This window comes from Phallusia mammillata, chromosome 8, assembly GCF_965637545.1.
Source record: "Phallusia mammillata chromosome 8, kaPhaMamm4.hap1.1, whole genome shotgun sequence".
Lineage (NCBI taxonomy): Eukaryota > Metazoa > Chordata > Ascidiacea > Phlebobranchia > Ascidiidae > Phallusia > Phallusia mammillata.
The window spans coordinates 35,393-179,571 of record NC_137259.1 but is presented as its reverse complement, the minus strand read 5'-3'; the positions used below and the strand labels follow the sequence as shown (position 1 = coordinate 179,571).

At 35.7% G+C, this 144,179-nt stretch overlaps 7 protein-coding genes, 4 long non-coding RNA genes and 1 pseudogene across 37 annotated transcripts; 11 read left to right on the top strand and 1 right to left on the bottom strand.

Annotated features, from left to right (window-relative positions):
* Positions 1-940: 940 nt before the first annotated feature.
* LOC145205382 (uncharacterized) lies at positions 941-9,551 on the top strand. Its single transcript, XM_080078082.1, has 10 exons — positions 941-1,472; positions 1,534-1,651; positions 5,579-5,672; positions 5,728-5,824; positions 5,941-6,011; positions 6,185-6,320; positions 6,743-7,087; positions 7,305-7,490; positions 7,970-8,356; positions 8,425-9,551. Exons 4-10 carry the CDS (start codon positions 5,802-5,804, stop codon positions 8,603-8,605), a joined length of 1,329 nt encoding a protein of 442 aa, XP_079934208.1. The 5' UTR covers positions 941-1,472; positions 1,534-1,651; positions 5,579-5,672; positions 5,728-5,801; the 3' UTR covers positions 8,606-9,551.
* On the bottom strand, positions 2,596-3,284 carry LOC145205449 (small ribosomal subunit protein eS7 pseudogene; annotated as a pseudogene).
* Positions 9,552-14,533: 4,982 nt separating the features above from the next.
* On the top strand, positions 14,534-14,929 carry LOC145204550 (glutathione synthetase-like). The gene has a single exon (XM_080077144.1). It carries the CDS (start codon positions 14,534-14,536, stop codon positions 14,927-14,929), a length of 396 nt encoding a protein of 131 aa, XP_079933270.1.
* Positions 14,930-14,936: 7 nt separating this feature from the next.
* LOC145205383 (uncharacterized) lies at positions 14,937-33,104 on the top strand. Of its 19 annotated transcripts, none has more exons than XM_080078092.1 (14): positions 15,173-15,507; positions 15,623-15,805; positions 16,358-16,449; positions 16,828-19,743; positions 19,892-20,130; positions 20,361-25,490; positions 26,524-26,632; positions 27,325-27,623; positions 28,582-28,741; positions 29,299-29,401; positions 29,534-29,670; positions 29,959-30,175; positions 30,650-30,781; positions 30,856-30,961. In XM_080078092.1, the coding sequence occupies exons 9-12, from the start codon at positions 28,692-28,694 to the stop codon at positions 30,074-30,076; spliced, it is 408 nt and encodes a 135-aa protein (XP_079934218.1). In that variant the 5' UTR covers positions 15,173-15,507; positions 15,623-15,805; positions 16,358-16,449; positions 16,828-19,743; positions 19,892-20,130; positions 20,361-25,490; positions 26,524-26,632; positions 27,325-27,623; positions 28,582-28,691; the 3' UTR covers positions 30,077-30,175; positions 30,650-30,781; positions 30,856-30,961. The 19 variants fall into 19 exon arrangements, with proteins under 19 accessions (XP_079934216.1, XP_079934211.1, XP_079934212.1 ...); XM_080078091.1 differs by having other exon boundaries at positions 15,173-15,522; XM_080078090.1 differs by lacking the exons at positions 15,173-15,507; positions 15,623-15,805 and adding an exon at positions 14,937-15,164 and having other exon boundaries at positions 16,828-16,953.
* A 12,226-nt stretch (positions 33,105-45,330) lies between these two features.
* Positions 45,331-45,924, top strand: LOC145204597 (uncharacterized). The gene is made up of 2 exons (XR_013853510.1): positions 45,331-45,502; positions 45,837-45,924. It is a non-coding gene; the product is annotated as an uncharacterized LOC145204597 (long non-coding RNA).
* A 13,460-nt stretch (positions 45,925-59,384) lies between these two features.
* Positions 59,385-72,305, top strand: LOC145204059 (uncharacterized). 2 transcript variants are annotated; one of them, XR_013853444.1, is made up of 6 exons: positions 59,385-59,466; positions 59,801-59,902; positions 69,406-71,086; positions 71,421-71,585; positions 71,658-71,752; positions 71,898-72,305. It is a non-coding gene; the product is annotated as an uncharacterized LOC145204059 (long non-coding RNA). The 2 variants fall into 2 exon arrangements; XR_013853443.1 differs by having other exon boundaries at positions 71,658-72,305.
* Positions 72,306-73,597: 1,292 nt separating this feature from the next.
* LOC145204549 (uncharacterized) lies at positions 73,598-96,550 on the top strand. Its single transcript, XM_080077143.1, has 8 exons — positions 73,598-73,724; positions 76,078-76,179; positions 81,605-81,706; positions 87,569-87,670; positions 90,892-90,994; positions 92,639-93,704; positions 94,216-94,318; positions 95,963-96,550. The coding sequence occupies exons 1-6, from the start codon at positions 73,598-73,600 to the stop codon at positions 92,703-92,705; spliced, it is 603 nt and encodes a 200-aa protein (XP_079933269.1). The 3' UTR covers positions 92,706-93,704; positions 94,216-94,318; positions 95,963-96,550.
* On the top strand, positions 77,410-89,902 carry LOC145204058 (uncharacterized). 6 transcript variants are annotated; one of them, XR_013853440.1, is made up of 4 exons: positions 77,410-78,194; positions 88,005-88,107; positions 89,315-89,377; positions 89,696-89,902. It is a non-coding gene; the product is annotated as an uncharacterized LOC145204058 (long non-coding RNA). The 6 variants fall into 6 exon arrangements; XR_013853439.1 differs by lacking the exon at positions 77,410-78,194 and adding an exon at positions 85,145-85,487; XR_013853441.1 differs by lacking the exons at positions 77,410-78,194; positions 88,005-88,107; positions 89,315-89,377; positions 89,696-89,902 and adding exons at positions 85,153-85,487; positions 85,822-85,924; positions 86,259-86,423; positions 86,496-86,711.
* A 2,130-nt stretch (positions 96,551-98,680) lies between the features above and the next one.
* LOC145204060 (uncharacterized) lies at positions 98,681-102,972 on the top strand. Of its 2 annotated transcripts, none has more exons than XR_013853445.1 (5): positions 98,681-100,424; positions 100,762-100,864; positions 101,199-101,458; positions 102,602-102,704; positions 102,806-102,972. It is a non-coding gene; the product is annotated as an uncharacterized LOC145204060 (long non-coding RNA). The 2 variants fall into 2 exon arrangements; XR_013853446.1 differs by having other exon boundaries at positions 98,688-100,424; positions 101,199-101,301.
* An 8,433-nt stretch (positions 102,973-111,405) lies between these two features.
* On the top strand, positions 111,406-117,275 carry LOC145204055 (uncharacterized). Of its 2 annotated transcripts, none has more exons than XM_080076471.1 (3): positions 111,406-111,718; positions 112,146-112,284; positions 114,691-117,275. In XM_080076471.1, exons 1-2 carry the CDS (start codon positions 111,406-111,408, stop codon positions 112,259-112,261), a joined length of 429 nt encoding a protein of 142 aa, XP_079932597.1. In that variant the 3' UTR covers positions 112,262-112,284; positions 114,691-117,275. The 2 variants fall into 2 exon arrangements, with proteins under 2 accessions (XP_079932597.1, XP_079932598.1); XM_080076472.1 differs by lacking the exon at positions 114,691-117,275 and adding an exon at positions 112,575-113,034.
* A 2,901-nt stretch (positions 117,276-120,176) lies between these two features.
* On the top strand, positions 120,177-121,264 carry LOC145204057 (uncharacterized). Its single transcript, XM_080076473.1, has 3 exons — positions 120,177-120,649; positions 120,818-120,986; positions 121,084-121,264. Exons 1-3 carry the CDS (start codon positions 120,576-120,578, stop codon positions 121,234-121,236), a joined length of 396 nt encoding a protein of 131 aa, XP_079932599.1. The 5' UTR covers positions 120,177-120,575; the 3' UTR covers positions 121,237-121,264.
* A 4,127-nt stretch (positions 121,265-125,391) lies between these two features.
* LOC145204054 (uncharacterized) lies at positions 125,392-138,798 on the top strand. The gene is made up of 9 exons (XM_080076470.1): positions 125,392-125,452; positions 125,838-126,019; positions 126,246-126,431; positions 127,099-127,245; positions 128,402-128,487; positions 130,247-130,483; positions 131,755-131,887; positions 132,301-132,741; positions 135,270-138,798. Coding segments are annotated over exons 1-6 (768 nt in total). The 5' UTR covers positions 125,392-125,450; the 3' UTR covers positions 130,412-130,483; positions 131,755-131,887; positions 132,301-132,741; positions 135,270-138,798.
* The last annotated feature ends 5,381 nt before the right edge of the window (positions 138,799-144,179 follow it).

The following is a 144,179-nucleotide window of genomic DNA, read 5'->3' as shown; positions in this document are numbered from 1 at the left end:
AGAAAAACTCAAAGTGGATGAGTTGTGCACAAAAATATATTGTGACGTAATATGGATATATTGTGACGTGAATACAGATACATGATCATGTTAGCCAGGGGTGTGCAGCCTGCGGCCCGCGGGCCAAATGCGGCCCTTGAATAAAGGTTGTGCGGCCCGCAGAGACGCCTGGATTTCAATTGTACTGGCAAACGAGTCCAACTATTATATATTTTTGAGCAGATTAATGGGCCCGGTGCTATTTTTATGCGACCTAGCAACATGTGGCTATAATCAAATGCGAATTTTCTTGTAATTAAACAAATTTGGTGTGAAAAAGTAAAATCACATTGTGTTATTCACAGGTACGGCCCGCGATCTAATTTTGGCAATTGTATTTGGCCCCACAGTAACAAAGGTTGCACACCCCTAATGTAAGCATTACCGTTTCAAGTTTGGTTGAACGGATTTTACCTAATAACGGTTTTTAGTCGTTCCCGAAAATTTTCCGAAGGAAGCACAACAAGAACAACCTGAATGTATCGATGCGGTGTCTGACTGTTACATATTTTTTCTAATCAAGTCCGTCCTAATTATGTTTATGTGACATCACCTGACACAAGTCAGTGTTTGATTATGTTGTCATTTCTTTCCACTGTTTGCAAACCAAGAGTTGTTTCGTCCCTGAGGGGGGCGATTGTTCGGTCAAACGCGCTGTAAAGTGATTAAGTAATCGTTGCCCGAAAACTCCACGGGCAGAAAGATTGGGACTACAGGTGTTTGTAGGATCTTTTTCCGAGGCGGTGATTGGTCGGTCAAAACACGTGACTTTTTCATTAAGCAATCAAGGCCCGAAAACTCCACAGGCAATTTGCGCAGAATTGAGGACTCAAAAGGTGACTTGCAGGGGCGCCGAGGTTGATATAAAAGGCAAACGTGTGCTATTAACAAACAGCTGATTTGCAGCGTTAAAAGCACGTTTTGCTGGAAGCGGATGGAGGAAGCCAAGCTACAGGTTCGTCGTTGTTGCTGGATTTTGTTGTTATAAAAACACGGTTTAAAGTTTAGGGACCAACCCAGAACCTTGGTTTACTATTTTTATTTACTTTACTTCACTTCTCCTTTATTCTTTTTATTTCTATTGTATTTTTTTCGTCGCACTATACAATATAGCGGGTTTGGCCAGACTCTCTATATTGTTTTTGCGGATTTTACCAAACAAGGTTCTGGGTTTTTGCGCATTACATTGTAAATTTCATTCATATTGTGACGTTATTGCCGCAACTATCTCACTAACATGAACACTAATCTGCATTTTGTTTTGCACGCATGTGACGCAACCACTGATGATGTCATCTAATGTGAATTGCAACATGATCCAATGGAATCGAAGCACCAGCGAGAACCAGAACGCGGTCACTATTCGATGACATCATACGACGGAGCGCCAGTGATGACGTCATCCTCGACGAAGCAGTGCGACTTCGAAACCCGTATGACACTCGCCACGTTTGTTGCACGATGTGTGTATAAGCATCGTTGATTTGTCTGCAGCTGAGTGGAGACGACGGAATAAGGAAGCGACGATGATCGGATCCATGGAGCGGTTGGATTCCTGAAAGTAAGATGACTCGGCAAACCAGCGACACAACAAAATTATGAAAGGAACGAGGTAACTGTTTAAATGATAATGATTTGTTTGAATAACGTTTTAGCAACTACACAAAGTTAAACCGGTTTGGAGGTTCGGTAGGAAAAAACGGAAAGGCTATAGCCTTAGGTTTTTTTTCAAAAATCGGCTTAAAATTTTCGATTTTAAAAACCTGTGTGTGTGACGTCACAAGTATTATAATGTCGTCATAAAGAGTTTTCATTTTTTTTGAATAAGGCACCATAAAAAAGTTTTTAGGCAGTTGATGCATATGAATACTCCCTTGGTTTCCGTCAAAGCGAATGTTTGGCCTTCCATTTCTACCACCCGATTCTTGGAAATCCTCAATGGCACGCAAAGCAGAGTCAGTTAATTTAAACTGAAAGACAATTTTCTTGGCATTGTTTTGTTGAAGAGCATAATCACCCTCCTTCAACTCAATGGCCATTGATCCGATTCACAGTACATCCACAAATACTGCAGGATGAATTTATGTAAATGTTCCTTGCCAATGTTTTGGCCAATGGCCAGTACAAGGCAAACCTTAAATTGGTGCAAGCAAACATATGCATCAACTGCCTAAAAACTTTTTTATGGTGCCTTATTAAAAAAAAAATGAATATATACGTGGATAAGGGCAGGAACTAAACTGAGCGAAAGATCCAGGGCGGTTGACCTATACACAGACACAAAAAACCTGATCGGGATCCATCAACGGGAGTGTCCTGGGTTCGAAACCCATGAAAAAATTGGTTGGGGATGAAACTTGGCCAAATCGACTAGGGCGCCTCACCAACGATCAGATCGAAAACCCTGATCGGGATTCGAACACCAAAATTTTTCAGGCAAAACTGAATATTTGCTATCGGTCTGAACCGAATTTAGCCGATTAGGTGCATCACCATTAATAAGATAACAATCAACCACACTGAAACCTAGTCTGTTAAAGGATAAACTCAAAGGCATGACATTTTTGATTGGGTTATTTATTCATTTAAATTCCGCCGGGAAACTCGAAGATAATATCTTTTCCAATCAACTTTTTGTAGACAGCGGAGTAGGTGTCCGTCTTGTGTTCAACATTGTTTTGTTGAGCTTTGTCAAGATGAATCTTAATGATGCGCGAGCAGTCGAGCTTTACTCTTGTTCGTTTGCCAACAATCTCGGCAGGAAAAACAAGATCTTCCAAGATATTGTCGTGCACGGCTGTCAAAGTTCGACTTCTTGGTCGCTTTTGCTTGTTCTTGATTCTTGTCTTCCTGGTTGGCTTGGGAAGAATCCTCCTCTGTGCAATGGAAACAATATGTTTTCCACTGAATTTTTTCTCCAGCTCACAAACAAGTCTGACTTGGATTTTCTGGAACTGTCGGAGTACCTGCGAATCTTTTTCGTTGTGGCCGTTCGTTTGTTCATAACCAGCTAATTCGGCACCTTCACGTGAACAGTAACTTCCGGACAATATGTGAAGCGCTTCAGTCACGGCTGACAAAACATCAAGTGAAAGGTTTGGTTTTACTGAAAGGTTCACGATGTCTTCTTGTACGGTTGTCATGTGAATGCCAAGGTTTGAAAGCAGTTGACTGCATCCGTCGCTTTCCCAAACGCTTCGGTCGATGACAAGATCGGCATTTATCTGCTTAAGTAGCGTAAGTGGTTTTGTACTTTCCTTCAGCAGGGCCAAGACGGCAGCACGAAGCCAGTTAAGCAATGCATTAGCTACCCCGGGTGACAACGTCAACTGTCCAAGGCTGGTCAATATCTCTGATTTTTTAACGGCCAAAAATCGAAAAAAACGGAGCTTGGTCAAGTGATATGTATAACATTTAGAATTTGTATGTATTTATAAGTAACTGTTTCATCTAATCAAATTCTGGATAGTGATGCCGAATGCAAAGGTAGATGTTGAACATGCTGCCAGACTGGCAGCAAATTTGTCAGTGCAGCGGGATTCTGGCAAACACTGTGATGTGTGTGTCTGTGTATCAGACAAGAGGTTTCTTGCCCATAAATGTGTGTTGTCTGCCCACAGCGCTAAACTGGATGCATTAATACTTGATGCCATTGGCCACAATAGCAACAGTCAAGACATTGAAATAGAAATTCAGGGTGTTAGTCCTGTTGGATTCGAGAAACTCCTTGATTTCTTCTATGTTTTGAACCGGTTTGGAGGTTTGGTAGGAGGCAGAAACCGATCATAACCGGTTTGAAACTGGAATATTCCAGCGAAAACCCACAGAAAACCGGATTTTTCTTCGATGTTTTGACCCTCTAAAATCGAAAAAACGGAAAGGCTATAGCCGGGTCAAAATTTTCGATTTTGAAAACCGGTTTAAACCGGTTTGGAGGTTCGGTAGGATGCAGAAACCGGTCATAACCTGTTTGAAACTGGAATATTCCTGCGAAAACCCACCGAAAACCGGATTTTTCTTCGATTTTTTGACCCCCAAAATCGAAAAAACGGAAAGGCTATAGCCGGGTCAAAATTTTCGATTTTGAAAACCGGTTCAAACCGGTTTGGAGGTTCGGTAGGAGGCAGAAACCGGTCATAACCGGTTTGAAACTGGAATATTCCCGCGAAAACCCACTGAAAACCGGATTTTTCTACGATTTTTTGACTCCTCAAAATCGAAAAAACGGAAAGGCTATAGCCTTAGGGTTTTTCGAAAATCGGGTCAAAATTTTCGATATTGAAAACCGGTTTAAACCGGTTTGGAGGTTCGGTAGGAGGCAGAAACCGGTCATGACCGGTTGTGTTTTATTTTTATTTACTTCTCATTTATTTTCTCTTTATTTTTTTCGTTTTTATGTTATATTTTTATTTACATTTTTTTATTCTTTTTTGTTTTTTATATTTTATATTTTTTTCGCCGCATTATATAATATCGAGGGTGTGCACGGCCCTTTATATTATTTGTGCGGATTTTTTAAACAAGGTTCTGGGTTAAAAATTAGTTTCAAAATGTAAAAAATTAAACAATTTTTTGCGTTCATGGTTTCATTACGTACTCAACATGTTACGTCATAGTAGGTGAATTCCCTTAATTGTCCCCCTGCCCCTAACATGTTACGTCATTGCAGGAGAATTCCCATTCGCCACAACGCGTTACGTCATAGTAGGGGAATTCCCATATGCGCCTATAACACGTTACGTAATATTTACTTGAGGTTTTGTAATCTACCCAATGGACTGCCATCGTTAATATTAAGTATAATTGTTTGTAGATTTGTAAATATAGTTTGTAACCGTAGAAATATATAAGCATATAGCCTGTATGTTTGTAGCTGTATTAGAATATTTTTTTAAGCATGTTTACATGTTACATATTACTCACTCATAAATTTCGTAACAATGATATAAGTTCGTACAGTTTGTGTTTTTATAACTAGAACATTTGTTATTAACGTTAGTTTTGGGCGGTCAGCCGTAAATTTAGGGGTATGTTTTTATTTGTTATTGACATTATCGCTTTTTAGGACCATGATATAGTTTCCCATAAATTGTAAAACATGCTGTTGTGTTCTATTTGTGAATACCGAGTCCAAGTTGTCTTCAGCAATAAATTCTGTTAAACTGAGCCTTGTGTTAAACCATGTTACCTCGTACAAGCGCATGTTTATAGAATTTTCGTTGCGCAATAACTGCTGAGGAAACGTCAATCAATATCACCACTAGCGGGATTTCCTGGAAGTTATTGTTGTTATCAATGTCGGTTCAAGCTGCAAACATTTTTACTGCAATTAACAATAGATTTGCGAGCTGTGCTTTGAGTTTCAAGTTTAGTCGCCTGCCACAAAAGTGATGCCGTTTTGTAGCAACAAAAACGTCCAGCCATCACTTCTGCGACATTTTGCGTAAATATTTTCTGCACAGAAACTAATTTGTGTAATTTCGCACGAGAATGTAAACAGTGGAACAAATATTGAGAACAGTTTTATTTTTCGTAACAGGAAGTTTTGCTGACGTGCGGGGCTTGGGAAGACAATCATCTGCCTGGTTTGCTGAAAGCGGAAAATACGTTTGGAAACAATTGTCACCGCAGAGGTAGAAATTCAGAATTTTTAGTAAACAGCCTGGTTAATCCTTTTTACTTGTTCAGGTAATTCACAGTTTAGAAAGATTATAAACTTAAGTTGTTTATTGAGAAAACTTCGCCTAAAAGATTCAGGAAGAATGAAGCACCACATGATAAAAAGGTAAGCTACCAAATAATCTTACATATAAAGTATTATGATAACACGCTCAGGGAAGACACAGGTTCAAGATTGTCACTAGCGTGTTTCCTTGCAACGCCGCTGTTGTGTTTCTTCAGAAATCTCATCATGATGATTTTCGCTGCAACCTTGATTTGGTTCATCGCACCGGCTCTATGCCAAGCAGGGAGTAAATTCAAATGTTTGATTGTTAAACAACAAACTAACGCTTTTTGTAAAGCTACGTTTATTTAGTGACAATAAAAGAAGTGATATTATTTAAAGGTTTTAATATTTTTTAATTCTGCTGTGATGCAAATAAATATAAAAAAACAATTATATGTTTGTGATTGTTGATTGCAGAGTTTACTTGCGATGGTGGGAGAATAGTTGACTCGAATGACTTTTGCGATAATTATCCTGACTGCAGAGACAGAAGCGACGAGAAACGGGTCACATTTCCCACCTACCCTGCTAACCCATCATCGAGTTATATCAGGTAAACTTTGTGGGTTATTTGATGAACTTTATGTTTGTGTTTGCTATATTTGCTCCTTAAATGTTTGATAGTGGAGAAAGTTTTATAAAACGTCATTGTTGTTGTGAACCAGCATCTGGCGTCAAAATTCCACAGCATGCGTAAAACCGTGAAATATACCAACAGTCTTATCTATTTAACGCGTTGTGTTGATTTGTCGTTTATTTATTTTTTACTTTATTTGCTGTATTTTTATTCCCCCACTTCTTATAAACCCGATAGTACAAATACTTACCTTCTGGTCGTTTACCCCGGAAAATACCCTGATGGGGCTGGGTAAATGCCAGCAACAACACGCGCATTCGAACTCCAGATTGCTGTTTGTTGACCGCAATGAAATCTGTGTTTATAACATTCAAAATATAATGGTTACACTTTCACAGCTGCGACAATACACGTGACGGTCTGTCATCAAACAAAGTGTGTGCGTTACGGAGGCAGGAATATTGCAAGGGCGACATCTCTTGTCGGGATAAAACTCCTTGTGACGGCGGTTGCCCCTCCCACTTTCGTTGCCCATATTCGACTTGTATGAAGCGTTCAACTGTGTGTGATGGCGATCCCTGTAATGACTGCCCTGCCTTTCAACATTGGAGTAACGGATACGGCTTCAAATGTGTCAAGAACAACCGTACGTGCTTACTCCCGCAAATGTTCTTGTGGGACGGCGTACAAGATTGCGATAATGGCTCTGACTTATGCTACACGCCCGAAAATGGTGATGTGAGGTATGTATATGTTTTTAGGTCGGTTGTGCTTATACAGCTAAATATAAATACCAATGTAAGCGGACATACATAGGATATGCCTAAAATAGGGGAAAATACTATCAGTATTTTTTGCGTGCAGACGTGTTTGCAAGACAACCAATAAAAATGTTCGTAGGCATTTTGTTTGGTAAAATTGTGGTAAGGTTTTTAATAATGACCTCTCATCTGTTTTTAGGGACACCCGTCGTTCCTCCCAAGCCTCGTTCAACAATCAATTGTGCTTCCAGTGCAAAAACAACTCCATGATCGTTTCAAGGTCAAGTGTGTGTGATGACATCATCGATTGTCCTGATATGAGCGACGAATGTAATTGTACTGGGAAAGTCCCCGAAATATGTGACAAATCAAAACGTTATCGTCGGTAGGTTTACTTGATTTTTTTTTTGTAAATAAACAGTTGTTGCAACAAAGAAATTATTTTAAGCAAGCGTTTCTCACACCTTTTGCTGTAGTTTGTGCGACGTGAGTAAACTTGAGAAAAACTAATAACATTTTTAGACATTTTTCTTCACTCCAGTCTGATCTACTTAACGCGTTGTGTTGATTTGTCGTTTAATTACTTTACTGATATAACACCTGGACAATTTCAAAACGCTACCCTTAAAACAGGCAAATTTCAATGATGGTTAAGAATGGACAAACTGTCACGGGTTTCATGTTAAATTATAAAACATTTACTCAGTACTCTCATGTGCAGATGTTACCAAATTTGTTTTGTCTTAACTTTTTTTGAGTATTTGTGTCCCCTAATCAATTGTCAACGCGCATCAAAGGCTAATTGTAATACCCATTGTTTTAAAGTTTGATGCAACTAGCGACACGTAACTATTTTCAACCCAGCTCATCGGGACGGTGCGATTGTTTCGACATTCATGGAGTTTGTCGCAATATAATCGATCCAACCAACGCTTCCTGTCCAAAAACAAAAGAAGAGGTCTGCAAATCATATGCGCCTTGTGATGGAAATTCCCCGTGCGAACATCTCTGCCCCTCCCACTTCTGGTGTTCGGAATCGGTTTGCTGGAAACGTTCATCAGTGTGTGATGGCGATCCCTGCAACAACTGCCCTGAGCTGCCCCGACCGAACGGACACGGCTTCAAGTGCATCAGAAACGGTAAAACTTGCACGTTGCCCCAACAATTGCTGTGGGACGCCGTACAAGACTGCGACGATTCCGCTGATCTCTGCTTCACATCGGTTGATGAAATGATAAAGTCGGATCCCAGGTATGTTAGAGTGCTTACAATGCCCGTTGTATCAACCGTAGTTTTCAAATTTAATATTTCCCCTGCAGGGACATCCGACGTTTGCCGTCTGTCACCTTTAATCACACTTTGTGCTTCCAATGCATAAATGACCCCATGGTGATTTCAAGGTCAAGTGTGTGCAATGACGTCATCGATTGTCCTGATATGAGTGATGAGTGTCTTTGTGAGACAAAACAACCAACCGGTTGCGAAAATTTTTCAATGTAGGTTGATATACGTATTTTTCGGAATTAGTCCAATGAAACAAAGTATTTTTAACGTCGCTTATGTCCACAAACATATTATTCTTGCATACATTATACGTTGACATATATATTATTTACACGATAACATAATTCAGGATTGGGTTTTTGAAAACAAACCAGAAGTATAAACTCTGCCAAGTGCCACGTTTGATTCGTAATGTCACTTTCTATTCACGATGGATTAGTTGCCTACAACCTGCATACAAACCGACAACAAAATGATAAGCTTCCAAAGTATTAAGCAAAGTGGCATGTACAAACAGTTGTGACACTAAAACGCTGATGTTAATTAGAATCTCAGGAAAGTTGTCAAATGAATGATTGACCGAAATGTTGGTTTGTTTGTTTCAAAAAAAACTTCAAGATTTTAAATTCCGCGCAAACGCAACAAGAAAAACGTTTATCATAACGAAAAAATGACCTTCAAAGTTGTCTGACTGTTTGTATGAAGTGATTTAAATCACGCGGGATAGATTAGCACGTGACCATCGCGGACCCCAAAGGCAACGTGATCGAAGCCAACTGATTAATTAGTTTCGCCCTAACACCATTTCTTGGTTGGTAATGAACACCAGAAATTGTAGCTCGAATGCTTGCGGAAGGCAACGACAGGGGAAGGAATGAAAACAGAATGCGGTTCGCGAACGTGAACACAACGTGCCAAGGGAACACACTTCAACTTTAATTAAAACAAAGTGCATGGAGGTGTAGCGGTCACGTGGTTTCAAACCATCATTTTTGCACTTTGGTTTGGCTAAGCATTAAGTAATGGAAAATTTTAACCTTGCTACCATGACTTTTCGTTCCATGGAATTTATATGCTGCTTTGCGACATATGGTATCGAGCGGTGTAACTACTGTTCCATCGTTTCTCATGATTCAGTAACTTTTGGAAGCACATATTCAGTGTCGTTAGATACATGTTCCCGTCTTCTTATATGTTCCAACAGCCTGACCATAAGACAGGCTGTTGCGTTAACCGGGTGTTTCGAAATAGTTGTGCAATCCATTTCAGTGCTTCATATCTTTGCAAGCGGTTAACCTAAAACAAACTAATAACTGATGTGAGTAAAAGAAGGTACTGTTCTGGAATGATCGCACGAAAAACGAGTATCAGTTTAAAAGCCAATGTTTTATCGTTGATTTTCTTCTTTCCATCGTATCCTTTCCTTGAGATAAATGAGACTTAATGTGTGTTGCGTATCCAGAATAAAAGACAAGAACTAAATTGATCTTTTGTGGATCATGTCGGCTCTATGCAGCAAACGTTAAGAATCGTAATAATGAACTTACTCGCTGCTGCAGACGAACGATACGAGCCACGAGAAGCAGAAGAAACAATAAGCTTTAAAGTGAACAATAACACAGCACGCGCGCACACTAGACCCCGCAAAGGTAATAAAACAAATTAAAGATAAATAAACCAGAAAATAGTTGAATAGGGGTAAACGTTGAAGTAACAAAAACGCAGAGAAATTATACTAAAAACATGTTTTTGTAAGTAACTAAAAACAAAGTTTAAAACTTTTCATATCTTAGTTCTTTTATGGCCTCGAGCCTATCTTAGTTAAATGTTGGGAAGCACTGTTGTGGTAAATACGTTTTACTGAGCTGTTAACAACGACATATGCAAAAACAAATTTGAAGTGCACCACGCGAATCAAGTCCGTCCTAACTATGTTTATGTGACAACACCTGACACAAGTTAGTGTTTGTTGTCACTTCTTTCCACTGTTTGTAAACCAAGAGTTGTTTCGTCCCCGAGGGGGGCGATTGTTCGGCCAAAACGTTGCCCGAAAACTCCACAGGCAGAAAGATTGGGACTACAGGTGTTTGTAGAATTTTTTTCCGAGGCGATGATTAGTCAGTCAAAACACGTGACTTTTTCATTAAGCAATCAAGGCCCGAAAACTCCACAGGCAATTTGCGCGCAGAATTGGGGACTCCAAAGCTGACTTGCAGGGGCGCTGAGGTTGATATAAAAGGCAAACAGCTGATTTGGGGCGTTAAAAGCACGTTTTGCTGGAAGCGGATGGAGGAAGCCAAGCTACAGGTTCGTCGTTGTTGCTGGAATTTGTTGTTATAAAAACACGGTTTAAAGTTTAGGGACCAACCCAGAACCTTGGTTTACTATTTTTATTTACTTTACTTCACTTCTCTTTTATTCTTTTTATTTCTATTGTATTTGTTTTTCGCCGCACTATACAATATAGAGGGTTTGGCCAGACTCTCTATATTGTTTTTGCGGATTTTACCAAACAAGGTTCTGGGTTTTTACGCGCATAAACTATTTGTTTGTATCGCAATAAAATCAAAATATTTAGTAATAAGTTTTATTTTGTTTTCACGCATGTGACACAACCATTGATGATGTCATCTAATGGAAATTGCAACATGATCCAATGGAACCGAAACACCAGTGAGAACCAGAACGTGGTCACTATTCGATGACATCACACGACGAAGTGCCAGTAATGACGTCATCCTCGGCGAAGCAGTGCGACTTCAAACCTATATGACACTCGCCATGTTTGTTGTACGATGTGTGTATAAGCATCGTTGATTTGTCTGCAGCTGATCGGAGATGACAGGATAAGGAAGCGACGATGATCGGATCCATAGAGCGGTTGGATTCCTGAAAGTAAGATGACTGGACAAACCAGCGACACAACAAAATCATGAAAGGAATGAGGTAACTGTTATTAGTTTAAATAACGTTTTAGCAACTAAGCAAGGTTATGTCACTTTATATCACAGTTAAACACTTTAGTATTTTTAGTAAAGTGTTTTTAAGCATTGTTGATTTGTCTGCAGCTGAGTGGAGACGACGGGACAAGAAGCGACGATGATCGGATGCATGGAGCTTTTGGATTCCTGAAAGTAAGATGACTTGGCCAACCAGCGACACAACAAAATTATGAAAGGAACGAGGTAACTGTTTAAATGATAATAAATAGTTTGAATAACGTTTTAGCAACCAACTCTAAGTTAAAAGTTCTTTTTAAACATTTTTTTGATGTGTTTAAGTATTGTTGATTTGTGGCAAGCAACTGCTTGGGAACCACAGTGAAGTCGGCTCAGTGTCACAGTATCAATGTAAAAGCATATGAGCCAATAAATGATGTATGTTCCTCGTCCAAGAGGAGCGGAGCTGGTCCGTAACTTTTTAGGAGGCTGGTCAAGTTCGGGAATATTAACCCGATTGCCTTTCGGTCCGCCACGCTTTATATAAATTCTTTAAATTCTATCTCACGCTTTATATAAATTTTATTCCGTTCATATTTTGTGAAATGTGTTTGTAAATTCTTATACACAAAGGCATCTTGGTGGTAGTAGCAAATATTCTTAGGAAACAGCAACAAATAGTTTATTTCTTAACAGGAATCCAACCTCCTTTTCTGCGATACCACCAAACTCCACCTCTCCATCGAACAAGCAACTTTCCTCCTGATAAGTTTTGTTAGAAGTCTGTCGTGTGATACACCCAGGTCGTCCAACCAAATCATAATAACTACATATTTAATTTTACTAACTCCGTCAATAGATTTGTAATCAATTAATAATTTATTCTCTTGCATTTCCCGTAACCGAGTTTTGCTTTTTTATATTTGGACGACGAAAATGCACGACAGACTCGCTATATGAAGTTTGTAAGCTAGCTTAGTTTGAATAGATAGATATAAATATGGTTAGGCTAGCTGTGTTAGATATCTTAAAACCTAGTTGGGAAATTAAAGGGGGGACCACGATGGCGGTTTTACTCGGTTAGTTTACCAAACCTCTAGCTTAACGTTGAACAATAACGAACGTTTAATCCAACTTAAAAACTCGCAATATTCGATCCTATATATTACTCTCGCATTAATTATTAACTGCACTACGTCAAACTATTTTTTTTAAAACTTAACGCGTAATAATGAAGACCTGAAGTGTTTTACTGAACTATATAATTAAACCAACGACCTGCCTAAAATAACTGATGTCAAAATAATCCCAACATGTTAACTTAATCATACCTGACCAGTTTGCTGACATTTACATGTATCACATGTAGATGATTATTATTCACTTAACCGTAATGCTGACCACTTTTCTGACATTTATTTTAATGCGCTTGGTTAACCATCCTGCAACACCCGCATTATCTGATACAAATGAATAATCCCAACATGCCCAGTTTGCCATTCAACCATTTTGTCCCCCGATAATTGATAACACGCATAATATCTTGAACGGTTGTTAGCAATGAACCTGTTTTAATTGTTTAGTTACCTATCTAACAATCCTTACATAAATAATACTTATTTGACCCTAAACTGTGGCTTACAAATTAATAACCCCTGTACCCGATCTTAGAATCAATAAGTAATACATATTTTCTCAGCTACAAGTTACAAACATGTTTAAACATTTCTATAATAGCTAAAATCTCAATAAATGAAGTTTGTAGGAATACTCGGAACCTTGTTTTGTTTTCTGTTTTTTGCATTTTGTTTTCGTTTCTTGTGTTTTATTTTAATTTTCTCTTTATTTTTTTTCGTTTTTATTTATATTTTTATTTACATTTTTTTATTCTTTTTTGTTTTTTATATTTTATATTTTTTTCGCCGCATTATATAATATCGAGGGTGTGCACGGCCCTTTATATTATTTGTACGGATTTTTTAAACAAGGTTCTGGGTTAAAAATTAGTTTCAAAATGTAAAAAATTAAACAAATTTTTGCGTTCCTGGTTTAATTACGTCCCCAACATATTACGTCACAGAAGGGGAATTCCCTTATTTGTCCCCCTGCCCCTAACATGTTACGTCATTGAGGGGAAATCCCATAGGGGCGCCCCCAACACGTTACGTCATAGTAGGGGAATCCCATATGCGCCTATAACACACGTAATATTTACTTGAGGTTTTGTAATCTACCCTATGGACTGCCATCGTTAATTTTAAGTATAATTGTTTGTAGATTTGTAAATATAGTTTGTAACCGTAATAATATATGGAATTAATTTTAATGGTAAGCAAATAGCCTGTATTTTTGTAGCTGTATTAGCGTATGTTTTTAAACATGTTTACATATTACATATTACTCATTCATAACTTTCGTAACAATAATATAAGTTCGTACAGTTTGTATTTTTATAACTTGAACATTTGTTATTAACGTTAGTTTTGGGCGGTCAGCCGTAAATTTAGGGGTATGTTTTTATTTATTATTGACATTATCGCTTTTTATTACCATGTTTTCAGCTTGCGCTTTTCGTGCGCCAGTCTGTTTTCCTCGTTTCGGTTGTAGTTCTGCACCGAACGAGGGTTTCTCTACTGCCTTAGACGAAACCCATTGCGTGGGTTGACACCTTGACGCGGTGCAATGGCTTTTAAACCAAGATCAACCCGCAGAACCTTGATGTTTTTGCGAACTTTATTTAAAAATGCTTTTCTTGTTTCAGAATACCTTGGGATTATCGGATGAGCGGAACTTTTTTTTGTCCCATTTGTTTGTTATTTTTATTTTTATTAATTTGCTTTGTTTGTTTGTTTTACTTTTATTGCTGTTAGTAAAATTTGGACAATAAAACAGTGCAATTGCTTTTCTAAATTATTTTGCGATGTAATCGTTCCTCAGTAAGAAAGTCCTTTTGTATTATTTAATATAGATAACATTAGGAAGATTTTACAGTTTTAAGAGTAATACTTGTCCTTGTTTAGGATTAAATTACCTGTCCTAATACCAGTAATCTATTAGCAAGCTGGCAACCATGGCACCACTGTTTGCGTGGTAGAGAAACTTGGTGCTGGTACGACTTCGCAAATTCGGTTGGATTGGACAATTTGTGGGTGAAACTGCTGCCGCTAATATTAGGCGAACATTTCCAGGTCTTTACTCTTTGGAAATGAATGAGGAAGGCGATTCCGTGGTCAAGATGGCAATTGAAAATCCACAAAAATATGTTTTGAAACCACAACGCGAAGGGGGAGGAAACAACATTTATGGCGAAGATATTGCAAAACTGTTGAGAGAAATAGGAAACGACAGCCGACATAGTGCCTACATCCTCATGGACCTTATCAATCCAAAACCGACACCGAACTATGCAATATGTGGTGGAACCGCCACGAAGGAAGAAGTTATTTCGGAATTAGGAATATACGGAGTCTACCTTGCCTGCGGCGACAAGATGTTGGAGAATTACGCTGCTGGACATTTGCTCCGTTCGAAACCCAAGGACCAAAATGATGACGGCGTTGCGACAGGAGTTGCAATTTTGGACTCCCCGCTGCTTGTCTAGATGTGTCCTATTTTAACACTTGCAGTAGTCTGCTATTTTTGCTGTAAAACGACTTGTGACCAAAAAAGGCGGTATTCGTTTTCAGTTCATCTCGAGTTATTTCCAACATATCGGTATTGTATCATTCACTGGCAACACGGACAGTCAGGAATACCAAGTACATGCGCCGCAATTTTGACACGCATCGGGCAAAATACGACGTTTTTTCTATACCAAGAGCAGCAAATTTTTATCCGTAAGTTTAATGTTCGTATAAATTGTTTTCTCTTATTACTGCATATTTTGGCGCGAAATCCAAGTTGTTTGGATTTTTATCGGAATTGGTTTTAATTGTGTTGAAAATATTTTTCTACTTATGTATGTCAATTGTCAAGTATGGGTAGCGTAGTTTTGAAGACAATTCGTTTAGATCAAGTGGTTATGGCGATGAGCTGGTTTGGGTCGCGATTTGGCTTCATAAAGCAGCTTATAAGCAATCTCATTTGGGTGACGCCGTTGCAAAATATCGGGAATTCGGTCTTGATAAGATTAACACGGGTAAAGGATTTGCCTACGACAACAAAATATTGGCTGTACAGGTCGATTCTATTACGGTAAATGTCAATAGCTAACAGATTGCATGGTGCACAAAAACATTTTAATATTTAAATTTGAATCATGATTTTGTTGAAAATTTTTGTTTCTGTTTTTCAGCTTTTATTATCTGAGCTAACATGAGATTACGATTTGTACATCACTCCTGTTCTAAACTTCTGCGATACATGGAGCGCTCAAAATGCCCCCAAAACTCCGGATGGTTTGCTGTCAATGCCAAAAATCAAAAACAAAATGTTATTTGTGGGCAAGAGTCACTGTTGTTTTTATTGAATAACTGAGGTAATTGGAAAAAAGGCTCATTAACAATCCTGTAATTTGGTTACCAATGCCACTATATTTAAAACAATGCTTTAAAAGAAGTTAAAAACATTCAAATGCCACTCACTTCATACAAGTGATCATTTATTCAAATAGTCTATTACTTTTAAGAGCATGAACAACTGTTCTTTTAATGCAGGTTTTCTAAAACGGTGCTTTGGTCTTCGACAAATTACTTTGCATTGTCTTTCATGCACCATAGGGTGTTGTGGGTTATTAATACAGATGAATGCAGTTACTTACATAATCCATTTCTCTACAGTGGAAATGTTATTCCAACCTAAGCTGTTTGTTTGCAAAATTATCTGGTTAATAGCATAAAAAAGTTCTACAAATTGGTTCAGCAAAAACCGCATTTGTTTGTAGCCCGATATATTTCGGGCATCAAAATTTGTCGTGTTCTGTTTCATGCTTTACAAAATAAACATTAATTAGCATAGCTAAAATATAGATCAATTATATATACTTTATATATTTTTTCCGCGAACACAACATTTTTGTTCACACTAACAGCAGAAGAAACATTAGATGGGGAAAGACAGTGGAGTGAGTTATATGGTTGGGTATGGAACGGATTACCCCAAGAAGTTGCACGACAGAGATAGGTAAGAGAGTAAAATGTTTACTGTGTATCTATTGAATGTTGTTTGTACTTTGTTTCACAAAAATGGCTGCATGGTAATATCCTCATGTCATTGGAGTGTATTAAAATATTTTATGTTAAGATTTTTTGTAACTTGTTGCTGAAACTATTGTAAAAAATTGTGTATTGTGTTTTTCTATGAGTGATATTTGATTGTTTTTCCCTGTTGAACAATTAAATCTAGCTCACAAACTATTTTGCCATGTTGCAACTATATCAATTTGTGTTCCATCTTAGCAACTGAGTTTGCATCTTGATAAAAAAATTCTGTAGTAAACTTTAATTATCCACATTTCCAGAATTTTTTCATCCATAACATTAACAAACCATTTTTCTCCAGCTCATGTCCGACTCCCCCTCAACAGTGCGGATGGGGATTTTTCGGGTCGCCTAGCAACAATGCACATGAATTAACTGGAGCTATCGTTGGTGGACCGGATGACAGCGGACATCTTGTGGACCCTGGGTAGGGTGCACTTCCATGTTTTTGTGTTTTAACATGTTGCATGCCACCAAATATTTAAATGCTGCTTGCCACAAAATAGAATCTGCTTCTACTTGTGTGACGGTTTCTTGTGTAAATATTTTGCATTCATCGTTTCCATTAAGGCTTTTTTAGGCACACAAGACATGGACTTAAATAGTAGCTTTAATAGAAACCAAATTGCCAGCAATGAAATATTTTCAAATAACCCTGAAGGGGACACATATTGATTTTACTCGAATTGTTTTTGAAGTTTGAAGTTCGCTTGTCATTTCCGTTTAACTCACATGAACGAATTGAAACTTTGCAAGCTATGTCTGACTGCAATTCCGAATTGGCTCCTGAAAACCGTTTAATTTTATCTCATTTCGTTTACGTTTTATAGCCAATAAGGTATATTAAGAACGACCAGATTTAATCGCGTTAATAATTGTGTCCCCGAATAACAGTTTGAAGTTCGCTTGTCATTTCCGTTTAACACACATGAACGAATTGAAACTTTGCAAGCTATGTCTGACTGCAATTTCGAATTGGCTCGTGAAAACCGTTTAATTTTATCTCATTTCGTTTACGTTTTATAGCCAATTAGGTATATTAAGAACGACCTGATTTAATCGCGTTAATAGTCGTGCCCCCCGAAAAACAGTTTGAAGTTCGCTTGTCATTTCCGTTTAACCCACATGAACGAATTGAAACTTTGCAAGCTATGTCTGACTGCAATTCCGAATTGGCTCCTGAAAACCGTTAAATTTTATCTCATTTCGTTTACGTTTTATAAGAACGACCTGATTTAATCGCATTAGTAGTCGTGACCCCGAAAAACAGTTTGAAGTTCCCTAGCCATTTCCGTTTAACACACATGAACGAATTGAAACTTTGCAAGCTATGTCTGACTGCAATTTCGAATTGGCTCCTGAAAACCGTTTAATTTTATCTCATTTCGTTTACGTTTTATAGCCAATAAGGTATATTAAGAACGACCTGATTAATCGCGTTAATAGTCGTGTCCCCGAATAACAGTTTGAATTTCGCTTGTCATTTCCGTTTAACTCACATGAACGAATTGAAACTTTGCAAGCTATGTCTGACTGCAATTCCGAATTGGCTCGTGAAAACCGTTAAATTTTATCTCATTTCGTTTACGTTTTATAGCCAATAAGGTATATTAAGAACGACCTGATTAATCGCATTATTAGTCGTGTCCCGGAAAAACAGTTTGAAGTTCGCTTGTCATTTCCGTTTAACCCACATGAACGAATTGAAACTTTGCAAGCTATGTCTGACTGCAATTCCGAATTGGCTCGTGAAAACCGTTAAATTTTATCTCATTTCGTTTACGTTTTATAGCCAATAAGGTATATTAAGAACGACCTGATTAATCGCATTATTAGTCGTGTCCCCGAAAAACAGTTTGAAGTTCGCTTGTCATTTCCGTTTAACACACATGAACGAATTGAAACTTTGCAAGCTATGTCTGACTGCAATTCCGAATTGGCTCCTGAAAACCGTTTAATTTTATCTCATTTCGTTTACGTTTTATAGCCAATAAGGTATATTAAGAACGACCAGATTTAATCGCGTTAATAATTGTGTCCCCGAATAACAGTTTGAAGTTCGCTTGTCATTTCCGTTTAACACACATGAACGAATTGAAACTTTGCAAGCTATGTCTGACTGCAATTCCGAACTGGCTCGTGAAAACCGTTTATCTCATTTCGTTTTCGTTTTATAGCCAATATTCAGCACCAATTGTTAAAGTTGTTTCTTCTTTGTATTTGTAGCCTAATTGCTATATATGTTCATTAGTTTGTCCCTTGATTTCACAAACATGCCTGCTTAAAAATAATTGACATTGTATCGTCTCAGACAGTAAGGTTGCTGAAATAGCTTTAATAGAAGGTGTGTTTTGTAGAAGGCGTGCTTCCAGTAAATAAAATGTCTTATTTTAGTCGATACTATTTTGTATGTTTACGCTTGTGTTCAAAATCTGTTGCATGTTTTTGTCGTGAATAAAGTTTTCTTGTAGATGGGTCCGGGTTGTTTTGAATTGTGTAAAATATCTCTTGATTATGTTTGCGTTGTTACTTGAGAAGGCTGACAGAGATTGAATTAAGCATAGAATAAAAGGAATCCATAAAATCACATGTAAACGTTGAGATTTGTCAAAAATGTTTGTTTACAAGCTTTTTGTGGAAATTTGGTCACGCACTAACGACAATGACATGAAAAGTGATAACATAAAAAAAGACTTTGTTATGAAATGTGGCATGAACTAGGGCAAAAATTGCACAGTTGAAGTTTAAATATTATTTTGTGTCTTAATTCAACGCAGTTGTTTTTCCAGAAGTTTCTAGTGCCGAAAATGAGCTACTGCTTGCTATGTCCGATTTTGTTTTAAGCCAATCAATTGGTAATAAACTATTTTTATTACAAATTGACCGCGCGATGACCTTTTGCCGAATGCAAACTCAAATAGAGAAGTAACGTTTCATTGGCGTAAGAGCGATAGCAGGATGCGTCTTTTTGATGCAAAATTGATTTAAATGTTATACTTTTTTGCATCGATGGAACCCGCAGTTCAAGAGTTCGTTAATGTGCATTTATTTTCGAAAATTATTGAGCGCGAAACATATTTATTGAACAACTGTGAAAATAAACATTGCGTCATCAGTCAGCAGTTTGTAAACAGACGTGGCGAAGTTTTTTAACTTAAAAGCTGAGACTGGTTTTGGTCGTTTTGTCGCAGATTTACGAAGCTTAAAGGCAAAATCGGTTGGTCACTCGTTTTTATAATAATATTCTAAAAGTTTGAGTTTCAATTTGAGTTCGGAACGTTGTCTGCCGATGACCCAGTTTTACAGTTTACTAAGAAACTTTTCCGCCTTGTACGAATTTTAACTTGTACCTTATGTTTTGTCAGATTTCTAGAGTATTAATATTCAATGCATTTCAAAGATCTGAATTGCAACAGAGAGAATGATACCCAAAACATGTCTTGTACTCCAGCCCAAATTATGACAAGACTGGGTGCTATTTTTCCATTGCCAGTCACCTACCTCATATCACTGTCGTGCCAAGTTGCAGCTGGTGGGCTTGAACAGCTGAGGCAGTTTTTTCGTTCTTAGCAAAGACTTTGGAACAACATTCAACATTTGAAAGGTAGGCCTGTGTGTTGTAGTTTTCTGCTGTTTAGCTGTTAGCCTTGGAACAGTACCACACAGACGAATTATGTCCAATTGGTGCCTAGTTTTAAATGGCCTGTGCAATAATTTGGATTTTCTCTTGTATCCTATATGCTGTAAAATTTAGGGATCCAATTATAATATAGGATCGAATGTATTTAGTGCTATGATTTGATCTCAAATTTATATTGTTGATTTTGATTTAAGTTTGAGATATTGGCTAACCCGCGGATGCAGACACTAATGATACCAATTAGAAAACTGATGGATATTATTTTTTTGGAAGACACCTCAGCATCTTTTAATGAGGTATTTTAATGCGAGGTGATATGTTAACTTTTATTTGTTTGATTTTAATGTATATGCTACATGGTTTGGAGTAGCATACTCTTCTCCACTATAAAGCTCTTTGAATGAGACATGATACTGCTGGTTGACTTTTTGCCCGTCTGACAGGAAGCCTGATACTGTATCAGTAAAAGCCTCAATGGCAAGCAAAAATGTGTATGTATATAATAGTTTTTGACTCAGTTAGGCGATTGGGGCTGTAAGTACATACCAAGCATTGTAAGGCAGATTAATTTATTCATGGTAAAAATCATTAGTTGGGTGTTTCTTGGCACATGTAGGTTCTCCAACCAGTGTCCTCAAATATTTAAGAGGCTCCTAGGTCAGCGCTTCCCAACCGGTGGGCTGTGACGTTCTTTCTGGTGGGCCCCGAAGCTTTTCAAAGTATTACCATTCCAATATAGAAGTTGAAAAAGTTACATAGTTCGTGAGAATGTACTTTCAAGTTTAACTATATTTCTCTAAAACATAATATTACTTACTATGAAAGGCGCATAAGATTTACGTTAAACAAAGCTTTATCACACAAACAAACTGCAATTGTCACGTCACAACAGTACTTAAACTGCAATTGTCGCATCACAACACTACTTGTATTAGTAACTAGAATGAATTTGAAGACACAAAACAGTCTTAACACTGATACACTAAATGCTGCATTGCGTGTGAGCTTGTCTCCCATTAAACTCCGACTTGATCTCACCATATCAAATCAGCAAGCTCAGGTTTCACATTAACAGAAGTATTGCATGTGCGGCAATTATGTTTCTTTCTCAATTTTAGTTGTTTTTCCATTGTGGTTTTGTCGCAATATTAAATGGTGGTCCGCCAAAAAAATATTTTTAAAAAAGTGGGCCAGGAGCTGGAAAAGGTTGGGAAGCAATGTCCTAGGTGGATCTTTTTGCACATGCCAGTCAGAGGGTTGTTAACAGCCTTATGGCGTCAGATGTGTTAACAAATGTTGCTAAAAACACCTCTAGTGGCCAGAAATTTAAACATTGGCCGATTTGAATAAAAATTTGCACATCTGTTGATTGGGTCATTGTAATTTCATATTTTTTACTTTTGGGTGTAGAACCCCATTAGTTGCCCCACTAACCCCCTAAAATGGGTGAGTTTTTTAAACGATGTCGGAATTAGATGAAATTTGGACAGCTTGTAGAATTTGTCATTTATAGGTGTCAATTGTTGTGTTTAACCCCGTAGCCCCAATATTACCTCTCTAGCCCCCTAAAATGGGTGAATGTTTTAAACAATGTCCGAATTGGATAAAATTTCAACAGTTTATAGTGTGCTATTTATAGTTGTCTATTGTTTTGTTCAATCCTTTGACCCCAACATTTACCCCACTAGCCCCCAAAATGGGTGAATGTTTTAAACAATGCCCGAATTGGATAAAATTTCAACAATTTATAGAGTGTGCTATTTATAGTTGTCTATTGTTTTGTTCAACCCTGTGGCCCCAACATTTACCCCACTAGCCCCCAAAATGGGTCAATTTTTTAAACAATGTCTGAATTGAATAAAATTTAGACAGCTTCTGGAGTGTGCCACTTATAGGTGTCGATTGTTGTTTTACCCTGTAGCACTATCATTTACCCCACTACCCCCTACAATCAGGTGCAATTCGCAATTAAAAGGAGCTGATCGTTGTGTTTAGCCTTTTTTCTCAGCCATAACTGTGAGAAAGTTTGTTGTTGTCAGATAAAACACGGTGACCGGTACCGAGCGTAAATAAATATGCTATTTGGATGAATGGAATGAAATTTGAATAGTTTGTAGTCCATACAGCATATTTATTAATGCTCAGTACCAGTCACTGTGTTTTACCTTACAACAACAAACTTTCTCATAGTTATCTCTTGAAATGCATTATTTACAACTTTGCATTTGTGGGGACCCATGAGTTTCTGCCTGCAGAAAAAATCTGCCACAAAACGACCAAAACCAGTCTCAGCTTTTAAGTTAAAAAACTTCGCCACGTCTGTTTACAAACTGCTGATTGATGACGCAATGTTTATTTTCACAGTTGTTCAATAAATATGTTTTGTGCTCAATATTTTTCGAAAATAAATGCACATTAACGAACTCTTGAACTGCGGGTTCCATCGATGCAAAAAAGCATAACATTTAAATCAATTTTGCATCAAAAAACAAAACCGGACATAGCAAGCAGTAGCTCATTTTCGGCACTAGAAACTTCTGGAAAAATGTCACGTCATAACTAAACACTGAAATCATATTTGCCAAACTCATGAATTATTGCGTCACCTTAATTAGATTCAGAAAACTCCACAAAATAAGTTTTCAAACAACTGCGTTTAATTAAAACACAAAATAATATTTAAACTTCAACTGTGCAACTTTTGCCCTAGTTCATGCCACATTTCATAACAAGAGCTTTTTTATGGTATCACTTTTTATGTCATTGTCGTTAGTGCGTGACCAAATTTCCACAAAAAGCTTGTAAACAAACATTTTTGACAAATCTCAACGTTTACATATGATTTTATGGATTTTATGGAGTCTTCTCAAGAAACAACGCAAACATAATCAAGAGATATTTTACAAAATGCAAAACAACACTGACCGATCTAGAAGAAAATTTTATTCACGACAAAAACATGCAACAGATTTTGAACACAAGCGAAAACATAAAAAAATAGGATCGACTAAAATAAGACATTGGTCACTCGTTTTTATAATAATATTCTAAAAGTTTAAGTCTTAATTTGAGTTCGAAACGTTGTCTGCCGATGACCCAGTTTTACAGTTTACTAAGAAGCTTTTCTGCCTTATCCGAAAAAACAAAAAATATGACTTTTTGGGCTATTAACTGTAACAACATGCCACATATAAATTGTAACGAAACTTTTGTGTCAGCAAAGATAGTTATTGAACTGTTCGGAATTTTGCCCAAGCAGATGGTAACCATAATATGAATGTCTTAGCTACTTGGAATATCCTGGTGTGATTGTCAGCTTAAACAAGTAAACCATAACTTTGTGGCTGTTTTGTCGAATAACTTACCATGTGATAGAACAGTTTGCTGGTAAAACTATGCAAACTCAGCTTATGGTGAAAATGGGGCAGTATAAACTTTTACTGCCACATAGATGAAAGGTGTGCTTGATTTACAAAGTAGTCTTAGTTGCACCAAGCAATATAAAGTTGCACCAAGCGATATAAAGTTGCACCTAGCGATATAAAGTTGCACCTAGCGATAAAAAGTTGCACCAATCAATATAAAGTTGCACCACGCGATATAAAGTTGCACCTGGCGATTTAAAGTTGCACCTAGCGATTTAAAGTTGCACCTAGCGATATAAAGTTGCACCTAGCGATAAAAAGTTGCACCAAGTGATATAAAGGTGCACCAAGTGGTATAAAGTTGCACCAAGCGGCATGAAGGTGCACCAAGCAATATAAAGGTGTGCCAAGCGATATATAGGTGCACCTACCATTATACAGGTGCACCGAGCGATATAAAGTTGCGCCAAGCGCTATAAAGGTGCCCCGATCGATATAAAGTTGCACCAAGCGATATAAAGTTGCACCAAGCGATGTAAAGTTCTACCTAGCGATATAAAGTTGCACCAAGCGATATAAAGTTGCACCTAGCGATATAAAGTTGCACCAAGCGATATAAAGTTGCACCAAGCGATATAAAGGTGCACCAAGTGGTATAAAGTTGCACCAAGCGGCATGAAGGTGCACCGAGCAATATAAAGGTGTGCCAAGCGATATAAAGGTGCACCTACCATTATACAGGTGCACCGAGCGCTATAAAGTTGCGCCAAGCGCTATAAAGGTACGCCAAGGGAGAAAAGGTGCACCGAGTGGTATAAAGTTGCGCCAAGCAATATAAAGGTGCCCCAAGGGATATATAGTGCGCCAAGGGATATAAAGGTGCACCAAGCGATGTAAGGGTGAACCGAGTGATATAAAAATGCGTCAAGCGATGTAAAGATGCACCCAGCGATATAAAGGTGTGCCAAGTGATATAAAGGTGCACCAAGCGATATAAAGTTGCACCAAGGGATATAAAGGTGCACCAAGTGATATAAAGTTGCACCAAGCGGCATGAAGGTGCACCAAGTGACAAGAAGGTGGACCAAGTGATATAAAGGTGCACCAAGTGATATAAAGGTGCACCGAGTGATATGAAGGTGCACCAAGTGATATAAAGTTGCACCAAGCGATGTAAGAGTGAACCAAGTGATATAAAGTTGCACTAAGGGATATAAAGTTGCACTAAGCGATATAAAGTTGCACCAAGCGATGTAAGAGTGAACCAAGTGATATAAAGTTGCACCAAGCGATGTAAGAGTGAACCAAGTGATATAAAGTTGCACCAAGCGATGTAAGAGTGAACCAAGTGATATAAAGTTGCACTAAGGGATATAAAGTTGCACTAAGCGATATAAAGTTGCACCAAGCGATGTAAAGGTGCACCAAGCGATGTAAAGGTGCACCAAGTGATATAAAGGTGCACCAAGCGGCATGAAGGTGCACCAAGTGACAAGAAGGTGGACCAAGTGATATAAAGGTGCACCAAGTGATATAAAGGTGCACCGAGTGATATGAAGTTGCACCAAGTGATATAAAGTTGCACCAAGCGATGTAAGAGTGAACCAAGTGATATAAAGTTGCACTAAGGGATATAAAGTTGCACTAAGCGATATAAAGTTGCACCAAGCGATGTAAGAGTGAACCAAGTGATATAAAGTTGCACCAAGCGATGTAAGAGTGAACCAAGTGATATAAAGGTGCACCAAGTGATATAAAGTTGCACCGAGTGATATGAAGGTGCACCAAGTGACAAGAAGGTGGACCAAGTGATATAAAGGTGCACCGAGTGATATAAAGGTGCACCGAGTGCTATGAAGGTGCACCAAGTGATATAAAGGTGCACCAAGTGATATAAAGTTGCACCGAGTGATATGAAGGTGCACCAAGTGACAAGAAGGTGGACCAAGTGATATAAAGGTGCACCAAGTGATGTAAAGGTTGCACCGAGTGATATGAAGGTGCACCAAGTGATATAAAGTTGCACCAAGTGATGTAAGAGTGAACCAAGTGATATAAAGTTGCACTAAGGGATATAAAGTTGCACTAAGCGATATAAAGTTGCACCAAGCGATATAAAGTTGCACCAAGCGATGTAAGAGTGAACCAAGTGATATAAAGTTGCACCAAGCGATGTAAGAGTGAACCAAGTGATATAAAGTTGCACCAAGTGATGTAAGAGTGAACCAAGTGATATAAATGTGCTTTAAGCGACAAGAAGGTGCACCAAGTGATATAAAGTTGCACCAAGCAATGTAAGAGTGAACCAAGTGATATAAAGTTGCACCAAGCGATATAAAGTTGCACCAAGCAATGTAAGAGTGAACCAAGTGATATAAAGTTGCACCAAGCGATATAAAGTTGCACCAAGCAATGTAAGAGTGAACCAAGCGATATAAAGGTGCACCAAGCGATATAAAGTTGCACCAAGCGATATAAAGTTGCACCAAGCAATGTAAGAGTGAACCAAGCGATATAAAGTTGCACCAAGCGATATAAAGTTGCACCAAGCAATGTAAGAGTGAACCAAGCGATATAAAGTTGCACCAAGCAATGTAAGAGTGAACCAAGTGATATAAAGTTGCACCAAGCAATGTAAGAGTGAACCAAGCGATATAAAGTTGCACCAAGCAATGTAAGAGTGAACCAAGCGATATAAAGTTGCACCAAGCGATATAAAGTTGCACCAAGCGATATAAAGTTGCACCAAGCAATGTAAGAGTGAACCAAGTGATATAAAGTTGCACCAAGCGATATAAAGGTGTACCAAGTGATATAAGGGTAAACCGAGTGATATAAAGGTGCACCAAGTGATATGAAGTTGTACCAAGCGATATAAAGGTGAACCAAGCAATCCTGTATATTTTCGATGCACTGAATGTTTAATGTTTCTGCACAATGTAAAGATGTTGTTTTGTTGTGTTAAATAATGGTTTTATTTGTTACTGTGCAGAACTCAACCTAAGAAAAAGCATGAGATTTGAAAAAGTTTTCTTTGGGAATTTGAATGAAGAATTAAATCAATCACAATGTGATCTCACACTTTTTGTCGTCACAAAGAGGTTGGTCATTATTTTGTTAGAATAACAACAGACATTGCATTGCAGCAATCCTTTGATATTTTATCTTGTTGCCTGCTGGCTTTGTTGACTTTCTTATGATATTAATAGATCATTGTCATAAATTTAATGGTGAAAATAACAGCCCAAATAGATGTAAAAAGCCACATGATTTATTGTTCAAACATTTTGGCAAATGCTCATGCCATTGTCAGTGATATGTAGGCCACATCAGTTACACTCGTTTATATACACTTGAGTCGCATAAAGATTTGTCATAAATTTTTAAAGGAATGAGCGTCATAATTTTTTAAAGATTTTGCTCCAGCAAATATGTCAAGAAAATATAGTTGCCAAATAAAATGTATATATTGCATATGTGTTCAGTAAAATCATAGTGATCGATAAAATTGCAAAATGTTTGCTAACATCTTCATCCAATTAAAAGCACATTTGGTGTAAAGTCTCACTTCTGTTGGTTTAAAGGGTTTAAGTTAATTATTGACAAAAAATAGACAACATGTGATGTGGTGACAGTAAACAAATATACATTTCGAACTTGATCTCATTATGCAGTGGTGGAATTCAGCCGGTTCGCATGGGTTCTACAGAACCGTCTCACGAAATTTTATGAGTTTAGCGAACCGGTTAGCATTACTGATTACTGTCAATGGAAATAGGATTTTTTGTAATAGAACTGGATGAAAAATATGACTATTGTGATAGAACCGGCTGACAAAAAAATTGAATCCCACCATGAACTGGATTAAATATTAAAATGTTGGTGTATGAACACTGTGTGTTAGAATACTGGTTGCTTGTTGTTTACAGGTATGAGACATACCTTGCATTATACAGGAGGCAAAATAATGTTGACAACATTACAGCGCCGCTTATTCTTCTTCAACTTTGCAAGCTGTGGTTCATTTGGAAAACCATTGTTTTGTTCATCGGGATATCACACCAGAAAACATTTTACTGAAATTTGACTGAGGTGGGCAAAGTGTTGGCATGCAAGTCTCATCAGTCACACATTAATAGGGTTAAATACTCATCACTAGAGTTCCAACTCAAGTTCCACATGAAATAGGCTATTGCTGCCAGGCATATTGTATAGCAAAGTATTGCTCGTCCAGCAGTTTTATTATAAATAATCGATGTTTCGACGTCCTATACAAGACATCTTCATCAGGAAATGACGTAACTTGCAGGACAAAATTTTTATGTAGCGACAAGTGCAAAACATACACAAAAAAATAGCGATAAGAAGATCGCGCGACTGCAAACTCGCACCACGCAAGTTCAAGTTCCACATGTTTGATGTCGTTTAGCCTAAATATAATTCAACTTGGTAGATCACAGTTTGACAAGCCTGTAATCTACTACAAGCTAGTCTCTCCAACACTCTAATGGGGCAAGGCATAGACTAGAAAAATCTAGCCTATGGTAGGATTTGAGCCCAGGACAGCAGCTATCCGAGACTCACATTGTACCAACTAAGCTACATAGGATCTGTGATAAGCCTGCCTTGAACCAAATCGCAAGCACTTTCTTGTCCTATATGGATGCTACACATTCAAAAAAGCAAAATAAAAAGTGGGATAAACGCAAAAAATACAAAAAACACACACACCCAGACCAACTGCAAAAGGCTTTTTAGAGGTTCGCAAAATATTAGACAGCGTCAGCGCAGCCCGGAGTGCATAGGCAAGGCCGATAGCACCCGTTAATGGCGTGTAGCCAAGTTTTGTTGAATTTTTTTTGACTTGCCTCAATATCACTGATAATGTTCGCATCAGCATTTGCAGAAGCAGTTATAAAATAATAAACCATGTTGCATTTATGTCTATTTGAGCTGTTATTTTTATGACTAAATTTATGAACAGATCCATGCATATTGTTTAATATATTTTTACATTAATTATTTTGAACTAACAATTGAATTTTTGCAGAGGTTATGAAGTGCTTGAGACGTCAGTAGATGTCTACAACATGTGGCTGCATCTTGTATTTTCTGATCACTCACTTGTTATAACTGATGTGATGGATTTTGAAAAACTAAATGTCACTTCAGTTTCCTGGTTCCATAGCTCGTGTGTCTGGGATATCAAGGTTTGTCTTTACAACATACATATATTGAAGTTACATCACTAAAAAAATTATATTTCACCACAAAAGACAATTGTAAACAATAAATCTTATTAATTGGGACACACTGCTCTTGGATATCCAAAATACTGAAAAACAGCGACTGATCATTTTTTAGTTATTTATTTTTTTTAAAAGTGTTGAACGTGCTCAAAAAAAGCATCGTCAGTTTCTGTACCCCTCACATCCATGGAGATCATAACATAATTCATAACAAAAAGTATATAAGCTCATGTCAATAGACATACTATAAGTATTCAAATATCATCAGTAGTGGATGAAAATGAATGAAATGTTGTAACGTCAGCTGCTGTAATCATGTCTCATTAGTGTAAATTGTCTGCTCCACACTAATTATAACAGTGGAATTTAATGTAAACTGAAACAAGCAAAGTCCTTCTGATTTAATTATTTAGTCAAATTCTTGTTTTTGTTTTGTTTTTGCCACTGATTTAAATCACTAGGGCACAAAACCCTGTTTACATGTAATAATAGTTTCTTCTTTATGGTGTTTTTTGCAGACTCTTCCTGATTGTGCTGAGTCAGCAGTTTCACTGTCCGATTGTTTTGTTTCGGTTTCAAATGATGGCAGAGTCAGGATTTGGAAAAAAATACCAAACATGTGTACGAACCTTATATATTGTGGCTGTTTGTAGGATATATGTATTGGACAAACAATAAGAACATTATATATTGTGGCTGTTTGTAGGATATATGTATTGAACGAGCGATAAGTTAGTTATAAAATATTTGTAGGTTCTGAAACACACAATTACATTGGAAAGCATGGAGAAACGCTCTGCGGACACTGAAACATTGGTTGAAGCACGTTGTATCTCCATTCATAATGACGGCAAACACATGGCGGTTGGCGACAGGAATGGGAGTATCCAGTATGTATTCAACATACTTCCTAATTCAATTTGTAGTCATCTTTACGCCTGGGCACTTTAGGGGATTCTGCATACAATTTAAACACTCTTTATCATAAATATGCATCAGTACTTTCATCGCTGGTTTCTAGACTGCACCTATTTTAGCTTTTTTTTTGTTTTTCAAAAACTTCAAGCCACAGTAAATTTGGAGTTTGGTTTTGAGTTGTTATTTTTGATTTGTTCTTTTGTAATCCTTAAGACTAAGTAGTTTTGTGTTTTTTATGACAACCAATCATTTGTTTTTAGTGTGTACGACCATATGACATTTAAGAGGATATCATATATTTCGTGGCACGACGGGGATATATTAGGCATGGATTACTCACATTGTGGCACGATGCTTGCAAGTGCCAGTCGAGATTGATGTGTTCACATGTTTGCCGATGATTATACTCCGTCCAACACGATTGCTGATCATTCTGCTGCCGTCACTGCTGTAAAGTTTGCAAACCGAGATCACGAGGTAAACTGTTATGTAGTTGAAAGTAGAATAACTGGGTATTCTAGAATAGTTGTTTTGATTCTAGAATATCTAATCCAAGTCTTATATAATTTTTTATTGTCATCTGGACAACAATGTTTCCCGAGGTAAACTGTCTGGTGTGGCTATTTCCATCCAGTTGACATAAAATGTAAATTCAATGCACTAGTATCATTTACACGAACTACAATAAACTGCATTAAAACGCTGGAATTTAAATCATACAAGTTAACAAGGTTAAATTTGGCAAATGCAACACACACGTTTAAGTGATTTGCCTTCCTTTGTACATTGCTTTTTACTTTGCCTAAGCTTTCTTAATTATACACACATATATATATACATATATATATATATATGTATCAGTCACAGTGAAACTGTCCAGTTTTCAGCTTTATTTGTTTTTGTACCACTGTTGTGATTTTTGTGTTTTAGTCTCATTCTGTTGTTTAACAGAGAGCATAATTGTTTAATCTTGTTTCGACTAATGAGCTGTGGAACAGACAAGTCTCTCTACTACTACAACTGACATCAGTCGAGAGCAACATTATGTTGAAAAACACTCGATGGCTGATATGGCATTGTTGAGTGAGTAAACAGTAAACACACAAAATTTAAAACCCAGCCATTCTAACTGTGGATTTTATTCATCGATGATTCAGTGCTTGTTGTGTGCAGCTGCAATTTAACCGAATATGACATCTTTGGTGCAAAACGCTTGTTGCAACCTCGTGTGTTGATAAAAACATCTATGTCCTCGCGCACAGCACAGGTTAGTGTTGGTTTGCATTTGTTGAGAAAATTGAAAAGCAATTTACAGTTATGCAGTATTAATAAGTATTTCCACTTAATTCAATCAAACATGTTTTATTCATGTCAAATGACTAAATGTGTGTCTAGCAAATTTACTCATGGTAGGAATTTCACAGTACTGGCCTTTTACAAGTTTGCATTTTTTCTGCATCAGTTTTTAAATTGCTTTAATGTATTTGCAACTGTTTTTCCAATTAAAATTTTTAACAAGAATCTTTTGTTTCGCAGGAGATTGTGTTTGCATGATCAGCGGGCATTCAAAGGTAGCAGTTGCCCTCACGTTCGACCACAACTCTCACTTAATCTCAGCCTCTGCCGACAGTTGTATATTTGTCTGGACAATCAGCCATCGGGTGGCAGAAGAGCTCAAACAAACACAGAAAGGTGCTACTTCCACACCTGGAAGTCCAGATTTGAATATAACCTCGTATTTTGCTACAAACGACGAATTCACAGTGGAAATAATCGATGATTCCCCGCATCCTGGTGCTGTGGACATCCCGTTCAGTGATGAGTTTCACGACCCTTCAACTTTGACCTTTCACAACAATCCAGGTAATGTCTGTTGCTGCGGTTTCCAAATGATTTGTCCATTAGTTGAGGTGTTTATATACTTGATTTTTGTTCCTTGATTTAAACAGAATGCCTGGTTATGTTACTATTATCATATTTATTGACATTCGAAATACACTTTTCATGCATTTTATTATGATTGCTTTATTGTTTTTCTTATTCCACACATTAGTACAAACTTCATTATGCGACTGTAATTACAATTGCTTTTTCAGATGCTGAGCAACAAAATACTGATGAGTCATTGTTGCCAAAGTGGGTGACTAAGCATTTGTCCAACAATGAGTCAGCGTAATTATGCAACAAACCTTTGCCTGAACTTGGGAAATAGGAGATAAATTACACAAAGAAAAGGTGGGATGTTGGGATTTAACTTTTTAAAAAAAATATGTGACAGACTGAAAACTTTGAAACAACACTAAAAAGTTAAAAAAATAAACTCAATTTAATCATAAACATTACTGCCAAGGTAGTGGTGTATATAGAATACATAAACTCAATTCATATTAAGATACCAAATGGACAAATTATTTTTCACTTTCCTAAAGTCCATGTTTTGTTAGTTTTAAGGCCTAGAAATGTGTTTCTTGGTGACTTTTCTTGGTGGTTATAAAAATATGTGGTCTCCTGTCAGTATTAGTTAAATAATTGAAATATTTCAATGTTGTTTACCTTTCGAAGAAGCCATAGTTTGTTGGTTTATTAAGGAAAAACCCAAAATTCAAAAAATGTGTTATGGTCCACTATATCCAGATCTGTTTATAAGTTTAATGAGGAAAATAACGGCCCAAATAAACGTAAAACAGCAACATGCTTTATTGTTCAAACATTTCAAATGCTCTTGTCATCATTAGTGATTTGTGGTAATTTTGGCATCACTTACCAACACTGCACTGGTGCATATAACTTAATAATTGCAATACTTCAATGTTATTTGTAGGAATTTTATGGGAATCGTAATGACTGCGGTGTTAAAAAGTTGGTTGAAACATTACTGACCTCACCATTGTCACTGATTCAAATCATATTTCAATGGTCATCAAATATACTTTACAAATTTACACTCTTTAAGCCAAGTGTGCATATAGTACTGGGATTGTGTCTTTCTGTTTTTCATTTTTGGGTTAATGTGTTGGTCTCAGAAGGTAACATTTGATAAGACATGTTACATTTAAATTCCAGCCGTTATTTTTATGTTTTGATTCAAACAGGCTAACTTATGTGGATACAAACCCCTATCCTTTCAGCACCAATTGTTGTTTCTACTTTGCATTGTAGCCTAATTGCTGTATATGTTCATTAGTGTGTCCCTTGATTTCACAAACCTGCCTGCTTGAAAACATTTGACATTGCATCGCTTCAGACAGTAAGGTTACTGAAATAGTTTTGATAGAAGATGTGTTTTGTAGACGGCATGCTTCCAGTAAATGAAATGTCTTATTTTAGTCGATCCTATTTTGTATGTTTTCGCTTGTGTTCAAAATTCTGTTGCATGTTTTTGGCGTAAATAAAGTTTCCTTCTAGATCCGTCAGTGTTGTTTTGCATTGTGTAAAATATCTCTGTATTATGTTTGCCTTGATACTTGAGAAGGAAACCATAAAATCACATGTAACCGTTGAGATTTGTCAAAAATGTTTGTTTACAAGCTTTTTGTGGAAATTTGGTCACGCACTAATGACAATGTCATGAAAAGTGATACCATAAAAAAATACTTTGTTATCAATTGCGGCATGAATTTGGGGAAAAAATTGCACTTTTGGAGTCAGAATAATACTTTGTGTTTTAATTTGCCGAAGTTGTTTAAAAACTTTATTAGTGAAGTTTTCTAAATCTAATTAACGTGACGCAATAATTCATGAGTTTGGCAAATATGATTTCAGTGTTTAGTTATGACGTAAAATTTTTCCAGAAGTTTCCAGTGCCGAAATTGAGCTACTGCTTGCTATGTCCGATTTTGTTTTGTGCCAATCAATGGGTAATAAATTCCTTTTTTTTTAATTGACCGCGTGATGACGTTTTGCCGAATGCAAACTCAAATAAAGAAGTACAGTTTCATTGGCCTAAGAACGATAGTAGTGCGTCTTTTTGCTGCAAAAGTGATTGGCAAGTTAAACTTTTACACCTCGATGGAAAAGCAAGTTCAGGAGTTTGCATTTATTTTCGAAAAATATTGAGCGGGAAACATATTTATTGAACAACTGTGAAAATAAACTATGCGTCATCAGCGATCAGCTGTTTGTAAACAGACGTGGCGAAAATTTTTATCTTAAAAGTTGAGACTGTTTTTGGTCATTTTGTCGCAAAATTATGAAGATCAAAGACAAAATCGTTTGGTAACTCGTTTTTGGAATAATATTCTAAAAGTTTGAGTTTCAATTTAACTTGGAAACATAGTCTGCCGATGACTCAGTTTTTCGGTTTACTAAGAAAAAACTTTGATTTCACTTCTAAATGTATTTTTGTATTTTTATTACAGGCGTGCAAAGTCGCCAAAGGACACATACATACAGACATTTGAATCATAGCTTGGATTTACTGACAGATTCTTTTCTTCGTGAATGCACCCCTACATTTATACGGTATTTGGTTTTGCTCTATAAGGACATTAAAAAAGCAATGGTTTTAGGTGTAAACTTTTTTGCAAATGATCAATTACCATGATATTGAGTTTTTTGTCATTATGAAATCTTTTTCACCAGGGGTGATAGACTAGAATGGCATACATAATTTTGTTGTTTATAACTAGCCTGCATTGCTATGCTGTTTATGTTTGGTCCGGAAACAAATTTTCATGGTCAAGTGTAGCTGACACTTGCCACAAAATATTGTTGAGAACTATAAGCTTGGTAAAGCCACATGTGCATTTTAAACTTTGATTTCACTTCTAAATGTCTTTTTGTATTCTTATTACAGGCGTGCAAAGTCGCCAAAGGACACATACATACAGACATTTGAATTATAGCTTGGATTTCTGACAGATTCTTTTCTTCGTGAATGCACCCTTACATTTATACGGTATTTTGTTTTGCTCTATAAGGACATTAAAAAGCAATGGTTTTAGGTATCAACTTTTTTGCAAATGATCAATTACCATGATATTGAGTTTTTTGTCATTATGAAATCTTTTTCACCAGGGGTGATAGACTAGAATGGCATACATAATTTTGTTGTTTATAACTAGCCTGCATTGCTGTGCTGTTTATGTTTGGCTCGGAAACAAATTTTCATGGTCAAGTGTAGCTGACACTTGCCACAAAATATTCTTGAGAACTATAAGCTTGGTAAAGCCACATGTGCATTTTAAACTTTGATTTTACTTCTAAATGTCTTTTTGTATTCTTATTACAGGCGTGCAAAGTCGCCAAAGGACACATACATACAGACATTTGAATCATAGCTTGGATTTACTGACAGATTCTTTTCTTCGTGAATGCACCCTTACATTTATACGGTATTTTGTTTTGCTCTATAAGGACATTAAAAAAGCAATGGTTTTAGGTATAAACTTTTTTGCAAATGATCAATTACCATGATATTGAGTTTTTTGTCATTATGAAATCTTTTTCACCAGGGGTGATAGACTAGAATAGGCTTACATAATTTGTTGTTTATAACTAGCCTGCATTGCTGTGCTGTTTATGTTTGGCCCGGAAACAAATTTTCATGGTCAAGTGTAGCTGACACTTGCCACAAAATATTGTTGAGAACTATAAGCTTGGTAAAGCCACATGTGCATTTTAAACTTTGATTTCACTTCTAAATGTCTTTTTGTATTCTTATTGCAGGCGTGCAAAGTCGCCAAAGGACGCATACATACAGACATTTGAATCATATCTTGGATTTACTGACAGATTCTTTTCTTCGTGAATGCACCCCCTACATTTCTACGGTATTTGGTTTTGCTCTATAAGGACATTAAAAAAGCAATGGTTTTAGGTATCAACTTTTTTGCAAATGATCAATTACCATGATAGTGAGTTTTTTGTCATCATGAAATCTTTTTCACTAGGGGTGATAGACTAGAATGGCATACATAATTTTGTTGTTTATAACTAGCCTGCATTGCTGTGCTGTTTATGTTTGGTCCGGAAACAAATTTTCATGGTCAAGTGTAGCTGACACTTGCCACAAAATATTGTTGAGAACTATAAGCTTGGTAAAGCCACATGTGCATTTTAAACTTTGATTTCACTTCTAAATGTCTTTTTGTATTCTTATTACAGGCGTGCAAAGTCGCCAAAGGACACATACATACAGACATTTGAATTATAGCTTGGATTTCTGACAGATTCTTTTCTTCGTGAATGCACCCTTACATTTATACGGTATTTTGTTTTGCTCTATAAGGACATTAAAAAAGCAATGGTTTTAGGTATAAACTTTTTTGCAAATGATCAATTACCATGATATTGAGTTTTTTGTCATTATGAAATCTTTTTCACCAGGGGTGATAGACTAGAATGGCATACATAATTTTGTTGTTTATAACTAGCCTGCATTGCTGTGCTGTTTATGTTTGGCCCGGAAACAAATTTTCATGGTCAAGTGTAGCTGACACTTGCCACAAAATATTGTTGAGAACTATAAGCTTGGTAAAGCCACATGTGCATTTTAAACTTTGATTTCACTTCTAAATGTCTTTTTGTATTCTTATTGCAGGCGTGCAAAGTCGCCAAAGGACGCATACATACAGACATTTGAATCATATCTTGGATTTACTGACAGATTCTTTTCTTCGTGAATGCACCCCCTACATTTCTACGGTATTTGGTTTTGCTCTATAAGGACATTAAAAAAGCAATGGTTTTAGGTATCAACTTTTTTGCAAATGATCAATTACCATGATAGTGAGTTTTTTGTCATCATGAAATCTTTTTCACTAGGGGTGATAGACTAGAATGGCATACATAATTTTGTTGTTTATAACTAGCCTGCATTGCTGTGCTGTTTATGTTTGGTCCGGAAACAAATTTTCATGGTCAAGTGTAGCTGACACTTGCCACAAAATATTGTTGAGAACTATAAGCTTGGTAAAGCCACATGTGCATTTTAAACTTTGATTTCACTTCTAAATGTCTTTTTGTATTCTTATTACAGGCGTGCAAAGTCGCCAAAGGACACATACATACAGACATTTGAATTATAGCTTGGATTTCTGACAGATTCTTTTCTTCGTGAATGCACCCTTACATTTATACGGTATTTTGTTTTGCTCTATAAGGACATTAAAAAAGCAATGGTTTTAGGTATAAACTTTTTTGCAAATGATCAATTACCATGATATTGAGTTTTTTGTCATTATGAAATCTTTTTCACCAGGGGTGATAGACTAGAATGGCATACATAATTTTGTTGTTTATAACTAGCCTGCATTGCTGTGCTGTTTATGTTTGGCCCGGAAACAAATTTTCATGGTCAAGTGTAGCTGACACTTGCCACAAAATATTCTTGAGAACTATAAGCTTGGTAAAGCCACATGTGCATTTTAAACTTTGATTTCACTTCTAAATGTCTTTTTGTATTCTTATTACAGGCGTGCAAAGTCGCCAAAGGACACATACATACAGACATTTGAATTATAGCTTGGATTTCTGACAGATTCTTTTCTTCGTGAATGCACCCTTACATTTCTACGGTATTTTGTTTTGCTCTATAAGGACATTAAAAAGCAATGGTTTTAGGTATAAACTTTTTTGCAAATGATCAATTACCATGATATTGAGTTTTTTGTCATTATGAAATCTTTTTCACCAGGGGTGATAGACTAGAATGGCATACATAATTTTGTTGTTTATAACTAGCCTGCATTGCTGTGCTGTTTATGTTTGGCCCGGAAACAAATTTTCATGGTCAAGTGTAGCTGACACTTGCCACAAAATATTGTTGAGAACTATAAGCTTGGTAAAGCCACATGTGCATTTTAAACTTTGATTTCACTTCTAAATGTCTTTTTGTATTCTTATTACAGGCGTGCAAAGTCGCCAAAGGACACATACATACAGACATTTGAATCATAGCTTGGATTTACTGACAGATTCTTTTCTTCGTGAATGCACCCTTACATTTATACGGTATTTGGTTTTGCTCTATAAGGACATTAAAAAAGCAATGGTTTTAGGTATCAACTTTTTTGCAAATGATCAATTACCATGATATTGAGTTTTTTGTCATCATTAAATCTTTTTCACCAGGGGTGATAGAGTAGAATAGGCTTACATAATTTGTTGTTTATAACTAGCCTGCATTGCTGTGCTGTTTATGTTTGGCCCGGAAACAAATTTTCATGGTCAAGTGTAGCTGACACTTGCCACAAAATATTGTTGAGAACTATAAGCTTGGTAAAGCCACATGTGCATTTTAAACTTTGATTTCACTTCTAAATGTCTTTTTGTATTCTTATTGCAGGCGTGCAAAGTCGCCAAAGGACGCATACATACAGACATTTGAATCATATCTTGGATTTACTGACAGATTCTTTTCTTCGTGAATGCACCCCTACATTTCTACGGTATTTGGTTTTGCTCTATAAGGACATTAAAAAAGCAATGGTTTTAGGTATCAACTTTTTTGCAAATGATCAATTACCATGATAGTGAGTTTTTTGTCATCATGAAATCTTTTTCACTAGGGGTGATAGACTAGAATGGCATACATAATTTTGTTGTTTATAACTAGCCTGCATTGCTGTGCTGTTTATGTTTGGTCCGGAAACAAATTTTCATGGTCAAGTGTAGCTGACACTTGCCACAAAATATTGTTGAGAACTATAAGCTTGGTAAAGCCACATGTGCATTTTAAACTTTGATTTCACTTCTAAATGTCTTTTTGTATTCTTATTACAGGCGTGCAAAGTCGCCAAAGGACACATACATACAGACATTTGAATTATAGCTTGGATTTCTGACAGATTCTTTTCTTCGTGAATGCACCCTTACATTTATACGGTATTTTGTTTTGCTCTATAAGGACATTAAAAAAGCAATGGTTTTAGGTATAAACTTTTTTGCAAATGATCAATTACCATGATATTGAGTTTTTTGTCATTATGAAATCTTTTTCACCAGGGGTGATAGACTAGAATGGCATACATAATTTTGTTGTTTATAACTAGCCTGCATTGCTGTGCTGTTTATGTTTGGCCCGGAAACAAATTTTCATGGTCAAGTGTAGCTGACACTTGCCACAAAATATTCTTGAGAACTATAAGCTTGGTAAAGCCACATGTGCATTTTAAACTTTGATTTCACTTCTAAATGTCTTTTTGTATTCTTATTACAGGCGTGCAAAGTCGCCAAAGGACACATACATACAGACATTTGAATCATAGCTTGGATTTACTGACAGATTCTTTTCTTCGTGAATGCACCCTTACATTTATACGGTATTTTGTTTTGCTCTATAAGGACATTAAAAAAGCAATGGTTTTAGGTATAAACTTTTTTGCAAATGATCAATTACCATGATAGTGAGTTTTTTGTCATCATTAAATCTTTTTCACCAGGGGTGATAGAGTAGAATAGGCTTACATAATTTGTTGTTTATAACTAGCCTGCATTGCTGTGCTGTTTATGTTTGGCCCGGAAACAAATTTTCATGGTCAAGTGTAGCTGACACTTGCCACAAAATATTGTTGAGAACTATAAGCTTGGTAAAGCCACATGTGCATTTTAAACTTTGATTTCACTTCTAAATGTCTTTTTGTATTCTTATTACAGGCGTGCAAAGTCGCCAAAGGACACATACATACAGACATTTGAATTATAGCTTGGATTTCTGACAGATTCTTTTCTTCGTGAATGCACCCTTACATTTATACGGTATTTTGTTTTGCTCTATAAGGACATTAAAAAAGCAATGGTTTTAGGTATAAACTTTTTTGCAAATGATCAATTACCATGATATTGAGTTTTTTGTCATTATGAAATCTTTTTCACCAGGGGTGATAGACTAGAATGGCATACATAATTTTGTTGTTTATAACTAGCCTGCATTGCTATGCTGTTTATGTTTGGACCGGAAACAAATTTTCATGGTCAAGTGTAGCTGACACTTGCCACAAAATATTCTTGAGAACTATAAGCTTGGTAAAGCCACATGTGCATTTTAAACTTTGATTTCACTTCTAAATGTCTTTTTGTATTCTTATTACAGGCGTGCAAAGTCGCCAAAGGACACATACATACAGACATTTGAATTATAGCTTGGATTTCTGACAGATTCTTTTCTTCGTGAATGCACCCTTACATTTATACGGTATTTTGTTTTGCTCTATAAGGACATTAAAAAGCAATGGTTTTAGGTATCAACTTTTTTGCAAATGATCAATTACCATGATATTGAGTTTTTTGTCATTATGAAATCTTTTTCACCAGGGGTGATAGACTAGAATGGCATACATAATTTTGTTGTTTATAACTAGCCTGCATTGCTGTGCTGTTTATGTTTGGTCCGGAAACAAATTTTCATGGTCAAGTGTAGCTGACACTTGCCACAAAATATTGTTGAGAACTATAAGCTTGGTAAAGCCACATGTGCATTTTAAACTTTGATTTCACTTCTAAATGTCTTTTTGTATTCTTATTACAGGCGTGCAAAGTCGCCAAAGGACACATACATACAGACATTTGAATTATAGCTTGGATTTCTGACAGATTCTTTTCTTCGTGAATGCACCCTTACATTTATACGGTATTTTGTTTTGCTCTATAAGGACATTAAAAAAGCAATGGTTTTAGGTATAAACTTTTTTGCAAATGATCAATTACCATGATATTGAGTTTTTTGTCATTATGAAATCTTTTTCACCAGGGGTGATAGACTAGAATGGCATACATAATTTTGTTGTTTATAACTAGCCTGCATTGCTGTGCTGTTTATGTTTGGCCCGGAAACAAATTTTCATGGTCAAGTGTAGCTGACACTTGCCACAAAATATTGTTGAGAACTATAAGCTTGGTAAAGCCACATGTGCATTTTAAACTTTGATTTCACTTCTAAATGTCTTTTTGTATTCTTATTACAGGCGTGCAAAGTCGCCAAAGGACACATACATACAGACATTTGAATCATAGCTTGGATTTACTGACAGATTCTTTTCTTCGTGAATGCACCCTTACATTTATACGGTATTTTGTTTTGCTCTATAAGGACATTAAAAAAGCAATGGTTTTAGGTATAAACTTTTTTGCAAATGATCAATTACCATGATAGTGAGTTTTTTGTCATCATTAAATCTTTTTCACCAGGGGTGATAGAGTAGAATAGGCTTACATAATTTGTTGTTTATAACTAGCCTGCATTGCTGTGCTGTTTATGTTTGGCCCGGAAACAAATTTTCATGGTCAAGTGTAGCTGACACTTGCCACAAAATATTGTTGAGAACTATAAGCTTGGTAAAGCCACATGTGCATTTTAAACTTTGATTTCACTTCTAAATGTCTTTTTGTATTCTTATTACAGGCGTGCAAAGTCGCCAAAGGACACATACATACAGACATTTGAATTATAGCTTGGATTTCTGACAGATTCTTTTCTTCGTGAATGCACCCTTACATTTATACGGTATTTTGTTTTGCTCTATAAGGACATTAAAAAAGCAATGGTTTTAGGTATAAACTTTTTTGCAAATGATCAATTACCATGATATTGAGTTTTTTGTCATTATGAAATCTTTTTCACCAGGGGTGATAGACTAGAATGGCATACATAATTTTGTTGTTTATAACTAGCCTGCATTGCTATGCTGTTTATGTTTGGACCGGAAACAAATTTTCATGGTCAAGTGTAGCTGACACTTGCCACAAAATATTGTTGAGAACTATAAGCTTGGTAAAGCCACATGTGCATTTTAAACTTTGATTTCACTTCTAAATGTCTTTTTGTATTCTTATTACAGGCGTGCAAAGTCGCCAAAGGACACATACATACAGACATTTGAATTATAGCTTGGATTTCTGACAGATTCTTTTCTTCGTGAATGCACCCTTACATTTATACGGTATTTTGTTTTGCTCTATAAGGACATTAAAAAGCAATGGTTTTAGGTATCAACTTTTTTGCAAATGATCAATTACCATGATATTGAGTTTTTTGTCATTATGAAATCTTTTTCACCAGGGGTGATAGACTAGAATGGCATACATAATTTTGTTGTTTATAACTAGCCTGCATTGCTGTGCTGTTTATGTTTGGCCCGGAAACAAATTTTCATGGTCAAGTGTAGCTGACACTTGCCACAAAATATTCTTGAGAACTATAAGCTTGGTAAAGCCACATGTGCATTTTAAACTTTGATTTCACTTCTAAATGTCTTTTTGTATTCTTATTACAGGCGTGCAAAGTCGCCAAAGGACACATACATACAGACATTTGAATCATAGCTTGGATTTACTGACAGATTCTTTTCTTCGTGAATGCACCCTTACATTTATACGGTATTTTGTTTTGCTCTATAAGGACATTAAAAAAGCAATGGTTTTAGGTATAAACTTTTTTGCAAATGATCAATTACCATGATAGTGAGTTTTTTGTCATCATTAAATCTTTTTCACCAGGGGTGATAGAGTAGAATAGGCTTACATAATTTGTTGTTTATAACTAGCCTGCATTGCTGTGCTGTTTATGTTTGGCCCGGAAACAAATTTTCATGGTCAAGTGTAGCTGACACTTGCCACAAAATATTGTTGAGAACTATAAGCTTGGTAAAGCCACATGTGCATTTTAAACTTTGATTTCACTTCTAAATGTCTTTTTGTATTCTTATTACAGGCGTGCAAAGTCGCCAAAGGACACATACATACAGACATTTGAATTATAGCTTGGATTTCTGACAGATTCTTTTCTTCGTGAATGCACCCTTACATTTCTACGGTATTTGGTTTTGCTCTATAAGGACATTAAAAAAGCAATGGTTTTAGGTATAAACTTTTTTGCAAATGATCAATTACCATGATATTGAGTTTTTTGTCATTATGAAATCTTTTTCACCAGGGGTGATAGACTAGAATGGCATACATAATTTTGTTGTTTATAACTAGCCTGCATTGCTATGCTGTTTATGTTTGGACCGGAAACAAATTTTCATGGTCAAGTGTAGCTGACACTTGCCACAAAATATTCTTGAGAACTATAAGCTTGGTAAAGCCACATGTGCATTTTAAACTTTGATTTCACTTCTAAATGTCTTTTTGTATTCTTATTACAGGCGTGCAAAGTCGCCAAAGGACACATACATACAGACATTTGAATTATAGCTTGGATTTCTGACAGATTCTTTTCTTCGTGAATGCACCCTTACATTTATACGGTATTTTGTTTTGCTCTATAAGGACATTAAAAAGCAATGGTTTTAGGTATCAACTTTTTTGCAAATGATCAATTACCATGATATTGAGTTTTTTGTCATTATGAAATCTTTTTCACCAGGGGTGATAGACTAGAATGGCATATATAATTTTGTTGTTTATAACTAGCCTGCATTGCTGTGCTGTTTATGTTTGGCCCGGAAACAAATTTTCATGGTCAAGTGTAGCTGACACTTGCCACAAAATATTGTTGAGAACTATAAGCTTGGTAAAGCCACATGTGCATTTTAAACTTTGATTTCACTTCTAAATGTCTTTTTGTATTCTTATTACAGGCGTGCAAAGTCGCCAAAGGACACATACATACAGACATTTGAATCATAGCTTGGATTTACTGACAGATTCTTTTCTTCGTGAATGCACCCTTACATTTCTACGGTATTTTGTTTTGCTCTATAAGGACATTAAAAAAGCAATGGTTTTAGGTATCAACTTTTTTGCAAATGATCAATTACCATGATAGTGAGTTTTTTGTCATCATTAAATCTTTTTCACCAGGGGTGATAGAGTAGAATAGGCTTACATAATTTGTTGTTTATAACTAGCCTGCATTGCTGTGCTGTTTATGTTTGGCCCGGAAACAAATTTTCATGGTCAAGTGTAGCTGACACTTGCCACAAAATATTGTTGAGAACTATAAGCTTGGTAAAGCCACATGTGCATTTTAAACTTTGATTTCACTTCTAAATGTCTTTTTGTATTCTTATTACAGGCGTGCAAAGTCGCCAAAGGACACATACATACAGACATTTGAATTATAGCTTGGATTTCTGACAGATTCTTTTCTTCGTGAATGCACCCTTACATTTCTACGGTATTTGGTTTTGCTCTATAAGGACATTAAAAAAGCAATGGTTTTAGGTATAAACTTTTTTGCAAATGATCAATTACCATGATATTGAGTTTTTTGTCATTATGAAATCTTTTTCACCAGGGGTGATAGACTAGAATGGCATACATAATTTTGTTGTTTATAACTAGCCTGCATTGCTATGCTGTTTATGTTTGGACCGGAAACAAATTTTCATGGTCAAGTGTAGCTGACACTTGCCACAAAATATTCTTGAGAACTATAAGCTTGGTAAAGCCACATGTGCATTTTAAACTTTGATTTCACTTCTAAATGTCTTTTTGTATTCTTATTACAGGCGTGCAAAGTCGCCAAAGGACACATACATACAGACATTTGAATTATAGCTTGGATTTCTGACAGATTCTTTTCTTCGTGAATGCACCCTTACATTTATACGGTATTTTGTTTTGCTCTATAAGGACATTAAAAAGCAATGGTTTTAGGTATAAACTTTTTTGCAAATGATCAATTACCATGATATTGAGTTTTTTGTCATTATGAAATCTTTTTCACCAGGGGTGATAGACTAGAATGGCATACATAATTTTGTTGTTTATAACTAGCCTGCATTGCTGTGCTGTTTATGTTTGGCCCGGAAACAAATTTTCATGGTCAAGTGTAGCTGACACTTGCCACAAAATATTGTTGAGAACTATAAGCTTGGTAAAGCCACATGTGCATTTTAAACTTTGATTTCACTTCTAAATGTCTTTTTGTATTCTTATTACAGGCGTGCAAAGTCGCCAAAGGACACATACATACAGACATTTGAATCATAGCTTGGATTTACTGACAGATTCTTTTCTTCGTGAATGCACCCTTACATTTCTACGGTATTTTGTTTTGCTCTATAAGGACATTAAAAAAGCAATGGTTTTAGGTATCAACTTTTTTGCAAATGATCAATTACCATGATAGTGAGTTTTTTGTCATCATGAAATCTTTTTCACCAGGGGTGATAGACTAGAATGGCATACATAATTTTGTTGTTTGTAACTAGCCTGCATTGCTGTGCTGTTTATGTTTGGCCCGGAAACAAATTTTCATGGTCAAGTGTAGCTGACACTTGCCACAAAATATTCTTGAGAACTATAAGCTTGGTAAAGCCACATGTGCATTTTAAACTTTGATTTCACTTCTGAATGTCTTTTTGTATTCTTATTACAGGCGTGCAAAGTCGCCAAAGGACACATACATACAGACATTTGAATCATAGCTTGGATTTACTGACAGATTCTTTTCTTCGTGAATGCACCCTTACATTTCTACGGTATTTGGTTTTGCTCTATAAGGACATTAAAAAAGCAATGGTTTTAGGTATAAACTTTTTTGCAAATGATCAATTACCATGATAGTGAGTTTTTTGTCATCATTAAATCTTTTTCACCAGGGGTGATAGAGTAGAATAGGCTTACATAATTTGTTGTTTATAACTAGCCTGCATTGCTGTGCTGTTTATGTTTGGCCCGGAAACAAATTTTCATGGTCAAGTGTAGCTGACACTTGCCACAAAATATTGTTGAGAACTATAAGCTTGGTAAAGCCACATGTGCATTTTAAACTTTGATTTCACTTCTAAATGTCTTTTTGTATTCTTATTGCAGGCGTGCAAAGTCGCCAAAGGACGCATACATACAGACATTTGAATCATATCTTGGATTTACTGACAGATTCTTTTCTTCGTGAATGCACCCTACATTTATACGGTATTTGGTTTTGCTCTATAAGGACATTAAAAAAGCAATGGTTTTAGGTATCAACTTTTTTGCAAATGATCAATTACCATGATAGTGAGTTTTTTGTCATCATGAAATCTTTTTCACTAGGGGTGATAGACTAGAATGGCATACATAATTTTGTTGTTTATAACTAGCCTGCATTGCTGTGCTGTTTATGTTTGGACCGGAAACAAATTTTCATGGTCAAGTGTAGCTGACACTTGCCACAAAATATTGTTGAGAACTATAAGCTTGGTAAAGCCACATGTGCATTTTAAACTTTGATTTCACTTCTAAATGTCTTTTTGTATTCTTATTACAGGCGTGCAAAGTCGCCAAAGGACACATACATACAGACATTTGAATTATAGCTTGGATTTCTGACAGATTCTTTTCTTCGTGAATGCACCCTTACATTTATACGGTATTTTGTTTTGCTCTATAAGGACATTAAAAAGCAATGGTTTTAGGTATCAACTTTTTTGCAAATGATCAATTACCATGATATTGAGTTTTTTGTCATTATGAAATCTTTTTCACCAGGGGTGATAGACTAGAATGGCATACATAATTTTGTTGTTTATAACTAGCCTGCATTGCTATGCTGTTTATGTTTGGACCGGAAACAAATTTTCATGGTCAAGTGTAGCTGACACTTGCCACAAAATATTCTTGAGAACTATAAGCTTGGTAAAGCCACATGTGCATTTTAAACTTTGATTTCACTTCTAAATGTCTTTTTGTATTCTTATTACAGGCGTGCAAAGTCGCCAAAGGACACATACATACAGACATTTGAATTATAGCTTGGATTTCTGACAGATTCTTTTCTTCGTGAATGCACCCTTACATTTATACAGTATTTTGTTTTGCTCTATAAGGACATTAAAAAGCAATGGTTTTAGGTATAAACTTTTTTGCAAATGATCAATTACCATGATATTGAGTTTTTTGTCATTATGAAATCTTTTTCACCAGGGGTGATAGACTAGAATGGCATACATAATTTTGTTGTTTATAACTAGCCTGCATTGCTGTGCTGTTTATGTTTGGCCCGGAAACAAATTTTCATGGTCAAGTGTAGCTGACACTTGCCACAAAATATTCTTGAGAACTATAAGCTTGGTAAAGCCACATGTGCATTTTAAACTTTGATTTCACTTCTGAATGTCTTTTTGTATTCTTATTACAGGCGTGCAAAGTCGCCAAAGGACACATACATACAGACATTTGAATCATAGCTTGGATTTACTGACAGATTCTTTTCTTCGTGAATGCACCCCTACATTTATACGGTATTTGGTTTTGCTCTATAAGGACATTAAAAAAGCAATGGTTTTAGGAATAAACTTTTTTGCAAATGATCAATTACCATGATAGTGAGTTTTTTGTCATCATTAAATCTTTTTCACCAGGGGTGATAGAGTAGAATAGGCTTACATAATTTTGTTGTTTGTAACTAGCCTGCATTGCTGTGCTGTTTATGTTTGGCCCGGAAACAAATTTTCATGGTCAAGTGTAGCTGACACTTGCCACAAAATATTGTTGAGAACTATAAGCTTGGTAAAGCCACATGTGCATTTTAAACTTTGATTTCACTTCTAAATGTCTTTTTGTATTCTTATTGCAGGCGTGCAAAGTCGCCAAAGGACGCATACATACAGACATTTGAATCATATCTTGGATTTACTGACAGATTCTTTTCTTCGTGAATGCACCCTTACATTTATACGGTATTTGGTTTTGCTCTATAAGGACATTAAAAAAGCAATGGTTTTAGGTATCAACTTTTTTGCAAATGATCAATTACCATGATAGTGAGTTTTTTGTCATCATGAAATCTTTTTCACTAGGGGTGATAGACTAGAATGGCATACATAATTTTGTTGTTTATAACTAGCCTGCATTGCTGTGCTGTTTATGTTTGGTCCGGAAACAAATTTTCATGGTCAAGTGTAGCTGACACTTGCCACAAAATATTGTTGAGAACTATAAGCTTGGTAAAGCCACATGTGCATTTTAAACTTTGATTTCACTTCTAAATGTCTTTTTGTATTCTTATTACAGGCGTGCAAAGTCGCCAAAGGACACATACATACAGACATTTGAATTATAGCTTGGATTTCTGACAGATTCTTTTCTTCGTGAATGCACCCTTACATTTATACGGTATTTTGTTTTGCTCTATAAGGACATTAAAAAGCAATGGTTTTAGGTATAAACTTTTTTGCAAATGATCAATTACCATGATATTGAGTTTTTTGTCATTATGAAATCTTTTTCACCAGGGGTGATAGACTAGAATGGCATACATAATTTTGTTGTTTATAACTAGCCTGCATTGCTGTGCTGTTTATGTTTGGCCCGGAAACAAATTTTCATGGTCAAGTGTAGCTGACACTTGCCACAAAATATTGTTGAGAACTATAAGCTTGGTAAAGCCACATGTGCATTTTAAACTTTGATTTCACTTCTAAATGTCTTTTTGTATTCTTATTACAGGCGTGCAAAGTCGCCAAAGGACACATACATACAGACATTTGAATCATAGCTTGGATTTACTGACAGATTCTTTTCTTCGTGAATGCACCCTTACATTTATACGGTATTTTGTTTTGCTCTATAAGGACATTAAAAAAGCAATGGTTTTAGGTATCAACTTTTTTGCAAATGATCAATTACCATGATAGTGAGTTTTTTGTCATCATGAAATCTTTTTCACCAGGGGTGATAGACTAGAATGGCATACATAATTTTGTTGTTTGTAACTAGCCTGCATTGCTGTGCTGTTTATGTTTGGCCCGGAAACAAATTTTCATGGTCAAGTGTAGCTGACACTTGCCACAAAATATTCTTGAGAACTATAAGCTTGGTAAAGCCACATGTGCATTTTAAACTTTGATTTCACTTCTAAATGTCTTTTTGTATTCTTATTACAGGCGTGCAAAGTCGCCAAAGGACACATACATACAGACATTTGAATTATAGCTTGGATTTCTGACAGATTCTTTTCTTCGTGAATGCACCCTTACATTTATACAGTATTTTGTTTTGCTCTATAAGGACATTAAAAAGCAATGGTTTTAGGTATAAACTTTTTTGCAAATGATCAATTACCATGATATTGAGTTTTTTGTCATTATGAAATCTTTTTCACCAGGGGTGATAGACTAGAATGGCATACATAATTTTGTTGTTTATAACTAGCCTGCATTGCTGTGCTGTTTATGTTTGGCCCGGAAACAAATTTTCATGGTCAAGTGTAGCTGACACTTGCCACAAAATATTGTTGAGAACTATAAGCTTGGTAAAGCCACATGTGCATTTTAAACTTTGATTTCACTTCTAAATGTCTTTTTGTATTCTTATTACAGGCGTGCAAAGTCGCCAAAGGACACATACATACAGACATTTGAATCATAGCTTGGATTTACTGACAGATTCTTTTCTTCGTGAATGCACCCTTACATTTCTACGGTATTTTGTTTTGCTCTATAAGGACATTAAAAAAGCAATGGTTTTAGGTATCAACTTTTTTGCAAATGATCAATTACCATGATAGTGAGTTTTTTGTCATCATGAAATCTTTTTCACCAGGGGTGATAGACTAGAATGGCATACATAATTTTGTTGTTTGTAACTAGCCTGCATTGCTGTGCTGTTTATGTTTGGCCCGGAAACAAATTTTCATGGTCAAGTGTAGCTGACACTTGCCACAAAATATTCTTGAGAACTATAAGCTTGGTAAAGCCACATGTGCATTTTAAACTTTGATTTCACTTCTGAATGTCTTTTTGTATTCTTATTACAGGCGTGCAAAGTCGCCAAAGGACACATACATACAGACATTTGAATCATAGCTTGGATTTACTGACAGATTCTTTTCTTCGTGAATGCACCCCTACATTTATACGGTATTTGGTTTTGCTCTATAAGGACATTAAAAAAGCAATGGTTTTAGGAATAAACTTTTTTGCAAATGATCAATTACCATGATAGTGAGTTTTTTGTCATCATTAAATCTTTTTCACCAGGGGTGATAGAGTAGAATAGGCTTACATAATTTTGTTGTTTGTAACTAGCCTGCATTGCTGTGCTGTTTATGTTTGGCCCGGAAACAAATTTTCATGGTCAAGTGTAGCTGACACTTGCCACAAAATATTGTTGAGAACTATAAGCTTGGTAAAGCCACATGTGCATTTTAAACTTTGATTTCACTTCTAAATGTCTTTTTGTATTCTTATTGCAGGCGTGCAAAGTCGCCAAAGGACGCATACATACAGACATTTGAATCATATCTTGGATTTACTGACAGATTCTTTTCTTCGTGAATGCACCCTTACATTTATACGGTATTTGGTTTTGCTCTATAAGGACATTAAAAAAGCAATGGTTTTAGGTATCAACTTTTTTGCAAATGATCAATTACCATGATAGTGAGTTTTTTGTCATCATGAAATCTTTTTCACTAGGGGTGATAGACTAGAATGGCATACATAATTTTGTTGTTTATAACTAGCCTGCATTGCTGTGCTGTTTATGTTTGGTCCGGAAACAAATTTTCATGGTCAAGTGTAGCTGACACTTGCCACAAAATATTGTTGAGAACTATAAGCTTGGTAAAGCCACATGTGCATTTTAAACTTTGATTTCACTTCTAAATGTCTTTTTGTATTCTTATTACAGGCGTGCAAAGTCGCCAAAGGACACATACATACAGACATTTGAATTATAGCTTGGATTTCTGACAGATTCTTTTCTTCGTGAATGCACCCTTACATTTCTACGGTATTTTGTTTTGCTCTATAAGGACATTAAAAAAGCAATGGTTTTAGGTATAAACTTTTTTGCAAATGATCAATTACCATGATATTGAGTTTTTTGTCATTATGAAATCTTTTTCACCAGGGGTGATAGACTAGAATGGCATACATAATTTTGTTGTTTATAACTAGCCTGCATTGCTATGCTGTTTATGTTTGGACCGGAAACAAATTTTCATGGTCAAGTGTAGCTGACACTTGCCACAAAATATTCTTGAGAACTATAAGCTTGGTAAAGCCACATGTGCATTTTAAACTTTGATTTCACTTCTAAATGTCTTTTTGTATTCTTATTACAGGCGTGCAAAGTCGCCAAAGGACACATACATACAGACATTTGAATCATAGCTTGGATTTACTGACAGATTCTTTTCTTCGTGAATGCACCCTTACATTTATACGGTATTTTGTTTTGCTCTATAAGGACATTAAAAAAGCAATGGTTTTAGGTATAAACTTTTTTGCAAATGATCAATTACCATGATAGTGAGTTTTTTGTCATCATTAAATCTTTTTCACCAGGGGTGATAGAGTAGAATAGGCTTACATAATTTGTTGTTTATAACTAGCCTGCATTGCTGTGCTGTTTATGTTTGGCCCGGAAACAAATTTTCATGGTCAAGTGTAGCTGACACTTGCCACAAAATATTGTTGAGAACTATAAGCTTGGTAAAGCCACATGTGCATTTTAAACTTTGATTTCACTTCTAAATGTCTTTTTGTATTCTTATTACAGGCGTGCAAAGTCGCCAAAGGACACATACATACAGACATTTGAATTATAGCTTGGATTTCTGACAGATTCTTTTCTTCGTGAATGCACCCTTACATTTCTACGGTATTTGGTTTTGCTCTATAAGGACATTAAAAAAGCAATGGTTTTAGGTATAAACTTTTTTGCAAATGATCAATTACCATGATATTGAGTTTTTTGTCATTATGAAATCTTTTTCACCAGGGGTGATAGACTAGAATGGCATACATAATTTTGTTGTTTATAACTAGCCTGCATTGCTATGCTGTTTATGTTTGGACCGGAAACAAATTTTCATGGTCAAGTGTAGCTGACACTTGCCACAAAATATTCTTGAGAACTATAAGCTTGGTAAAGCCACATGTGCATTTTAAACTTTGATTTCACTTCTAAATGTCTTTTTGTATTCTTATTACAGGCGTGCAAAGTCGCCAAAGGACACATACATACAGACATTTGAATTATAGCTTGGATTTCTGACAGATTCTTTTCTTCGTGAATGCACCCTTACATTTATACGGTATTTTGTTTTGCTCTATAAGGACATTAAAAAGCAATGGTTTTAGGTATAAACTTTTTTGCAAATGATCAATTACCATGATATTGAGTTTTTTGTCATTATGAAATCTTTTTCACCAGGGGTGATAGACTAGAATGGCATACATAATTTTGTTGTTTATAACTAGCCTGCATTGCTGTGCTGTTTATGTTTGGCCCGGAAACAAATTTTCATGGTCAAGTGTAGCTGACACTTGCCACAAAATATTGTTGAGAACTATAAGCTTGGTAAAGCCACATGTGCATTTTAAACTTTGATTTCACTTCTAAATGTCTTTTTGTATTCTTATTACAGGCGTGCAAAGTCGCCAAAGGACACATACATACAGACATTTGAATCATAGCTTGGATTTACTGACAGATTCTTTTCTTCGTGAATGCACCCTTACATTTCTACGGTATTTTGTTTTGCTCTATAAGGACATTAAAAAAGCAATGGTTTTAGGTATCAACTTTTTTGCAAATGATCAATTACCATGATAGTGAGTTTTTTGTCATCATTAAATCTTTTTCACCAGGGGTGATAGAGTAGAATAGGCTTACATAATTTGTTGTTTATAACTAGCCTGCATTGCTGTGCTGTTTATGTTTGGCCCGGAAACAAATTTTCATGGTCAAGTGTAGCTGACACTTGCCACAAAATATTGTTGAGAACTATAAGCTTGGTAAAGCCACATGTGCATTTTAAACTTTGATTTCACTTCTAAATGTCTTTTTGTATTCTTATTACAGGCGTGCAAAGTCGCCAAAGGACACATACATACAGACATTTGAATTATAGCTTGGATTTCTGACAGATTCTTTTCTTCGTGAATGCACCCTTACATTTCTACGGTATTTGGTTTTGCTCTATAAGGACATTAAAAAAGCAATGGTTTTAGGTATAAACTTTTTTGCAAATGATCAATTACCATGATATTGAGTTTTTTGTCATTATGAAATCTTTTTCACCAGGGGTGATAGACTAGAATGGCATACATAATTTTGTTGTTTATAACTAGCCTGCATTGCTATGCTGTTTATGTTTGGACCGGAAACAAATTTTCATGGTCAAGTGTAGCTGACACTTGCCACAAAATATTCTTGAGAACTATAAGCTTGGTAAAGCCACATGTGCATTTTAAACTTTGATTTCACTTCTAAATGTCTTTTTGTATTCTTATTACAGGCGTGCAAAGTCGCCAAAGGACACATACATACAGACATTTGAATTATAGCTTGGATTTCTGACAGATTCTTTTCTTCGTGAATGCACCCTTACATTTATACGGTATTTTGTTTTGCTCTATAAGGACATTAAAAAGCAATGGTTTTAGGTATAAACTTTTTTGCAAATGATCAATTACCATGATATTGAGTTTTTTGTCATTATGAAATCTTTTTCACCAGGGGTGATAGACTAGAATGGCATACATAATTTTGTTGTTTATAACTAGCCTGCATTGCTGTGCTGTTTATGTTTGGCCCGGAAACAAATTTTCATGGTCAAGTGTAGCTGACACTTGCCACAAAATATTGTTGAGAACTATAAGCTTGGTAAAGCCACATGTGCATTTTAAACTTTGATTTCACTTCTAAATGTCTTTTTGTATTCTTATTACAGGCGTGCAAAGTCGCCAAAGGACACATACATACAGACATTTGAATCATAGCTTGGATTTACTGACAGATTCTTTTCTTCGTGAATGCACCCTTACATTTCTACGGTATTTTGTTTTGCTCTATAAGGACATTAAAAAAGCAATGGTTTTAGGTATCAACTTTTTTGCAAATGATCAATTACCATGATATTGAGTTTTTTGTCATCATGAAATCTTTTTCACCAGGGGTGATAGACTAGAATGGCATACATAATTTTGTTGTTTGTAACTAGCCTGCATTGCTGTGCTGTTTATGTTTGGCCCGGAAACAAATTTTCATGGTCAAGTGTAGCTGACACTTGCCACAAAATATTGTTGAGAACTATAAGCTTGGTAAAGCCACATGTGCATTTTAAACTTTGATTTCACTTCTGAATGTCTTTTTGTATTCTTATTACAGGCGTGCAAAGTCGCCAAAGGACACATACATACAGACATTTGAATCATAGCTTGGATTTACTGACAGATTCTTTTCTTCGTGAATGCACCCCTACATTTCTACGGTATTTGGTTTTGCTCTATAAGGACATTAAAAAAGCAATGGTTTTAGGTATAAACTTTTTTGCAAATGATCAATTACCATGATAGTGAGTTTTTTGTCATCATTAAATCTTTTTCACCAGGGGTGATAGAGTAGAATAGGCTTACATAATTTGTTGTTTATAACTAGCCTGCATTGCTGTGCTGTTTATGTTTGGCCCGGAAACAAATTTTCATGGTCAAGTGTAGCTGACACTTGCCACAAAATATTGTTGAGAACTATAAGCTTGGTAAAGCCACATGTGCATTTTAAACTTTGATTTCACTTCTAAATGTCTTTTTGTATTCTTATTGCAGGCGTGCAAAGTCGCCAAAGGACACATACATACAGACATTTGAATTATAGCTTGGATTTCTGACAGATTCTTTTCTTCGTGAATGCACCCTTACATTTATACGGTATTTTGTTTTGCTCTATAAGGACATTAAAAAAGCAATGGTTTTAGGTATAAACTTTTTTGCAAATGATCAATTACCATGATATTGAGTTTTTTGTCATTATGAAATCTTTTTCACCAGGGGTGATAGACTAGAATGGCATACATAATTTTGTTGTTTATAACTAGCCTGCATTGCTGTGCTGTTTATGTTTGGCCCGGAAACAAATTTTCATGGTCAAGTGTAGCTGACACTTGCCACAAAATATTGTTGAGAACTATAAGCTTGGTAAAGCCACATGTGCATTTTAAACTTTGATTTCACTTCTAAATGTCTTTTTGTATTCTTATTACAGGCGTGCAAAGTCGCCAAAGGACACATACATACAGACATTTGAATCATAGCTTGGATTTACTGACAGATTCTTTTCTTCGTGAATGCACCCTTACATTTCTACGGTATTTTGTTTTGCTCTATAAGGACATTAAAAAAGCAATGGTTTTAGGTATCAACTTTTTTGCAAATGATCAATTACCATGATAGTGAGTTTTTTGTCATCATGAAATCTTTTTCACCAGGGGTGATAGACTAGAATGGCATACATAATTTTGTTGTTTGTAACTAGCCTGCATTGCTGTGCTGTTTATGTTTGGCCCGGAAACAAATTTTCATGGTCAAGTGTAGCTGACACTTGCCACAAAATATTCTTGAGAACTATAAGCTTGGTAAAGCCACATGTGCATTTTAAACTTTGATTTCACTTCTGAATGTCTTTTTGTATTCTTATTACAGGCGTGCAAAGTCGCCAAAGGACACATACATACAGACATTTGAATCATAGCTTGGATTTACTGACAGATTCTTTTCTTCGTGAATGCACCCCTACATTTATACGGTATTTGGTTTTGCTCTATAAGGACATTAAAAAAGCAATGGTTTTAGGAATAAACTTTTTTGCAAATGATCAATTACCATGATAGTGAGTTTTTTGTCATCATTAAATCTTTTTCACCAGGGGTGATAGAGTAGAATAGGCTTACATAATTTTGTTGTTTGTAACTAGCCTGCATTGCTGTGCTGTTTATGTTTGGCCCGGAAACAAATTTTCATGGTCAAGTGTAGCTGACACTTGCCACAAAATATTGTTGAGAACTATAAGCTTGGTAAAGCCACATGTGCATTTTAAACTTTGATTTCACTTCTAAATGTCTTTTTGTATTCTTATTGCAGGCGTGCAAAGTCGCCAAAGGATGCATACATACAGACATTTGAATCATATCTTGGATTTACTGACAGATTCTTTTCTTCGTGAATGCACCCTTACATTTATACGGTATTTGGTTTTGCTCTATAAGGACATTAAAAAAGCAATGGTTTTAGGTATCAACTTTTTTGCAAATGATCAATTACCATGATAGTGAGTTTTTTGTCATCATGAAATCTTTTTCACTAGGGGTGATAGACTAGAATGGCATACATAATTTTGTTGTTTATAACTAGCCTGCATTGCTGTGCTGTTTATGTTTGGTCCGGAAACAAATTTTCATGGTCAAGTGTAGCTGACACTTGCCACAAAATATTGTTGAGAACTATAAGCTTGGTAAAGCCACATGTGCATTTTAAACTTTGATTTCACTTCTAAATGTCTTTTTGTATTCTTATTACAGGCGTGCAAAGTCGCCAAAGGACACATACATACAGACATTTGAATTATAGCTTGGATTTCTGACAGATTCTTTTCTTCGTGAATGCACCCTTACATTTCTACGGTATTTTGTTTTGCTCTATAAGGACATTAAAAAAGCAATGGTTTTAGGTATAAACTTTTTTGCAAATGATCAATTACCATGATATTGAGTTTTTTGTCATTATGAAATCTTTTTCACCAGGGGTGATAGACTAGAATGGCATACATAATTTTGTTGTTTATAACTAGCCTGCATTGCTATGCTGTTTATGTTTGGACCGGAAACAAATTTTCATGGTCAAGTGTAGCTGACACTTGCCACAAAATATTCTTGAGAACTATAAGCTTGGTAAAGCCACATGTGCATTTTAAACTTTGATTTCACTTCTAAATGTCTTTTTGTATTCTTATTACAGGCGTGCAAAGTCGCCAAAGGACACATACATACAGACATTTGAATCATAGCTTGGATTTACTGACAGATTCTTTTCTTCGTGAATGCACCCTTACATTTATACGGTATTTTGTTTTGCTCTATAAGGACATTAAAAAAGCAATGGTTTTAGGTATAAACTTTTTTGCAAATGATCAATTACCATGATAGTGAGTTTTTTGTCATCATTAAATCTTTTTCACCAGGGGTGATAGAGTAGAATAGGCTTACATAATTTGTTGTTTATAACTAGCCTGCATTGCTGTGCTGTTTATGTTTGGCCCGGAAACAAATTTTCATGGTCAAGTGTAGCTGACACTTGCCACAAAATATTGTTGAGAACTATAAGCTTGGTAAAGCCACATGTGCATTTTAAACTTTGATTTCACTTCTAAATGTCTTTTTGTATTCTTATTACAGGCGTGCAAAGTCGCCAAAGGACACATACATACAGACATTTGAATTATAGCTTGGATTTCTGACAGATTCTTTTCTTCGTGAATGCACCCTTACATTTCTACGGTATTTGGTTTTGCTCTATAAGGACATTAAAAAAGCAATGGTTTTAGGTATAAACTTTTTTGCAAATGATCAATTACCATGATATTGAGTTTTTTGTCATTATGAAATCTTTTTCACCAGGGGTGATAGACTAGAATGGCATACATAATTTTGTTGTTTATAACTAGCCTGCATTGCTATGCTGTTTATGTTTGGACCGGAAACAAATTTTCATGGTCAAGTGTAGCTGACACTTGCCACAAAATATTCTTGAGAACTATAAGCTTGGTAAAGCCACATGTGCATTTTAAACTTTGATTTCACTTCTAAATGTCTTTTTGTATTCTTATTACAGGCGTGCAAAGTCGCCAAAGGACACATACATACAGACATTTGAATTATAGCTTGGATTTCTGACAGATTCTTTTCTTCGTGAATGCACCCTTACATTTATACGGTATTTTGTTTTGCTCTATAAGGACATTAAAAAGCAATGGTTTTAGGTATAAACTTTTTTGCAAATGATCAATTACCATGATATTGAGTTTTTTGTCATTATGAAATCTTTTTCACCAGGGGTGATAGACTAGAATGGCATACATAATTTTGTTGTTTATAACTAGCCTGCATTGCTGTGCTGTTTATGTTTGGCCCGGAAACAAATTTTCATGGTCAAGTGTAGCTGACACTTGCCACAAAATATTGTTGAGAACTATAAGCTTGGTAAAGCCACATGTGCATTTTAAACTTTGATTTCACTTCTAAATGTCTTTTTGTATTCTTATTACAGGCGTGCAAAGTCGCCAAAGGACACATACATACAGACATTTGAATCATAGCTTGGATTTACTGACAGATTCTTTTCTTCGTGAATGCACCCTTACATTTCTACGGTATTTTGTTTTGCTCTATAAGGACATTAAAAAAGCAATGGTTTTAGGTATCAACTTTTTTGCAAATGATCAATTACCATGATAGTGAGTTTTTTGTCATCATTAAATCTTTTTCACCAGGGGTGATAGAGTAGAATAGGCTTACATAATTTGTTGTTTATAACTAGCCTGCATTGCTGTGCTGTTTATGTTTGGCCCGGAAACAAATTTTCATGGTCAAGTGTAGCTGACACTTGCCACAAAATATTGTTGAGAACTATAAGCTTGGTAAAGCCACATGTGCATTTTAAACTTTGATTTCACTTCTAAATGTCTTTTTGTATTCTTATTACAGGCGTGCAAAGTCGCCAAAGGACACATACATACAGACATTTGAATTATAGCTTGGATTTCTGACAGATTCTTTTCTTCGTGAATGCACCCTTACATTTCTACGGTATTTGGTTTTGCTCTATAAGGACATTAAAAAAGCAATGGTTTTAGGTATAAACTTTTTTGCAAATGATCAATTACCATGATATTGAGTTTTTTGTCATTATGAAATCTTTTTCACCAGGGGTGATAGACTAGAATGGCATACATAATTTTGTTGTTTATAACTAGCCTGCATTGCTATGCTGTTTATGTTTGGACCGGAAACAAATTTTCATGGTCAAGTGTAGCTGACACTTGCCACAAAATATTCTTGAGAACTATAAGCTTGGTAAAGCCACATGTGCATTTTAAACTTTGATTTCACTTCTAAATGTCTTTTTGTATTCTTATTACAGGCGTGCAAAGTCGCCAAAGGACACATACATACAGACATTTGAATTATAGCTTGGATTTCTGACAGATTCTTTTCTTCGTGAATGCACCCTTACATTTATACGGTATTTTGTTTTGCTCTATAAGGACATTAAAAAGCAATGGTTTTAGGTATAAACTTTTTTGCAAATGATCAATTACCATGATATTGAGTTTTTTGTCATTATGAAATCTTTTTCACCAGGGGTGATAGACTAGAATGGCATACATAATTTTGTTGTTTATAACTAGCCTGCATTGCTGTGCTGTTTATGTTTGGCCCGGAAACAAATTTTCATGGTCAAGTGTAGCTGACACTTGCCACAAAATATTGTTGAGAACTATAAGCTTGGTAAAGCCACATGTGCATTTTAAACTTTGATTTCACTTCTAAATGTCTTTTTGTATTCTTATTACAGGCGTGCAAAGTCGCCAAAGGACACATACATACAGACATTTGAATCATAGCTTGGATTTACTGACAGATTCTTTTCTTCGTGAATGCACCCTTACATTTCTACGGTATTTTGTTTTGCTCTATAAGGACATTAAAAAAGCAATGGTTTTAGGTATCAACTTTTTTGCAAATGATCAATTACCATGATAGTGAGTTTTTTGTCATCATGAAATCTTTTTCACCAGGGGTGATAGACTAGAATGGCATACATAATTTTGTTGTTTGTAACTAGCCTGCATTGCTGTGCTGTTTATGTTTGGCCCGGAAACAAATTTTCATGGTCAAGTGTAGCTGACACTTGCCACAAAATATTGTTGAGAACTATAAGCTTGGTAAAGCCACATGTGCATTTTAAACTTTGATTTCACTTCTGAATGTCTTTTTGTATTCTTATTACAGGCGTGCAAAGTCGCCAAAGGACACATACATACAGACATTTGAATCATAGCTTGGATTTACTGACAGATTCTTTTCTTCGTGAATGCACCCCTACATTTCTACGGTATTTGGTTTTGCTCTATAAGGACATTAAAAAAGCAATGGTTTTAGGTATAAACTTTTTTGCAAATGATCAATTACCATGATAGTGAGTTTTTTGTCATCATTAAATCTTTTTCACCAGGGGTGATAGAGTAGAATAGGCTTACATAATTTGTTGTTTATAACTAGCCTGCATTGCTGTGCTGTTTATGTTTGGCCCGGAAACAAATTTTCATGGTCAAGTGTAGCTGACACTTGCCACAAAATATTGTTGAGAACTATAAGCTTGGTAAAGCCACATGTGCATTTTAAACTTTGATTTCACTTCTAAATGTCTTTTTGTATTCTTATTGCAGGCGTGCAAAGTCGCCAAAGGACGCATACATACAGACATTTGAATCATATCTTGGATTTACTGACAGATTCTTTTCTTCGTGAATGCACCCTACATTTATACGGTATTTGGTTTTGCTCTATAAGGACATTAAAAAAGCAATGGTTTTAGGTATCAACTTTTTTGCAAATGATCAATTACCATGATAGTGAGTTTTTTGTCATCATGAAATCTTTTTCACTAGGGGTGATAGACTAGAATGGCATACATAATTTTGTTGTTTATAACTAGCCTGCATTGCTGTGCTGTTTATGTTTGGACCGGAAACAAATTTTCATGGTCAAGTGTAGCTGACACTTGCCACAAAATATTGTTGAGAACTATAAGCTTGGTAAAGCCACATGTGCATTTTAAACTTTGATTTCACTTCTAAATGTCTTTTTGTATTCTTATTACAGGCGTGCAAAGTCGCCAAAGGACACATACATACAGACATTTGAATTATAGCTTGGATTTCTGACAGATTCTTTTCTTCGTGAATGCACCCTTACATTTATACGGTATTTTGTTTTGCTCTATAAGGACATTAAAAAGCAATGGTTTTAGGTATCAACTTTTTTGCAAATGATCAATTACCATGATATTGAGTTTTTTGTCATTATGAAATCTTTTTCACCAGGGGTGATAGACTAGAATGGCATACATAATTTTGTTGTTTATAACTAGCCTGCATTGCTATGCTGTTTATGTTTGGACCGGAAACAAATTTTCATGGTCAAGTGTAGCTGACACTTGCCACAAAATATTCTTGAGAACTATAAGCTTGGTAAAGCCACATGTGCATTTTAAACTTTGATTTCACTTCTAAATGTCTTTTTGTATTCTTATTACAGGCGTGCAAAGTCGCCAAAGGACACATACATACAGACATTTGAATTATAGCTTGGATTTCTGACAGATTCTTTTCTTCGTGAATGCACCCTTACATTTATACAGTATTTTGTTTTGCTCTATAAGGACATTAAAAAGCAATGGTTTTAGGTATAAACTTTTTTGCAAATGATCAATTACCATGATATTGAGTTTTTTGTCATTATGAAATCTTTTTCACCAGGGGTGATAGACTAGAATGGCATACATAATTTTGTTGTTTATAACTAGCCTGCATTGCTGTGCTGTTTATGTTTGGCCCGGAAACAAATTTTCATGGTCAAGTGTAGCTGACACTTGCCACAAAATATTCTTGAGAACTATAAGCTTGGTAAAGCCACATGTGCATTTTAAACTTTGATTTCACTTCTGAATGTCTTTTTGTATTCTTATTACAGGCGTGCAAAGTCGCCAAAGGACACATACATACAGACATTTGAATCATAGCTTGGATTTACTGACAGATTCTTTTCTTCGTGAATGCACCCCTACATTTATACGGTATTTGGTTTTGCTCTATAAGGACATTAAAAAAGCAATGGTTTTAGGAATAAACTTTTTTGCAAATGATCAATTACCATGATAGTGAGTTTTTTGTCATCATTAAATCTTTTTCACCAGGGGTGATAGAGTAGAATAGGCTTACATAATTTTGTTGTTTGTAACTAGCCTGCATTGCTGTGCTGTTTATGTTTGGCCCGGAAACAAATTTTCATGGTCAAGTGTAGCTGACACTTGCCACAAAATATTGTTGAGAACTATAAGCTTGGTAAAGCCACATGTGCATTTTAAACTTTGATTTCACTTCTAAATGTCTTTTTGTATTCTTATTGCAGGCGTGCAAAGTCGCCAAAGGACGCATACATACAGACATTTGAATCATATCTTGGATTTACTGACAGATTCTTTTCTTCGTGAATGCACCCTTACATTTATACGGTATTTGGTTTTGCTCTATAAGGACATTAAAAAAGCAATGGTTTTAGGTATCAACTTTTTTGCAAATGATCAATTACCATGATAGTGAGTTTTTTGTCATCATGAAATCTTTTTCACTAGGGGTGATAGACTAGAATGGCATACATAATTTTGTTGTTTATAACTAGCCTGCATTGCTGTGCTGTTTATGTTTGGTCCGGAAACAAATTTTCATGGTCAAGTGTAGCTGACACTTGCCACAAAATATTGTTGAGAACTATAAGCTTGGTAAAGCCACATGTGCATTTTAAACTTTGATTTCACTTCTAAATGTCTTTTTGTATTCTTATTACAGGCGTGCAAAGTCGCCAAAGGACACATACATACAGACATTTGAATTATAGCTTGGATTTCTGACAGATTCTTTTCTTCGTGAATGCACCCTTACATTTATACGGTATTTTGTTTTGCTCTATAAGGACATTAAAAAGCAATGGTTTTAGGTATAAACTTTTTTGCAAATGATCAATTACCATGATATTGAGTTTTTTGTCATTATGAAATCTTTTTCACCAGGGGTGATAGACTAGAATGGCATACATAATTTTGTTGTTTATAACTAGCCTGCATTGCTGTGCTGTTTATGTTTGGCCCGGAAACAAATTTTCATGGTCAAGTGTAGCTGACACTTGCCACAAAATATTGTTGAGAACTATAAGCTTGGTAAAGCCACATGTGCATTTTAAACTTTGATTTCACTTCTAAATGTCTTTTTGTATTCTTATTACAGGCGTGCAAAGTCGCCAAAGGACACATACATACAGACATTTGAATCATAGCTTGGATTTACTGACAGATTCTTTTCTTCGTGAATGCACCCTTACATTTCTACGGTATTTTGTTTTGCTCTATAAGGACATTAAAAAAGCAATGGTTTTAGGTATCAACTTTTTTGCAAATGATCAATTACCATGATAGTGAGTTTTTTGTCATCATGAAATCTTTTTCACCAGGGGTGATAGACTAGAATGGCATACATAATTTTGTTGTTTGTAACTAGCCTGCATTGCTGTGCTGTTTATGTTTGGCCCGGAAACAAATTTTCATGGTCAAGTGTAGCTGACACTTGCCACAAAATATTCTTGAGAACTATAAGCTTGGTAAAGCCACATGTGCATTTTAAACTTTGATTTCACTTCTAAATGTCTTTTTGTATTCTTATTACAGGCGTGCAAAGTCGCCAAAGGACACATACATACAGACATTTGAATTATAGCTTGGATTTCTGACAGATTCTTTTCTTCGTGAATGCACCCTTACATTTATACAGTATTTTGTTTTGCTCTATAAGGACATTAAAAAGCAATGGTTTTAGGTATAAACTTTTTTGCAAATGATCAATTACCATGATATTGAGTTTTTTGTCATTATGAAATCTTTTTCACCAGGGGTGATAGACTAGAATGGCATACATAATTTTGTTGTTTATAACTAGCCTGCATTGCTGTGCTGTTTATGTTTGGCCCGGAAACAAATTTTCATGGTCAAGTGTAGCTGACACTTGCCACAAAATATTGTTGAGAACTATAAGCTTGGTAAAGCCACATGTGCATTTTAAACTTTGATTTCACTTCTAAATGTCTTTTTGTATTCTTATTACAGGCGTGCAAAGTCGCCAAAGGACACATACATACAGACATTTGAATCATAGCTTGGATTTACTGACAGATTCTTTTCTTCGTGAATGCACCCTTACATTTCTACGGTATTTTGTTTTGCTCTATAAGGACATTAAAAAAGCAATGGTTTTAGGTATCAACTTTTTTGCAAATGATCAATTACCATGATAGTGAGTTTTTTGTCATCATGAAATCTTTTTCACCAGGGGTGATAGACTAGAATGGCATACATAATTTTGTTGTTTGTAACTAGCCTGCATTGCTGTGCTGTTTATGTTTGGCCCGGAAACAAATTTTCATGGTCAAGTGTAGCTGACACTTGCCACAAAATATTCTTGAGAACTATAAGCTTGGTAAAGCCACATGTGCATTTTAAACTTTGATTTCACTTCTGAATGTCTTTTTGTATTCTTATTACAGGCGTGCAAAGTCGCCAAAGGACACATACATACAGACATTTGAATCATAGCTTGGATTTACTGACAGATTCTTTTCTTCGTGAATGCACCCTTACATTTATACAGTATTTTGTTTTGCTCTATAAGGACATTAAAAAGCAATGGTTTTAGGTATAAACTTTTTTGCAAATGATCAATTACCATGATATTGAGTTTTTTGTCATTATGAAATCTTTTTCACCAGGGGTGATAGACTAGAATGGCATACATAATTTTGTTGTTTATAACTAGCCTGCATTGCTGTGCTGTTTATGTTTGGCCCGGAAACAAATTTTCATGGTCAAGTGTAGCTGACACTTGCCACAAAATATTGTTGAGAACTATAAGCTTGGTAAAGCCACATGTGCATTTTAAACTTTGATTTCACTTCTAAATGTCTTTTTGTATTCTTATTACAGGCGTGCAAAGTCGCCAAAGGACACATACATACAGACATTTGAATCATAGCTTGGATTTACTGACAGATTCTTTTCTTCGTGAATGCACCCTTACATTTCTACGGTATTTTGTTTTGCTCTATAAGGACATTAAAAAAGCAATGGTTTTAGGTATCAACTTTTTTGCAAATGATCAATTACCATGATAGTGAGTTTTTTGTCATCATGAAATCTTTTTCACCAGGGGTGATAGACTAGAATGGCATACATAATTTTGTTGTTTGTAACTAGCCTGCATTGCTGTGCTGTTTATGTTTGGCCCGGAAACAAATTTTCATGGTCAAGTGTAGCTGACACTTGCCACAAAATATTCTTGAGAACTATAAGCTTGGTAAAGCCACATGTGCATTTTAAACTTTGATTTCACTTCTGAATGTCTTTTTGTATTCTTATTACAGGCGTGCAAAGTCGCCAAAGGACACATACATACAGACATTTGAATCATAGCTTGGATTTACTGACAGATTCTTTTCTTCGTGAATGCACCCCTACATTTATACGGTATTTGGTTTTGCTCTATAAGGACATTAAAAAAGCAATGGTTTTAGGAATAAACTTTTTTGCAAATGATCAATTACCATGATAGTGAGTTTTTTGTCATCATTAAATCTTTTTCACCAGGGGTGATAGAGTAGAATAGGCTTACATAATTTTGTTGTTTGTAACTAGCCTGCATTGCTGTGCTGTTTATGTTTGGCCCGGAAACAAATTTTCATGGTCAAGTGTAGCTGACACTTGCCACAAAATATTGTTGAGAACTATAAGCTTGGTAAAGCCACATGTGCATTTTAAACTTTGATTTCACTTCTAAATGTCTTTTTGTATTCTTATTGCAGGCGTGCAAAGTCGCCAAAGGACGCATACATACAGACATTTGAATCATATCTTGGATTTACTGACAGATTCTTTTCTTCGTGAATGCACCCTTACATTTCTACGGTATTTGGTTTTGCTCTATAAGGACATTAAAAAAGCAATGGTTTTAGGTATCAACTTTTTTGCAAATGATCAATTACCATGATAGTGAGTTTTTTGTCATCATGAAATCTTTTTCACTAGGGGTGATAGACTAGAATGGCATACATAATTTTGTTGTTTATAACTAGCCTGCATTGCTGTGCTGTTTATGTTTGGTCCGGAAACAAATTTTCATGGTCAAGTGTAGCTGACACTTGCCACAAAATATTGTTGAGAACTATAAGCTTGGTAAAGCCACATGTGCATTTTAAACTTTGATTTCACTTCTAAATGTCTTTTTGTATTCTTATTACAGGCGTGCAAAGTCGCCAAAGGACACATACATACAGACATTTGAATTATAGCTTGGATTTCTGACAGATTCTTTTCTTCGTGAATGCACCCTTACATTTCTACGGTATTTTGTTTTGCTCTATAAGGACATTAAAAAAGCAATGGTTTTAGGTATCAACTTTTTTGCAAATGATCAATTACCATGATATTGAGTTTTTTGTCATTATGAAATCTTTTTCACCAGGGGTGATAGACTAGAATGGCATACATAATTTTGTTGTTTATAACTAGCCTGCATTGCTATGCTGTTTATGTTTGGACCGGAAACAAATTTTCATGGTCAAGTGTAGCTGACACTTGCCACAAAATATTCTTGAGAACTATAAGCTTGGTAAAGCCACATGTGCATTTTAAACTTTGATTTCACTTCTAAATGTCTTTTTGTATTCTTATTACAGGCGTGCAAAGTCGCCAAAGGACACATACATACAGACATTTGAATTATAGCTTGGATTTCTGACAGATTCTTTTCTTCGTGAATGCACCCTTACATTTATACGGTATTTTGTTTTGCTCTATAAGGACATTAAAAAGCAATGGTTTTAGGTATAAACTTTTTTGCAAATGATCAATTACCATGATATTGAGTTTTTTGTCATTATGAAATCTTTTTCACCAGGGGTGATAGACTAGAATGGCATACATAATTTTGTTGTTTATAACTAGCCTGCATTGCTGTGCTGTTTATGTTTGGCCCGGAAACAAATTTTCATGGTCAAGTGTAGCTGACACTTGCCACAAAATATTCTTGAGAACTATAAGCTTGGTAAAGCCACATGTGCATTTTAAACTTTGATTTCACTTCTAAATGTCTTTTTGTATTCTTATTACAGGCGTGCAAAGTCGCCAAAGGACACATACATACAGACATTTGAATCATAGCTTGGATTTACTGACAGATTCTTTTCTTCGTGAATGCACCCTTACATTTCTACGGTATTTTGTTTTGCTCTATAAGGACATTAAAAAAGCAATGGTTTTAGGTATCAACTTTTTTGCAAATGATCAATTACCATGATAGTGAGTTTTTTGTCATCATGAAATCTTTTTCACCAGGGGTGATAGACTAGAATGGCATACATAATTTTGTTGTTTGTAACTAGCCTGCATTGCTGTGCTGTTTATGTTTGGCCCGGAAACAAATTTTCATGGTCAAGTGTAGCTGACACTTGCCACAAAATATTCTTGAGAACTATAAGCTTGGTAAAGCCACATGTGCATTTTAAACTTTGATTTCACTTCTGAATGTCTTTTTGTATTCTTATTACAGGCGTGCAAAGTCGCCAAAGGACACATACATACAGACATTTGAATCATAGCTTGGATTTACTGACAGATTCTTTTCTTCGTGAATGCACCCCTACATTTCTACGGTATTTGGTTTTTCTCTATAAGGACATTAAAAAAGCAATGGTTTTAGGTATCAACTTTTTTGCAAATGATCAATCAACATGATAGTGAGTTTTTTGTCATCATGAAATCTTTTTCACCAGGGGTGATAGACTAGAATGGCATACATAATTTTGTTGTTTATAACTAGTCTGCATTGCTGTGCTGTTTATGTTTGGCCCGGAAACAAATTTTCATGGTCAAGTGTAGCTGACACTTGCCACAAAATATTGTTGAGAACTATAAGCTTGGTAAAGCCACATGTGCATTTTAAACTTTGATTTCACTTCTAAATGTCTTTTTGTATTCTTATTACAGGCGTGCAAAGTCGCCAAAGGACACATACATACAGACATTTGAATCATAGCTTGGATTTACTGACAGATTCTTTTCTTCGTGAATGCACCCTTACATTTATACGGTATTTTGTTTTGCTCTATAAGGACATTAAAAAAGCAATGGTTTTAGGTATCAACTTTTTTGCAAATGATCAATTACCATGATATTGAGTTTTTTGTCATCATGAAATCTTTTTCACCAGGGGTGATAGACTAGAATGGCATACATAATTTTGTTGTTTGTAACTAGCCTGCATTGCTGTGCTGTTTATGTTTGGCCCGGAAACAAATTTTCATGGTCAAGTGTAGCTGACACTTGCCACAAAATATTCTTGAGAACTATAAGCTTGGTAAAGCCACATGTGCATTTTAAACTTTGATTTCACTTCTGAATGTCTTTTTGTATTCTTATTACAGGCGTGCAAAGTCGCCAAAGGACACATACATACAGACATTTGAATCATAGCTTGGATTTACTGACAGATTCTTTTCTTCGTGAATGCACCCCTACATTTCTACGGTATTTGGTTTTGCTCTATAAGGACATTAAAAAAGCAATGGTTTTAGGTATCAACTTTTTTGCAAATGATCAATTACCATGATAGTGAGTTTTTTGTCATCATGAAATCTTTTTCACTAGGGGTGATAGACTAGAATGGCATACATAATTTTGTTGTTTATAACTAGCCTGCATTGCTGTGCTGTTTATGTTTGGTCCGGAAACAAATTTTCATGGTCAAGTGTAGCTGACACTTGCCACAAAATATTGTTGAGAACTATAAGCTTGGTAAAGCCACATGTGCATTTTAAACTTTGATTTCACTTCTAAATGTCTTTTTGTATTCTTATTACAGGCATGCAAAGTCGCCAAAGGACACATACATACAGACAGACATTTGAATTATAGCTTGGATTTCTGACAGATTCTTTTCTTCGTGAATGCACCCTTACATTTATACGGTATTTTGTTTTGCTCTATAAGGACATTAAAAAGCAATGGTTTTAGGTATAAACTTTTTTGCAAATGATCAATTACCATGATATTGAGATTTTTGTCATTATGAAATCTTTTTCACCAGGGGTGATAGACTAGAATGGCATACATAATTTTGTTGTTTATAACTAGCCTGCATTGCTGTGCTGTTTATGTTTGGCCCGGAAACAAATTTTCATGGTCAAGTGTAGCTGACACTTGCCACAAAATATTCTTGAGAACTATAAGCTTGGTAAAACCACATGTGCATTTTAAACTTTGATTTCACTTCTAAATGTCTTTTTGTATTCTTATTACAGGCGTGCAAAGTCGCCAAAGGACACATACATACAGACATTTGAATCATAGCTTGGATTTACTGACAGATTCTTTTCTTCGTGAATGCACACCTACATTTATACGGTATTTGGTTTTGCTCTATAAGGACATTAAAAAAGCAATGGTTTTAGGTACAAACTTTTTTGCAAATGATCAATTAACATGATAGTGAGTTTTTTGTCATCATGAAATCTTTTTCACCAGGGGTGATAGACTAGAATGGCATACATAATTTTGTTGTTTGTAACTAGCCTGCATTGCTGTGCTGTTTATGTTTGGCCCGGAAACAAATTTTCATGGTCAAGTGTAGCTGACACTTGCCACAAAATATTCTTGAGAACTATAAGCTTGGTAAAGCCACATGTGCATTTTAAACTTTGATTTCACTTCTAAATGTCTTTTTGTATTCTTATTACAGGCGTGCAAAGTCGCCAAAGGACACATACATACAGACATTTGAATCATAGCTTGGATTTACTGACAGATTCTTTTCTTCGTGAATGCACCCTTACATTTATACGGTATTTGGTTTTGCTCTATAAGGACATTAAAAAAGCAATGGTTTTAGGTATAAACTTTTTTGCAAATGATCAATTACCATGATAGTGAGTTTTTTGTCATCATGAAATCTTTTTCACTTGGGGTGATAGAGTAGAATAGGCATACATAATTTGTTGTTTATAACTAGCCTGCATTGCTGTGCTGTTTATGTTTGGCCCGGAAACAAATTTTCATGGTCAAGTGTAGCTGACACTTGCCACAAAATATTGTTGAGAACTATATGCTTGGTAAAGCCACATGTGCATTTTAAACTTTGATTTCACTTCTAAATGTCTTTTTGTATTCTTACTACAGGCGTGCAAAGTAGCCGAAGGATACATATGCTAAACCCATGGGTTCCGCATCTTTTTCTTCGCTGTAAGTTTTTAAAGCTGTGTAATTGAAACCCGTCAAAAAACATACTTTCAGATTTGCACTCTTTAAGCCACATGTGAGTATAGTACTGGGATTGTGTCTTTCCGTTTTTCATTTCTGGGTTAATGTGTTGGTCTCAGAAGGTAACATTTGATAAGACATCTTACATTCAAATTCCAGCCGTTATTTTTATGTTTTGATTCAAACAGGCTAACTTATGTGGATACAAACCCCTATCCTTTCAGCACCAATTGTTGTTTCTACTTTGTATTTGTAGCCTAATTGCTGTATATGTTCATTAGTGTGTCCCTTGATTTTACAAACCTGCCTGCTTGAAAACATTTGACATTGCATCGCTTCAGACAGTAAGGTTACTGAAATAGTTTTAATAGAAGGTGTGTTTTGTAGAAGGCATGCTTCCAGTAAATGAAATGTCATTTTTTAGTCGATACTATTTTGTATGTTTTCGCCTGTGTTCAAAATCTGTTGCATGTTTTTGGCGTGAATAAAGTTTTCTTCTAGATTGATCAGTGTTGTTTTGCATTTTGTAAAGTATCTCTTGATTATGTTTGCGTTGTTTCTTGAGAAGGCAGATAGAGATTGATTTAAACATAGAATAAAAGGAGTCCATAAAATCACATGTAACCGTTGAGATTTGTCAAAAATGTTTGTTTACAAGCTTTTTGTGGAAATTTGGTCACGCACTAATGACCATGTGCTGAAAAGTGATACCATAAAAAATACATTGTTATCAATTGCGGCATGAATTTGGGGAAAAAATTGCACTTTTGGAGTTAGAATAATATTTTGTGTTTTAATTTGCCGAAGTTGTTTAAAAACTTTATTAGTGAAGTTTTCTGAATCTAATTAACGTGACGCAATAATTCATGAGTTTTGCAAATATGATTTCAGTGTTTAGTTATGACGTAAAATTTTTCCAGAAGTTTCCAGTGCCGAAATTGAGCTACTGCTTGCTATGTCCGATTTTGTTTTGTGCCAATAAATGGGTAATAAATTCTTTTTTTGAAAAAAATGATCGCGTGATGACGTTTTGCCGAAAGCAAACTCAAATAAAGAAGTACCGTTTCATTGGCCTAAGAACGATAGTAGTGCGTCTTTTTGCTGCAAAAGTGATTTGCAAGTTAAACTTTTACGCCTCGATGGAATAGCAAGTTCAGGAGTTCGATAATATGCATTTATTTTCGAAAAATATTGAGCGCGAAACATATTTATTGAACAACTGTGAAAATAAACTATGCGTCATCAGCGATCAGCTGTTTGTAAACAGACGTGGCGAAAATTTTTATCTTAAAAGTTGAGACTGTTTTTGGTCGTTTTGTCGCAAAATTATGAAGATCAAAGACAAAATCGTTTGGTAACTCGTTTTTGGAATAATATTCTAAAAGTTTGAGTTTCAATTTAACTTGGAAACATTGTCTGCCGATGACTCAGTTTTTCAGTTTACTAAGAAAAAACTTTGATTTCACTTCTAAATGTCTTTTTGTATTCTCTTTACAGGCGTGCAAAGTCGCCAAAGGACACATACATACAGACATTTGAATCATAGCTTGGATTTACTGACAGATTCTTTTCTTCGTGAATGCACCCCTACATTTATACGGTATTTTGTTTTGCTCTATAAGGACATTAAAAAAGCAATGGTTTTAGGTATCAACTTTTTTGCAAATGATCAATTACAATGATATTTGGTTTTTTGTCATCATAAAATCTTTTTCACCAGGGGTGATAGACTAGAATGGCATACATAATTTTGTTGTTTATAACTAGCCTGCATTGCTGTGCTATTTATGTTTGGCCCGGAAACAAATTTTCATGGTCAAGTGTAGCTGACACTTGCCACAAAATATTCTTGTGAACTATAAGCTTGGTAAAGCCACATGTGCATTTTAAACTTTGATTTCACTTCTAAATGTTTTTTTGTGTTCTTATTACAGACGTGCAAAATAGCCAAAGGACACATTATGTGTGTCACACATACATACAGGCATTTGAATCATAGCTGGATTTACTGACAGATTCTTTTCTTCGTGAATGCACACCTACTTTTCTACGGTATTTGGTTTTGCTCAATGAGGACATTAAAAAAGCAAAGGTTTTAGGTATCAACTTTTTTGCAAATGATCAATTACCATGATAGTGAGTTTTTTGTCATCATGAAATGTTTTTCATAGGGGTGATAGACTAGAACAGTGCTCTTTAATCTTTTTTGGTGTGGTGAACCCTTGAAGTTGTTGTGACGAACTCATGCACCCTGTTTACTTAAAAGGTAAACTGAGATAAAAAGCGATATGAAAAATTGTTATTCATATCATTTTGTCTAATAACTCCAAACATATGTTCGCAAATTTTCTATGAAACATTGGTGAAAAAATCATCACTCGATATCCAAACATCACCCGAATGTAACACAGACACTATCAAACTGGACACAGGTATAAACCATGGAAAAAGTTTACCTTGGTGTTGTACATGAGTTGAAACCTACATCTTTTTTCTAATATCTTGTAAGTCAAATATTAATGGTTCATTAAAAGTTTGTGATGCACCGTTGTATACCTTTTCGTACTGGTGCACCCCATGCATGTTTTGGTGCACCTTGCACACCGGTTGAAGAGCATTGGACTAGAATGGTGTACATAATTTGTTGCCTATAACTATCCTGCATTGCTGTGCTGTTTATGTTTGGCCCGGAAACAAATTTTCATGGTCAAGTGTAGCTGACACTTGCCTCACAATATTCTTGAGAACTATATGCTTGGTAAAGCCACCTGTGCATTTTAAACTTTGATTTCACTTCTAAATGTCTGTTTGTATTCTTATTACAGGTGTGCAAAGTCGCCAAAGGACACATACATACAGACATTTGAATCATAGCTTGGATTTACTGACATATTCTTTTCTTCATGAATGCACCCCTACATTTATACGGTATTTGGTTTTGCTCTATAAGGACATTAAAAAAGCAATGGTTTTAGGTATCAACTTTTTTGCAAATGATCAATTACCATGATAGTGAGTTTATTGTCATCATGAAATCTTTTTCACCGGGGGTGATAGACTAGAATGGCATACATAATTTTGTTTTTTATAACTAGCCTGCATTGCTGTGCTGTTTATGTTTGGCCCGGAAACAAATTTTCATGGTCAAGTGTAGCTGACACTTGCCACAAAATATTCTTAAGATCTATAAGCTTGGTAAAGCGACATGTGCATTTTAAACTTTGATTTCACTTCTAAATGTCTTTTTGTATTCTTATTACAGGCGTGCAAAGTCGCCAAAGGACACATACATACAGACATTTGAATCATAGCTTGGATTTACTGACAGATTCTTTTCTTCGTGAATGCACCCCTACATTTATACGGTATTTGGTTTTGCTCTATAAGGACATTAAAAAAGCAATGGTTTTAGGTATCAACTTTTTTGCAAATGATCAATTACCATGATAGTGAGTTTTTTGTCATCATGAAATCTTTTTCACCAGGGGTGATAGATTAGAATGGCATACATAATTTTGTTGTTTGTAACTAGCCTGCATTGCTGTGCTGTTTATGTTTGGCCCAGGAACAAATTTTCATGGTCAAGTGTAGCTGACACTTGCCACAAAATATTCTTGAGAACTATAAGCTTGGTAAAGCCACATGTGCATTTTAAACTTTGATTTCACTTCTGAATGTCTTTTTGTATTCTTATTACAGGCGTGCAAAGTCGCCAAAGGACACATACATACAGACATTTGAATCATAGCTTGGATTTACTGACAGATTCTTTTCTTCGTGAATGCACCCCTACATTTCTACGGTATTTGGTTTTGCTCTATAAGGACATTAAAAAAGCAATGGTTTTAGGTATCAACTTTTTTGCAAATGATCAATTACCATGATAGTGAGTTTTTTGTCATCATTAAATCTTTTTCACCAGGGGTGATAGAGTAGAATAGGCATACATAATTTGTTGTTTATAACTAGCCTGCATTGCTGTGCTGTTTATGTTTGGCCCGGAAACAAATTTTCATGGTCAAGTGTAGCTGACACTTGCCACAAAATATTGTTGAGAACTATAAGCTTGGTAAAGCCACATGTGCATTTTAAACTTTGATTTCACTTCTAAATGTCTTTTTGTATTCTTATTACAGGCGTGCAAAGTCGCCAAAGGACGCATACATGCAGACATTTGAATCATAGCTTGGATTTACTGACAGATTCTTTTCTTCGTGAATGCACCCTACATTTCTACGGTATTTGGTTTTGCTCTATAAGGACATTAAAAAAGCAATGGTTTTAGGTATCAACTTTTTTGCAAATGATCAATTACCATGACAGTGAGTTTTTTGTCATCATGAAATCTTTTTCACTAGGGGTGATAGACTAGAATGGCATACATAATTTTGTTATTTATAACTAGCCTGCATTGCAGTGCTGTTTATGTTTGGCCCGGAAACAAATTTTCATGGTCAAGTGTAGCTGACACTTGCCATAAAATATTCTTGAGAACTATAAGCTTGGTAAAGCCACATGTGCATTTTAAAGTTCTTTGATTTCACTTCTAAATGTCTTTTTGTATTCTTATTACAGGCATGCAAAGTAGCCGAAGGATACATATGCTAAACCCATGGGTTCCGCATCTTTTTCTTCGCTGTAAGTTTTTAAAGCTGTGTAATTGAAACCCGTCAAGAAACATACTTTCAGATTTGCATTCTTTAAGCCACGTGTGAGTATAGTACTGGGATTGTGTCTTTCCGTTTTTCATTTCTGGGTTAATGTGTTGGTCTCAGAAGGTAACATTTGATAAGACATCTTACATTCAAATTCCAGCCGTTATTTTTATGTTTTGATTCAAACAGGCTAACTTATGTGGATACAAACCCCTATCCTTTCAGCACCAATTGTTGTTTCTACTTTGTATTTGTAGCCTAATTGCTGTATATGTTCATTAGTGTGTCCCTTGATTTTACAAACCTGCCTGCTTGAAAACATTTGACATTGCATCGCTTCAGACAGTAAGGTTACTGAAATAGTTTTAATAGAAGGTGTGTTTTGTAGAAGGCATGCTTCCAGTAAATGAAATGTCATTTTTTAGTCGATACTATTTTGTATGTTTTCGCCTGTGTTCAAAATCTGTTGCATGTTTTTGGCGTGAATAAAGTTTTCTTCTAGATTGATCAGTGTTGTTTTGCATTTTGTAAAGTATCTCTTGATTATGTTTGCGTTGTTTCTTGAGAAGGCAGATAGAGATTGATTTAAACATAGAATAAAAGGAGTCCATAAAATCACATGTAACCGTTGAGATTTGTCAAAAACGTTTGTTTACAAGCTTTTTGTGGAAATTTGGTCACGCACTAATGACCATGTGATGAAAAGTGATACCATAAAAAAATACATTGTTATCAATTGCGGCATGAATTTGGGGAAAAAATTGCACTTTTGGAGTTAGAATAATATTTTGTGTTTTAATTTGCCGAAGTTGTTTAAAAACTTTATTAGTGAAGTTTTCTGAATCTAATTAACGTGACGCAATAATTCATGAGTTTGGCAAATATGATTTCAGTGTTTAGTTATGACGTAAAATTTTTCCAGAAGTTTCCAGTGCCGAAATTGAGCTACTGCTTGCTATGTCCGATTTTGTTTTGTGCCAATAAATGGGTAATAAATTCTTTTTTTGAAAAAAATGATCGCGTGATGACGTTTTGCCGAATGCAAACTCAAATAAAGAAGTACCGTTTCATTGGCCTAAGAACGATAGTAGTGCGTCTTTTTGCTGCAAAAGTGATTTGCAAGTTAAACTTTTACGCCTCGATGGAATAGCAAGTTCAGGAGTTCGTTAATATGCATTTATTTTCGAAAAATATTGAGCGCGAAACATATTTATTGAACAACTGTGAAAATAAACTATGCGTCATCAGCGATCAGCTGTTTGTAAACAGACGTGGCGAAAATTTTTATCTTAAAAGTTGAGACTGTTTTTGGTCGTCTTGTCGCAAAATTATGAAGATCAAAGACAAAATCGTTTGGTAACTCGTTTTTGGAATAATATTCTAAAAGTTTGAGTTTCAATTTAACTTGGAAACATTGTCTGCCGATGACTCAGTTTTTCAGTTTACTAAGAAAAAACTTTGATTTCACTTCTAAATGTCTTTTTGTATTCTCTTTACAGGCGTGCAAAGTCGCCAAAGGACACATACATACAGACATTTGAATCATAGCTTGGATTTACTGACAGATTCTTTTCTTCGTGAATGCACCCCTACATTTCTACGGTATTTTGTTTTGCTCTATAAGGACATTAAAAAAGCAATGGTTTTAGGTATAAACTTTTTTGCAAATGATCAATTACCATGATATTGAGTTTTTTGTCATTATGAAATCTTTTTCACCAGGGGTGATAGACTAGAATGGCATACATAATTTTGTTGTTTATAACTAGCCTGCATTGCTGTGCTGTTTATGTTTGGCCCGGAAACAAATTTTCATGGTCAAGTGTAGCTGACACTTGCCACAAAATATTCTTAAGAACTATAAGCTTGGTAAAGCCACATGTGCATTTTTAACTTTGATTTCACTTCTAAATGTCTTTTTGTATTCTTATTGCAGGCGTGCAAAGTCGCCAAAGGACGCATACATACAGACATTTGAATCATAGCTTGGATTTACTGACAGATTCTTTTCTTCGTGAATGCACCCTACATTTCTACGGTATTTGGTTTTGCTCTATAAGGACATTAAAAAAGCAATGGTTTTAGGTATCAACTTTTTTGCAAATGATCAATTACCATGATAGTGAGTTTTTTGTCATCATGAAATCTTTTTCACTAGGGGTGATAGACTAGAATGGCATACATAATTTTGTTATTTATAACTAGCCTGCATTGCTGTGATGTTTATGTTTGGCCCGGAAACAAATTTTCATGGTCAAGTGTAGCTGACACTTGCCACAAAATATTGTTGAGAACTATAAGCTTGGTAAAGCCACATGTGCATTTTAAACTTTGATTTCACTTCTAAATGTCTTTTTGTATTCTTATTACAGGCGTGCAAAGTCGCCGAAGGATACATATGCTAAACCCATGGGTTCCGCATGTTTTTCTTCGCTGTAAGTTTTTAAAGCTGTGTAATTGAAACCCGTCAAAAAACATACTTTCAGATTTGCACTCTTTAAGCCACATGTGAGTATAGTACTGGGATTGTGTCTTTCCGTTTTTCATTTCTGGGTTAATGTGTTGGTCTCAGAAGGTAACATTTGATAAGACATCTTACATTCAAATTCCAGCCGTTATTTTTATGTTTTGATTCAAACAGGCTAACTTATGTGGATACAAACCCCTATCCTTGCAGCACCAATTGTTGTTTCTACTTTGTATTTGTAGCCTAATTGCTGTATATGTTCATTAGTGTGTCCCTTGATTTTACAAACCTGCCTGCTTGAAAACATTTGACATTGCATCGCTTCAGACAGTAAGGTTACTGAAATAGTTTTAATAGAAGGTGTGTTTTGTAGAAGGCATGCTTCCAGTAAATGAAATGTCATTTTTTAGTCGATACTATTTTGTATGTTTTCGCCTGTGTTCAAAATCTGTTGCATGTTTTTGGCGTGAATAAAGTTTTCTTCTAGATTGATCAGTGTTGTTTTGCATTTTGTAAAGTATCTCTTGATTATGTTTGCGTTGTTTCTTGAGAAGGCAGATAGAGATTGATTTAAACATAGAATAAAAGGAGTCCATAAAATCACATGTAACCGTTGAGATTTGTCAAAAATGTTTGTTTACAAGCTTTTTGTGGAAATTTGGTCACGCACTAATGACCATGTGATGAAAAGTGATGCCATAAAAAATACATTGTTATCAATTGCGGCATGAATTTGGGGAAAAAATTGCACTTTTGGAGTTAGAATAATATTTTGTGTTTTTATTTGCCGAAGTTGTTTAAAAACTTTATTAGTGAAGTTTTCTGAATCTAATTAACGTGACGCAATAATTCATGAGTTTTGCAAATATGATTTCAGTGTTTAGTTATGACGTAAAATTTTTCCAGAAGTTTCCAGTGCCGAAATTGAGCTACTGCTTGCTATGTCCGATTTTGTTTTGTGCCAATAAATGGGTAATAAATTCTTTTTTTGAAAAAAATGATCGCGTGATGACGTTTTGCCGAAAGCAAACTCAAATAAAGAAGTACCGTTTCATTGGCCTAAGAACGATAGTAGTGCGTCTTTTTGCTGCAAAAGTGATTTGCAAGTTAAACTTTTACGCCTCGATGGAATAGCAAGTTCAGGAGTTCGATAATATGCATTTATTTTCGAAAAATATTGAGCGCGAAACATATTTATTGAACAACTGTGAAAATAAACTATGCGTCATCAGCGATCAGCTGTTTGTAAACAGACGTGGCGAAAATTTTTATCTTAAAAGTTGAGACTGTTTTTGGTCGTCTTGTCGCAAAATTATGAAGATCAAAGACAAAATCGTTTGGTAACTCGTTTTTGGAATAATATTCTAAAAGTTTGAGTTTCAATTTAACTTGGAAACATTGTCTGCCGATGACTCAGTTTTTCAGTTTACTAAGAAAAAACTTTGATTTCACTTCTAAATGTCTTTTTGTATTCTCTTTACAGGCGTGCAAAGTCGCCAAAGGACACATACATACAGACATTTGAATCATAGCTTGGATTTACTGACAGATTCTTTTCTTCGTGAATGCACCCCTACATTTCTACGGTATTTTGTTTTGCTCTATAAGGACATTAAAAAAGCAATGGTTTTAGGTATCAACTTTTTTGCAAATGATCAATTACCATGATATTTGTTTTTTTGTCATCATAAAATCTTTTTCACCAGGGGTGATAGACTAGAATGGCATACATAATTTTGTTGTTTATAACTAGCCTGCATTGCTGTGCTATTTATGTTTGGCCCGGAAACAAATTTTCATGGTCAAGTGTAGCTGACACTTGCCACAAAATATTCTTGAGAACTATAAGCTTGGTAAAGCCACATGTGCATTTTTAACTTTGATTTCACTTCTAAATGTTTTTTTTGTGTTCTTATTACAGACGTGCAAAATAGCCAAAGGACACATTATGTGTGTCACACATACATACCGGCATTTGAATCATAGCTGGATTTGCTGACAGATTCTTTTCTTCGTGATTTCACACCTATTTTTCTACGGTATTTGGTTTTGCTCAATGAGGACATTAAAAAAGCAAAGGTTTTAGGTATCAACTTTTTTGCAAATGATCAATTACCATGATAGTGAGTTTTTTGTCATTATGAAATGTTTTTCATAGGGGTGATAGACTAGAACAGTGCTCTTCAATCTTTTTTGGTGTGGTGAACCCTTGAAGTTGTTGTGACGAACTCATGCACCCTGTTTACTTAAAAGGTAAACTGAGATAAAAAGCGATATGAAAAATTGTTATGCATATCATTTTGTCAAATAACTCCAAACATATGTTCGCAAATTTTCTATGAAACATTGGCGAAAAAATCATCACTCGATATCCAAACATCACCCGAATGTAACACAGACACTATCAAACTGGACACAGGTATAAACCATGGAAAAAGTTTACCTTGGTGTTGTACATGAGTTGAAACCTACATCTTTTTTCTAATATCTTGTAAGTCAAATATTAATGGTTCATTAAAAGTTTGTGATGCACCCTTGTATACCTTTTCGTACTGGTGCACCCCATGCATGTTTTGGTGCAACTTGCACACCGGTTGAAGAGCATTGGACTAGAATGATGTACATAATTTGTTGCCTATAACTATCCTGCATTGCTGTGCTGTTTATGTTTGGCCCGGAAACAAATTTTCATGGTCAAGTGTAGCTGACACTTGCCTCACAATATTCTTGAGAACTATATGCTTGGTAAAGCCACCTGTGCATTTTAAACTTTGATTTCACTTCTAAATGTCTTTTTGTATTCTTATTACAGGCGTGCAAAGTCGCCAAAGGACACATACATACAGACATTTGAATCATAGCTTGGATTTACTGACAGATTCTTTTCTTCGTGAATGCACCCCTACATTTCTATGGTATTTGGTTTTGCTCTATAAGGACATTAAAAAAGCAATGGTTTTAGGTATAAACTTTTTTGCAAATGATCAATTACCATGACAGTGAGTTTTTTGTCATTATGAAATCTTTTTCACCAGGGGTGATAGACTAGAATGGCATACATAATTTTGTTGTTTGTAACTAGCCTGCATTGCTGTGCTGTTTATGTTTGGCCCGGAAACAAATTTTCATGGTCAAGTGTAGCTGACACTTGCCACAAAATATTCTTGAGAACTATAAGCTTGGTAAAGCCACATGTGCATTTTAAACTTTGATTTCACTTCTGAATGTCTTTTTGTATTCTTATTACAGGCGTGCAAAGTCGCCAAAGGACACATACATACAGACATTTGAATCATAGCTTGGATTTACTGACAGATTCTTTTCTTCGTGAATGCACACCTACATTTATACGGTATTTTGTTTTGCTCTATAAGGACATTAAAAAAGCAATGGTTTTAGGTACAAACTTTTTTGCAAATGATCAATTAACATGATAGTGAGTTTTTTGTCATCATGAAATCTTTTTCACCAGGGGTGATAGACTAGAATGGCATACATAATTTTGTTGTTTGTAACTAGCCTGCATTGCTGTGCTGTTTATGTTTGGCCCGGAAACAAATTTTCATGGTCAAGTGTAGCTGACACTTGCCACAAAATATTCTTGAGAACTATAAGCTTGGTAAAGCCACATGTGCATTTTAAACTTTGATTTCACTTCTAAATGTCTTTTTGTATTCTTATTGCAGGCGTGCAAAGTCGCCAAAGGATGCATACATACAGACATTTGAATCATAGCTTGGATTTACTGACAGATTCTTTTCTTCGTGAATGCACCCCTACATTTATACGGTATTTTGTTTTGCTCTATAAGGACATTAAAAAAGCAATGGTTTTAGGTATCAACTTTTTTGCAAATGATCAATTACAATGATATTTGGTTTTTTGTCATCATAAAATCTTTTTCACCAGGGGTGATAGACTAGAATGGCATACATAATTTTGTTGTTTATAACTAGCCTGCATTGCTGTGCTATTTATGTTTGGCCCGGAAACAAATTTTCATGGTCAAGTGTAGCTGACACTTGCCACAAAATATTCTTGAGAACTATAAGCTTGGTAAAGCCACATGTGCATTTTTAACTTTGATTTCACTTCTAAATGTTTTTTTGTGTTCTTATTACAGACGTGCAAAATAGCCAAAGGACACATTATGTGTGTCACACATACATACCGGCATTTGAATCATAGCTGGATTTGCTGACAGATTCTTTTCTTCGTGATTTCACACCTATTTTTCTACGGTATTTGGTTTTGCTCAATGAGGACATTAAAAAAGCAAAGGTTTTAGGTATCAACTTTTTTGCAAATGATCAATTACCATGATAGTGAGTTTTTTGTCATTATGAAATGTTTTTCATAGGGGTGATAGACTAGAACAGTGCTCTTCAATCTTTTTTGGTGTGGTGAACCCTTGAAGTTGTTGTGACGAACTCATGCACCCTGTTTACTTAAAAGGTAAACTGAGATAAAAAGCGATATGAAAAATTGTTATGCATATCATTTTGTCAAATAACTCCAAACATATGTTCGCAAATTTTCTATGAAACATTGGCGAAAAAATCATCACCCGAATGTAACACAGACACTATCAAACTGGACACAGGTATAAACCATGGAAAAAGTTTACCTTGGTGTTGTACATGAGTTGAAACCTACATCTTTTTTCTAATATCTTGTAAGTCAAATATTAATGGTTCATTAAAAGTTTGTGATGCACCCTTGTATACCTTTTCATACTGGTGCACCCCATGCATGTTTTGGTGCACCTTGCACACCGGTTGAAGAGCATTGGACTAGAATGATGTACATAATTTGTTGCCTATAACTATCCTGCATTGCTGTGCTGTTTATGTTTGGCCCGGAAACAAATTTTCATGGTCAAGTGTAGCTGACACTTGCCACAAAATATTCTTAAGAACTATAAGCTTGGTAAAGCCACATGTGCATTTTTAACTTTGATTTCACTTCTAAATGTCTTTTTGTATTCTTATTGCAGGCGTGCAAAGTCGCCAAAGGACGCATACATACAGACATTTGAATCATAGCTTGGATTTACTGACAGATTCTTTTCTTCGTGAATGCACCCTACATTTCTACGGTATTTGGTTTTGCTCTATAAGGACATTAAAAAAGCAATGGTTTTAGGTATCAACTTTTTTGCAAATGATCAATTACCATGATAGTGAGTTTTTTGTCATCATGAAATCTTTTTCACTAGGGGTGATAGACTAGAATGGCATACATAATTTTGTTATTTATAACTAGCCTGCATTGCTGTGATGTTTATGTTTGGCCCGGAAACAAATTTTCATGGTCAAGTGTAGCTGACACTTGCCACAAAATATTGTTGAGAACTATAAGCTTGGTAAAGCCACATGTGCATTTTAAACTTTGATTTCACTTCTAAATGTCTTTTTGTATTCTTATTACAGGCGTGCAAAGTCGCCGAAGGATACATATGCTAAACCCATGGGTTCCGCATCTTTTTCTTCGCTGTAAGTTTTTAAAGCTGTGTAATTGAAACCCGTCAAAAAACATACTTTCAGATTTGCACTCTTTAAGCCACATGTGAGTATAGTACTGGGATTGTGTCTTTCCATTTTTTCATTTCTGGGTTAATGTGTTGGTCTCAGAAGGTAACATTTGATAAGACATCTTACATTCAAATTCCAGCCGTTATTTTTATGTTTTGATTCAAACAGGCTAACTTATGTGGATACAAACCCCTATCCTTGCAGCACCAATTGTTGTTTCTACTTTGTATTTGTAGCCTAATTGCTGTATATGTTCATTAGTGTGTCCCTTGATTTTACAAACCTGCCTGCTTGAAAACATTTGACATTGCATCGCTTCAGACAGTAAGGTTACTGAAATAGTTTTAATAGAAGGTGTGTTTTGTAGAAGGCATGCTTCCAGTAAATGAAATGTCATTTTTTAGTCGATACTATTTTGTATGTTTTCGCCTGTGTTCAAAATCTGTTGCATGTTTTTGGCGTGAATAAAGTTTTCTTCTAGATTGATCAGTGTTGTTTTGCATTTTGTAAAGTATCTCTTGATTATGTTTGCGTTGTTTCTTGAGAAGGCAGATAGAGATTGATTTAAACATAGAATAAAAGGAGTCCATAAAATCACATGTAACCGTTGAGATTTGTCAAAAATGTTTGTTTACAAGCTTTTTGTGGAAATTTGGTCACGCACTAATGACCATGTGATGAAAAGTGATGCCATAAAAAATACATTGTTATCAATTGCGGCATGAATTTGGGGAAAAAATTGCACTTTTGGAGTTAGAATAATATTTTGTGTTTTAATTTGCCGAAGTTGTTTAAAAACTTTATTAGTGAAGTTTTCTGAATCTAATTAACGTGACGCAATAATTCATGAGTTTTGCAAATATGATTTCAGTGTTTAGTTATGACGTAAAATTTTTCCAGAAGTTTCCAGTGCCGAAATTGAGCTACTGCTTGCTATGTCCGATTTTGTTTTGTGCCAATAAATGGGTAATAAATTCTTTTTTTGAAAAAAATGATCGCGTGATGACGTTTTGCCGAAAGCAAACTCAAATAAAGAAGTACCGTTTCATTGGCCTAAGAACGATAGTAGTGCGTCTTTTTGCTGCAAAAGTGATTTGCAAGTTAAACTTTTACGCCTCGATGGAATAGCAAGTTCAGGAGTTCGATAATATGCATTTATTTTCGAAAAATATTGAGCGCGAAACATATTTATTGAACAACTGTGAAAATAAACTATGCGTCATCAGCGATCAGCTGTTTGTAAACAGACGTGGCGAAAATTTTTATCTTAAAAGTTGAGACTGTTTTTGGTCGTTTTGTCGCAAAATTATGAAGATCAAAGACAAAATCGTTTGGTAACTCGTTTTTGGAATAATATTCTAAAAGTTTGAGTTTCAATTTAACTTGGAAACATTGTCTGCCGATGACTCAGTTTTTCAGTTTACTAAGAAAAAACTTTGATTTCACTTCTAAATGTCTTTTTGTATTCTCTTTACAGGCGTGCAAAGTCGCCAAAGGACACATACATACAGACATTTGAATCATAGCTTGGATTTACTGACAGATTCTTTTCTTCGTGAATGCACCCCTACATTTATACGGTATTTTGTTTTGCTCTATAAGGACATTAAAAAAGCAATGGTTTTAGGTATCAACTTTTTTGCAAATGATCAATTACCATGATAGTGAGTTTTTTGTCATCATAAAATCTTTTTCACCAGGGGTGATAGACTAGAATGGCATACATAATTTTGTTGTTTATAACTAGCCTGCATTGCTGTGCTATTTATGTTTGGCCCGGAAACAAATTTTCATGGTCAAGTGTAGCTGACACTTGCCACAAAATATTCTTGAGAACTATAAGCTTGGTAAAGCCACATGTGCATTTTTAACTTTGATTTCACTTCTAAATGTTTTTTTGTGTTCTTATTACAGACGTGCAAAATAGCCAAAGGACACATTATGTGTGTCACACATACATACCGGCATTTGAATCATAGCTGGATTTGCTGACAGATTCTTTTCTTCGTGATTTCACACCTATTTTTCTACGGTATTTGGTTTTGCTCAATGAGGACATTAAAAAAGCAAAGGTTTTAGGTATCAACTTTTTTGCAAATGATCAATTACCATGATAGTGAGTTTTTTGTCATTATGAAATGTTTTTCATAGGGGTGATAGACTAGAACAGTGCTCTTCAATCTTTTTTGGTGTGGTGAACCCTTGAAGTTGTTGTGACGAACTCATGCACCCTGTTTACTTAAAAGGTAAACTGAGATAAAAAGCGATATGAAAAATTGTTATGCATATCATTTTGTCAAATAACTCCAAACATATGTTCGCAAATTTTCTATGAAACATTGGCGAAAAAATCATCACTCGATATCCAAACATCACCCGAATGTAACACAGACACTATCAAACTGGACACAGGTATAAACCATGGAAAAAGTTTACCTTGGTGTTGTACATGAGTTGAAACCTACATCTTTTTTCTAATATCTTGTAAGTCAAATATTAATGGTTCATTAAAAGTTTGTGATGCACCCTTGTATACCTTTTCGTACTGGTGCACCCCATGCATGTTTTGGTGCAACTTGCACACCGGTTGAAGAGCATTGGACTAGAATGATGTACATAATTTGTTGCCTATAACTATCCTGCATTGCTGTGCTGTTTATGTTTGGCCCGGAAACAAATTTTCATGGTCAAGTGTAGCTGACACTTGCCTCACAATATTCTTGAGAACTATATGCTTGGTAAAGCCACCTGTGCATTTTAAACTTTGATTTCACTTCTAAATGTCTTTTTGTATTCTTATTACAGGCGTGCAAAGTCGCCAAAGGACACATACATACAGACATTTGAATCATAGCTTGGATTTACTGACAGATTCTTTTCTTCGTGAATGCACCCCTACATTTCTATGGTATTTGGTTTTGCTCTATAAGGACATTAAAAAAGCAATGGTTTTAGGTATAAACTTTTTTGCAAATGATCAATTACCATGACAGTGAGTTTTTTGTCATTATGAAATCTTTTTCACCAGGGGTGATAGACTAGAATGGCATACATAATTTTGTTGTTTGTAACTAGCCTGCATTGCTGTGCTGTTTATGTTTGGCCCGGAAACAAATTTTCATGGTCAAGTGTAGCTGACACTTGCCACAAAATATTCTTGAGAACTATAAGCTTGGTAAAGCCACATGTGCATTTTAAACTTTGATTTCACTTCTGAATGTCTTTTTGTATTCTTATTACAGGCGTGCAAAGTCGCCAAAGGACACATACATACAGACATTTGAATCATAGCTTGGATTTACTGACAGATTCTTTTCTTCGTGAATGCACACCTACATTTATACGGTATTTGGTTTTGCTCTATAAGGACATTAAAAAAGCAATGGTTTTAGGTACAAACTTTTTTGCAAATGATCAATTAACATGATAGTGAGTTTTTTGTCATCATGAAATCTTTTTCACCAGGGGTGATAGACTAGAATGGCATACATAATTTTGTTGTTTGTAACTAGCCTGCATTGCTGTGCTGTTTATGTTTGGCCCGGAAACAAATTTTCATGGTCAAGTGTAGCTGACACTTGCCACAAAATATTCTTGAGAACTATAAGCTTGGTAAAGCCACATGTGCATTTTAAACTTTGATTTCACTTCTAAATGTCTTTTTGTATTCTTATTGCAGGCGTGCAAAGTCGCCAAAGGATGCATACATACAGACATTTGAATCATAGCTTGGATTTACTGACAGATTCTTTTCTTCGTGAATGCACCCCTACATTTATACGGTATTTTGTTTTGCTCTATAAGGACATTAAAAAAGCAATGGTTTTAGGTATCAACTTTTTTGCAAATGATCAATTACAATGATATTTGGTTTTTTGTCATCATAAAATCTTTTTCACCAGGGGTGATAGACTAGAATGGCATACATAATTTTGTTGTTTATAACTAGCCTGCATTGCTGTGCTATTTATGTTTGGCCCGGAAACAAATTTTCATGGTCAAGTGTAGCTGACACTTGCCACAAAATATTCTTGAGAACTATAAGCTTGGTAAAGCCACATGTGCATTTTTAACTTTGATTTCACTTCTAAATGTTTTTTTGTGTTCTTATTACAGACGTGCAAAATAGCCAAAGGACACATTATGTGTGTCACACATACATACCGGCATTTGAATCATAGCTGGATTTGCTGACAGATTCTTTTCTTCGTGATTTCACACCTATTTTTCTACGGTATTTGGTTTTGCTCAATGAGGACATTAAAAAAGCAAAGGTTTTAGGTATCAACTTTTTTGCAAATGATCAATTACCATGATAGTGAGTTTTTTGTCATTATGAAATGTTTTTCATAGGGGTGATAGACTAGAACAGTGCTCTTCAATCTTTTTTGGTGTGGTGAACCCTTGAAGTTGTTGTGACGAACTCATGCACCCTGTTTACTTAAAAGGTAAACTGAGATAAAAAGCGATATGAAAAATTGTTATGCATATCATTTTGTCAAATAACTCCAAACATATGTTCGCAAATTTTCTATGAAACATTGGCGAAAAAATCATCACCCGAATGTAACACAGACACTATCAAACTGGACACAGGTATAAACCATGGAAAAAGTTTACCTTGGTGTTGTACATGAGTTGAAACCTACATCTTTTTTCTAATATCTTGTAAGTCAAATATTAATGGTTCATTAAAAGTTTGTGATGCACCCTTGTATACCTTTTCGTACTGGTGCACCCCATGCATGTTTTGGTGCACCTTGCACACCGGTTGAAGAGCATTGGACTAGAATGATGTACATAATTTGTTGCCTATAACTATCCTGCATTGCTGTGCTGTTTATGTTTGGCCCGGAAACAAATTTTCATGGTCAAGTGTAGCTGACACTTGCCTCACAATATTCTTGAGAACTATATGCTTGGTAAAGCCACCTGTGCATTTTAAACTTTGATTTCACTTCTAAATGTCTTTTTGTATTCTTATTACAGGCGTGCAAAGTCGCCAAAGGACACATACATACAGACATTTGAATCATAGCTTGGATTTACTGACAGATTCTTTTCTTCGTGAATGCACCCCTACATTTATACGGTATTTGGTTTTGCTCTATAAGGACATTAAAAAAGCAATGGTTTTAGGTATCAACTTTTTTGCAAATGATCAATTACCATGATAGTGAGTTTTTTGTCATCATTAAATCTTTTTCACCAGGGGTGATAGAGTAAAATAGGCATACATAATTTGTTGTTTATAACTAGCCTGCATTGCTGTGCTGTTTATGTTTGGCCCGGAAACAAATTTTCATGGTCAAGTGTAGCTGACACTTGCCACAAAATATTGTTGAGAACTATAAGCTTGGTAAAGCCACATGTGCATTTTAAACTTTGATTTCACTTCTAAATGTCTGTTTGTATTCTTATTGCAGGCGTGCAAAGTCGCCAAAGGACGCATACATACAGAGATTTGAATCATAGCTTGGATTTACTGACAGATTCTTTTCTTCGTGAATGCACCCTACATTTATACGGTATTTGGTTTTGCTCTATAAGGACATTAAAAAAGCAATGGTTTTAGGTATCAACTTTTTTGCAAATGATCAATTACCATGATAGTGAGTTTTTTGTCATCATGAAATCTTTTTCACTAGGGGTGATAGACTAGAATGGCATACATAATTTTGTTGTTTATAACTAGCCTGCATTGCTGTGCTGTTTATGTTTGGTCCGGAAACAAATTTTCATGGTCAAGTGTAGCTGACACTTGCCACAAAATATTGTTGAGAACTATAAGCTTGGTAAAGCCACATGTGCATTTTAAACTTTGATTTCACTTCTAAATGTCTTTTTGTATTCTTATTACAGGCATGCAAAGTCGCCAAAGGACACATACATACAGACATTTGAATTATAGCTTGGATTTACTGACAGATTCTTTTCTTCGTGAATGCACCCCTACATTTATATGGTATTTGGTTTTGCTCTATAAGGACATTAAAAAAGCAATGGTTTTAGGTATAAACTTTTTTGCAAATGATCAATTACCATGATATTGAGTTTTTTGTCATCATGAAATCTTTTTCACCAGGGGTGATAGACTAGAATGGCATACATAATTTTGTTGTTTATAACTAGCCTGCATTGCTGTGCTGTTTATGTTTGGCCCGGAAACAAATTTTCATGGTCAAGTGTAGCTGACACTTGCCACAAAATATTGTTGAGAACTATAAGCTTGGTAAAGCCACATGTGCATTTTAAACTTTGATTTCACTTCTAAATGTCTTTTTGTATTCTTATTACAGGCGTGCAAAGTCGCCAAAGGACACATACATACAGACATTTGAATCATAGCTTGGATTTACTGACAGATTCTTTTCTTCGTGAATGCACCCTTACATTTATACGGTATTTGGTTTTGCTCTATAAGGACATTAAAAAAGCAATGGTTTTAGGTATCAACTTTTTTGCAAATGATCAATTACCATGATAGTGAGTTTTTTGTCATCATGAAATCTTTTTCACCAGGGGTGATAGACTAGAATGGCATACATAATTTTGTTGTTTGTAACTAGTCTGCATTGCTGTGCTGTTTATGTTTGGCCCGGAAACAAATTTTCATGGTCAAGTGTAGCTGACACTTGCCACAAAATATTCTTGAGAACTATAAGCTTGGTAAAGCCACATGTGCATTTTAAACTTTGATTTCACTTCTGAATGTCTTTTTGTATTCTTATTACAGGCGTGCAAAGTCGCCAAAGGACACATACATACAGACATTTGAATCATAGCTTGGATTTACTGACAGATTCTTTTCTTCGTGCATCCACCCTTACATTTATACGGTATTTGGTTTTGCTCTATAAGGACATTAAAAAAGCAATGGTTTTAGGTATCAACTTTTTTGCAAATGATCAATTACCATGATATTGAGTTTTTTGTCATCATGAAATCTTTTTCACCAGGGGTGATAGACTAGAATGGCATACATAATTTTGTTGTTTATAACTAGCCTGCATTGCTGTGCTGTTTATGTTTGGCCCGGAAACAAATTTCATGGTCAAGTGTAGCTGACACTTGCCACAAAATATTCTTGAGAACTATAAGCTTGGTAAAGCCACATGTGCATTTTAAACTTTGATTTCACTTCTAAATGTCTTTTTGTATTCTTATTACAGGCGTGCAAAGTCGCCGAAGGATACATATGCTAAACCCATGGGTTCCGCATCTTTTTTTTCGCTGTAAGTTTTTAAAGCTGTGTAATTGAAACCCGTCAAAAAAACATACTTTCAGATTTGCACTCTTTAAGCCACATGTGAGTATAGTACTGGGATTGTGTCTTTCCGTTTTTCATTTCTGGGTTGATGTGTTGGTCTCAGAAGGTAACATTTGATAAGACATCTTACATTCAAATTCCAGCCGTTATTTTTATGTTTTGATTCAAACAGGCTAACTTATGTGGATACAAACCCCTATCCTTTCATCTCCAATTGTTGTTTCTACTTTGTATTTGTAGCCTAATTGCTGTATATGTTCATTAGTGTGTCCCTTGATTTTAGAAACCTGCCTGCTTGAAAACATTTGACATTGCATCGCTTCAGACAGTAAGGTTACTGAAATAGTTTTAATAGAAGGTGTGTTTTGTAGAAGGCATGCTTCCAGTAAATGAAATGTCATTTTTTAGTCGATACTATTTTGTATGTTTTCGCCTGTGTTCAAAATCTGTTGAATGTTTTTGGCGTGAATAAAGTTTTCTTCTAGATTGATCAGTGTTGTTTTGCATGTTGTAAAGTATCTCTTGATTATGTTTGCGTTGTTTCTTGAGAAGGCAGATAGAGATTGATTTAAACATAGAATAAAAGGAGTCCATAAAATCACATGTAACCGTTGAGATTTGTCAAAAATGTTTGTTTACAAGCTTTTTGTGCAAATTTGGTCAGGCACTAATGACCATGTGATGAAAAGTGATACCATAAAAAAATACTTTGTTATCAATTGCGGCATGAATTTGGGGAAAATGCACTGTTGGAGTTAGAATAATATTTTGTGTTTTAATTTGCCGAAGTTGTTCAAAAACTTTATTAGTGAAGTTTTCTGAATCTAATTAACGTGACGCAATAATTCATGAGTTTTGCAAATATGATTTCAGTGGTTAGTTATGACGTAAAATTTTTCCAGAAGTTTCCAGTGCCGAAATTGAGCTACTGCTTGCTATGTCCGATTTTGTTTTGTGCCAATAAATGGGTAATAAATTCTTTTTTTGAAAAAAATGATCGCGTGATGACGTTTTGCCGAATGCAAACTCAAATAAAGAAGTACCGCTTCATTGGCCTAAGAACGATAGTAGTGCGTCTTTTTGCTGCAAAAGTGATTTGCAAGTTAAACTTTTACGCCTCGATGGAATAGCAAGTTCAGGAGTTCGTTAATATGCATTTATTTTCGAAAAATATTGAGCGCGAAACATATTTATCGAACAACTGTAAAAATAAACTATGCGTCATCAGCGATCAGCTGTTTGTAAACAGACGTGGCGAAAATTTTTATCTTAAAAGTTGAGACTGTTTTTGGTCGTTTTGTCGCAAAATTATGAAGATCAAAGACAAAATCGTTTGGTAACTCGTTTTTGGAATAATATTCTAAAAGTTTGAGTTTCAATTTAACTTGGAAACATTGTCTGCCGATGACTCAGTTTTTCAGTTTACTAAGAAAAAACTTTGATTTCACTTCTAAATGTCTTTTTGTATTCTCTTTACAGGCGTGCAAAGTCACCAAAGGACACATACATACAGACATTTGAATCATAGCTTGGATTTACTGACAGATTCTTTTCTTCGTGAATGCACCCCTACATTTATACGGTATTTGGTTTTGCTCTATAAGGACATTAAAAAAGCAATGGTTTTAGGTATCAACTTTTTTGCAAATGATCAATTACCATGATAGTGAGTTTTTTGTCATCATTAAATCTTTTTCACCAGGGGTGATAGAGTAGAATAGGCATACATAATTTGTTGTTTATAACTAGCCTGCATTGCTGTGCTGTTTATGTTTGGCCCGGAAACAAATTTTCATGGTCAAGTGTAGCTGACACTTGACACAAAATATTCTTGAGAACTATAAGCTTGGTAAAGCCACATGTGCATTTTAAACTTTGATTTCACTTCTAAATGTCTTTTTGTATTCTTATTACAGGCATGCAAAGTCGCCAAAGGACACATACATACAGACATTTGAATTATAGCTTGGATTTACTGACAGATTCTTTTCTTCGTGAATGCACCCTTACATTTATACGGTATTTGGTTTTGCTCTATAAGGACATTAAAAAAGCAATGGTTTTAGGTATAAACTTTTTTGCAAATGATCAATTACCATGATATTGAGTTTTTTGTCATCATGAAATCTTTTTCACCAGGGGTGATAGACTAGAATGGCATACATAATTTTGTTGTTTATAACTAGCCTGCATTGCTGTGCTGTTTATGTTTGGCCCGGAAACAAATTTTCATGGTCAAGTGTAGCTGACACTTGCCACAAAATATTGTTGAGAACTATAAGCTTGGTAAAGCCACATGTGCATTTTAAACTTTGATTTCACTTCTAAATGTCTTTTTGTATTCTTATTACAGGCGTGCAAAGTCGCCAAAGGACACATACATACAGACATTTGAATCATAGCTTGGATTTACTGACAGATTCTTTTCTTCGTGAATGCACCCTTACATTTATACGGTATTTGGTTTTGCTCTATAAGGACATTAAAAAAGCAATGGTTTTAGGTATCAACTTTTTTGCAAATGATCAATTACCATGATAGTGAGTTTTTTGTCATCATGAAATCTTTTTCACCAGGGGTGATAGACTAGAATGGCATACATAATTTTGTTGTTTGTAACTAGTCTGCATTGCTGTGCTGTTTATGTTTGGCCCGGAAACAAATTTTCATGGTCAAGTGTAGCTGACACTTGCCACAAAATATTCTTGAGAACTATAAGCTTGGTAAAGCCACATGTGCATTTTAAACTTTGATTTCACTTCTGAATGTCTTTTTGTATTCTTATTACAGGCGTGCAAAGTCGCCAAAGGACACATACATACAGACATTTGAATCATAGCTTGGATTTACTGACAGATTCTTTTCTTCGTGCATCCACCCTTACATTTATACGGTATTTGGTTTTGCTCTATAAGGACATTAAAAAAGCAATGGTTTTAGGTATCAACTTTTTTGCAAATGATCAATTACCATGATATTGAGTTTTTTGTCATCATGAAATCTTTTTCACCAGGGGTGATAGACTAGAATGGCATACATAATTTTGTTGTTTATAACTAGCCTGCATTGCTGTGCTGTTTATGTTTGGCCCGGAAACAAATTTCATGGTCAAGTGTAGCTGACACTTGCCACAAAATATTCTTGAGAACTATAAGCTTGGTAAAGCCACATGTGCATTTTAAACTTTGATTTCACTTCTAAATGTCTTTTTGTATTCTTATTACAGGCGTGCAAAGTCGCCGAAGGATACATATGCTAAACCCATGGGTTCCGCATCTTTTTTTTCGCTGTAAGTTTTTAAAGCTGTGTAATTGAAACCCGTCAAAAAAACATACTTTCAGATTTGCACTCTTTAAGCCACATGTGAGTATAGTACTGGGATTGTGTCTTTCCGTTTTTCATTTCTGGGTTGATGTGTTGGTCTCAGAAGGTAACATTTGATAAGACATCTTACATTCAAATTCCAGCCGTTATTTTTATGTTTTGATTCAAACAGGCTAACTTATGTGGATACAAACCCCTATCCTTTCAGCTCCAATTGTTGTTTCTACTTTGTATTTGTAGCCTAATTGCTGTATATGTTCATTAGTGTGTCCCTTGATTTTAGAAACCTGCCTGCTTGAAAACATTTGACATTGCATCGCTTCAGACAGTAAGGTTACTGAAATAGTTTTAATAGAAGGTGTGTTTTGTAGAAGGCATGCTTCCAGTAAATGAAATGTCATTTTTTAGTCGATACTATTTTGTATGTTTTCGCCTGTGTTCAAAATCTGTTGAATGTTTTTGGCGTGAATAAAGTTTTCTTCTAGATTGATCAGTGTTGTTTTGCATGTTGTAAAGTATCTCTTGATTATGTTTGCGTTGTTTCTTGAGAAGGCAGATAGAGATTGATTTAAACATAGAATAAAAGGAGTCCATAAAATCACATGTAACCGTTGAGATTTGTCAAAAATGTTTGTTTACAAGCTTTTTGTGCAAATTTGGTCAGGCACTAATGACCATGTGATGAAAAGTGATACCATAAAAAAATACTTTGTTATCAATTGCGGCATGAATTTGGGGAAAATGCACTGTTGGAGTTAGAATAATATTTTGTGTTTTAATTTGCCGAAGTTGTTCAAAAACTTTATTAGTGAAGTTTTCTGAATCTAATTAACGTGACGCAATAATTCATGAGTTTTGCAAATATGATTTCAGTGGTTAGTTATGACGTAAAATTTTTCCAGAAGTTTCCAGTGCCGAAATTGAGCTACTGCTTGCTATGTCCGATTTTGTTTTGTGCCAATAAATGGGTAATAAATTCTTTTTTTGAAAAAAATGATCGCGTGATGACGTTTTGCCGAATGCAAACTCAAATAAAGAAGTACCGCTTCATTGGCCTAAGAACGATAGTAGTGCGTCTTTTTGCTGCAAAAGTGATTTGCAAGTTAAACTTTTACGCCTCGATGGAATAGCAAGTTCAGGAGTTCGTTAATATGCATTTATTTTCGAAAAATATTGAGCGCGAAACATATTTATCGAACAACTGTAAAAATAAACTATGCGTCATCAGCGATCAGCTGTTTGTAAACAGACGTGGCGAAAATTTTTATCTTAAAAGTTGAGACTGTTTTTGGTCGTTTTGTCGCAAAATTATGAAGATCAAAGACAAAATCGTTTGGTAACTCGTTTTTGGAATAATATTCTAAAAGTTTGAGTTTCAATTTAACTTGGAAACATTGTCTGCCGATGACTCAGTTTTTCAGTTTACTAAGAAAAAACTTTGATTTCACTTCTAAATGTCTTTTTGTATTCTCTTTACAGGCGTGCAAAGTCACCAAAGGACACATACATACAGACATTTGAATCATAGCTTGGATTTACTGACAGATTCTTTTCTTCGTGAATGCACCCCTACATTTATACGGTATTTGGTTTTGCTCTATAAGGACATTAAAAAAGCAATGGTTTTAGGTATCAACTTTTTTGCAAATGATCAATTACCATGATAGTGAGTTTTTTGTCATCATTAAATCTTTTTCACCAGGGGTGATAGAGTAGAATAGGCATACATAATTTGTTGTTTATAACTAGCCTGCATTGCTGTGCTGTTTATGTTTGGCCCGGAAACAAATTTTCATGGTCAAGTGTAGCTGACACTTGACACAAAATATTGTTGAGAACTATAAGCTTGGTAAAGCCACATGTGCATTTTAAACTTTGATTTCACTTCTAAATGTCTTTTTGTATTCTTATTGCAGGCGTGCAAAGTCGCCAAAGGACACATACATACAGACATTTGAATCATAGCTTGGATTTACTGACAGATTCTTTTCTTCGTGAATGCACCCTTACATTTATACGGTATTTGGTTTTGCTCTATAAGGACATTAAAAAAGCAATGGTTTTAGGTATCAACTTTTTTGCAAATGATCAATTACCATGATAGTGAGTTTTTTGTCATCATGAAATCTTTTTCACTAGGGGTGATAGACTAGAATGGCATACATAATTTTGTTGTTTATAACTAGCCTGCATTGCTGTGCTGTTTATGTTTGGTCCGGAAACAAATTTTCATGGTCAAGTGTAGCTGACACTTGCCACAAAATATTGTTGAGAACTATAAGCTTGGTAAAGCCACATGTGCATTTTAAACTTTGATTTCACTTCTAAATGTCTTTTTGTATTCTTATTACAGGCGTGCAAAGTCGCCAAAGGACACATACATACAGACATTTGAATCATAGCTTGGATTTACTGACAGATTCTTTTCTTCGTGAATGCACCCTTACATTTATACGGTATTTGGTTTTGCTCTATAAGGACATTAAAAAAGCAATGGTTTTAGGTATCAACTTTTTTGCAAATGATCAATTACCATGATAGTGAGTTTTTTGTCATCATGAAATCTTTTTCACCAGGGGTGATAGACTAGAATGGCATACATAATTTTGTTGTTTGTAACTAGTCTGCATTGCTGTGCTGTTTATGTTTGGCCCGGAAACAAATTTTCATGGTCAAGTGTAGCTGACACTTGCCACAAAATATTCTTGAGAACTATAAGCTTGGTAAAGCCACATGTGCATTTTAAACTTTGATTTCACTTCTGAATGTCTTTTTGTATTCTTATTACAGGCGTGCAAAGTCGCCAAAGGACACATACATACAGACATTTGAATCATAGCTTGGATTTACTGACAGATTCTTTTCTTCGTGCATCCACCCTTACATTTATACGGTATTTGGTTTTGCTCTATAAGGACATTAAAAAAGCAATGGTTTTAGGTATCAACTTTTTTGCAAATGATCAATTACCATGATAGTGAGTTTTTTGTCATCATGAAATCTTTTTCACCAGGGGTGATAGACTAGAATGGCATACATAATTTTGTTGTTTATAACTAGCCTGCATTGCTGTGCTGTTTATGTTTGGCCCGGAAACAAATTTCATGGTCAAGTGTAGCTGACACTTGCCACAAAATATTCTTGAGAACTATAAGCTTGGTAAAGCCACATGTGCATTTTAAACTTTGATTTCACTTCTAAATGTCTTTTTGTATTCTTATTACAGGCGTGCAAAGTCGCCGAAGGATACATATGCTAAACCCATGGGTTCCGCATCTTTTTTTTCGCTGTAAGTTTTTAAAGCTGTGTAATTGAAACCCGTCAAAAAAACATACTTTCAGATTTGCACTCTTTAAGCCACATGTGAGTATAGTACTGGGATTGTGTCTTTCCGTTTTTCATTTCTGGGTTGATGTGTTGGTCTCAGAAGGTAACATTTGATAAGACATCTTACATTCAAATTCCAGCCGTTATTTTTATGTTTTGATTCAAACAGGCTAACTTATGTGGATACAAACCCCTATCCTTTCAGCTCCAATTGTTGTTTCTACTTTGTATTTGTAGCCTAATTGCTGTATATGTTCATTAGTGTGTCCCTTGATTTTAGAAACCTGCCTGCTTGAAAACATTTGACATTGCATCGCTTCAGACAGTAAGGTTACTGAAATAGTTTTAATAGAAGGTGTGTTTTGTAGAAGGCATGCTTCCAGTAAATGAAATGTCATTTTTTAGTCGATCCTATTTTGTATGTTTTCGCCTGTGTTCAAAATCTGTTGCATGTTTTTGGCGTGAATAAAGTTTTCTTCTAGATTGATCAGTGTTGTTTTGCATGTTGTAAAGTATCTCTTGATTATGTTTGCGTTGTTTCTTGAGAAGGCAGATAGAGATTGATTTAAACATAGAATAAAAGGAGTCCATAAAATCACATGTAACCGTTGAGATTTGTCAAAAATGTTTGTTTACAAGCTTTTTGTGCAAATTTGGTCAGGCACTAATGACCATGTGATGAAAAGTGATACCATAAAAAAATACTTTGTTATCAATTGCGGCATGAATTTGGGGAAAATGCACTGTTGGAGTTAGAATAATATTTTGTGTTTTAATTTGCCGAAGTTGTTTAAAAACTTTATTAGTGAAGTTTTCTGAATCTAATTAACGTGACGCAATAATTCATGAGTTTGGCAAATATGATTTCAGTGGTTAGTTATGACGTAAAATTTTTCCAGAAGTTTCCAGTGCCGAAATTGAGCTACTGCTTGCTATGTCCGATTTTGTTTTGTGCCAATAAATGGGTAATAAATTCTTTTTTTGAAAAAAATGATCGCGTGATGACGTTTTGCCGAATGCAAACTCAAATAAAGAAGTACCGTTTCATTGGCCTAAGAACGATAGTAGTGCGTCTTTTTGCTGCAAAAGTGATTTGCAAGTTAAACTTTTACGCCTCGATGGAATAGCAAGTTCAGGAGTTCGTTAATATGCATTTATTTTCGAAAAATATTGAGCGCGAAACATATTTATCGAACAACTGTAAAAATAAACTATGCGTCATCAGCGATCAGCTGTTTGTAAACAGACGTGGCGAAAATTTTTATCTTAAAAGTTGAGACTGTTTTTGGTCGTTTTGTCGCAAAATTATGAAGATCAAAGACAAAATCGTTTGGTAACTCGTTTTTGGAATAATATTCTAAAAGTTTGAGTTTCAATTTAACTTGGAAACATTGTCTGCCGATGACTCAGTTTTTCAGTTTACTAAGAAAAAACTTTGATTTCACTTCTAAATGTCTTTTTGTATTCTCTTTACAGGCGTGCAAAGTCACCAAAGGACACATACATACAGACATTTGAATCATAGCTTGGATTTACTGACAGATTCTTTTCTTCGTGAATGCACCCCTACATTTATACGGTATTTTGTTTTGCTCTATAAGGACATTAAAAAAGCAATGGTTTTAGGTATCAACTTTTTTGCAAATGATCAATTACCATGGTAGTGAGTTTTTTGTCATCATAAAATCTTTTTCACCAGGGGTGATAGACTAGAATGACATACATAATTTTGTTGTTTATAACTAGCCTGCATTGCTGTGCTGTTTATGTTTGGCCCGGAAACAAATTTTCATGGTCAAGTGTAGCTGACACTTGCCACAAAATATTCTTGAGAACTATAAGCTTGGTAAAGCCACATGTCCATTTTAAAGTTATTTGATTTCACTTCTAAATGTCTTTTTGTATTCTTATTACAGGCGTGCAAAGTCGCCAAAGGACACATACACACAGACATTTGAATCACAGCTTGGATTTACTGACAGATTCTTTTCTTCGTGAATGCACCCCTACATTTATACGGTATTTGGTTTTGCTCTATAAGGACATTAAAAAAGCAATGGTTTTAGATACCAACTTTTTTGCAAATGATCAATTACCATGATAGTGAGTTTTTTGTCATCATGAAATCTTCTTCACCAGGGGTGATAGACTAGAATGGCATACATAATTTTGTTTTTATAACTAGCCTGCATTGCTGTGCTGTTTATGTTTGGCCCGGAAACAAATTTTCATGGTCAAGTGTAGCTGACACTTGCCACAAAATATTGTTGAGAACTATAAGCTTGGTAAAGCCACATGTGCATTTTAAACTTTGATTTCACTTCTAAATGTCTTTTTGTATTCTCTTTACAGGCGTGCAAAGTCGCCAAAGGACACATACATGCAGACATTTGAATCATAGCTTGGATTTACTGACAGATTCTTTTCTTCATGAATGCACCCCTACATTTATATGGTATTTGGTTTTGCTCTATAAGGACATTAAAAAAGCAATGGTTTTAGGTATCAACTTTTTTGCAAATGATCAATTACCATGATAGTGAGTTTTTTGTCATCATAAAATCTTTTTGACCAGGGGTGATAGACTAGAATGGCATACATAATTTTGTTGTTTATAACTAGCCTGCATTGCTGTGATGTTTACGTTTGGCCCGGAAACAAATTTTCATGGTCAAGTGTAGCTGACACTTGCCACAAAATATTCTTGAGAACTATAAGCTTGGTAAAGCCACATGTGCATTTTAAACTTTGATTTCACTTCTAAAAGTCTTTTTGTATTCTTATTACAGGCGTGCAAAGTCGCCAAAGGACACATACATACAGACATTTGAATCATAGCTTGGATTTACTGACAGATTCTTTTCTTCGTGAATGCACCCCTACATTTATACGGTATTTGGTTTTGCTCTATTGGTTTTAGGTATCAACTTTTTTGCAAATGATCAATTACCATGGTAGTGAGTTTTTTGTCATCATAAAATCTTTTTCACCAGGGGTGATAGACTAGAATGGCATACATAATTTTGTTGTTTATAACTAGCCTGCATTGCTGTGATGTTTATGTTTGGCCCCGAAACAAATTTTCATGGTCAAGTGTAGCTGACACTTGCCACAAAATATTCTTGAGAACTATAAGCTTGGTAAAGCCACATGTGCATTTTAAACTTTGATTTCACTTCTAAAAGTCTTTTTGTATTCTTATTACAGGCGTGCAAAGTCGCCAAAGGACACATACATACAGACATTTGAATCATAGCTTGGATTTACTGACAGATTCTTTTCTTCGTGAATGCACCCCTACATTTATATGGTATTTGGTTTTGTTCTATAACAGTGGTTCTCAAAGTATGGGTCGCGACCCAAACATGGGTCGCGCGGGGTCAAAAAATGGGTCGCGCTATGGTGATTCAATTATGCCCAAACGAACTATTAACGCATTAAGTAAACACAAACAAATTAACTTAATGTAGTAGTAAAGTCACCTCACTCGACCACGTTGTACAGTAAAATGAACCAACCATTACCACATAGGACAATAGCCTTCCAACTTTACTGTTACGCACATGGCGATTGTAAGGTCATAGCACCGAAAATAATAGGACAAGTTAATCATGCGAAACTGAACTTGGTGATGTAACAGTAAGTGTTCAAGGATGAGTAAGTATTCGTACAAGGAAACATTTTTAAATTTGGGTTTCACTGCTATCAATGATCATGGCACTGCAAAGCCACAATGTGTGTTGTGTTATGCACTGTTGGCGAACGAATCGACCTCGTTAAGCCTGCAGCCATTTTGACATGGGCAGACTCCTATGCGGCGACGGCGTGGCCTCGAAATTGCGTCTCGTTAATACATTTTTTATGTTTGAGGCTTGGGTCGTGAGATGTTCATAAAACTCCGATTTGGGTCGCGGTCAAAAAAGTTTAAGAACCACTGCTCTATAAGGACATTAAAAAAGCAATGGTTTTAGGTATCAACTTTTTTGCAAATGATCAATTACCATGATAGTGAGTTTTTTGTCATCATGAAATCTTTTTTACCAGGGGTGATAGACTAGAATGTCATGCATAATTTTGTTGTTTATAACTAGCCTGCATTGCTGTGCTGTTTATGTTTGGCCCGGAAACAAATTTTCATGGTCAAGTGTAGCTGACACTTGCCACAAAATATTCTTGAGAACTATAAGCTTGGTAAAGCCACATGTGCATTTTAAACTTTGATTTCACTTCTAAGAGTCTTTTTGTATTCTTATTACAGGCGTGCAAAGTCGCCAAAGGACACATACATACAGACATTTGAATCATAGCTTGGATTTACTGACAGATTCTTTTCTTCGTGAATGCACCCCTACATTTATACGGTATTTGGTTTTGCTCTATAAGGACATTAAAAAAGCAATGGTTTTAGGTATAAACTTTTTTGCAAATGATCAATTACCATGGTAGTGAGTTTTTTGTCATCATAAAATCTTTTTGACCAGGGGTGATAGACTAGAATGACATACATAATTTTGTTGTTTATAACTAGCCTGCATTGCTGTGCTGTTTATGTTTGGCCCGGAAACAAATTTTCATGGTCAAGTGTAGCTGACACTTGCCACAAAATATTCTTGAGAACTATAAGCTTGGTAAAGCCACATGTGCATTTTAAAGTTCTTTGATTTCACTTCTAAATGTCTTTTTGTATTCTTATTACAGGCGTGCAAAGTCGCCAAAGGACACATACACACAGACATTTGAATCATAGCTTGGATTTACTGACAGATTCTTTTCTTCGTGAATGCACCCCTACATTTATACGGTATTTGGTTTTGCTCTATAAGGACATTAAAAAAGCAATGGTTTTAGATATCAACTTTTTTGCAAATGATCAATTACCATGATAGTGAGTTTTTTGTCATCATGAAATCTTCTTCACCAGGGGTGATAGACTAGAATGGCATACATAATTTTGTTGTTTATAACTAGCCTGCATTGCTGTGCTGTTTATGTTTGGCCCGGAAACAAATTTTCATGGTCAAGTGTAGCTGACACTTGCCACAAAATATTCTTGAGAACTATAAGCTTGGTAAAGCCACATGTGCATTTTAAACTTTGATTTCACTTCTAAATGTCTTTTTGTATTCTCTTTACAGGCGTGCAAAGTCGCCAAAGGACACAAACATGCAGACATTTGAATCATAGCTTGGATTTACTGACAGATTCTTTTCTTCATGAATGCACCCCTACATTTATATGGTATTTGGTTTTGCTCTATAACAGGGGTGGGCAAACTTTTCAGTGCAAGGGCCGCATTCAAAAGTTTATAATCTTACTGGGCCGCATAGTATTTCACCAACGACCGCCAATTGCTTGCTTGTTGTTTTGTTTTAAAACAACTGATGCAAAGAATAAGGTTTGTATCATATATATACCATTTAAAGTCGCCTAAATTGCTCTGATTAACAATTTCTAACTTGTGCATAAATTTAGCTGAACGGAGCTAACTGTTTATGACGTCATAAACTGTATTGTGACGATTGCAGTCCCTGTTTTTTCGCATTGTTTGCACATAATAAGCGGATAAAAAGCCTGGCACATATGGTTACTAGACTGCTAATCTTTTTTCCAGTCCCACGAAATCTGTTTTAGCAGTTTAAAAATCAAAATATTTAGCAAAATAGATTGCGGCCGCAGGTTGTGCACCCCTGCGCAAAATTATTACATAGTATATTTTCAGCTTTATGCAAATACGTTTGTTCATGACTGTACAAACATTGGTTGAAACGCTACAATTGTAATTGTTTCAAAAAAACAAGCGTTTGTTGCAACAAAGGCTGAACCACGTTTTTTGTTGATAAAGTCCGAGTGCCAACATTAAACAAAAAGTACTGCAACGACCTAAACATGATCCAAAGTGACCAAAGTTTGGGCGCCAACAGTGCAAAGTGGGCTGTTTTTGAAAACGTGAATCGCTTTTACTTTTATCGAACGAAGAAATTGTGTCAAGTAACGATTTGCATAATAACGTGGCAGAAACAACAGGCACGTGAAAAGTATCTGTGTTTAGTTCCAAAGTATCGAACGGGTACAGATACTACATATGGCATTGGTATCGGCAAGTCGCACCCCCGGTATTTTTAAAACTCTGCGCCTGTGCTCATAGTACTATTCAGCATTACTCGGAAACATTTGGCGGGCGGCATGCGGCCCGCGGGCCGTAGTTTGCCCACCCCTGCTCTATAAGGACATTAAAAAAGCAATGGTTTTAGGTATCAACTTTTTTGCAAATGATCAATTACCATGATAGTGAGTTTTTTGTCATCATGAAATCTTCTTCACCAGGGGTGATAGACTAGAATGGCATACATAATTTTGTTGTTTATAACTAGCCTGCATTGCTGTGCTGTTTATGTTTGGCCCGGAAACAAATTTTCATGGTCAAGTGTAGCTGACACTTGCCACAAAATATTCTTGAGAACTATAAGCTTGGTAAAGCCACATGTGCATTTTAAACTTTGATTTCACTTCTAAATGTCTTTTTGTATTCTCTTTACAGGCGTGCAAAGTCGCCAAAGGACACATACTTACAGACATTTGAATCATAGCTTGGATTTACTGACAGATTCTTTTCTTCGTGAATGCACCGCTACATTTATACGGTATTTGGTTTTGCTCTATTGGTTTTAGGTATCAACTTATTTGCAAATGATCAATTACCATGATAGTGAGTTTTTTGTCATCATGAAATCTTTTTTACCAGGATGAGCCTGCATTGCTGTGCTATTTATGTTTGGCCCGGAAACAAATTTTCATGGTCAAGTGTAGCTGACACTTGCCACAAAATATTCTTGAGAACTATAAGCTTGGTAAAGCCACATGTGCATTTTTAACTTTGATTTCACTTCTAAATGTCTTTTTGTATTCTTATTACAGGCGTGCAAAGTAGCCGAAGGATACATATACTAAACCCAGGGGTTCCGCATCTTTTTCTTCGCTGTAAGTATTTAAAGCTGTGTAATTGAAACCCGTCATAAAACATACTTTGCAAATTTATACTCTTTAAGCCACATGTGTGTATAGTACTGGGATTGTGTCTTTCTGTTGTTCATTTCTGGGTTAATGTGTTGGTCTCAGAAGTTAACATTTGATAAGACATGTTACATTTAAATTCAAGCTGTTATTTTTATGTTTTGTTTCAAACAGGCTTACTTATGTGGATACAAACCCCTATCCTTTCAGCACCAATTGTTGTTTCTACTTTGTATTTGTAGTCTAATTGCTGTATATGTTCATTTGTGTGTCCCTTTCACAAACCTGCCTGCTTGAAAATATTTGACATTGCATCGCTTCAGACAGTAAGGTTGCTGAAATAGTTTTAATAGAAGGTGTGTTTTGTAGAAGGCATGCTTCCAGTAAATGAAATGTCATTTTTTAGTCGATACTATTTTGTATGTTTTCGCTTGTGTTCAAAATTCTGTTGCATGTTTTTGGCGTGAATAAAGTTTTCTTCTAGATTGATCAGTGTTGTTTTGCATTTTGTAAAGTATCTCTTGATTATGTTTGCGTTGTTTCTTGAGAAGGCAGATAGAGATTGATTTAAACATAGAATCAAAGGAATCCATAAAATCACATGTAACCGTTGAGATTTGTCAAAAATGTTTGTTTACAAGCTTTTTGTGGAAATTTGGTCAGGCACTAACGACCATGTGATGAAAAGTGATACCATAAAAAATACTTTGTTATCAATTGCGGCATGAATTTGGGGAAAAAATTGCACTTTTGGAGTTAGAATAATATTTGGTGTTTTAAGTTTCCGCAGTTGTTTAAAAACTTTATTAGTAAAGTTTTCTGAATCTAATTAACGTGACGCAATAATTCATGAGTTTGGCAAATATGATTTCAGTGTTTAGTTATGACGTAAAATTTTTCAGAAGTTTCCAGCGCCGAAATTGAGCTACTGCTTGCTATGTCCGATTTTGTTTTGTGCCAATAAATGGGTAATAAATTCTTTTTTGAAAAAATTGATCGCGTGATGACGTTTTGCCGAATGCAAACTCAAATAAAGAAGTGCCGTTTCATTGGCCTAAGAACGATAGTAGTGCGTCTTTTTGCTGCAAAAGTGATTTACAAGTTAAACTTTTACGCCTCGATGGAATAGCAAGTTCAGGAGTTCGTTAATATGCATTTATTTTCGAAAAATATTGAGCGCGAAACATATTTATTGAACAACTGTGAAAATAAACATTGCGTCATCAATCAGCTGTTTGTAAACAGACGTGGCGAAAATTTTTATCTTCAAAGTTGATAGACTGTTTTTGGTCGTTTTGTCGCAAAATTATGAAGATTAAAGACAAAATCGTTTGGTAACTCGGTTTTGGAATTATATTCTGAAAGTTTTGAGTTTCAATTTAAGTTGGAAACGTCGTTGCCGATGACCCTGTTTTACAGTTTGCTAAGAAGGTTTTGGGCCTTATTCGATTTTATTTACGAATTTACCGTGTACCTTATGTTGTGTTTGATTTCTAGAGGATTAATAATAAACGCAATCCAAAGATCTAAAGTGCAACGAGAGAATGATATCCAAAACATGTCTTCTACTCCAGCCCAAATTATGACATGATTGGGTTCTATTTTTCTTTTGCCTGTCACCTACCTCATATCACTGTCGGGCCAAGATGGAGCTTATGGGCTTGAAAGGCTGAGGCAGTTTTTCTTTCTAATCCAAGACTTTGAAACAACATTCAGCATCTCAATCACCTCATTACAGTTTTTTCATGTTTTTAAAAAACAGGGGGTTCAGTTTGGGGGTATGCGAATGTGCATTCATGTGTAACGACAGCTTTAAAAGCTCATATCTTGAAGAGCGCACTAGCTAGAAAGTTGAGTATTAGCTCAAATGAAAGCTCTTGTTGAGTACCTTACTTGTTCTTCATTTTGTGCTTGCCTTTTGTAATTTGTTTGAAGCAGGGTCATAATAAAAAACAGGTTCATTTTTCAGATATTTTTGTGATACTGCTTCTATTATCTGTATTTTATGTGCCCTATTTTGTGATTAAAAGTTGTTAAGATGCAAAAGTGTAGTGTAGGTGTCTCACTGGATACTGAATGCCACAAAAAGACATATCCAACACAAAAACAAGGTATTTTACCAATTGACTCTCTAACAGGTAAAGAGCGAGTTGCTGCTGATAAGGGTAATGAATGTTGTTTGGAGAACGCATGTATTTCCACAAGTACAATTACATTGGTCAGCACCCTTCCTTGCAGAAGAAGTGTTGTGATCCTTTTTAAGTCCACAGTAAACCAGTCAAAAATCGTAATATACGTCCTATCACTTGGGAATGTTACCAAACTTGTAAAAACAATTTAAACATTGTACCGGGAAAAAAGGTGTGTGCCAAATGCAGTACAAGACTTTTTTTTAATGTATATGCTACATGGTTTGGAGTAGCATACTCTTCTCCACTATAAAGCTCTTCGAATGAGACATGATACTGCTGGTTGAATTTTTGATGACAGAGAGCCCGGTATCAGTAAAAGCCTCAGTAGCAAGCAAAAATGTGTATGTATATAATAGTTTTTGACACAGTTAGACGATGGGGCTGTAGGTACATACCATGCATTGTAAGGCAGATTAATTTATTCATGGTAAAAATCATTAGTTGAGTGTTTCTTGGCACATGTAGGTTCTTCAACCAGTGTCCTCAAATATTTTAGAGGGTCCTTGGTGGATCTTTGACGAATAGTACCATAACACATTTTCTCGCTAAACATTTTTTGTTTGCTTTATCTACTACTCTTTGTATATGTTGCAGGTGGCTACATAATTTCAATTCGCTTTCCATGTGAGCTGTTGTCTTTGCTGGATGCAGGAGGTGGAAGGAATCATTGCAATAAACTCCTATAGGCTACAACATACAGTGCTTTTGCTGCATGTTTAGAAGTATCCACCAGCGTATGCACACAAAAATGTTGTCCTTGCAATTTCGAACAGCTATGCAAGGTAACTATACTGTAAATGACACCTACATGTTTTGTTTGTATTCTAATCCTTTATAGTGATTTTTGTTTTTGGATACCCTTTCGAACACTAGTTTTGTATGCATGGGCATATATATGCAAATTTAATGCTCGGGTGAGTTTGTGCAACTGCTCGGCCGAGCACCAAGCACCAAAATAAGCAGTTCTCGGTAGCAAGTACTCTGGTTCTGGCTCAGTGCGGCCATTCCCTAGTATTTACTTTGGTCTATAACAGGGATGGAGAACCTTTTCAGTTGAATGGGTCATACATGAGATTATAATTCGAAAAGAAAACAAAGTGGGTCACTTATTTTATTACATGTCAATGTCAATGAGAAGCTTGTTGCTGCATCTTCTCTGCAAGTCTTACAATCCTAGATAGTTTTCAGCTTAATACACGCAGCAGTCATATCCGAGCTAATACGATTCCTGGCACTTGATTTTACCAAATTCATGTGTGAAAACAAGGATTCGCATGAATATTTAAATTTGGGTCACTATAAAAACTACAAGTGGGTCACTGAAATTCACGTGACGGGTCACTTCGTGACTGGTCAGTGGTTCGCCATCCCTGGTCTATGAGGACATTAAAAAAGCAATGCTTTCAGTGGCGTATCCAAGGGGGGGGGGGGGGGTTTTGGGGGTCCGGACCCCCCCCTTTTCAAAAAGTCGTGCGTAAATTAAATAGGCCAAAATCGTTCCGTTTACCGCTGCGTGATAACAAGGTGTCGTTATCTCAAAGACGCGAGCCTTCAATGTCTTGTATTCGCTTGTTATCTAATCGCCAATTGTGACGTAACAAGGGTTTAATAAGGAGGTTTATGCGCTAACAATCGGAAAGTTACGTTCCGGCTAGGACGTTGGTAGCAGTTTCTTGCTAAGTGGTAACTGCACTAAGTGCAACATGTCAAACTGTTTTTGCATTTGAACAATGTAAAAGTGTTAAAAGCGTGTAATGTTGTGTTGCTTTGATCCGCCAAACACGTAATAGTTTGTCAAAAACATTAGATCGATGTAAATCGAGTTATGTTATTAGGGTAATTTGTTACTTGCCAGGCACAATTTATGCCTTCTGCAGTTACCACCTTTAGTGCATTCGTGACATTGCGCAACTTAACAGTAGGATTACCGCTTCAGCAAGAGATTTAGTTCTTTAGAAATTAGACCTTGTTTTTTACGCAACGATTTTGATTACCTGACAGTCACGCTTATTTTGCAGCTGCAGTTTGGCTGAGTAAGCTAGATAGCAGCGGCGAAATCAGAAAACTACAAAGCTTTGTTAAAATTACCTGTTCTTCCTGTCAATTAGATGGGTAGAGAAACCGCCAATTTAGGAAAAAGTGCTTTGCCGCATAACGCGTCGTTTTGAACGTCCTGTGACGTCATTAGGGATTTCCCCCAAAAAAATTGTTGGACCCCCCCTTTAAAAATTTCTGGATACGCCCCTGAATGCTTTTAGGTTTGAATATTTTTGCAAATGATCCATTACCATGATAGTGAGTTTTTTGTCATTATGAAATGTTTGAAACCAGGGTGATAGACTAGAATGGCATACATAATTTGTTGCTTGTAACTAAGTCACATTGCTAAGCTGTTTATGTTTGGCCTGGAAACCAATTTTCTTAGGCAAGTGTAGGCTGACCCTTGCCGCTAAATATTTTTGACCAGTATATGCTTGGTAAAGCCACATATACATTTTGAACTTTGATTTCATTTCTAAATGTCTTTTTGTATTTCCCCACACACACACGTTTATAAGTTATTTAGGTTTTTACGGTATTTTCAAGATTATCCACCAGAGCATTGATGGTTTAATGTGTCGGGTATGTGATTTTTTACAGCAAGTGTTTTGTGTTATGGCAAAGTACTGGAAGCCCGTCATAAAATCTACTTTACAAATTTACACTCTTTAAGCCATGTGTGCGTATAGTACTGGAATTGTGTCTTTCCGTTTTTCATTTTTGGTGTAATGTGTTGGTCTCAGAAGTTAACATTTGATAAGACATGTTACATTTAAATTCAAGCTGTTATTTTTATGTTTTGATTCAAACAGGCTAACTTATGTAGATAGAGAACCCTATGTTTTCTGCACCAATTGTTTAAGTTGTTTCTACTTTGTATTTATGGGTCCCCTTCCCTGAAGGGGACACACATTGATTTTACTCAAAATGTTTTTGTTTTTTTTCTTTTTTTTTCTTCTACCCAAAGTTTGTCCGACTCGTTTTTCCATCAAATCCTTGATGGATTTGGCTGAAATTTACACAGATGGTAGATGAAGTTATGTAGATGTGCATCCCATTTTGTTTTTGTTGATAACCCCAGTATTTACCCCGCTAGCCCCCTAAAATGGGTATTTTTTCCCCAAAGTTTGTCCGACTCGTTTTTCCATCAAATGTTTGATGGATTTGGCTGAAATTTACACAGATGGTAGATGTAGTTATGTAGATGTGCATACCACTTTGTTTTTGTTGATAACCCCCGTATTTACCCCGCTAGCCCCCTAAAATGGGTATTTTCCCCCGAAGTTTGTCCGACTTGTTTTTCTATCAAATGCTTGATGGATGTGGCTGAAACTTATACAGATGGTAGATATAGTTATGTAGATGTGCATACCACTTTGTTTTTGTTGATAACCCTAGTATTTACCCCGCTAGCCCCCTAAAAGGGGTGAATTTGTAAACAATGTCAGAATTGGCTAAAATTGGTATAGTTTGTATGCCATTTATAGGTGTCAATTGTTGTGTTCAACCCTGTAGCCCTAACATTTACCCCATAGGCCCCCAAAGTGTAAAACGTATTTGTATGTTACTGGGCACCACAAACAAAAGATTTCTGTGGCACAATAGTATTACAAGGGCAACCAGTTGTAAGTTACTCATTATTACAAGGGCAACCAGTTGTAAGTTACTCATTTGTGACTTTGTGGGTTGCTTGGTGGACGTTTTTGCGCCATTGCAGTTCGGGGGTTGTTTCCCTATGACGTAAGAAACATTAATGGTTGTTGCTCAAAACACCTCTAGTGGTCGAAATTTTTAACATTGGCGGTTTGGGCTGAAATTTTGCAGTACTATTGATTGAGTCATTGAGGTTTCCTATTTTTTTAGTTTGTGTGTCGGACCCCATTAGTTAACCTACTAGCCCCCTAAAATGGGTCAGTTTTTTTTTTAATTGTTATCTATTGAATTGCATTATTTTCAACTTTGCATGTGTGGGGACCCATGAGTTTTTGCCTGCAGAAACAACCAAGGTTATAATAGACGATGGCTAATATGGGACCCAATACAAAATAAGCATAGGAAATATATTTATGTTTTAAAATAGATCATAGTGTGTGTGCAAGGGCAATATGTGCTAAGCCACCCTTCTAGTTGTAGTCTAATTGCTGTATTTGTTCATGTGTGTCCTATTTCACAAACCTGCCTGCTTGAAAATATTTGACATTGCATCGCTTCAGACAGTAAGGTTGCTGAAATAGTTTTAATAGAAGGCGTGTTTTGTAGACGGCATGCTTTCAGTGAATGAAATGTCTTATTTTAGTCGATACTATTTTGTATGTTTTCGTTTGTGTTCAAAATTCTGTTGCATGTTTTTGGCGTGAATAAAGTTTTCTTCTAGATCGGTCAGTGTTGTTTTGCATTGTGTACAAGCGGTTGGCGACAGGAATGAAACACATGCGGTTGGCGACAGGAGTGGGAGTATCCAGCAGTATGTATTCAACATACTTCCTAATTCAATTTGTAGTCATCTTTATGCCTGGGCACTTTAGGGAATTCTGCATACAATTTAAACACTCTTTATCATAAATATGCATCAGTAATTTCATCGCTGGTTTCTAGGCTGCACCTATTTTGGCTTGTTTTTCCAAGCCACAGTAAATTTGGAATTTGGTTTTAAGTTGTTATTTTTGATTTGTTCTTTTGTAATCCTTAAGACTAAGTAGTTTTGTGTTTTTTATGACAACCAATCATTTGTTTTTAGTGTGTACGACCTTATGACGTTTAAGAGGATATCATTTATTTCGTCACACGACGGGGATATATTAAGCATGGATTATTCTCACTGTGGTTCGATGCTTGCAAGCGCGAGTAGAGATCGATGTGTTCACATGTTCACTGATGATTATATTCCGTCCAACACGATAGCTGATCATTCTGCTGCCGTGAAGTTTGCAAACCGAGATCATGAGGTAAACTGTCATGTAGGGAAGTTGAAACTAGTATAACTAGGTATTCTAGAATAGTTGTTTCAATTCTAGAATATCTAATCCAAGTCTTTTATAATTTTTTATTGTGATCTGGACAACAATGTTTCCCGAGGTAAACTGTCACTGGTGTGGCTATTTCGATCCAGTTGACATAAAATGTAAATTCAATGCACTAGTATCATTTACACAAACTACAATAAACTGCATTAAAACGCTGGAATTTAAATCATACAAGTTAACAAGGGTAAATTTGGAAAATGAAACACACACGTTTAAGTGATTTGCCTTTGAACCAAATATGTAACATTTGAAAATCTGACTTTTTTCCGAACCTTCCTTTGTACATTGCTTTTTACTTTGCCTAAGCGTTCTTAATTATACATATATATATATATATATCAGTCACAGTGAAACTGTCCAGTTTTCAGCTTCATTTGTTTTTGTACCACTTTTGTGATTTTTGTGTTTTAGTCTCATTATGTTGTTTAACAGAGAGCATAATTGTTTAATCTTGATGCTGACAATTCTTGGTCTAAATCAGATTTGTAATTGCAGTTTCGACTAATTAGCTGTGGAACAGACAAGTCTCTCTACTACTACAACTGACATCAGTTGAGAGCAACATTATGTTGAAAAACACTCGATGGCTGACATGCCATTGTTGAGTGAGTAAACAGTAAACACACAAAATTTAAAACCCAGCCATTCTAACTGTGGATTTTATTCATCGATGATTCAGTGCTTGTTGCGTGCAGCTGCAATTTAACCAAATATGACATCTTTGGTGCAAAACGCTTGTTGCAACCTCGTGTGTTGATAAAAACATCTATGTCCTCCCGTACACCACAGGTCAGTGTTGGTTTGCATTTGTTGAGAAAATTGAAAAGCAATTTGCAGTTATGCAGTATTAATAAGTATTTCCACTTAATTCAATCAAACATGTTTTATTCATGTCAAATGACTAAATGTGTGTCTAGCAAATTTACTCATGGTAGGAATTTCACAATACTGGCCTTTTACAAGTTTGCATTTTTTCTGCATCAGTTTTTAAATTGCTTTAATGTATTTGCAACTGTTTTTCCAATTAAAATTTTTAACAAGAATCTTTTGTTTGTCTCGCAGGAGATTGTGTTTGCATGATCAGCCGGCATTCAGAGGTAGCGGTTGCCCTCACTTTCGACCACAACTCTCACTTAATCTCAGCATCTGTCGACTGTTGCATATTTGTCTGGACAATCAGCCATCGGGTGGCAGAAGAGCTCAAACAAACCCAGAAAGGTGCCACCTCCATGCCTGGAAGTCCAGATTTGAATAAAACCTCGTATTTTGATACAAACGACGAATTCACACTGGAAATAATCGATGATTCTGTGCTTCCTGGTAATGTTGACATCCCGTTCAGTGATGAGTTTTACGATCCTTCAACTTTGACGTTTCACAACAATCCAGGTAATGTCTGTTGCTGCGGTTTTCAAATGATTTGTCCGTTAGTTGAGGTGTTTTTAGAGTTGCTTTGGTAATGATCCCAGAAAATATCCTGCATTAAGAAAGATATTATTTATGTTTTCTGAAATAATTTTATTTTATCACATATTTAAACTTATGATCTTTTTTTGTATCTTGATTTTTGTTCCTTGATTTAAACAGAATGACCACTGTTTTGCCTGGTTTGATATGTTACTATTATCATATTTATTGACATTCAGAATACACTTTTTTTATATTATGATTCCTTTATTGTTTTTCTTATTACACACATCAGTACAAACTTCATTATGCAAATTTAATTTTTAAAGAAGTGTCAACATTTTTATGCATTTTGCTGGTTTTTATTTATTTTGTTTGGCTTTTTAAGAACTTGCAATTGCTTTTTCAGATGCTGAGCAACAAAATACTGATGAGTCATTGCTGTCAAAGTGGGTGACTAAGCAGTTGTCCAACGATGAGTCAGGGTTATTAAGCAACAAACCTTTACCTGAACTGGGGAAATAGGAGATAAATTACACAATGAAAAGGTGGGATGTTGGGATTTAACTTTACAAATATGTGACAGACTGAAAACAAGTCATCCACCGTTTTATTAGACATATATATTTTACCTAAGTAATAGGCATTGTCAGTTTCTAAAAACAACTAAGTCACATTGCTAAGCTGTTTATGTTTGGCCTGGAAACCAATTTTCTTAGGCAAGTGTAGGCTGACCCTTGGGGCTAAATATTTTTGACCAGTATATGCTTGGCAAAGCCACATATACATTTTGAACTTTGATTTCATTTACAAATGACTTTTTGTATTCTTATTTCAGGCTTGCAAAGTAGCAGAAGGACACATACATACCAACATTTGAGTCATAGCTTGGATTTACTGATGGATTATTATGGGCCCCCTTCCCTGAAGGGGACACATATTAATTTTACTCAAAATGTTTGTGTGTTTTTTCTTGTTTTTTTCTTGTTTTTTTTTCTTCCCAAAGTTTGTCCGACTCGTTTTTCTATCAAATGTTTGATGGATTTGGCTGAAATTTACACAGATGGTAGATATAGTTATGTAGATGTGCATCCCACTTTGTTTTTGTTGATAACCCCAGTATTTACCCCGCTAGCCCCCTAAAATGAGTATTTTTTTCCCCGAAGTTTGTCCGACTCGTTTTTCCATCAAATGTTTGATGGATTTGGCTGAAATTTACACATATGGTAGATGTGCATCCCACTTTGTTTTTGTTGATAACCCCAGTATTTACCCCGCTAGCCCCCTAAAATGTCCCCCCCCCCCCCCCCCCGAAATTTGTCTGACTCGTTTTGCCATCAAATGCTTGATGGATGTGGCTGAAACTTATACAGATGGTAGATGTAGTTATGTAGATGTGCATCCCACTTTGTTTTTTGTTGATAACCCCAGTATTTACCCCGCTAGCCCCCTAAAATGGGTATTTTCCCCCAAAGTTTATCCGACTCGTTTTTCTATCAAATGTTTGATGGATTCGGCTGAAATTTACACAGATGGTAGATGTAGTTATGTAGATGTGCATCCCACTTTGTTTTTGTTGATAACCCCCGTATTTACCCCGCTAGCCCCCTAAAATGGGTATTTTCCCCCGAAGTTTGTCCGACTTGTTTTTCTATCAAATGCTTGATGGATGTGGCTGAAACTTATACAGATGGTAGATATAGTTATGTAGATGTGCATCCCACTTTGTTTGTCCGGATGACCCTAGTATTTACCCCCTAAAAGGGGTGAGTTTGTAAACAATGTCAGAATTGGCTAAAATTTGGATAGCTTGTAAAGTATGCCAATTATCGTTATTGCGCCATTGCAGTTCGGGGGTTGTTAACAGCCCTTTGACGTCAGAAAGATTAACGGTTGTTGCTCAAAACACCTCTAGTGGTTGAAATTTTAAACGTTGGAAGATTGGACTGAAATTTTGCAGTACTATTGATTGAGTCTTTGTGGTTTCCTACTTTTAAGTTTGTGTGTGTTGAACCTCCATTAGTTATCCTACTAGCCCCCTAAAATGAGTTTTTTAATTTAAATAGTTTTTACTCCATATAGCATATTTAAATATGCACAGTACCAATCACTGTGTTTGTCTTCACAATACCAAACTTACTCATTGTTATCTATTGAAATGCATTATCTATAAATTTGCATGTGTGGGGACCCATGAGTTTTTGCTTGCAGAAACAACCAAGGTTATAAAAGACGATGGCTAATATGGGACCCAATACAAAATAAGCATAGGAAATATATTTATGTTTTAAAATAGATTATAGTGTATGTGCAAGGGCAATATGTGCTAGAAGCCACCCTTCTAGTTTTCTTTGTCCCCCCTCCCCCCCACACACACTTTTATACGGTATTTTCAATATTATCCACCAGAGCATTGATGGTTTAATGTGTCGGGTATGCAAGTTTTTACAGCAAGTGTTTTGTGTTATGGCAAAGTACTGGAACCCCTGGTTTTGGCACCTTTTTCTTCACTTTAGGTTTTTAAAGCTGTTTAATTGAAGCCCGTCATAAAATATACTTTACAAATTTACACTCTTTAAGCCAGTGGTTCTCAACCTTTTAAGTTTGCGGACCGCTAAAGTTTCAAAAATAATTTTGCGGACCGGTGGACTTTCAAAATCAACCCAAAATGTCATCACGACAAAAATATGCAGATCAAAAAAGTATGAAAAATTCAATTAACTGGGAAGTTTACTGCTGTCTGTTTGATATCATGCGTGTTAAACGCGGTTCTAATGAAGTTTCTGCAAGGCGAAGTAGAGCGTTGACTTCCACACGATTTCTCTGCCTTCAACATCTTGCATTTTGCAAATGAGATATAAAATTGTAATATATTTGGCGGACCGGCCGAAACGTTGACGCAGACCAGTGCCGGTAATAATTTAATAATTGCAATATTTTGATGTTATTTGTAGGAATTTTGTGGAAATCGTAATGACCGCGGTGTTAAAAAGTTAGCTAAAACATTACTGACCTCAATATTGTCACCGATTCAAATCATATTTCAATGGACAATCTCAGTGACAATTCACCGGTGGTTTCCCTGTTACGAGAATACTCTGATCGCTTGGTTGATATCGTCCATACCCAGGTTGATGGTGGAAAAATATTGTCGCGCGACACTGTGTGATGTCACAAAAGGAGTTTGCACAAACACTTTCCTGTGATAGGACGATTCCAAATAATTGCAAATTCTGTTTTGTTACATACTGAATTCTAAAACTTTAGTTTGTTATTAGTTGGGAAAATCGCTTGAGTTATTCACAAGAAGTGTTGGTAAATTCAACTTAGTATTGACCAAAATCAATTTCGACAAAATGTGTCTGGGGAAAAAATTGAACCCTGTCTAAAAGTTTCACATTTTGAAATATTAACACTAATGGTGATGACATTTAAACTTGCAACAATCTCAAATAGTTAAAACTAGTTAATTTATCACTGTGGTATGCAATAAATTGGGAATTAAGAATTGACTTGAACCAAGCTACATCCATCTACCTCGTGATAATATCATTGCTGTGAAGTTATTTCGTTCAATTTGTTTCTCTGTAATTATGAATTCTATATTTTTGTTGTTTGAAAACTTTATTTATGCAATTTTTTTTTCAGTCCTTGTTATTTATTCCAACTTGCAGCATTTTTCTTCAGTGGCGGTGAACAAAGCACAGTTGTTGTTTGCATATTTTTGTTTACATTTTTTCCTACTACTGATTTATTTGTAAAAGAAGAAATTTTCTTGAACCCGGGTTTATGTCAAATCCAAAATATCAAAACAACACTACTTAGAAAAGTCAAAATTATTAAAGGAAAAGTTACTTTTGTTGCCAAATAAAATATTTACACACATCTCATCCAGTCAACTTATAAAGTGCTCCGTCTAGTGTCGGTATGTTTCCTTTTCAAGATTTTGCCATATTAATAAATCTGGCTTTTCTGCCTCCCAGTGCCTTCGTGTATAAGTTCATAAAATTATTTCGCAGTTTGATGCAGTGTTGTGTTAAAGCGGGTTTTAAACAAGCTTTGTGCAGTCACCCATAACCAACTCAGCTACAAGATATTTTCTCGTGTATTTCAAAACATCAACACGCTTGAATGTACGAAGCTCGCTTGCAAACCCGCTTCATGCTGACCATGTATAAGTAACATGTTTCGTTTTTCGTGCAACCGGTTTTGGGAGACTTAATAAATTTCCATCCACTGTTTCTACATAACCTACTTCGTCTTTGCAGACGTGTTTGTGTTGTTCATGGTGAAATGTTGCAAATGTATTTGACACTTTGTTTCCGAGCTGAGTAGTTGATTTCGCAAAAAGGTTGTAAACAAGAAGACGCAGTTTCAAATGACATAACAATGCGAACGATAGTTAGGCAGCCAGTTGAAACTGTTGTTGCTTTTATATTTAGTTGAAAACGCAGCTAGTTGAAAACGCAGCTGGTTGAAAACGACGAGATTGTTCATGCAAATTGCTGCTAGTGACAATGTTCCGTGGATCTATGTAGTCTCTCTCCTTATCAGTGGGTCACCTGTGTAAAGGTGTTTCTCTACACTTTGAGCCAAGGTGTGAAGATTTGGTGAAGGTGACGTAGTAACTGAAAATTAAATGTTTAATGCTTTGTTCGAGGGCTTCTTAACAAAATGAGGTCGCGGGCCAAAGTTTCTCATGTATTCTATTCCTGTGTTCCCTGTCCAGCAAATTGGATTTAACCTAATAACGGTTTTAAGTCGATTTTTTTCCGATGGAACACAACAAGAACGACCTGAATATATTGATGCGGTGTCTGACTGTTACATGTTTATTTTAATCAAGTCCGTCCTAATTATGTTTATGTGACATCACCTGACACAAGTCAGTGTTTGATTATGTTGTCACTTCTTTCCACTGTTTGTAAACCAAGAGTTGTTTCGTCCCTGAGGAGGTGAATGCTCGGTAAAAACGCGCGGTAAAGTGATTAAGTAATCGTTGCCCGAAAACTCCACAGGCAGAAAGATTGGGACTACAGGTGTTTGAAGGATCTTTTTCCGAGGCGATGATTGGTCGGTCAAAACACGTGACATTAAGCAGGCAATTTGCGCGCAGAATTGGGGACTCCAAAGCTGACTTGCAGGGGCGCTGAGGTTGATATAAAAGTCAAACAGCTGATTTGCTGCGTTAAAAGCACGTGTTGCTGGAAGCGGATGGAGGAAGCCAAGCTATACAGGTTCGTCGTTGTTGCTGGATTTTGTTGTTATAAAAACACGGTTTAAAGTTTAGGGACCAACCCAGAACCTTGGTTTACTATTTTTATTTACTTTACTTCACTTCACTTTTATTCTTTTTATTTCTATTGTATTTTTTTTCGCCGCACTATACAATATAGAGGGTTTGGCCAGACTCTCTATATTGTTTTTGCGGATTTTACCAAACAAGGTTCTGGGTTTTTACGCGCATAAACTATTTGTTTGTTTGTATCGCGATAAAATCAAAATATTTAGTAATAAGTTTTATTTTGTTTTCACGCATGTGACACAACCATTGATGATGTCATCTAATGGGAATTGCAACATGATCCAATGGAACCGAAGCACCAGTGAGAACCAGAACGCGGTCACTATTCGATGACGTCACACGTCGGAGCAGTACGACTTCAAAACCCGTATGACACTCGCCATGTTTGTTGCACGATGTGTGTATAAGCATCGTTGATTTGTCTGCAGCGGAGTGGAGACGACGGGATAACGAAGCGACGATGATCGGATCCATGGAGCGGTTGGATTCTGAAAGTAAGATGACTCGGCAAACCAGCGACACAACAATATCATGATAGGAACGAGGTAACTGTTATTAGTTGTTTAAATAACTTTTTAGCAACTACCGAAGGTTATATCACTTTATATCACAGTTAAACATTTTATTAATGTGTTTTAAGCATTGTTGATTTGTCTTCAGCTGAGTGGAGACGACGGGATAAGAAGCGACGATGATCGGATCCATGGAGCGGTTGGATTCCTGAAAGTAAGATGACTGGACAAACCAGCGACACAACAAAATTATTAAGGGAACGAGGTAACTGTTTAAATGATAATAAATAGTTTGAATAACGTTTTAGCAACCAACTCTTAAGTTAAAAGTACTTTGTATCGCAGTTTTAAACATTTTATTGATGTGTTTTAAGTATTGTTGATTTGTCTGCAACTGTTTAAATGAATGTTTAATAATCCCACGCTTTATATAAATTTTATTCCATTCATATTTTGTGAAATGTGTTTGTAAATTCTTATACACAAAGGCATCTTGGTGGTAGTAGCAAATATTCTTAGCAAACAACAACAAATAGTTTATTTCTTAACAGGAATCCAACCTCCTTCTCTGCGATACCACCAAACTCCACCTCTCCATCGAACAAGCAACTTTCCTCCTGATAAGTTTTGTTAGAAGTCTGTCGTGTGATTCACCCAGGTCGTCCAACCAAATCATAATAACTACATATTTAATTTTACTAACTCCGTCAATAGATTTGTAATCAATTAATAATTTATTTTCTTGCATTTCCCGTAACTGGGTTTTGCTTTTTTATATTTGGACGACGAAAATGCATGACAGACTCGCTATATGAATTTTGCAAGGTAGCTTAGTTTGAATAGATATCTTAAAACTTAATTTTACTCGGTTAGTTTACCAAACCTCTAGCTTAACGTTGAACAATATCCAACTTAAAAACTCGCAATATTCGTTAATCATACCTGACCAGTTTGCTGACATTTAACTTACATGTATCACATGTAGATGATTATTATTCACTTAACCGTCATACTGACCACTTTTCTGACATTTATTTTAATGCGCTTGGTTAACCATCCTGCAACACCCGCATTATCTGATACAAATGAATAATCCCAACCTGCTGAGTTTGCCATTCAACCATTTTGTCCCCCGATAATTGATAACACGCATAATATCTTGAACGGTTGTTAGCAATGAGCCTGTTTTAATTGTTTCGTTACCTATCTGACAATCCTTATATAAATAATACTTATTTGACCCTAAACTGTGGTTTACAAATTAATAACCCCTGTACCCCGATCTTAGAATCAATAAGTAATACATATTTTCTCAGCTACAAGTTACAAACATGTTCAAACATTTCTATAATAGCTAAAATCTCAATAAATCTGCGAAATAAAGTTTGTAGGAATACTCGGAACCTTGTTTTGTTTTCAATTTTTTTTATTTTTTTGCATTTTTTTTATTTACTTCTCTTTTATTTTCTCTTTATTTTTGTTCGTTTATGTTATATTTTTATTTACATTTTTTATTCTTTCGTTTTTTATATTTTATATTTTTTTCGCCGCATTATATAATATCGAGGGTGTGCACGGCCCTTTATATTAGTTGTACGGATTTTTTAAACAAGGTTCTGGGTTAAAGATTAGTTTCAAAATGTAAAAAATTAAACAAATTTTTGCGTTCATGGTTTAATTACGTTCCCAACATGTTACGTCATAGTAGGGGAATTCCCTTATTTGTCCCCAAGCCCCTAACATGTTACGTCATTGTGGGGGAATTCCCATGCGCCCCCCAACGCGTTACGTCATAGTAGGGGAAATCCCATATGGGGCCCCCAACATGTTACGTCATAGTAGGGGAATCCCATATGCGCCTATAACACGTTACGTAACATTTACTTGAGGTTTTGTAATCTACCCTATGGACTGCCATCGTTAATTTTAAGTATAATTGTTTGTAGATTTGTAAATATAGTTTGTCACCGTAATAATATATGGAATTAATTTTAATGGTAAGCAAATAGCCTGTATTTTTGTAGCTGTATTAGCGTATGTTTTTAAGCATGTTTACATATTACATATTACTCATTCATAACTTTCGTAACAATAATATAAGTTCGTACAGTTTGTGTTTTATAACTTGAACATTTGTTATTAACGTTAGTTTTGGGCGGTCAGCCGCAAATTTAGGGGTATGTTATTATCTGTTATTGACATTATCGCTTTTTATTACCATGTTTTCAGCTTGCGCTTTTCGTGCGCCAGTCTGTTTTCCTCTTTTCGGTTATAGTTCTGCACCGAACGAGGGTTTCTCTACTGCCTTAGACGAAACCCATTGCGTGGGTTGACACCTTGACGCGGTGCAATGGCTTTTAAACCAAGATCAACCCTCAGAACCTTGATGTTTTTGCGAACTTTCAGAATACCTTGGATTATCGGATGAGCGGAACTTTTTTGTCCCATTTGTTTGTTTGTTTTACTTTTATTGATTTTTTTTTTACTTGCTGTTGTTCGTAAAATTTGGACAATAAAACAGTGCAATTGCCTTTCTAAATTATTTTGCGATGTAATCGTTCCTCAGTAAGAAAGTTCTTTTGTATCATTTAATATAGATAACAGTAGGAAGTTTTACAGTTTTAAGAGTAATACTTGTCCTTAGGAACACTACATAACTGTCGAAGCATTTGTGTAAATGGAATAGATTATGCAGACGTTTCAACAACCTGTACAGATGATGACAACCGTGCTTGTTGAAACGTCTGTACGATGTATTTTATTATACACCGGTACTCTGGCAGTTACGTTTAGGAATAAATTAATGCCTGTCCTAATGCCAGTAATTCATTAGCAAGCTGGCAACCATGGCTGTAGCACCACTGTTTGCGTGGTAGAGAAACTTGGTGCTGGTACGACTTCGCAAATTCGGTTGGATTGGGCGAATTTAAGTTAAAGCCGATTCAGTTCATCTCGAGTTATTTCCAACATATCGGTATTGTATAATTCACTGGCAACACGGACAGTCAGGAATACCAAGTACATGCGCCGCAATTTTGACACGCATCGGGCAAAATACGACGTTTTTTCTATACCAGGAGCAGCAAATTTTTATCCGTAAGTTTAATGTTCGTATAAATTGTTTTCTCTTATTACTGCATGTTGTGGCGCGAAATCCAAGTTGTTTACTAATATTGGAATTGGTTTTATTGTGTTAAAAATATTTATCTGATTATGTGTATGTATCAAGTACAGATAGCGTAGTTTTAAAGATATTTTGTTTAGATCAAGTGGTTATGGCGATGAGCTGGTTTTGGCCGTGATTTGGCTTCATAAAGCAACTTATAAGCAATCTTATTTGGGTGATGCCGTTGCAAAATATCAGGAATTCGGTCTTGATAAGATTAACACGGATAAAGGATTTACCTACGACAACAAAATATTGGCTGAACAGGTCGGTTCTATTACGTTAACTAACAGATTGCATAGTGCACAAAAACATTTAAATTTAAATCATGATTTTGTTGAAAATTTGTGTTTCTTTTATTCAGCTTTTATTATCTGAGCTAACCGGACATTACGATTTGTACATCACTCCTGTTCTAAACTTCTCCGATACATGGAGTGCTCAAAATGCCCCCAAAACTCCGGATGGTCTGCTGTCAATGCCAAAAATCAAAAACAAAATGTTATTTGTGGGCTAAAGTCACTGTTGTTTTTATTGAATAACTGAGGTAATTGGAAAAAAAGGCTCATTAACATTCCTGTGATTTGGTTACCAATGCCCAGATTGGAAAAAATGGCCTGCGTGGAGGATTTATCCGCTGCGCAATATTTTGGATTTCCCTTGTAATCCGCGCAAATTTAGGCTTTTTACGTGTAATCCGTGCAAAAAAATGTTGTCCGCGCAACTTAGCACAGCTTTTGTAGGTAACTATAATAAACTTTCTTTAAAATTTTATATTTTCGTTGCACAATGAAGTTCTATGTCGTCACAAGCCTTATTCGCGAACAATCCACGTAAATCAGTCAAGCACATCAAAAATTACCGATCGTCACGCTTAAAATAACATTTCGATTTTGCTAACGTAGTCGTTAAAAGTACATTTATCTGCATTTTTAGGACGTAGATTGACTATTAAAGTGACTGTCGGCTAGGCAAGTTACATAAAATAATGTTTTCTACATGACAAATAATTACTGACAGTTAAGAGCAGTTTGGCAATCACAAACTATCCTTACAAAACAAATCAGCAAAATGTTTGAATCGTTATGAAAATGAGAAATTGTAGAATCTAGCAGAACAGCTGCGTGCACAACAGAGCAAAACTGAAGATTCTTCGTGTTTATTACTTTACTTAGTTGTTCTTTTTGTCGGCTGGATAATCTTGCAGGCGTTACATACGAATTGCGTCAATCGTTAAATCCACCTGTCAATCAAAAGTCTATCAATCCGCGCAGAAAATTGTAATTCCGTGCAAAAATCCGCGCAATTATTTTGACGAAAAAAATATCCTCCGCGCAAAAATAAAACTTTCCAATCTGGACCAATGCCACTATATTTAAAACAATGCTTTAAGAGAAGTTAAAAACATTGAAATGCCACTCACTTCATACAAGTGATCATTTATTCAAATAGTCTATTACTTTTAAGAGCATGAACAACTGTTCTTTTAATGCAGGTTTTCTAAAACGGTGCTTTGGTCTTCGACAAATTACTTTGCATTGTCTTTCATGCACCATAGGGTGTTGTGGGTTATTAATGCAGATGAATGCAGTTACTTACATAATCCATTTCTCTACAGTGGAAATGCTATTCCAACCAAAGCCGTTTGTTTGCAAAATTATCTGGTTTATAGCATAAAAAAGTTTTACAAATTGGTTGAGCAAAAACCGCATTTGTTTGTAGCCCGATATATTTCGGGCATCAAAATTTGTCGTGTTCTGTTTTGTGCTTTACAAAATAAACATGAACTAGCATAGCTAAAATATAGATCAATTATATATACTTATATATTTTTTCAGCGAACACAGCATTTTTGTGCACACTAACAGCCGAAGAAACATTAGATCTCAATCAAGCATCAAGCTACCAGGCCATGGTAAAACAACATATATCAGAGGTTATTGGGAAAGACAGCGGAGTTAGTTATATGGTTGGGTATGGAACGGATTACCCAAGAAGTTGCACGACAGAGATAGGTAAGAGAGTAAAATGTTTACTGTGTATCTATTGAATGTTGTTTGTACTTTGTTTCACAAAAATGGCTGCATAGTAATATTCTCATGTCATTGGAGTGTATTAAAATATTTTCTATTAAGATTTTTTGTAACTTGTTGCTGAAACTATTGTAAAAAATTGTGTATTGTGTTTTTCTATGAGTGATATTTGATTGTTTTCCTTGTTGAACAATTAAATGTTGCTCACAAACTATTTTGCCATGTTGCAACTATATCAATTTGTGTTTCATCTTAGCAACTGAGAATGCATCTCGATAAAAAATTTCTGTAGCAAACTTTAATTATCCACATTTCCAGATTTTTTGCATCCATAACATTAATAAACCACTTTTTTCCAGCTCATGTCCGACTCCCCCTCAACAGTGCGGAATTTTTCGGGTCGCCTAGCAACAATGCACATGAATTAACTGGAGCTATCTTTGTGGACCGGATGACAGCGGACATCTTGTGGACACTAGGTAGGGTGCACTTCCATGTTTTTGTGTTTTAATGCCACCAAATATTTAAATGCTGCTTGCCACAAAATAGAATCTGCTTCTAATTGTGTGAGGGTTTCTTGTGTAAATATTTTGCATTCATTGTTTCCATTAAGGCTTTTTTAGGTACACAAGACATGGACTTAAATAGTAGCTGGAATAAAAACCAAATTTCCAGCATTGTAATCATGGGCGCAACTAGGGGGGGCAGGTTCGTCGTCATGCCAGGTCCCTTTTCTATCAGCGTTATTGCGTATAACGGCTCTCGTACAGCGCCGAAAACATGTTCGTTCGCATCAAAGCTAAAAATTACTTTCAAATGACAGGACAAGGCGCCGGCACAGCAGTAAATCGCTTCATCGGCATGTATTGCGATGGTAAAAACGAAGTTTCTGCAGTGTATTTATACAACAACCTAAATAACCGCAACAACAATCTTTGTTGGAACTTAGTAGACAGATTGAAAGATTAACATGTAAACACCCAGTCGAACGAGTTTATTTGTTATGAAACAATGCCTTAGATTAAAACGTCAATATACTATCACAATGGACTTTGTGACTTACAAGTGTTACTTTTTCATGGCATTCGAAGCCGTACAATCCAAGGACGAATCCCAGTTTTTTTAGATTATGAGTGGAAAAGCGCATCGGACCATTCGACCAATCTATGATACGCACTTAGCAATACACTCGTTTTTGGGAAAGTTGGTAGTTCGTTGCCTGCCCCCTCAATTTTCCGCTTATTGCGGCACTGAATGTAATATATTCAAATAAAACATATTCATAGGAACACTATATACAGACTTGAAAAGTAATTTATTCATAAACATTACTGCCAAGATACTGGTGTATATAGAATATATACATCGTTCAGACGTTTCGACAATCTCTGTTGTTAAAAACTGTTTAATAAAATAAACATGTTTTTTTGCATTGCTGGCGATTTGTTTTTTATTAAAGCCATTAAGGCTTTGTTTACATGTTTTGATTAAAGAAGTATTTTGGTTTTAAGACAACTAGCAGTCAGTTAATAAAACTAACAACTAACAATCACTTTATTGTTTACTTGGATTTTTTACTTTTGCCTCTTATCTTGCAGGAAAAATTTTGTTGGCAACCAATCTCACATTCTTCACAACTTCGCTTCAATCGGCAGCAGCGGGGATTCTTTACATAGAAAGCATAAATTCAGGGCAATCTCTGGTTGCGCTCGACCCACAAGAAATTGCACGACAAGTTTTTGCAATTAACACAGCTTCTCAACTTAATGGTAAACTGATTAACATGAAGTTGACTTTTTCCATTACATTGTATGAATGTATGATTTGTACGTTATTGGATGTGTGTATTTGTTAACTGTTTGACCACACAGCATCACCAATAACTTGCTTGACTTGTAAACGACATAATTGTTGCCTTTTAATTTACTGGGCTATGGATTTTTTTCAAAGGCTAGAGAGTCCTAGCTTGGTATAATTTGTGCAAACTTAAAAAAATACTGCTTAAAATTTTTTTATTCCTAACATTGTCTGTAGAAAATAACTAATATGGGTCTTCTAAATAGCTTTGTGTGGATACTTTGAACTCATCCAAGTGATGAAAGTGTAATTTATTGGAGTTTCCTTTTGTCAACAATTCATCTTATTTTTTAAATTGCAGCTTGCTCATCATCACCGTGTGAGAACAATGGTCAGTGCAACAGTGTGGAAGGGTTCAACTATCTTTGCACTTGTCCTGATAATGTTTTTGGTATCAACTGTGTACATTGTAAGTTGATGAGTTTATTTTATTCAACCTAAATACTGTTTTAATCTTTGTACTTTGTTGTTTTACTTATGTGTAATAGTGCAGCTTGTCATCTAACTAGTTTGATTATGTTCATTGAAGTAGGTTGCATGAATTGTGCTAATAAACATTTATGTTGAAGAACAGTCAATTTAGAACATTGGATTTTGAACTGTAGAACAGTGTAGCCTGTGATTGAAATAGTTTGATTATGTCCAGCCCTTCAGTGAACAAGGTTGTATGCACTGCTCTAATAAACATTTTTTATGTTTGAAGGTATGACCCCAATCTTAAAGTTCACCAACACTTGGGCGATAGGAGCTGAGATAAAACTTGAACTCCCCGATCTACAACCCACTGGGGCTTGGCAACTTAAAATGGGGTTTCCCCACGATTGCCCCCTTACAGAACTTGATGTAAGTAAAAATATAAGCTATTGCTGCCAGAAGAGCTCGATTGACTTGATGTAAGTAAAGCGTATAATAGTTGTCTGGAAGACAAAAAGTGAAAATCTGAGAATGTGCTCAACAATCTTGTTATCATCACATTATTTATCTCACAATAATAAAGTATTATTTCAATATGGTGGAAAGTGTTCTCCCATTTATTCCAACTATGCCATTTGTTTAAACATTATTTTGTGGCTGTAAACCAAGTGTCATGGTCAGCAGCTTATTTCTTACCTAACATGTGAAAAATTTGTTTTTAGATTACAGGATAAAAGACTTTTGCAAGTCATCTCTACTAATGCAAATTGTGTTTTGTGCATCTCACTTGTATGATAATGTTGTTTTTTTCTAGGGTATGGAATGCATGTTTGAATGTTGCTGAATCAAGTTTGTCATCACGAACGATGTACTTCCAACAAATCGGATGGCAGGAGAGAATGCAGACAATAGGAATCCGATTCCAGTTTAGTGAAGCGAGGTTTTTACGGAACTGCTTCAGAGAGCCAGCATACAGTTTTGCTGTCATTGAGAAGTGTAAGTTTTTCACCTGAAAGTTAAATTAACACTTCTGTCAACATAAAATATAACAAAGCATGCATTATGTGAACACTCTTTTTTGTGGTTTACAAATTTTGAGAAACATATTTCACATTAGAAAAAACATATTTCTCATTAGAAAAAAACATATTTCACATTATATACATAAAAACTCTTTGCTACCCCAAGTGTAGATAGTGTTAAAATATGATTTCTATCCCAGTTGCTCTGTCCTTCCAGTGGAGATTTCCAGAGGATTGTCCGAAGCAACTTCTGCATCCCATGGAAGGCTCGGGAAGTGGTTACATGGAACGAGTGGAACCAGTCGCCAGTAGAAGACCAATTTTGCCACCAGATCGGCCAACTATACAAACCACTACAAGTGTATTTGCAACTGACCAGTTTGAAGGTTGGTTTAAAGTTTTATCAGTTGCCAGAAAAGTGTGAGTATGGCCTACATTTTTTTTGCTGCCAATCTGAAATCATGTAGTCTGCATGATCCTGTATGCTGTTTTCAATCACTATGGCCAAACAACTATAAAAACTCCAAAAAATAGGGGCGTAGTAAGAACGAGTTAACACCACGCTATGTCCTTTGATATTTACACATGGTAATGACTTTGTGTGCCAACGTTTTTCTGAGTAATAATGGTTTGTGTCAGCTGACATCAGGAGACAGCAGACAGATTTGTCATGAAAAATCACCTTGAGTGCCAATCTTGCTACGCATGCCAGGGGTTGGCAAACCCTTTATTTGAAGCTTCATTAGTTGTCAGAAAAAGGCATACATTGCTCTGCTGCTGCCAAGCCAAACTTTTGTAGTCTACATAATCCTTATTATGGTTTTCATCACTATTGTAAGTATAAGATCCACTATAGGAAATCGGAAATACATGTACTACAATGAGTATGTTGATGTAAACACATGGAAATAACATGGTTTTAATGTTTTGTTCTCAAAATTTGTCCATTATATCGTCTGAGCTTGTTTAATCAGTTTATTTAATCTAACAATGCTCTGTGGTCGCAACCCCCAATATATACAGGTTCTTATTAATTTTGTGTTTTGTCTGCAGTTGTTGATCCGATCATCAACACAATCACGCTCCCCCAAACTCCAAACACTCCCTTCCTTCCTGTTAATCTCATTGCACCTCGGAGTGAGCAACTTCAACCCTTACCAACCACAAGCGCTCCATCTAGTGGTATAGTGCCAACCCAGTGTAATTTTAATGTATGAACAAAAGTTTCGTTGCAGCTTTTATTCGGACCATATCATTTGCGGCGGGAAAGTTACTTTCCACTGTTTTGTTAGATATTTTGATGCAGATTGTTTCAACTTTTTCATAGACTAAAAACAACAACCATAGGGCCACTTTGCATTTTGTTGAAACTTCATGCCGATGATTTTTGCCTCTGTCTGTTTGTGTGTTGCACTATGCACTTGATGTGTTGTTAATCCTGATCTACATGTTACTTCGAACTGTCCTTATTACAATGACACAAAGTTTTATTTAAGATTTTTGAAAAGGCTTTTTGCTGAAGTTTGTATATATTATAGTTTGTTGCACTTAAAGTGTTGTTTATCCTGAAGGTGATCTACATGTAAGGGCAAAATGTCTTTGTCCTATTACATTTGCATAAAGATTTATTTTCGATTTTTGAAAGCTGGAATGTTGCTGAAGTTTGTATATCTTACAGCTCCCGCCCTCCAGTGGATGTCTGATTGGGGTTCTGGAGGTCAATGTCAGGTGACCTTGGAAGGAACGAGGCCCAACCTAATTGGGGAATGGTTGTTAGTGATGAGGAGTTTAGCGACACTCCTATGTTGTTGCATGACCATGGGTGTGGCCCGGCTTCGAAATATCACTACTTTTTGGCCCATGCACAAAAAGGTTGCCCACCTTTGTGTTAAACTTTTCTAGACCACTGTTTTAAACTATAAACAAAGCATGTTACAATACAACATCAAACCATGTGTGGTTCTGCAATAAAACTGCTATCTTCAAGCTAACACTTACTACATAAACTACATGTAGACTTCATAATTGTAGTGATGATTATATGGTTTGGCTGTTAAGCAATATTTTATCCACTATACATGTCAGTGTATTTATTGTAGTTTGTTTTTTAGGATCCATCCAAGGTTTGGAAGTTGTTTTGCAAATACAGTTGCAATGTTGTAAAGCATTGTTTAAACTGAAGCTTTCAGTGCACCTAAACCTATCTGTGTTTTTCTTGTTGCAATGTATTGTAAATAATATCATATCATATAGATTAATTTTTCGGGCTTCTTAGATAACTTTGAAGGGTGAACCAGTTAAGAAGCACTGAAGTAGGTTTATTTGCTGTTAACTTAAAATGCAAAATATTTTGCAGTAAGCCGTTTCCGAGTGAAGTCTTCATCTAATGATTCTGTGATGCTTGCTTGGGGAAGAATTCCAACATTTGTGGACAATATTGAGGTAAAATAATTTATTTCATTGCAAGATGTCACACTTAGTCTAGTGGTTCCCAACCTGGGAGGAATTTAAAAACTTTAGGGGAGGAATTTTTTTTTTTTTACATGTGGTTTGTAAATATACACTCCAGGCTTATGTCTGGTAAAGTTGATAAAATACCCCTTTTTAAATGTTTTGTATGGTTTAACATCTACAATATAGTCTATTAGGGAGGAATGAAAATGTTTTGAATTGCTAAGTGAGGAATTTGTTTAAAAAATCGGTAAGCGTTTAATATTGACATAGCTAGAACTGGGAGTGGATAAAAGTAATCAAGTTTTGGCATTCCTTAAGAGTTGATAAGGAATTTACCTAATGTGGTCAATATTGCTTTAACACTGTCACGCATGCAAACAACATATTGTTAGCAAACATTAATTATAGGTCCCCTTCCCTGAAGGGGACACATATTGATTTTACTCAAATTGTTTGTTTTTTTCTCTTTTTTTCTTTCTTTTTTTTTCTTCCCAAAGTTTGTCTGACTAGTTTTTCCATCAAATGTTTGATGGATTTAGATCAAACTTACACAGATGATAGATATAGTTATGTAGATGTGCATCCCACTTTGTTTGTGTTGATAACCCCACTATTTACCCCACTAGCCCCCTAAAATGTTTTTTTTCACCCAAAGTTTGTCCGACTCGTTTTTCCATCAAATGTTTGATGAATTTGGATGAAATTTACACAGATGGTAGATATAGTTATTTAGATGTGCATCCCACTTTGTTTGTGTTGATAACCCCAGTACTTACCCCGCTAGCCCCCTAAAATGTTTTTTTTACCCCCCAATGTTTGTCCGACTCGTTTTGCCATCAAATGTTTAATGGATTTGGATGAAATTTACACATATGGTAAATATAGTTATGTAGATGTGCTTCTCACTTTGTTTGTGTTGATAACCCCAGTATTTACCCTGTTAACCCCTTAAAATGGGTGAGTTTTTAAACAGTGTCTGAATTGGCAAAAATTTGGATAGCTTGAAGAAGAGGCCATTTAGAGGTGTTGATTGTTGTGTTCAACCCTGTAGGCCCAACATTTACCCCACTAGCCCCCAAAGTGTAAAACGTATTTGTATGTTACTGGACACCACAAACGAAAGATTTCTGTGGCCCAATAGTGTTACAAGGGCAACCAGTTGTATGTTACTTGTGTTTGTTGGTTGCTTGGTGGATGTTTTTGTGCAATGGCAGTTGGGGGTTGTTAACAGCCCTATGACATCAGAACTGTTAACAGCTGTTGCTCAAATCTCCTCTAGTGGTCAAAATTTTAAAGATTGGCGGATTGGGCTCAAATTTTGCAGTACTATTGATTGAATTATTGTGGTTGCATAGTATTATTATTTAAGCCCGGTGCTGATCACTGTGTTTTACCTTACAACACCAAACTTTCACATGGTTATCTCTTAAAATGCATTATTTTCAACTTGACATGTGTGGGGACCCATGAGTTTTTGCCTGCAGAAACGACTAAGGTTATAAAAGACGGTGGATAATGTGGGACCCAATATAAAATAAGCATAGGAAATATATGAATGTTTTAAAATAGGTTATAGTGTATGTGCAATGACAAAATGTGCTAAGCCACCCTTCTAGTCTAGAAAGGTTTTTGCCGTTTTTTTTACACCCCAATTTACCCAGCAAAATGACTTCAGTGACCATGTCAGAAAATGTATCATTAAAAGGGGTACAGTAACAGCAAATGATAACCTCAAATTTTTTTGTAGATTGTTTACCAACCTGCACCATCTAATGGTGAAAGTTTAACAGCAAAGTTAGAGGAAATCTCGGTGAAAAAATCTGGTAGCTCAGTGATGACAGACATCGACAAAAAGTTGAACTGGCATGAAGTTTTACTTCCGTCCAACTCAGCAGCTTGTTACCGGGGATGAGATATCAATTCACTGCAAGACTTCATGCTGGAAAAACTGTCGGACCTCTTGCACGGATCTTTGTCACAACCAGTAAGTTGTGGATGATGTTTTAACAAAAGAGTAAATGACCAACTTAGTGTAAAAGCATCAAGTCAATACATGACCATCTACATAGGCGTAGAGTTTCAAAAAAATACCGGGGGTGCGCCGTTTGATCTTCCAAAAACGATGCCTATACACGTACAGTATCTGTACCCGTATATGACCAAGTAACGGTTCACCTTTTACGTGCTTTAGCATGTAGTTTCTATCACATTAATTTGCAAATAGTCACTTGGCGCAATTTCTGTGGGTTCGATTGGAACGTTTGCTGTGCATCCGAAAACGGCTGATGTAACAAAAGGACGATTTGCCGAATCAGCAATTAACAACGATTAATTTTAAAGTAACGTGTTACGGCGGGGAATAAAAGTAAAGCAATTCACGTTTTAAATATAGGCGACTATGTAATATTGCCGCCTAAACTTAGGTCACCTTGGAACAAGTTTAGGCCGTTGCAGAGCTTTGCAAACGGACATTAAACTCGGCTTAGGAAACAATATATTAACTATTTTTATATTTATTTTTTATTGCAGAGAGTTATTGCGACAAATAATACTAAAACGTTAGTCTATAAGTCATGTCTATGTTGCATTAAAATGCTAATTTATTGCGAAACAATTACAATTGTTACGTTTCAACCGACGTCTGTTCGATCAATGGCGTGAATGCAAGCGCATTTGTTTAGCTGAAAACACGTTTTAATTAACCGACGTAACTTGAACAAAGATGCGATTTTGACGCTATACAAAGGTTAAGGCCGGGGGTGCGCGGCACCCCCGCACCCCCGTACTCTACGCCAGTGACCATCTAACAGCACTCCAGTTCATTGGGAGTAACAGACTGAAAAACCAAGCCTCGCCTATTCCGTTAGATGCCACAACTAGGCATAAACCACACAGGAAACTGGTTCACAATGGCCGAATCCTTAATATGATTTAGATCCGGGCATCTCAGTCATTTTACCTCACAAATGTAATCTGATGTTTTATTCAAACCACCAAACTAATTTTATCAAATAGCCAGAGAAGTCTACTGCTATCTTGAAAAAGCTGATTTAAAACAATTTGAAAGTATTAAAAACTCCCCACAGACAAAAATTTATCAGGTTATGTACAGAAAAACCACACCTACATGTGTTCAACACAATATTTCATAAACAAACTGTTGCTGCCAGGCATAATGTATCAACAGACAGCAGCATATTACAATAAAGACTGCTGGAAGAGCTAAATTTGTTGAGCACAATATTTTTACTTCAGACCCGCTTGATCCTGTCCAACTTTCAGTCTGTGAATCCCCGCTACTTGTCTGCTCGACTCGATCAGCTTTTGGGAAATTTGCATGGCTGAAAGTTTGTCCGACCCTTACAATGGTGTTGTTGTGTTCGAACAGGTAAATAACTTAACGTAACTGTGGAAATTTAGATGTGTTTAGGTAACTAACTTAGTTTAGCATTTGTAAAAGCTTAGTTTTTCTCCTCAGTGCATTAAGTCAGTGGTACCCAACTTTTTTAACGAATTCCTTAACAATTCAAAACATTTTTATTCCTCCCTAATCAACTACATAGTAAATGCTTAACCATACAAAGATAATTTAAAATTGGGTCTTTTATCAACTTTACAGGTTATAAGTGTATGTTCACATGTATAAATAAAAGTAAATTCCCCCCTGAAGTTTTTTAATTCCGCCCTTGTCGATAACCACTGATTTAGAGCATATTATTGACAAATTACATTTTCTGTGAGAAGACTTTACTTGTTGATTGTTAAATACGGGTCAAGGTGTAACTAAATGTTTATGTTTAGATAAGCTGGCAAATCCACAAAACCTTCATTGGATTTATGACATATTTTCTGTGAGAGGCTGTAAAGTTGAATTTATGTTTAGATAAGCTGGCAAATCCACAAAACCTTCATTGGATTTATGACATATTTTCTGTGAGAGGCTGTAGAGTGAATTTATGTTTAGATAAGCTGGCAAATCCACAAAGCCTTCATTGGATTTATGACATATTTTCTGTGAGAGGCTGTAGAGTTGAATTTATGTTTAGATAAGCTGGCAAATCCACAAAACCTTCATTGGATTTATGACATATTTTCTGTGAGAGGCTGTAGAGTGAATTTATGTTTAGATAAGCTGGCAAATCCACAAAACCTTCGTTGGATTTATGGCATGTTTCCATGTTTCAAACGCACAAACTTCAAACAGCTGCTTGCAACCTGAACTTTACACTTTCACTTACCAAGGTGGGTTAAAACAAGTTGGTAAACATACTATAATTAGTATGTGTACCAACTAGTTCAAACTGTTTGATATGTATTTTTTTATAGCATGTTGTCAAGTGTTTTGTGTTGTTGCAATATTAGTATGTTTTGATTCAAGGAAGGCCAACCCATGTTGATATAAACCACTATGTTTTCAGCACCATTTAATGCTGTTTATGCTATTTCTACTTTGTATTTGTAGCCTATTTGGTGTATAAGTTCTTGATTGGACAAACTTGATTGGGCAAACATTGGTTAAAACGCTACAATTGTAATTGTTTCAAAATAACCAAGCATTAAACAAGCACATTTTTTCGCTAATAAATTCCTTGCGCCAACATTAAACAATGCGAGCCACTTTTAGTATCCATCTTTAGGTGTTGTGCGGGTGTTAACGATTCCGAAGGCCTTTTTTTTCGTTTGCAATATACTGTAATGACCTAAACTTGATCCAAAGTGACCAAAGTTTTGGCGTCAACAGTGCACAGTGGGCTGTACTTGAAAACATGAATCGCTTTTACTTTTATCAAACGAAGAAATTGTGTCAAGTGACAGTTTGCATAATTACGTGGAAGAAACAACAGGCTAAAGCATGTAAAAAGTATCTGTGTTTAGTTCCTAAGTATGGTATGGGTACAGATACTGCACATGGTATAGGTATCGGCACATGGTATAGGTATTGGCAAGTCGCACCCTCGGTATTTTTTAAAACTCTGTGCTTATAATACTATTCAGCGTTGCTCGGCATCTTTCTCTTTAAAATTTACTAACATTTGGGGGGCTGCATGAACTCCTTTGCTGGGCCGCATGCGGCTCGCAGGCCGTAGTTTGCCCACCCCTGACGTAGATTATGTTGTTTATTAATTGAGTCAAACCTGACAATCTGTTTATATTTCCAAAGAATATTGTCTTAGCAAATATTTTTAAAAATGCCATTATTTTCTTATTTTGTTTTTGCTTGGGAATATTTTCTATATTGGCATTATTCGACTATATTCGATTAAAAGACATTTGTTTTTATCACATAAAACCACGGTTGCAAGGTTCAAAGGTTGATTTTGTAGTGTAGATTTAACATAAGTTTTGCTTGTGCATAAACAATATATATATATATATATACTTGATTTGATAATAGCTAGTTTGATTAGGAAGGATAAATTTTAGCATTTGATCATGAACTTATGTATAGGTCATTTGGTAATAGTTGCATAAACACAATGTTTTAACAGTGATATTGTGAGTAACAGTGATATTTCTTTTTTTCTGTCTAACACTGGTTTGTGAAAAGCGTTTGGTCAAGAAAGAGTGCTCCAAATTTATTCAAATTTTCAGCGATGTTAGTTAATAATCCAAATTTGATCCTCCTGAAGTTTGACCCCGCGGTTCACCCGCAGGCCCCCAAAATGTAAAAAATTTAAAACGGCTGTACTGACTAAAGTACATCATCTAGGAGTTATGTGCTCTGTTGGTTGGTGCAATGTGAGGTTTTCTAAAGAATTTTCTAACTTTTAACAGGATTTACCCATTTTTACCCCTTAAACCCTGAAATATTCATTTCTGTCTAACGCTGGTTTGTCAAACGCGTTTGGTCAAGAAAGAGTGCTTTAAATTTATTCAAATTTACACAGATGTTAGCTATTGTTTAAAACCTGATCCTCTTAAAGTTTGACCCCAAATGATCCAGCGGTTCACCCACAAGCCCCCAAAATGTAAAATTTTGAAAACGGCTGTACTGACTAAAGTACATGATCTAAGAGTTTCATGCTTTGTTGGTTGGAAAGTAGATGATCTAAGAGTTTCATGCTTTGTTGGTTGGTGCAATGTAAGGTATTCTAAATAATTTTCTAATTTTTTATTGAATTTACCCATTTTTTACCCCTTTAACCCTGAAGTAATCGTCACCCCTTAAATCCCGAAATAATCTTTTTTGGTGTTAGGCCAGAAATACAAGCCCTAATGCGCTGAAATTTCAAACAATTGTTTGCAGTAGTTTACTCGTTTAGTATTCAAAAATTTGCCTTAATCGGCCAAATAATGACTTTCACAGCTATTTGAAGAAGCATAGGAAACAGATTTGGGACGTGGTTTTAGACGATTGATATTTCTGATGAATTATTTTACTTGTGACTGATAAGGTACATGACCTGCTTGTTTTTGTCTTAGGACCTTAAACTTGAAAGCGTTTTGCCATAAAAGTGTTTTTTTACTGATTTGTCATCATGACAATGAGTTAATCAACTTTTTTTTGCCATGAAATCATTCCAATTATTTTTGATTGTGCTTAAAGGGTACACATTTTTTGTTTCTTGCAACTAGCATATAATACTGTGTTGTTTATGTTTGACCTGGTAACAAATCTTCATGAGCAAGTGTATGCATAAAATAGTTTGGACAAGTTACATTTGTAAGCTGCAACTTCAGTCATTAAAATTTCTCAAACCTATCTGTTGTGTGTTTTTGACAGACAGTAATATTGCTAAAATAGTGTTAATACAAGTTGTGTTCTGCAGAACGAAGAGAAGACATGTGTTTGAACTGAACATTATTGGACACTTCAACAGTTCCTGTTCAACAGACAATCACCATTCATGTACAGACAATCACCATTCACTATTCATGTTCTTAAATAACTGAGAATGGAAAATATTTTTCATTTCCATTCTTAGTTTCAGCAACTCAAAGAAGATATACTGGACAATACCGGTATTTCCAAGTGAATATTTTCTAAAAAAAATGTAATTTTGCACTGGACAATTGTTTGTGTGTTTTGTTTTGTGCACAAAATCAGTTGCATGTCTTGAACAATGTTTTTTTTACCTTGGTCAGTGTTGTTTTGTGTTATTTGTTTGTTTCAAGTGTGTTTACGTTTTAACTTGATAAGACAGGTAGAGATTGATTCCAACATTAGATCAATCGAATCCGTAAAACACATGTTGATGGCTAACAAAATGTTTTATTTGTCAAGACCCTAATTGTGAATTTTGTCGATTTTGTTTGGAAATTCGGTCACGCTTCAAATGACAAATTCATGCAAAGTGGTACCAACAAAAATCTGTTATTTTTAAATGCAGCATGAACTTGGGCAATAATTGCATATTTAGAGTTTCGAACCATAGGCGTCGATTCCCGGGGTGGTAGGGGTGGCGGCCACCCCACTAAAAATCTCTGGGGTGGCAGCCATTATAAAATAGCTATGCTGCCACCCCAGAAATTACCTGGCCGAATTTATACACGTGCATTAAAGATATGCGTTTATTTCATTTACATGCGCTCTTTCGAATGGTCGGTATATTTCGAGCATGTGCAAAGCAAGCTATGTGAAATGATGTCTTTTGTTGTTTTTGAAACAACGCATGGGGAAAACCCATTTTGCGCTACTCGCTTCAGTGATTTTCGTCAAGTTTGCTTGTCCAGAGCAAGTCTGAACAAGACGTAACAATGGCAAAATTTCACGTTTTTATGTGTTTTGGATGTTTATTAGCGGTTGGGGATTATATTGTTACATAGAGTGTTCCATTTCCATGCACGGAAAATTTAATTGCAGCGGCCATCCATGTGCGCAAATTTTCGTGCCGATTCAAAACCTTTGCAAAATTGAACATGTAAGATTAATTTACAGATCTCTGCTGGTGTGTCACATGCCACGTTGCGTTTTCTGCGTTGTGTTACCTTCTGAACCACACTACTTCGGTTAAATAACGCTACTCAGCACGAGATACACTTTTCTCGCCACGAACCAGTACACTGCTGTGATTACATCACTTACGCATTGTGACATCATAACTACACAACTAGACGGACGATTTATGACATGACTTTCTTAGTTGCGCCCAAGTTAAGCAAGATTGCGCACAGAGTATAATGTACGTGTTTATACCCTGCCAATATCCGCGAAATGCCATCTACAAACCTTAACGTGTATCGTAGTGTGGTTTGATTACGTAAGAAACTACCTGACCAAATTTTGCCACCCCAGAAAAGAAAATCTATGCTAAAAAATCGACGCCTATGTTTCGAACATATGTGTGAAAATTTGTTTGTAAAGATTTCTGAATCTAACTAATGTGACGTAATATTTCATGAGTTTGGCAAATCTGATATCAGTGTTTAGTTTTAAACATTTTGCCAATTTTCAAACCATGATATGAAAGTAACGTTCCATTGGCACAAGAATGAAAATATGATGCAACCTTTTGTTGCCAAAGTGATTTAAAAAACTAATTTTATGCCTCAGTGAAACCTAAAATTTAGTTAATATTCGATCACAGAAAATAGTAAGCGAAACAATTTAATTATACCATTGTGAAAATATATCCTTTCGCCATCAATCATCTGTTCATAAACAAACTTGCGAAAAAATGACCAGTGTCATTCTGGCAGAATAATTTCCCCCAATTACAAAAGCTTTACCACGATATTTCAGTTACTATGTAAAATTGTAAATTAATGCAAGACACAATTCCAAAACAAAACAATAATTGAAAAAATTTAATTATAACGTATAGAGCATTTTAATGAAATTTATCCCAAAAAAAATGAAATTTAGCCAAAAAAATGCTATGCAGAGTATTGTCCTACTGTAAGATCTTTTTATTTACATATTTTGATCATTAGCAGAAATCATAACTGTCAGCGTTATAACACGCAAAAATTAGGCTAAAACGGTTGTGATCACCAACTGTCCAGGAGGTAAACTTTTTACTAGAAGGATTCAATGTTGAGCCTAGAACTTTTTTTTGTCCCGTTGACTTTACGACACACCCTTTACGCGTTTTTACAGCAGAACGCTTTTAGTAAGTCCCTTTTTTCAATTTTTATGTAAAAATTTTCTCATGTGGAAAAATTAGCTTCAAACAACCTCAATTTTGAATGCAGAACAACTTTATTTTTAAAACTGTTGCAGAGTTTTTTTTTAACCAGCAGGGTACCATGTTGGATCCAAGAGCTAACTCTTTTCTGTCCCGTTAACTCCACGACGCACCCTTTGCGCGTTTACAGCAGAACGCATTTTGCAAGACACCTTTTAAATTTTGTTAAAATATATGTCAAATATTCCATATGAGGAAAAATTGCCTGCAAACAACCTCAATTTTGAACGTAGAACAACATTAGGTTTGACCAATGACAGACAGGTTTAAGCGAACCGTCTTGAGTGACTTATAGGCTACACATATTGCACGTTTAGACATTTCGTAACATATGAAAAAATTAACAAAATGGCGGGGTTCAAATTTGGTCTTGTGATATCGGTATAGCTGGTGGATTACTGAGAATAAAATAATTGTCTGCTATGTTCAACACATTGTTTTAGGTAACATTTATTTATCGAGCACAATGACGTTTTAAGCACCGAGCTGCTAAACAGAACGAGACACTTCTTTTGAAACTAAGCAGTTGCGAAGCACGCCGTTTGTCGATTGAATGCCAAATATGAAGCCAGGCCACAAAACACATTGTTTCACGTATGATGAAAATGATCATTGCACTACTATTGAGTGGTAATAGCGATATTGTCAGCAGTGCCGGATTAACCATTAGGCAAAGTAGGCACGTGCCTACAGGCCGGTCAAAAATCCAGGCCACTTTTTTGATTTGGCAACACTGATAATTCTATTTTTTTAGTTGGGAACCCTGATTTTCGGGCCACTTATAACATGTGCCTACAGGCCAGCAGACCCTTAATCCCGCACTGATTGTCAGTAATACATTGATGCTATTAATTTTGTGTACGTCTTTGTAATGGTTTGACAGTAAACTCTTGTCTTGTATTTTTAACTGTCGTGTGTAGGCTACATCCTTTTGTTTGTAAACCGAGTAATCTGGTCTTGTTTAAACACTAATGGTGGTTCCTAATTGCGCACAAAATAGGGTTTAATTGGATTATGTGGGTGTCGATACACGTCTTTCATTAACTCTTTTATTTCTTATTTCTTTTCGTTGTTATTTATTTCTTCTTTTTATCTGTAAAAACGCTGTACCATATTTCATACGAGAACACGACGGAAACTGTTTTGTGGAGCATCATCCACTTTCCAATGACGCATATGAGAAACTTGAGAGAAGTCGAACTCGTTAATTTCTACTTGAAAATGAAAAGATTCAAATGGACATCGCACAAAAGGAAGCACACTGGGCGCTAAGCAGGAAAATACAAAAGTATTAAAAACAAAGGTGACAATCACGCAAACGAAACAAAACCAACTCGCAATACAGAGGTTTCAAAACATCATAGCTTTTGTTTTATGGGGTGAGGTTTGGGGCGCGAAAAAGGTTAGTGGTGTAAGCGAACGGTATGAGTGACTTATACACATATAATTTCAAATTTTCATGCATTTGGGAATATGCTGAAAAATTATCAAAATTGCGGAAGTATGGAAATTAGGGAAACAAAAGTGCAAAATTACTAAAATTAGATGAATAATTAAAAACATGTAAATTTGGTCTTGTGCTATCGGAATAGCTAAAAGACATTGTCGGGTATGATGAAGAGTTGAAGACATTGTTATGGGTAACATTTATTTATCGATTGCATTTCTTTAGGTTATGGAGGTTTCAAGCAATCATCATCAGCGTTTGCAAACCGAGCGGCTTATGAAGGAGAAGCACGCCGTTTGTCGATTGAATTCAAACTTTGGAGCCAGACCGCAAAACACATTGTACCAGGTATGATGAAAATGTTGACATACTGAAGAGTGGTACAGCGATATTATTAGAAAAACATTGATGCTATTTATTTTGTGTACGTCCTTACAATGGCTTGACAGTAAACTCTTGTCCTAAACTTTCAAACTGTCGTGTGTACACACTTTTGTTTGTAAACAATCCCAATTGATTTTTTTGCGTGTTGATGCACGTGTTTCACTGACTCATTTCTTTAAAGCGTGTTGTTATTTTGTCATTTCGTTCCAGCAGTTAGAACGCGGTACGACGACAGAATCTGCTTTGTGGATCATCATTCATTACCAGTGACGCATACGAAGTGGAACTCGGAAATGTCAACTGGAAAATGAAAAGATTTACATGAATGCCGAACAAAAGGAAGCACACTTCAAACAGGAAAATAAAAAAGTAAGTAAAAGATAAAGGTGAAAACTGACGTAAACGAAACAAAAGCATCTCGCCAAACAGAGGTTTAAAACATCATATTTTTTATTGGTTGAGATGGGGTTCGTGTGCAACGCACGTACATTTTTTCCAAGTTATAGTCTAAAGCAGTGGTTCTCAACCTTCCGTGGACCGTGCACAGCCCCCTAAAGGTAACTTTTTGGCCTTGTGGCCCCCTTCAAGTAAAGCTGTAGGACCTGTGGCTCCCTTAAAAATGTAAATGACAATCTCGTGTTGGAATTCGTTACAAATTTCAGCTTTAAACAGGTCGGATAGATTAAACAAGAATCTGTAATCGTGATAAACCTCAACATCAACAAATATTCTGTGAAATAGTCGATTGAATTAGGGAATGAAGTAAAAAGAAAATGGCTTTTAGTGGGTGTTTCAGGTGAATCTACACCCAACCTGAGCTGCTTAGGGAAACAAAGGTACGAAATTGCGGAAAAATAAATGAGTAATTTTAAAACATGTAAATTTAAACTTGTGGCATCGGAATAGCTAGTGTTCTGACAACAATGATTGTCTGTTATGTTCAAAACATTGTTTTAGGGAACATTTAACTTATTTATCAATTTAATTTATTTAGGTGATGAAGGCTTCAAGCAATCATCGGCAGCGTTAGCAAGCTGAGCTTCTTAGGAAAGAGAAACACACTATTCGTCGGTTGAATGCAAACTATGGAGCCGAATACAAAGCACATTAAATCAGGTTAGGTTCAAAATGTTGATTGCCATACTGACGAGTGGTACAGCGATATTGTCAGTACTACATTGATGCTATTTATTTTGTGTACATCCTTGTAATGGTATGACAGTAGACCCCTGTCTAGCATTTTCAAACTGTCGTCGTGTGTGCATACTTTGATTGCAAACCATTTAATCTGCAAGTCATGTTATTATAATACACTATTAGCGGCACCTAATTGCGCACAAACTAAGGTTCAGTTGTAATACATGTGTTTTGACACAAGTCTCTCATCGATTTATTCCTTTCAAGCCTGTTGACATTTTGTTATTTCTTTTCAGCTGTAAGAGCACTGTACGATGTTTCCCACTACGAAACGACAGAATCTGTTTTGTCGAGCATCATCCATTTACTAACGGCGCAAATCAGAAACCTGTGGGAAGCCGAACTCGATAATGTCTACCCGAAAACGAAAAGATTCCAATGAACACCGCACTTGAAGGAATACACATGGTGTAGAACAGAAAAATAAAAAAGTAAGTCAAAGATATTGGTGACAATTGGTGTTAACGAAACGAAGCCATCTCGACAAACAGAGGATTTGAAATATCTAAGTTTTATGGGGGGTTCGTGCTTAGCAGCTTGTTTCCAAGTTATGGGCCAAAGCGATGGTTTAATGGGCAGAGTTGTATATATAACTTAGCTGGGCGATCTTGTTACTACTTTAAGTTTATTTTTTTAAGCAAAAGTTTGGGATTGCGAGGGTTTTGCAAGTAAATAATTCTGGGGGAATTAGAAAAGGGTCAAGGGATAGAGGTTTGGGCTAAATGACATCTGTCTGAGTAACTTATACACACATAATTGTACGTTTTAAGACATTTCGGAACATACGGAAAACTTATCGAAATTGCGGAAGTTTGAAAAATAGGGAAACAAAGGTACAAAATTGCTGAAAATTAAAGGAGTAATTATAAAATATGTAAATTTAAACTTGTGGCATCGGAATAGCTAGTGTTCTGACAACAATGATTGTCTGGTATGTTCAAAACATTGTTTCAGGGAACATTTATTTAACAATTTAATTTGTTTAGGTTATGAAGGCTTCAAGCAATCATCGGCAGCGTTAGCAAGCTGAGCTTCTTAGGAAAGAGAAACACACTATTTGTCGGTTGAATGCAAACTATGGAGCCGAACACAAAGCACAATCAATCAGGTTAGGTTCAATATGTTGATTGCCATACTGACGAGTGGTACAGCGATATTGTCAGTACTACATAGAGGCTATTTATTTTGTGTACATTCTTGCAATGGTATGACATTAAACCCCTGTCTAGCATTTTCAAACTGCCGTCGTGTGTGCATACTTTGGTTGCAAACCATTTTATCTGCAAGTCATGTTATTACATTATTAGCGGCACCTAACCGCGCACAAATTAGGGTTCATTTGTGTTACATGTGTGTTAATGCAAGTCTCTCATTGACTTATTTCTTTCAAGCCTGCTGTCATTTTATTATTTCTTTTCAGCTGTAAGAGCGCTGTACGATGTTTCCCACTAGGACATGACAGAATCTGTTTTGTCAAGCATCATCCATTTACTAACGACGCATATCTGAAACCTGTGGGAAGCCGAACTCGATAATGTCTACCCGAAAACGAAAAGATTCGAATGAACACCGTACATCAAGCAATACACATGGTGCAGAACAAAAAAATAAAAAAGTAAGTCAAAGATAATGGTGGGAATTGGTGTTAACGAAACAAAGCCATCTCGACAAACAGGGGTTTAGAAATATCTTATTTTTTGGGGGTAGGTCGTGTGTAAGTAACGCTTGTACCTCGTTTCCAAGTTATAGTCCAAAGCGATGGTTTAATGGGCAGAGTTGTATATTTAACTGGACTGGGCGATCTTGTTACTACTTTAAACTTAGTTCTTTAAGCAGAAATTTGGGATTGCGAGGGTTTTGTAAGCAAATAATTCTTGGGGGAATTAGAAAGTGTCAAGGAATAGAGGTTTGGGATAAATGACATCTGCTTGAGTAACTTATACACACATAATTGTACGTTTTAAGACATTTCGGAACATACGGAAAAATTATCGAAATTGCGGAAAATTAAATGAGTAATTAAAAAAAGGAAATTTGGTCTTGTGGCATCGGGATAGCTAGTGTTCTGAGAACAATGATTGTCTGTTATGTTCAAAACATTGTTTTACGTAATATTTATTGATAGATGACATTTGTTTAGGTTATGAAGGCTTCAAGCAATCATCGGCAGCGTTAGCAACCTGAGCTTCTTAGGAAAGAGAAACACACTGTTCGACGGTTGAGTGCAAACTAATGGAGCCAGAACACAAAGCACAATCAATCAGGTTAGGTTCAATATGTTGATTGTCATACTAACGAGTGGTACAGCGATATTGTCAGTACTACATTGGTGCTATTTATTTTGTGTACATTCTTGCAATGGTATGACAGTAAACCCCTGTCTAGCATTTTCAAACTGCCGTTGTGTGTGCATACTTTGGTTGCAAACCATTTAATCTGCATGTCATGTTATTGCATTCTTAGCGGCACCTAACCGCGCACAAATTAGTGTTCAGTTGTATTACATGTGTGTTAATACAAGTCTCTCATTGACTTATTTCATTCAAGCCTGCTGTCATTTTGTTATTTCTTTTCAGCTGTAAGAGCGCTGTACGATGTTTCCCACTAGGACATGACAGAATGTGTTTTGTCGAGCATACTCCATTTACTAACCACGCATATCAGAAACCTGTGGGAAGCCGAACTCGATAATGTCTACCAGAAAACGAAAAGATTCGTATGAACACCGTACATCAAGCAATACACATGGTGCAGAACAAAAAAATAAAAAAAAGTAAGTCAAAGATAATGGTGACAATTGGTGTTAACGAAACAAAGCCATCTCGACAAACAGGGGTTGTGAAATATCTTATTTTTTTGGGGTGGGTCGTGTTTAAGTAACGCTTGTACCTCGTTTCCAAGTTATAGTCCAAAGCGATGGTTTAATGGGCAGAGTTGTATATATAACTTAGCTAGGCGATCTTGTTACTAAGTTACTTTAAGTTTATTTTTTTAAACAGAAGTTTGGGATTGCAGGGGTTTTGCAAGTGAATAGTTCTGGGGGGAATTAGAAAAGGGTCACGGGATAGAGGTTTGGGATAAATGACATCTGTCTGAGTAACTTATACACACATAATTGTACGTTTTACGACATTTCGGAACATACGGAAAACTTATCGAAATTGTGGAAAATTAAATGTGTAATTAAAAATCATGTAAATTTAACCTTGTGGCATCGGAATAGCTAGTGTTCTGACAACAATGATTGTCTGTTATGTTCAAAACATTGTTTCAGGGAACATTTGTTTATCAATTTAATTTGTTTAGGTTATGAAGGCTTCAAGCAATCATCGGCAGCGTTAGCAAGCTGAGCTTCTTAGGAAAGAGAAACACACTATTTGTCGGTTGAATGCAAACTATGGAGCCGAACACAAAGCACATTAAATCAGGTTAGGTTCAATATGTTGATTGCCATACTGACGAGTGGAACAGCGATATTGTCAGTACTACATTGATGCTATTTATTTTGTGTACATTCTTGCAAT

Excerpts from the sequence above, each read along its gene's own strand:
- LOC145205382 (XM_080078082.1), top strand. The coding sequence starts at position 5,802 with ATGAAGCACCACATGATAAAAAG. Across the intron at positions 5,825-5,940 it reads AAGCACCACATGATAAAAAG|AAATCTCATCATGATGATTT; the intron begins GTAAGCTACCAA and ends GTGTTTCTTCAG. Across the intron at positions 8,357-8,424 it reads ATGATAAAGTCGGATCCCAG|GGACATCCGACGTTTGCCGT; the intron begins GTATGTTAGAGT and ends TTTCCCCTGCAG.
- LOC145204550 (XM_080077144.1), top strand. The coding sequence starts at position 14,534 with ATGAATGAGGAAGGCGATTCCGTGGTCAAGATGGCAATTGAAAATCCA.
- LOC145205383 (XM_080078090.1), top strand. The coding sequence starts at position 28,692 with ATGTCACTTCAGTTTCCTGGTTCCATAGCTCGTGTGTCTGGGATATCA. Across the intron at positions 29,402-29,533 it reads GAAAAAAATACCAAACATGT|GTTCTGAAACACACAATTAC; the intron begins GTACGAACCTTA and ends AAATATTTGTAG. Across the intron at positions 29,671-29,958 it reads GACAGGAATGGGAGTATCCA|TGTGTACGACCATATGACAT; the intron begins GTATGTATTCAA and ends ATTTGTTTTTAG.
- LOC145204549 (XM_080077143.1), top strand. The coding sequence starts at position 73,598 with ATGTCTTTTTGTATTCTTATTACAGGCGTGCAAAGTCGCCAAAGGACG. Across the intron at positions 76,180-81,604 it reads ATGCACCCTACATTTCTACG|GCGTGCAAAGTCGCCAAAGG; the intron begins GTATTTGGTTTT and ends TTCTTATTGCAG. Across the intron at positions 81,707-87,568 it reads ATGCACCCTACATTTCTACG|GCGTGCAAAGTCGCCAAAGG; the intron begins GTATTTGGTTTT and ends TTCTTATTGCAG.
- LOC145204055 (XM_080076471.1), top strand. The coding sequence starts at position 111,406 with ATGATCAGCCGGCATTCAGAGGTAGCGGTTGCCCTCACTTTCGACCAC. Across the intron at positions 111,719-112,145 it reads GACGTTTCACAACAATCCAG|ATGCTGAGCAACAAAATACT; the intron begins GTAATGTCTGTT and ends TTGCTTTTTCAG.
- LOC145204057 (XM_080076473.1), top strand. The coding sequence starts at position 120,576 with ATGCGCCGCAATTTTGACACGCATCGGGCAAAATACGACGTTTTTTCT. Across the intron at positions 120,650-120,817 it reads GGAGCAGCAAATTTTTATCC|ATCAAGTGGTTATGGCGATG; the intron begins GTAAGTTTAATG and ends TATTTTGTTTAG. Across the intron at positions 120,987-121,083 it reads ACAAAATATTGGCTGAACAG|CTTTTATTATCTGAGCTAAC; the intron begins GTCGGTTCTATT and ends TCTTTTATTCAG.
- LOC145204054 (XM_080076470.1), top strand. Across the intron at positions 126,020-126,245 it reads TTTTGCTGTCATTGAGAAGT|TTGCTCTGTCCTTCCAGTGG; the intron begins GTAAGTTTTTCA and ends TTTCTATCCCAG. Across the intron at positions 126,432-127,098 it reads TGCAACTGACCAGTTTGAAG|TTGTTGATCCGATCATCAAC; the intron begins GTTGGTTTAAAG and ends TTTTGTCTGCAG.